Here is a 138,893-nt window from a genome sequence, read left to right on the forward strand (position 1 = left end):
GCTTCATTTTCATACCTTTTCTTCCCCAATCTCCCTTTCTCTCACGCCCTGGTAAGGCTGAGATGTAGAAGCCCAAGGATTGTTCGTCTCACAGCCTTTATGTTATGAAAACCTACTGCGTATCACATGATGCAAAACGTCACGGCAAGAAGAGTCTTTTTATACTGGGGACACAAAAAAGCATAAAAATTCCACTTATATGGAAGGATATACAAACATCTACCTTCCAAAGATGCTGGTTAGCAAGAGAAGACTGTATAATGTAGCGACAGAAAATGAAACTTAATTTAGATAAAAATTCATAATTGCGCCCTTTTTGAAGGTTAGTGTATAGCTGTCGTAACCCTATCATGTCTCACTCAGGAAGAATTGCTTAAACACGAGGGATGAGAGAAGGTGACACCGAATGTACTGGCTCATCACGAACCCCCATACAGATCTGTGTAGAGAAATGCTCTCCTCATCTCCCTCTAGAATTATCTCTCCTCCTTCGACCTCTCCACAGTGGTGCCCCATGTTTAACCCCGGCGTCCTTTCGACCCCCCCACCCCCCACCCCCGCTGCCTCAGTCCGTCCGCCACCCCGGGTCCGTCCTGGCCAAATGCTCGTTAAGCTCACCCACGAGAATGTGGAACAGCTCCACTTCATGCAAGGAGAAACCGCAAGTGCTGCTCTCGCTGGAGGCAGCCCAGAAAACTGCCGCTGCTCAGAGTGTCTTTGGTTTGCACTCTGACAACAAAAGAAAGCAGGAAAGTTAGAAAAAAAACAGAACGACTGCTCTCTCTCTCTCTCTCTCTCTCTCTCTCTGTGGCGTGTCTGTTTCCCAGGCCACTGCTGTACGTTCGCCACATTCCCCAGCTCATGGGAAGTGCCGGCTGGCCAGGACTGGAGAGGACGAAGTAGCAGCAGTAACTTCAATAACACAGATGATTTTGCATTACTGTAGTGGTAATGTTTTTTTGCGCCTTACACGTCGTATGAAAAAAAGAAAACTTATATTCCCTTTCTCAACAATGAAGGTTCACAGAGGAGCGTGGTTTGGTTTAGATGGAACCAAAGCTACAGTCCCTCTGCTCGGTCACACGCCCACCTAAGCCTGAGGCCAGTGCCCGGGGCAGAGATGGCTGACTGCCACTACAAGGTGGGCCCTGTCAGGGTCACCCAGAGGTTCATTTTCACTCTTGGGCTGACCAGCAGCGGGCCACACTGACTGCAGACCATAAAAACTGGGTCCAGACGCCTCTTGGTATCAGGCAGGAGATGAAACGTGCAGGAGCAATGCACAGGCAGCCCCGTCCCCTGATCCCCGAGCGACTCACCATTTGCACGTCCGGATTGGCTAATGTGACGTGAGTGAATCTCATTATGCACAGACGCTCATTCCACATACTCATGGGTAAACGTCCTGTCCAATGGGCAGTCAGCGAGATGAGGATCACATGGCATCTTGGGTATGTTCATTTATGTATCGCATATAAATATGACCTATACAAACCTTCTTTAATACATGTGTATGTATATATGCAGGTTCTGCACCTTGTATCAGCTCCGTCTTTCCACATTTTTAAAATAACACAGCGGCAAAATGAAGGGAACTCAGCACCCTCGATATAACCTAATATTTCGTGACACTGCCTTGCTAAAAGCAGAAACGAATAATAAAAAAAAACAAGCGAGTACGCCAGCCTCACAGTCTATTATTATTATAAGAAATATTTGTGTTCATTTTCATCTGGTGTTTTTTGAACTCGTGTAGTGACTGCACCGTTAAAATATTCCCTTCTAGGTGCTTTCGTTGCCAAAAAACGCACAATAATAATGAGAGCTCAGAGGTTGAAAGTAGCAAGCTTTCATAAAATAAAAGTTGCTAATATTAACTTCACCTAAAATAACCAACTATAGTAAGAATATCGATGCTATACAGGGGTCAGTTTCCTGCGAGCTGTACTTACATATTTCTCATTTAAAGGTGTCACTTCCTATTTTGCGGCTTGAAAAGTGACACGTGAACTGATTGGCCAGTTTGGCTCCCTGCCCTGCAAGACAGACCCCAAATTTATTTTGTAGAATAAAACTGAGAATGAAACTTAATTACTGCAAGACCACTCTTCTGCCAAAACGGAAAGCAAGGAATCAATTACAGTGCCCCCCCCCCCCACCCCCCAAACACACCAAAGTTTTCTCCGGCCAAAATGATTGTCTGTAGCCTAACAAGTAAAACGACCAGACAAGCGTAGCCTAACGTGAGGATTAGTTTGCCTGACCTATGGTCTAGTGCCATTGCTGTGTGAGACTTACTGTCTAGCTAAGAGTTAAAAGTGCAGTGGTAAATTCTTCATTTACAAACAGGACCAGCAAACTGCAGTCTTATTACATGTGAAACTATTTTTTTTTACTGTCTGGGATTAATAAGACGGCCCTTGGATTTACCTCAATGACTCCTCACCTAGCTCAGTGTCTTGATCAAACAATAAACAGTTTCTGAAAAGGTAAGGTCCTCACGTCATCTTGGAGCTCAGGCTCTACCCCAAGTGTGGGCTATTTAGTGGCTAATGACTTTGCGGGAGGTTTGTGGTGGGGGCTGGAATGGAAATGAACTGTTGAGATCCCTCCTGGAAGCTTCCCTGCTCTGAGACACCCTGTGGTCCATGGCAACAAAATGATATCAAGGTTGTTATTAGATTCCAAATTGTTTACGGCAAATTCAACCTTTCTGTCGCCCACCTACATCCACATCAAAGGCAGCGATTGTGTCTCACAAACTGGCTCCAGACAAGCTTTTCACTGTCCCAGTTGCAGAAAGCTAAGTGTGATTTTGTTAATATGTGCCCTACCTCTTTCTGCAGCCAAGCTAAACGTAGCTAAGACACCATGAAGAGAGGACAGTAAGGGGAGAAATTAAGCTGGAAGTGGGGACGGTTGATGCGTACCTGATGGATGGGTCTATGTCCAGAACGACACAGAACACATAGGCAGTCTGAAACGAACCATCGTTTTGTCGTCTCAGTAACTTGCAGAAGAATCCTCCAGCCCCGTCAGTAACTGAGATTCACAACTGCTCAAAGCAGCTGCTGTTTCAGGCTGATTAGCAAGCATGACTGGTCTAAGGTCCCTCTGGCTCTAGAAAGCAGAAGAGACAGCAGGTCCACTGTGTGAACAGATTTCACATTGTGTGAAACATACTGTACAGGGTTTGTTGTGTTTTACCCTTGGGGAACCTTGCAAATAATGTCACATAGATATCATATGTACAGCTGGTCTCAGATGCTGGACCTGGACCCAATACTAAGTGCTGGTGAGATATCATTCTAGGGTCTTAGAACCTTCTGCAGAGCAGAGAGCAATGCGATGACACCGCACATGAGGAATGATGTCAACAATGTTTAAAAAAAGTAGTTCTCAGGCTGGCCAAGATGCCCCTCTAAGGGGGGGGGTGGAGGGATCAACAGGTTAGTTCAATTCCACAAACTTTATTGCTGTTCCATGCCGCCAAACAGTTCCATATGACATGAAACACATCTACGTATCACATTTCATTATAAATCATTTACCGCCACAGTATGAAGACAATGGATCATTACATCATACTTTTACGTGCTTTGAGTTTTATGATGATGTCATTATTACAGTGTTTGGAAGGTAAAATGGAATAAGTAGAAACATATTATGATGGATTTCTTCTAATTTGGTTTACTATTCTTATCCGTATAATTAATAATTCTCAAGAAAAACAAATTAAGCAATCTATGATAGAATTATGGTCAGACTTGGAAGAAACTGTTGTGTGAAAAAAGTCATGGAAAATATTAGCAAAATGGAAAATATTGCAGGTACTTGGAATCAGATAGATATTATACTGCTACCATATATTCTGCGAATGGACTTCTAGTGAAACACGCAATGTCTCACCCACGCATGGAACGGGAAATGTTTAGCTAATGAGCCAGTCTGGCATGAGCAAAGCCAAGGTGGCAGAGTGAAGGGGCAGCGCTTGCCCTGCCTTTGGAGGGACTCCTACAGGTATGTATTCTACTCGCAGACCAAGAAAACAGTGAGAGGTAGACTGACACATCTGCAGGGAGGTAGACTGACACATCTGCAGAGAGGTAGACTGACACATTTGCAGAGAGGTAGACTGACATATCTGCAGAGAGGTAGACTGACACATCTGCAGAGGTAGACTGACACATCTGCAGAGGTAGACTGACACATTTGCAGAGAGGTAGACTGACATCTGCAGAGGTAGACTGACATCTGCAGAGGTAGACTGACATATCTGCAGGGAGGTAGACTGACACATCTGCAGAGAGGTAGACTGACATATCTGCAGGGAGGTAGACTGACACATCTGCAGAGGTAGACTGACACATCTGAGAGGTAGACTGACACATCTGCAGGGAAGTAGACTGACATATCTACAGAGAGGTAGACTGACATATCTGCAGGGAAGTAGACTGACATATCTGCATTATAACCCCACACCTTCACCCTGCTCTTGTGGTCCACTTTGCCCAAACTGCTAGCACCTGAGATTTGAGCACCCAGGGGGACCAGTGTACAAAAACAGAAAGAGGGAGACAAGTGGGGGGGGGGGGGGTGGACGGTGAGGGCAGGCGGGCCGGTAATCACCTGCAGCTGCTGTGCTTAGTTGGGGGGCATAAATTTGTAACAACATCAGAAATTATCCATAAAATTTACAGCTTAGGAGAACTGTGTGTGTGGCTCCTTAATACTCCTGCATCTGTGAAACCTCCTATTACATTATCTTCAGTAAGTCCAGCTAATATACAGCCATTTTATTGTTTTTATCATTATTTTTGTTTCTTTGCAGTGAAGCAGTAGGAAGACAGGAATGCATAACCCAATCACCTACCTGTGCACAACAAATAATGTCTAATAAACATCTACATCTACAAATCTAAGCTTTCCAGTCTGCTTGCTCTGTGACTACACATATACACAATGCTGTGTTATATATATATATATATATATATATATATATATATATATGGGCCTTTAAAATTGAGTCCCACAGTTGCCTATCAATCAACATAATGAGCTAGAATGACTTCAAGGCAAAGTTATGAGGACCAGGCAAAATACAACTCCCAAAATATTTATGTTGAAACACTGGGTGGCTGTTAAAGACAGAGGCACTGCCAAGTCCTGGAACTGTCTGCACATCTGAGGTCAATAAATACATCTGTCCGCTTACCTGTCCATCAGCCTGAACAGACACATGGTTCTGAGCTACTGTACTTAAGGTACTAGCAGTCAGAAGGAAGGCTCTTTGTTCACTAATGAAAATGGGGTTTAAGACCTTTAGACAAGGAAAGCCTTGCAATTTTCACCTAATTTAAGCAGCTTTCTGTTGTTAAGGGAATGTTATGGTGCAGATGCAAAAAGTCACAGTTAGGTATGTTTTGGGTCCTAATTTCCATCCCAGAAAGGGAAGGAAATGGCTCAAACCTTGAGCTATAAGATCAGTGTTGATGATTCCAGACTTCCATGGTAGATATATGTCCACAGCATTGTCCCTGGGACAACTTCCAGTTAGAGCATGAAACGGCACCAGAGGAGAGGGCATGGCGATTGGGAGGCGGTGTGAGGCTCTGTTGTTATCACAGGTGGACCTGGGGATGGTCCTTCACACAGCTGCAGGGCCCGTCGCCTGCGTTTCGGGGGCCGGTTCATGTCCCACTCTGGGATTCCTTCTGTGATACTGCTGACAGAGTAGACAGCCTGATAGCACCAACATCAATCTCATTCCAAGCCCTTGTTAGGACTGCGGGGGTCACAGCAGGTATACTAAAGAGGGAGATTGCGACCATGCACTGGCATCTCTGCCCTCCTGAATTATCTGTTCAAGGTAGGGGGGGGATCTCATTGCTCTCTCTGAGGAATGTTCTAAATGACTGGGTGGAGCACCGCCTTACCTTACTAATGCTCTAAGTTATTACTTAGAGGAGGACATTAGATGCTTTCTGCAACAATGAGCCTTAGTACAGCGAGCATAAAAACCAGGTGTGGCTGCATTGTTAGGAAAACAATGAGAAGTTGGTGTTGACGGCAATGGGTTGGTGCCCCATCCTGTGATATTCCCTATCTCATGCCTGCAGCTCGCAGAATGGGCCCCAGGGCCCCGCAGCCATGCATAGGACAAGCAGGTGTGGAAAATGGATGGATGGATGAAGTTCGTATTGGTTAAACACATCTCCATCCTAAAAAACCGGCCAGAAGCTGTAAGCTGTATACCCAGCAGCCATGGAAAGACAGACAGCATTCTATCTTCTTTCTGTACCATTATCTATGCCACAATGTAAGCATCTTCTACATGTTGATGTATTTTGCATGATCAACTGGTGTTGTTAATCAGACTGGACTATTCAGACAAGTTATGTACAACACTGCTGCAGAATCCATGATGTCAGCCTCATCTAAAAAGAAACTGAGTCCAGCAGGAAGACACTTCCTTTCTTCCAAGTCATGTAGGTCGTATTTATAGACCGTCATCCATCTCTGTCTGCGGCTGCTTTGATGGGCAGCCCATCGATAGCTCTGCTGAAGGGCACAAGAACCTTTATGAGAAGCACATAAAATGAGCAGAAAGCGCAGTTGTGGCACCTAATCGGCTGCCACGCAGCCCTGTGTGGGGGGTGACCCTATGAGTGATGCTGGGAGGGGTGAATCCTTGGCAGGAGAGTATGAAGATGGAGAAAGAAACGCCGAGGTGCTCATCCAGGTATCTGAAGATTTACATGTTCTTCCACATCCCCAAAGGCATGTAGAAATACAATCACAACATGCTTGGGGAAACAGAAAGTTCCATTGTTATACAATTTGCAGTTCATATCATATATACATAATTTTTGAGCCCGATGCTGTTTTCATTGGTCTGGTGGGAAGTTTTGACAGTTTCTTCTCTAACAAGGTTGGCAGGAACTGACATTTATCACAATCGATCATTCAGCCGTCTCTGCCAAAGCACTTGGAGGGAGGCTGGAGTGGGGGGATCGGATGAACATTGTGACTGGTGTGAGTTTTCACAAGGTATCCGTCGGCATGCTCTTCCTCAGAAGCTGACCTCGCAACCCCCGTCTTCGTGCCTGTAGATGATTAGCTACTCAGAGGTCACGCCAGGACAGATGCTGCTCTCACATACTCCCCTCAACTCCCTTCACCCTCCCATTTGCACTTTTGAAATGGCTTTAATAATACAGTAATTACCACTGCTGGGACATCTACTGTACAGGCCTGTGTCTTCCTGTGTAGACCGTCCTTATATGGAGAGTAGGCCAGGGTATATAAATCTCTCTTTCAACAAAACCTTCATTACGTTTCCACCTTGTCGTGTGTGTGCGTGTGCGTGCACGTGTGTGAGTACATGCTGATGGGCAGGCACATGCTTAAGCATTTCCTATTATTCAGATTGACACAATGCTACCTTCAAAGGCATCTTGCATTACAGTGATCAAGGTTTTTTTGTAGGTTTTCTATGTACTTTCTAGGACTGTGAAAGCGTCACCTGATCAAACCAAGGAAGGTATTATTTGCATCAACAGAACGGCTGCATGAAACAGACATAAATCGGCACAATTAATACCAAGCTATGTAAGCGTCACATCTACATAATGTACAATACGAAACAGTGTATTAGAGGACTTATACAAGGATTCCTCACTACCATTTAATATATCTTTTTATTAATTCACCTGTCCTTCATGGCTGCTGGAGTCATCCTGGAGGGACCAAAGGGAATATGGGTTTAGCTAATAGAGCCAGTGGAGAATGCTCACCCCATAAACAAAGGTAAATACACTGCAAGTTATCGCAGCATTTCTGAAAAGTCACTGTCATTGTACTGCAGATCCCACCGCAAAAGAGAGGAAGGCATGGAAAATTTCAAAGGCTGGAAGCACTTACACGAGCCCATTCAAAAAAGCTCTTTCCTCCACTGGTTCGAACTACAAATAAACTCCAGCAAATTTTCCAAAGCTATGCTGAAGTAGAAATACGAGAGAGAGAGAGAGAGAGAGAGAGAGAGAGAGAAAATTGTCATTTGATTTCCCTTTTCTATGCCTGGTACATTTACTTTTTTCCTCTGAAAATGCCCTCCCTTTTTTGTAAGTACATTCTTATAAGAACTGTAATTCACCCAGAAAACGGCTTGCAGGGTCCCCTGATGTAGCGATATGTACATAAAGGACACGAAACAGCACATGAGGGCTACACACACTCTCCAGGTGATGGGCTAGTCAGTAGTACGCCTTTGGCTTATCAGTGCCGTATCCCACCCATCATTTGCGGATTGCTGAAACAGGTCGCGGTATGAAGCATTACTCCGTTTGGCAGGACAGAAGAGTGGATCACATTAGGCGTTTTGTGGTTTTGGTGGCTTTCAATGGACGTTTTCTTGACATGGTTAGACATGGTGCACCAGTACCAACAACGTATCCCAGAAAAACACACTCATATGAAATGATATGATGTTTATCTTGGATCTGTTTGGTCCTGAAGGTGAAATGACATGAAATAAAAGACAACACCAAAAAAATGAGATGTGGAACAGTTTTTGCCTCTGTCTGTAAAATTGGGCATATGCGTCAATGTGTGTATGGGTTCAGCCAAATTCACGCCTTCCTCCCCACTCCTGGTTGCTCACATGTACTGATTTAATAAGCCCTATATTCTATTTTCTAGTTACCAAGAAGCCCTCATGCTATACCCTCTGTAGCTCAACAATTAGAGCACTACGCTAACAACACAAAGGTTGTGGGCCCAAATCCCAGGAAGCACATATAAATTGCAAGCCTTTCCTCTACTGTAAGTCAGTTTGGATTAAAGGTGTTAGATGAATGTAAATGCTCCCTGCTAGACCCAATTAAGCCCATCGTCTAGAAGAATGAAAACCTGATTGGCTGGGATCGAGCCAGTCATGCAGAAACCAGGTTACATTAACGGTTCAGTGCCTTTTTTGGGACGACACAAAGGTAAACATCTTAGCACAGTGTATCTCCTGCCAGCCCAAATGGTTCGCTTCACTCAGCAATGTCTTGGAGAGTAAAGTCTTAAACACAGTGGGTCCATCAGAACTGACAACGGGAAGCCTGCAGCTGTGTCCAACAGAAACATCCTGACTGACTCAACAGCTTCCACAGAGGACGTCAGTTGTGGCCTGTCTGTGTGAATCTGGTGGAAGGTTGCCAAAGAATATAGCGTTTGGACCAGAGCTCAGGCTGTTACCCTAGGATGCATTTAGGAACAGCAATTTCTCTGGCTGAGCAACTTAGGAGCCTCTTCCTCTCAATTCCCTCCTAATAAGAATCCAGGGGTGCACATCAAAAGGATAAATCAAGTCTTCTTTGCCCAGTTCAGGACTATAATATGAATTCCATAAGCTGAGTCCTGCATAAACATTTAGGCCATTACGGGCCATGGGGAAATAACTGGTGACTACATGAGAAAAATTTCAAAATGCTTCTACGTACTCAGGTTCTGGTCAACAAAGTATTCTTTCTACAAAAACATTGTTCTTCATCAAAGTATTTGACCAAATTAACTCGGGGATTAAGACGGAAGATCCTACACCTGTTTAGATACTGACAAGCAAATGTTTACTTTGCTAACAATTTGTCTACACCAAAAACTGGAGAAAACGCTTTATCCAAGATAGCAGGCAGTATGGCAATAAGGGACATTCCTAACCTGATGTTTGCTGGTTTGAGTCACAGAAGATGCTCTATTACTGTACCCTTGAGCAAGGCAAATAATCTGAATTACTCCAGTGAAATAGTCCAGTACAGAGGAGACCGAAAGAGCCTGAGCTTGTCTGGAAGAAGAAGAAACTATTCTGGAAGACACACTTATCCTGGTTGACTTTAAAGATCAGCAAGGTGTACAGTATCTATGGCTGTTTATGGTAATTATTTGTAATCATTTGACTAGGCCGAGTAATTTGACCTAATGATTGCTTCCTTGCATGTCACTTATAATGTGCATCAGCTTTATAACACAGGTTTTCTGCTGGGCATCGTGTAAAGTTCGTAGATGACCACCAGCTTTACACCATACAGTGTTTAGGTTTTTTTTCCAGTTGTGAACCTGTTTGCTTTGAATTGTCACATTTTACACAATAAATCTAAAAAAAAAAAATAGATTTTATAATTCTGGAAGTTTACATTCAGCAATCGGTCATTTCCCTGAGAAACACAGCTGATATTGTGTACAAGAAGTAACAGTGACAATGACCTTTATGTATTGCTGCTCTTGGCAGTTTCATTATCCGAGTGTAATGTGATTCACAGCGAAAACTGAGACCTTCTTGCTTATATACGGTGGCCTGTAGTCTAAAGTCAGGGTGTTGATAATTCGCCCTTTTCTCCGTAAATTCAACTACTCGACAGAGCTTCTAAGTAATACTTCTCATTTTGATTACTTTTAGTGACAAGCCCAGCAGAAAATAGTTTATTTCCAAGTATTTTTAAGACTGATAATGTCTGTTGCCTGCTGTCTGTTGAACCAAAGATATGAACCGACTCAAAATTACATTCCTACCCACTATATAGTATTTACATTAAGTACTAAAAAATATTCAGTATATAAAATTTATTAGAAAATATTGTAGATTGTTTAATTCTAGCCTTCAATACTACACATTTAACATGTATATGATACCAGGATACCAGGATATTAACAGGCTTATTTAGGAAAAATCCAGAGAGTTCATCAAGTTTGGCATTATATTGCAAATTATCCTTCTGTTATCCTACGGAGTCTCTCAGCCTCAATATTACTCTCTCCATTGATTTGACAACAGTATTGAACAGGGAGATGCCTGACAGAAGCCCTGCAAAAATGTTCAATGCTGGGTCATAACTGGCTGAGAAACATGTGTAATGCTGGCCGGGGTGTGGATGCAGCAGCACTGTGGGTCTCTGTTAGGTGTTCAGGTGCAGAGGTTAATCTACTGAAAAATGAGTGACAAAGAAGAGCCCGGATCAGTCATTCCTACACAACACACTTCATACATCTTAGGCAGAGGACGGTGAACAACAGTGCGATCCGCATCAGAAAAGGAATCGCTTCGAGAAAGAGGTCATTGTTCCTGGTATCTCATTTTACAGATAATTCTGCTTTCTTTACTTAATACCTCTATATTATATGATCTGCAGTAATTTAGTTTTTATAGATACTGCTTGTATACTTTCATGGAAAGTACTTTTCTAGGCCCTTTGGTTTGTAGATTACTCTGTATTATTCTGTCTTAATGATGTTGTAATGTACCACGATACACCCATGTACAGCACCTTGGGGTGACTATGTTGTGAAATACACTATATAAAAATTAATTGAACTGAGGTTTGTAGATGAATAAATACGTAAAGTAATAATTCATTTTATCATGCACAATTTTGTGAAATGTTCCATTACTGTTGTAGGTTTCCTCCAACTCATTGAGCCTCTGCCACATATAATGAGCCTCCATTCATCTCCATCTCTGGCCCACCCAAACGCTGCACATGGAATTACAGTAAAGGAATAAGCTATGGAAGAAATTAGGTGTTGCCATCTTTTCCCGAGTGGGTGCAGGGGTTTTGTGTCAGACTTTGAGACAACCCCACTGGGCTCGAGCTTCACCTCCCCAGTCTGGACTGTCGCCAGGCTAGTTAAGGGTGAGGGCGCAGTGGATGCAGAATTAGCTCTGGATGCTTGGTACACGCCACTTGTTATGACTCTTCTCCCACACAGTTGGCTCCTTCTCCTGACCTCACTCTACACCTCATATCAAGGTAAGTGGTAAACCGGTAAAGTCAAAGGGTGCTAACATCTCGAACTGGGCTGGAGGTTAGTGTTCTCCTGTCTTCTAGCTGAATGACAGTTAGTTTAAACTCTACAGCGAGACAATCTTCTGTAAACAATCATCACCAAAACATAATTTCTGAAGAAGAATGCCAACAACTCGCAGAATAAAAATAGTTACGTGGGTGACTGATATGTAGCGACATGTTTAACACCAAACCTAAACTCCATGCATGCAAAAAACCAAACGCAGTTGGTACAGTGCTCACACTGTTGGTATGTTAATGATTGACGGGAGGAGTTGGGCCCGTTGACCGGAGGTCACAGTGAACACGGGTCAGTGATGCAGACTCAGAGGCATGCGCTAAGAAGCCAAAAGCCCAGACACACATCTCTGCCTCCACCTCAGGACCTCGTTTTTTTTGAAAAAAAGAAAAAAAAAGAACGAAAAGGAATGTTGTTTACAAAGAAGCATTCAAATCGAGCTTCACGCCTCTTCAGATGGTCTGGGCTGAACGGCAAGTCAATGCTAATGTCATTTCTTGAGTATATACAGAATATTTATCCTTTCCAGTGCAGATGAAAATAAATACTTCAGACATAAGTTTATGGCAATACTTCTCTACTTTTCCGATCGGGGTGGTTTCATTCAAAGTCTCATCGCTTTACGAATTCGCTCACGAATCTATAGCGTGCGTTCCCCAAGAAGTCTGTTGATCTTTGAGGACGCTTAAGGCCCATCAAACAACATCCAAACCAAGCAAGTAAACTCCAAACCACAGAGGCACAAAATGACCACATTATTTTTAGTTCTACTGGAGTCAGAGCGCTTAGATGATACAATTTCCAAATGGAGGGGAATATTGTTTTTGACCATGTTACTAAATAGTCTGGCGAAAGGGGGCTTTGTAAAAGGGACGAAAAACAGGAAAAGGACACTTTTTAAATGTTGACTAAATTTGTTTTTAATTTTCAGCCGTGCTGTAAACTAATAAAAAATAGGCAAATGCATTTTACACAATGTAATTCAGGACAAACAGTTTAACTGAACCTGGAGTTTTTTTTTACCTTTTAGTTAAAAAATAACCAGCTTTGGAAACTTTGATGAATCCAGGGCGATAATCAGTTAATTCTTTACTGATTATTGATATTGATTGATAAGAACTATACTAGTTCTATTCTGGAACTCTCGAGCCCTGACTGAGTCTGACCCTGACAGTGGGATTATGTGCCGGCAGCAGGAAATGGCCGTGGATATGCACTCTGGGGGGGGGGGGGCACATGGCGGGACAGTACTCAGAGGGCGTAGCGCAAACCAAGCTGGTGTCATTTCAGGATGGACAGACCATGGTGATATCCAGGCTCATAATTTCATAAAAAGAAACAATGACCCATAAGTCTGATGCTCTGCTAACAGCAATGTATTGCAGAGAGAACGTCACTTAATTGGCGGTGCTTAAATTTTATTGATTTAAATTCCTAAGAAGGGGATGGGGTGGGGGGGTTCTGCCACAAAAGAAAGTGTTTACAAACCTTTAAAAGTCCGGAACCTATGTTTAGCGCCCAATTACTTTATGAGTCAAATTAAATGTGTTTACTGTTTTAGCTTTGTGAAGGGAGAAGCTCTGCGAAAATGTAAAATCCCTGTCAAAACAGTAAGGAAAAGACGCATGATGACATTAGCAGAGACAAACAACAGGCTCTTTAATTCCTGGAGCTTGTTCTTTATAAAACCTTCTATTAAAATAGAAGATATGGACAAAACTTTTTTACTTAAGTTTTGTATTTCATATTTTTACTTGATGTTATATTTATCATAAACCTCCTTGGTATAAAAAAAAATCACTTATGATGAAATAATGGCAGTCACAGCCAACTACCTAACAGAGATACTGCTGGATATCTTATCTGATCAGTGTAGGGTGCCTCACGCAAAGGTTTGACAGCCCGACCTCCTAGGAAACTCTCTGGTAATTTTCACATACATTCATACTATGTTACATAACTGAAACAGTTTATAATGTTTAGTACACAAAATTCGGAGCAATGGAGGTTAAAACGCGGGTTAAAAACCCAAAGCAATATGCCTAGTATAGGAATATATACATCTGGTCACAAATTGCAGGCAATGCACCAATTTTATCGGTAAGTAGTGCTCAATGTGCTTACTTAAGCCCATGATATATGTGAATTTTCATATTGAATAAAATACATTTTAGTGTTTTTGTTAATACATGTTATCTAATGTTCTTAAGACAAATCATTTAGTCCTCTTTGAAACGGGGATTAATGAAGTGGGTCTCAGCCACAGGGCATTTCCCATCATGCAACACTTCCCCATTGTGTATGCGTGTGTGTGAAAAGGAAATGCGTGAGCCGAGGTGTAAGATATTTCACTGGCTGCGAACTGTAACAAACTCCAGGTTGCAGGATCCAGGCCTCTGTTATCAGGGCAAGAAGTACTCAGGGAACAGGAAGTTGGATTTGGGCAGGAGGAAGTCTTGAGCCTCAGTTTATAATATGTACTTTTTTTGTTATTTTAATATGGCCCCTGGTTGCCTCTCTCCACATTTTAATGCTTTAAAATAAGTATAATTTTATAACCCTACTTTTCTCTCTTCGTCCATATCAACAACATTGTGTCCAGACATTATATATTTGTCCAGATATCTTTATATTTGTTCGTCGCAATGAAGCGAAAGAAAGAGAACAAAGTTTAAGTTGCTTACTTAGACTGACCTTCATGGATTTAATAATTACAATTAATCAACGACATAATAAATTGAATATGATAAATAAACAGCCCAACTGTTTTAAGTAAAACGGGCCCCATAAATCAATAAAATTACATAATTATCGTACGGCATGATCCTAAATCAGAACTAAGCCTTTTGTTTACACAGTTGCAAGCTGACCAGAGAACTCAATGGGTTGTGGATGAGACAAAAGCAGTTTTCCTCTAAGGATTTAAAAAAGCATCTTTCTGGTAAAGTAATTAATTTCATATGAGCTAGTCAATGATTAACGAGTTTAAAAATAGACTTACGTTCAGCTAATGACCTGCAGCCCAGAATGTCAGCAAGGGCTGCTGTGAGTGAGAGATGCTGTTCTGCTCAGTGTTGTAGAAAACATCAAAGGTGGCCTATATGGTCTCTACTAGGTATTTCTAAGTCATTAGGCATTAAATGTCTTAAACACAAACACACTCTTCTTCTAGTCACATACAGACTGTGTCTCTCTATCTTTAGCCCTTTCACCCGTGCATGCGCTGTTCTTACACACACACGCTCTCAAATTATCTGTCATGCATACACAAACACAGTTATACACACCATTGCAACTTCCTCTCTCGGATGCTGTCAGAGACACACGCAGAGCTCTTTATCAGATTCGCATGGGTCACTTGTAATCAGAAGTGCAGGTCCTGTCTCGTGACAAACGCACGCACCCAAACGCACAGTGCTGCCTCCTCTGGACTAGAGCAACCGGCTTCACTGGCAGCTAATTGTGCGGGAAGGGGAACCCCCACAGCCCCCCTCCATTACGAAAAGGGGACAGGATGCAGGACACGGCGGCTTCCTGAGCAGCCTAAACACGACGGGAAACAAAGCAGGCAATGCGGAACCATCCAGACCCCAGAATATGTTCCAAAAGTTGCAGTGCAGGATCCAACAGTTTCATCTATTCTGCTTGCTTGATTTTAATTCGTCCCCTAACATATGGACTCAACAAACACGACAGAATTAATCATTTGATATAAAAAAAAAAGTCTAAACATATGTTACTGAGGAATAGTTAAACACTTAGTAATAGCTGGCCCAGCAGGACTGTTGAGTCAACCACTGCAAAAGCAGCAAAACCGTATGATCCTCCAAAGAAAATGACACATTCTGTAACTATGTAGTCAAATTATGGAATTTGATTTAATTACATCCTTAGAAAAAGAAATCATGCACAAAGCGGAGCTCACTGGAAAGCCAGAGTTTGCTTCCTCTAGTAGTTCAGAAGCATGTCTGAGGTCAGCTGAGGATCATTAGGCAGCAGAAAGGATTATGGGTTATGGGTCAGGGCTGCAGGTTCAAACCCCACACAGCTCACCTGAGGAGGGTCCTTTGATTATTTCCCCAGCTGTATGAATGGGAAATCAATAAAGCCTAGTTACTACCGAGGTATGAATTTCAATCTTTGACCGGATGTTTTATGCTCAAATGTATAACAGCATTAAATTTTAACAAGTTAAGCAACTCACTACAGCTCTTCCCCGCATGAAGTGGAAAACTGAGGCAAAGCAAAAAGGACACTGGAAAATCAAAAATGATGAAGTAAAGTGATAAGTAACACAGATAGAATACAGACCGTCTGAAATTCCTGTAATGTACAATGGAATAAAATCTTTAACAGATTCTTTCAGCAGTGCAAATGTGGAAAAATTGTAAGCTAAGTTGCTTTTGACAAAAGCATTCACATGTAAAAAAATATGTAAAAACTTGGTAAAAAGGAATAAGCCTCATTAGAGCTGGCGAGGGTAAAACCATTAGAAAACAGGAAATTATGAGAGTCAACATTAAATCTAACCATTGGCAAAAATGCATCATAATCTTGTTATCATGAAAACCTTGTAAAACATTTTCCTTGCTACCCCTTTTTTACAAACTCCTTTTCCAAACCAACTTCCACACAGCAGGCTTTGGCAAGATGCGGGCAGAGTTTGCAAAACTCAGCATCTGGCCTTGCGCAGGGACCGAAGCCTTTAGGCTGCAGTGCTGGGCTAAAAGGTAGCCGTGGAAACGCTGGATTGGACCGCGGACTTGTGGCAATGCCTCACAGGAATGAGCATCTATCAGGAAGCAGTGGGTTCACAGTTGTCCGTGGCTGGTATTACGTCACTTATTGAGTCACGTGAGCTACAGGGAGAAACAGAAAGTGGACTGGCAATGCGTCTGCTGCCCCATGTTTCCTGGCAGGCGGGGAGCAGACAGCTGAGGCTGATAGTGGATTGGAAACCTAGATAGCAGAGCTTCACGCTGTGATATACAGCCTTCGGGCCTGGTGGATACAAACAGACTGACCGTCTGGACCTTGGCTCATTATTTATTATTGTTATTACATTATTTATTTTCCCAGCAGACGTCTTTTTCCAAAGCGACTTGCATTGCTTACAGTTTCACACTTTTTTCCCATTTGTACAGCTGGGTATTTACCAGTTCAGACTTGTGTGCTCGGGGATACTAACAGCAGGTTCCCTCCTGGGACGCGACAAATGTACAAAAAGCAGTTTCCCATCCTCAGTCGCTTCAGGTTCCCTTTTAGCAGACTTCAGGTGGGGTGCGTTCAGTGACCTTCTCTTTTTATATGGAACATGGCCTCCCAGAACTACCTGGACAAGGTGCTTGAGTGTCATCCCACTGTGAAAACCTCCCCCCGCATACACCCCCTGTAATACAAAATGCATGGATGCCCAGAGACCTCCTCTCTGAAGGCATCCCGGCAGGAAGCCTGCAGTGAAACTTGATCCACGTGACTTTTTAGTTCATGAAATCCTCAGGTGTCAAACAGCATGCATCAATGTTTTCCATCACCACCACTCCCAAAACACACATCAGTCACGTTCTCATTTTGGGTGTTAACATGACTCCCCTTTAGCTCTTTTACTGTGATTATTTAATTATATCTGACAGAACAGAAAAAATAATATGAATTTATAATAAGCAAAAATGTATAAACGGTGTAAAAACAAAGAGCAATAAAAAAAAATGTGAGAACTGTCCTAACACTGTGTATGAAGAGTAACTGAGATTTATCCCAAGAAAAATATGAAATCCTGTGTATACACACTTGGAGGGAACTGTTAGCCAGCAGTGATACAGACCTCGGGTCCTGCTTAGACACTACATCTACGTGTGGTTTTGATATTCTCAGTTCCAGGTTGGGCTGTGCACCGTACATGGTGATTATCCATTAGAGTTTTTAAAGCAAACCATAGACCTGAAATGAATCCTGAGTCTCCTTCTGTAGCAGTATGTCAGTGAGACCTAACAAAGTCTTTGAATGTAGAGCAGTTTATGGGCCGCTTCTGATTTATTATCTGCTCTTTCCATTTGGACCAGTTTTTGACTGTGAACATTAGAAATGTTCAGATTTCATGAGATTCTGTCCATGATGCCTGGACCTGGGAGAGATTTATGCAAGTCAGGCCTGGGGATTGGGTCAGAAAACCCCTAAAGTTTGTAACTTTGAACAAAAGTAGCTAAATTTAACATTACAGCATTATGACTCGAGTGTCCCAGTTAGGGCATGATAGAGAATGGTAGTGTTATGATTTCAATACCACTGGCAATACATTAAGCAAAAAGACTAATCTGGATGAAACCCTAATAATAGATTTGCAACAACATTTGGGTGACTGGACACAAGGAGGCCAGAACGCAAACCAGGCAACAGCACCGCTGGTGGAGGGATGCAAAAAGGGCTGCATGATCCAAGATCAAAACTGCATGGGCTATTAAGGGATCTATCTCCATCATCCCAAGGAGGCGTCTCTCTGCCAAAATCCCTTTTGTATTGTATTGTTTTTTTTTTCAATTTCCCTCTGTGCTTTGCTTTATTTTTCGGCCTTTTCAGAAATTTGAACAAAGGACATCTGAGGTGGGAAAGAGTATGTCCCTTGCAACTAGACACAGAGAATGCCGTGCGGTCAATAGCAATCGGAAATTGTATCTCTGCTCCAAGGCATCCGCAGACATTTACTACAACCGGACCAGGAAAGCATCAAATACGGCGTACTGAAGGTCCGGAAATGATGTGGAAGCTGGAGAATCAAACAGTGGCCACTATGATATTGGCCAAAAGCCTTGCTTATACACAGAGCTGGCCTCCGTGTCATGCAGCCTTTATGAGTTAAAAAGTTCAAAGATATTCCCCTCACAAAGTTGCGCAGAACACAACAAACGCAGGCCGACGATTGCGGCTTTTAACCAGAGCAAATTCAATTTCTCCTTTGCTGTAGGAATCCTCGGGACCTCAGTTTTGTTGTTTTGTCTTGGGGAGTTATGACACTTGGCAGATGGAAAACATTGCTGAAATAACCCAAGCATTGTGGTTTGAAGGGGGGCAGCAACACGGCGGGATAAGCGAAGAATATCAGCTGTATAATTTTACACGGAAGCTTCTTGGTTGGCTACCACAGCAGGTCAAGCCCTCTGGGTAGTTCGTGAATGCAACGGGGCACTGGATTGAAACCTCAAATAACCTTATGCTCAGTCAGACATAGAGTGGACTAACCTGATTAGCACTGTAATTAATGGCCTGGCCACTACTGTACTTCACTCCGGCTTGCAGCTCAAGCCAGACAGCACACTTTGGCGAGAAGAGCCACTATGAGAACAGAACAATGTGACCAAGGCAAGGTTTTACATGGCCTCTGGTTGTACAGTTATGCCAGCCAAGTAAACAGGTTTCAGAAGATTGTGGTGGTGTAGTAGCAAGGTCAGACAAGTGCTCACGTTTCTTCTCCAATCTGCTGCTTCATTCAGAGATGGATTAACTTATCTGGGGGCCCTAGGCTGTTAACAGCTTAGACATTCATATGTCGCCAATTTAACTGTTTCATTGTTTCTGAGGTGGGGCAGAGCCCAGGTGATTGTCAGGTCCCTAGGCTGTAGCCTAGGATAGCCTATGCAACCCTGGCTTCTTTGGTATGACTGTGACAGAAGTCAGAAGGGTCTGTTCTGTTTCCCAGTGCCTTTTTTCCAAGTTGACAGCATCAATATGCAGGGAGGAAATGGCACAGTGGTCTATGACCACTTCTTTTGGCCTGATGCTGGAGCCGATCAAATTTAAAAAACAGTATAAACTCCTGTGGGAAACCAATTTTCTTTTCACATATGAAACCCAACTTCATCTTGTTACAAAGCGTACAGATTAAACTGAGACAAATCCATGATGGAACAAGGTGAGATGCATATCATGTGTCAGCTTGTCTGAACAATTTAAAGACAAGGACAGGCTGTATAATAGCCCTTCAAACTCTCCTCTTCCCTTACTAATGGTGCCTCAATGTTCAAAACATAAAACAGGTTCTGCGGTTTATTGTTTTCTGTTCTGAAATGGGTGAACAAAGATGCTTTCTTACTCAAAGTCCTGGGTGCTACAAGGGGTTTTAGTTTTCCTGGAAATAGGTCATACCCACTCAATAAAACAAAGAGGCTGGATATGTCAAAGAAAACTGAGAAAATAATGATTGTTCACGGAAATCTGACTTCACTGCTGTGTGGACAAAGATTTCTTGTGAAATGGTGGGGGGCGGGGTGGGCATTGGTGCTTTAACCGCAACACTTTAGCCTTGATGACACCATGCCCCCAGAATTCACATAATGGGCTCCTTTTTACTTATCTTTCTGTATTCGAGATTGTGTTGTGGAAAGGCCTGAAGTCCAATGTTTTTTATTTTTAAGTAGACTTTATATTGCAGCTAAAAGGAAAAATATTTGCAGGGAAACACATAACTGGTATGCAAATTTGAAATAATCTTTAAAAGCGATACATGCCTCAATCGATTGTCATAACAGCGCAAATGCACACTTAATTAATGTGCATTTGCGTTGCTATGACAAGAAATTATTACTGTGTATCTTAACCTTTACATGCTAAATCGTACTTCATAATTTCACATAAAGTATGAATGCACATGTACAGTTACAGCCACCGATTGCCACACATATCACTGTTAAGGATGCATGTGTACTTGCAAACTAGTTACGTACATCGTTGAATATTGGTCAATACCAGATTTTCATGCCCTTAGAGGAGACGCAGCTGTCAGTTTTAAGTTCAAATTGCTGTACACCTGACTATGTGAGTTCTGACAGAAGCCAGCTTTGTTGCTTGTTTGATCGGGTACAGAATACATGTTTCCAAAGCCATGAACCTCAAATAATCAAAACCACTCTGGCTACACAAACAAAAAGAAAGAAAGAAACCCTCAATACATAATGCTCTCTTGCATTTACACTGGAGGGAAAAAAACTGTTTTTGCATTACATTACAATTCCAACCTGCTTTCTCTATCAAACTCCCAAAGCCACAATTACCCTTCATTCATATGACAATGCTCCCAGGATATATGCAATAAAGTTGATGTACTCAAGAATTATCAGGCCCTAGTGATTGATGGAGAGGGTTGGGGTGACTCGTTGTGACAACCTTGCAGGTGCGTAGTGACAGCAAAAACACCTTGAGTTGTAAAGACAGCACTTATCTACCAAGAACAGTGATTAATTCTAACTGTTTTCAAGTTAGGTCCGCCTCTGCATTACTGACACAATAAGATACGCAGGCAAGGACACACTTACCCACACAAACAATGCACAAACCATTCTGTTCCTACAACCTTACAACCAAGAAGTGTGTGTGTGTGTGTGTGTGTGTGGGGGGGGTGTTAATATTTACCTTCTGCAACAACTAAATGCCAGATTCATTCTGACACTTTCCTTCCGCTGCAGCTCTTGACGCTCCAGACAAACGGAGAGAAAAACCAGCATAACCTTGTCACTTAAACAGTTAAACGAGTACAGTCAAAGTAGAGGTAAGAATTGTTGGTTACTGTTTCTTTTTACGGTATGTCCTGTACATACTTACTCTTTCTCCCTTTTGTGTAGCCATTTACTCTTTTAATCTGCACACAAAAAGAAGGATATTAAGTTATATAATGTGAGAAGTTTGCGGATTTTACTGGACAGTAGCAATTTACTAAGAGTGATGCAACTAGCTGAAGAAGTCCAAACTAACGGGACTTTCACTTGCCTTGTACATTCACTTGTCAATTATAATCAGCTATGAATCTGTTATATCATTTACTTAAGCATGAATGTGAGGCTTAAAATTATATCTGCCCAACAAATTCAATCATCTGCTGTTGGAAAATTTGACATGTATGTGTGGTTGTCTGTACGTCTGTAAAATGTACATAAACAAATGCATGTTTTACGCTACTGCTGTATGCTTAAACATACACATTAAATTAACCAGGTCTACAACATTACAGGATGATTGTGGGTGAGGGGGCAGAGGAAGCCTTTATACCAGAGGGGTAGCAGTAGAACAACTAGTTTGTAGTTTTTAAAGTAAAAAGAGCAAAGGGCCCTGAGGATCCATTAATGGTTCTGAACGCTGCCTGGGGGCAGGATTCCAAAAAGCACTACAACAGCATTAACAGGGAATATGATCTATGAGCAATCGATGCTGTGTTTGTTGAAACAGCACCGTAAATAGAGATGAAATTAGCCTATTTATGTTATTTATATATTTAAACAGGGACAGTGCACAATAAAACCTCATGTAGAACAAGGAAAGATGCACTGTACCAGGTTTTACCAAGTACTGCTATTTTCCACCCATATTCTCTGAGCAGGTAGATGGAACATTGAATTAAAGGCAGAATAATATGTAAATGGTGTGTATAATACAGGTTATAAAATCTTACTAAATTTCAGGTTGCAATGCAGTTGCAGCAACAAAAATTTTAAAGGCACAATCATTCCTATATTGCAAAACTAGCTTGCTCACCCTAACTCTAACAAATATCTGCAAACACTGCAATGCCCAAATCCGGAACCTGCCACCACACACTCACACATACACACACACTTAATTCATAAATTTGTGCAAGTTTGCTTTAAAAACTATTTGCTGAGCAGGAAAAGGACAGAAAGCTTATACTGAAAGCAGCTCTGTTGGATGTATCGCACTGGTTTATGGTTCATGCTTTAAGCTTCAAACATTAATGCGTCCTTAGGTTCCCTACAGTGATGTGCAGCCTTTTTACTAGTGACAGCTACTTTTATAAAGAAAATAATCTAGGCAACTTCTAAGTTGCAACAGTATATTTTGCACATCGAGGGGGTCCCCCTCCCCCTCGGTAGATTTGGCAGTCGGGCGGGAGGAATGGGGGCTGGGGGTGTGGCGATCAACAGTGAATATCTTGAAAATCGACCTGTCGATTGCAATTCACCAGCTGGCAACCACTAATCTACAGCAATGAGCAGGGAAGAAAAATGTGCTACACATATGAGCCTATATGCAAACTAACACGAGGGAAGCACTCAGAATGTTCGGTGGTATTTGTGTTTATGGCAAAGCTGAGTTCCTATCAGATCAGAAGAGTCACTGTTTTATAAATACCTGCCTATTGAGCTTACAAACACCAAAATAGTGAGGAATGGGGGCTTCCAAGTAGCGGCTGTTGAAGGGCATCAAGATTTTTCAATAGCATTATCAATAATGCACTTTGCACACGCAGAGAATGGGAAATATTTGGAAAATGTATGAATAGCATCTTGGTTGGAGTCAAGAAGTACTTATAAACAAGCCCAAAACAAACCAACGCTTGTTAGATCAACGGTTGCAAATCATAATTGCAAAATGTAAGTTTCAAATAATGCACATGTTGATCTTTCTTCCAAAAACTGTGAACAAAAATTTGTGACAATTATATTAAACATATAACAGTAGCTGAAGGGCAAAGCACTAAACTGAAAATGTCCATCCCTGGTGGATTTATTTCAAAATGCCGAGTATGAGATGAAGTCCTTTTGTAGATGCTTTATAAGGTTACGTTTTTCATTTTACTTTTGCTGTGTATTAATGCTTTCTAGGAACTTCCTGCATAGGCGTTTGTAAGTTTTCTTTCACACTGCGGTAGTCATGTGAAGTACCTGTCAGGTCTTGGTGATATCACTGTAAAACAATATCTCAATATTTTACACCACTGTAGCGATATTCTGTATATATCATAATTATTGCATTTTTTCAGGACAGAAAGTCAGAATGAATTACAGTTTTATTTATTCACATCAATGACTCCCAACTGGAAAATGCATCTCTGCTGAACATAACAATAAGATGTCACAAAAATTAAAAATTTTTTGAAAAAAATGCAAATTGACTAAATATCCAAGTGCTTGAAATGTAAACAAATATTAAGTATTCAATAATTAGATTGTTCAGTTAAATGCTTATATTCAAAATAAGACACCAGAAAACATTTTTAGCGCTTTGGAATACTTCTTTCTCTTTGAACTGTATTTTTCTTTGCATTTCGCTATCTAGCCTCTTTTTGACACTGTGTTGGTGGGTGCAGCTTTGCGGAGGTGTCCGTCACTACCTGATCTGTACCACCTGCCTGATCTGTACCACCTGCCTGATCTGTACCTCACATGTCTGATCATGCACAGCATTTTCAAGCATAAATACACCGAGTTACAATTCCTGGCACTGCCCGATCGATTCATTCTATCATTTTACAGCTATCCATATAGTCTACATTTACAATAAATAAATACAATCGCTTTAACAATACATTACCAAGCTATTTCATGTGTAAAAATGTATCAAAGATAAGATATAAATTCGATACATCGTCCACCCCTAGCAGCTGCCATGTGTAGTAATGGTTATCTTACATTGCAGTTGAAAATAGCATGTTCAGATGCCAAAGGAAGAGCTGCTGCTTTGCAGTAGGCAGATAATTTGCTTTACAAAACCTTATATGCGTGTTCCATCTTCCAAATGCTTATCCCGGACAGGTCAGCAGGAAGGCCTGGGCAACGCAGGACATAAGACTGGGCTACATTTTAAATGCGATGCTTTTCAATCAGGGGCAGACACACACAGACCCACAATTTAAAGGGAAATTTAAAGACACAGGTCAGCCCGACTGCAGGTCTTATGCTTGTAGGAAGGAATTCCTGCATCAAGTGCAGTGAAATTGGGGAATATGCAAACTGCTCCATTCACCCAGGGGGAGGGGGAATCAAACCTCCAACCCTAAAATTGTGCTGGGCACACTGTAAATGCTATTATATGTAAGTTTAATGAATGTGCTCCGAATAACAGTAACAACAATTACCCAGAAATACACCACTGGTCAGACTACCAGTCAGTCATGTTCACCCACCCATGGTGATATGAACTACAGCTTGGACATTACATAAGAGCTGTCACATGGAACGACGGCAGGCAGTGTTCCGCATCATTTGGGTGATCGTGGCTTTTGCTCAAACATTTTCCCCGAATGCAACGTAATGTGCCCTTGGAGGCCAGGCGTGTAGACATGGAAAGCGGATCATGGCAAGGGTAACTGGGCGACATGTGACGCAGGTAGCTGAACTGGGGCGGCTTCACTTCGCTGGGCATGGAATGGCTGGCCGGGTGCCACCTGCATCCAAAGAGCGTGTAATGGACTTGTCGGAACTCCTTGCAAGTACAAGAAAAGAGTCTGTAAAAATGCACCTCTTGCACCCCCCCCCCCCCCCCCCCCCAATCCGCCCCATCTTCCCTCCTATCCCAAGGAAGGGGATGCCTTTTCAGACTTCCCTACCGCAGCCAGGAAGAGGGACCGTGTCGATTCACTCCACTTCTTTTCAGTTTGGAACTACTGGATTCGTCAACAGGAAGAAACAGATGTAGAACAGAGTATACCTACTATGTTACAGCCATGCAAGGACTGTGAAAAAACACTCAGATTATTCATAATTCATCAATGCAAACATCTACAGAACACTTCCCAAGTTCATTCACACCTGCCGATAATATTATCAGGAGACCAAAAAAACCCAAGTTGAATGAAAACTAGCTAAGTATGGCAACCGATAAGAAGGCATTTTCAGTTTGCTTATACAAATTAAAACATAAACGTCCCTAAAGAATCTGACCTGAGCTCCTGCGTGCTTTTGAGAAAGTCATAACCTGGAGATGCCAACCTTCTGGGGTGTGTGTGCTGGTGGGCAGGTGGGAGCCCAGCACAACTGCGTACTGCCACCTGTGTGACCTTAAATGAGCCCTATTTTATAGCCCAGAGCTTCCAGTGGAAAAATGAAGGCATCAATGTCCAGCACATGACAGACCCTGTTTCTGCAGCTTCCTTCTCCTGTGTCCTTCATTCTTTCCTCTTCATCTAATAACCGTTTAAAAATCGAAGCCAGATCCAAGAACGTACCCTTTGGCAAAAGGCAGAGTCCGGCCTGCCTGATCATTGCACACGCAAACCCACTGATTCACACTGCAAAGAGAAGTTACAGTCACTGATTCACCTGAACAGCATGTCCCGAGAATGTAAGAGGAAATTTAGATTGCCCAGAGAAGAACATGCCGTCCCTCATTTACACTTTTACCAACACCAAGCAATGGGCCTCAATCAGGCATGGAAATTAGGAGCAGGATCCACAAAGGGACCATATGTCCTCTGTGTTATAGGTGAACATCCAAGAAAGGCAGACAAGCAAGGACAAGACCCATCTGATGCTGGGGTGCATTGAACTCATGAACAGGTTTGCAGCAAGGAAGCTGCACAAAAAATAGTCATCATAATGTAGAAATTCCACTGAAGTAATCATCCCATGATCCATCCATCCAATTTCAAAACATTATTTTATTAGAATAATGTTTTTTTAATCCATTTGTATATAACATCGTGAATTGGGAAATTATTCCCTGACATCATACAGGGAATGTTACAATAAAATGTAAAATTAAATTATACCACAAAGCTAAATTGTGTACCTCTCTTCAGATATGTCTATCATTTTTAAAGATATGACTCAGTGATACCTTTATACCCCATTCAGAGTGCAAATCTGATTGGAAGACCAAGGGATGACAAGTCAGTTCCCCAAGTGACTCACGATATTACCCTGACGTCTAACATCATTGCATCATCATGACCATTTTCCAGACCGGAACTTTTAAAGAAACTGCCCCGACATTGGCCCTTTTCAGGATCAATCGACAGAGGGCACGTCGCCCACCATTCCACAGATGGCATATCTGAGACTCGCCCCCTTTCGAGAGACATGTACATTGTTGTAAGATACTACTCTCCCCGTTCCCTGAAGAAGGGACTTGACAGGTTCGCGATCTGGCGCCTCTTACCATATCGTATCTGTAAGAGGGTACACAGCTGTGCACCTGCAACTGAAAGCTGCCACTATGGAGTTTCGCTGCTTTAACCAACTAAAGTGCAAACAACAACAAGAATTTGGTTTTGTTTTATTTTCTGCTGAATGCGCCCACTGGCGATAGCTCCCATGTCTACTCATTTACTGATCAAACAAATAAGTTATACTAAGCATTATAAAACAACTTATGAACTATTTCAGAGGATAAGTAATCTTAGTGTTTATTAGACCCAACTGTACCTTAAAACAATATTTCTGACATTTATAACCACACTGCATTCTCCGCGGGCGGCTCATTCTATTTATAATGACAAAGGCAACCAAACAGGGATTAGAGACACTAAACAGACAACAGAAAATAAGACAATTACTTCTGTTGCTTCTCATGTGCAATACGTATGAATTGAGTGTAGCTATTCCTTGGCCAATAATTATAAATTATTAGGTGACAAACTACTAACATTAATACAAGATGCATACAAATTATATATACAGATAAAGTTATTGACTGTCTTCATTTTACAGTAAGTTGTTTTTCCTTTTCTGGGTATGGGAGCTGACACCATTCTTCATATTTTCTATGGTCTATTAATCTTGATCACTCTCTTTTGGTCACTGTGAACTTCATTCAAGCAGATAGCGGTGATTCAAACCAATTTATTTTGGGCAGGCCTGTTCTTAGACCATTTTCTCTGTGGTTTGGCTCTCAGTGACCTCAGGATGTCCATTTTGGACTAACCCAAACGTTGGAGAGCCAATAAGCTCTTACAGTCATGTCAATTCAGGAGAGCCATGAATCACAGTCCTTACAAAACATGTGGAATTACACCACATTTTGAGGAAATGTGCATTTTTGCCATTTTTAAATGTGATTTTCTGTTTACAAGCGGCTTGGTGGGTAGTGCTGTTGCTTCTCCCAAGACTGTGACCCCAGCTCCATCGATGTAGAATCTGCATGCTCTCCCCATGCAAGCACGGATTTCTGACCTCAAATTCCGACAAAGCCCAAGCTCCACAGATACATAAATGTCAGATACACTATATAGTATAGGTAAAAGTTACATTCTGCATTTTATATTTCATCGATGCTTTACTTGCAGAATCAGATGGAGGACTTCCATTTCCAAACGTAGATAAATTGTACGTTGGCAGATATAAGTCTTTACACTTAGCTGTTTTTCACCATCTTCTGCACCACTGTTCCCGCCTGCCATTTCCCCTCAAGTCAGAACATAGCAAAGCTCCTTCTAAGCTGAGAATGGGCCAAAAGTGCTATGATAAAATGAAGACATCGCACAATGAATAAGAACACAAAACATCAAGAGCGTGCTCCCAGTCATGTGAGAGCATCTGTGAGGTCCTCACTGGGTTCGTTCTAACAGCTGCTTCAGCAGTGCTATTCTGGGCCGGCAGCCCTAACAAGCTTGACCGCTGTTTGGCACCGTTACTGCATATAAGTTTGGGTTTCTGACCGCTTCTTGATGGACCTGATGATTAATTAATTGCGCATTTGCATGTGACACTACCTCACTAGCTGAAGTAGCGTATTTGTTGATCCCGATCGGGTCACAACCCGCACCTCTTATATGTCACTACTTGTGTGTTCCCTTGCGAAAAAAATTACATTCTGGAGAGTTTGTCTGGCTGGAAAAGTCAACTCACACAACACGTTTAAAAGGATGGCTTTGCCATTGAACTGGAACCGTGAAACAAAGGCGAAAGGAGCCAGGACTCGTTGTTCGGTGATGTGATCATCGCTGTTTACAAGATATAAAAATTATAATGAATAGATGACGATGAAAGGTATTAATAATAAACAGAAAACCTTTTGAATAAAGTCTGAGCGGAGGTTCGATGATGTAACTGTCTTTGAATTTTGTTCGGTTTGGAAAGACTTAATCATGGACAAAATTACAAACAACTTGTGATGGGAATGTGTTCAGAAAAATAGAGAAACAAATGAACTTTTCTCTTCCCCCTTAATTATTCTAGTCACTTCTAGCCATAGTCAAGGCCTATTAAGTGCCTTGCAGTGTAGTTAATGTAATACATAATGTCTGCCTTTGCTCTGCATAAGCATTAGCTCATGACCCACCTAGCCAATATCCAGTCATTTTCAGCTTGAATTTGTGCATTATAACAAAGGATTTTAACAGATCATTACTTCTCCATTGTGTGAGGAAGAGCTGATCCGTAGGCTAATATCTGAGCGAGCGCTGTAGTGTCTTATCACCTTGTCTGGTCTGGTATGGTTCTTGATGGCTTTATTACAGGTGGCAGCAAAAAGTTGTGAGACACTAATTTAATTTCCTTTGGCTGCAGCATGATCATGGAGTAAAGTAAAATGCAAAAAAGGCAGGAATGAACCTTCGATTGCCAGGAGTAGCGCATTGGTTCTCAGCCCTGTGTTGGTATGACATACCCTCACTGGTTACTCAGGACTTTTGTTGGGTTACAGACAGTGACAACATCGTCCGTTTTCGATTTTGAATCCTTCGTTTATCTTGATGCTAGATGAAATTCCCATTTAACATGCAATTTAACATAACAGAAAAGCTATTTGTTTAGAAGGCATCCCTTCCTCTACAGCAATACAGAGAAGGACATAAGTGCAGTGCAATAAAAAAATTATGGAAGGTTGCCTTTCAGCTTTGCCACACAGTACCCTTAACATGCTATAAAAGCTGCAAAAAACTCCATAATCATCGCAATTTATTCTTATAAGTTCCAACATGTCCAGGCAACGCCATATTATGATGAACTATACTGAGAAACCTCATGGTGGGAAATGAGGTAACAGGGATGGAGGATGGAAGGCTAGATAGCAATCATCCCCAGACTGACTATTTAAAACAGGCCAAGGGAGCAGGCAAAAGAGATGAACATACACAGCACATAAATAACATTTGAAGTGAGAAAGAAACACTATGGGACGGTGTAAAAAATAGCGGAAAAATAAAGAGGACAAACTCAAGCAATGGCCTAATTTATTTTGAGATGTGGCAGACATTTGGCTTTATTGCTTCCTCCAACAGTAACTGCGGAAGGGCGAGCGAGAAGGAAGCAGGCGAGCGAGAAGGAAGCAGGCGAGCTGTAGGTGAACAAGCAGAGTGCAGCTTCACAAACAGTAAGTTTGTGAGAGCCGACGGCTTAGAGACATGAAGAAGTAGAAGGGTAGGGTGCGGGAAGCACGTGCAACCAGTAAATAGCTACAAATACCTGAATGCCTTCAGTAGTCCACAGGCTTAACATGTTAATTTTTTGAGTGCGGGTCTTCATGCACGTATGAGTTTGTGCTTAGTACTTATGAAGACTCTCTTAGAAATGAGGGAGAAGAAAAATATCCATGCCAGAAATAGACTGAAATACTTTCCTCCCTGGGTTGGATTTCCCACTTTCGATTCTTCCACCCTGCCTGGAAAGTTCCCCCCATCCAGGCAGGCGACACATGCAAGGAGAGGTCAGAGGTTACCGTGGAGCAGAATAAAAACATGAAACAGAAGTAGTACGTAAAGTGCAATTATAGGCATCCATTCTTGACCCTGCTATGTTAAACCAGACATTCCTTATCATTAGGAGTGTGTGGAAAATTTGGTGGAATGTACCAAGAGAAGCGAACCCCATGGGGGGAGCTCAGATGAATACAGGCCCCTTCCCCAGCCACAGCTTGTGAGTTCCTCCTCGTTAGGGAGAGATGGGAGGTGGGTGGTGGGGGCTGCAAGAGTTTTTGCAAACAACAAGCTTGTCGTCCAAGCCTCAGAATCAGTCAGCACAAAGACTCGTGGCATGGCAAGTTGTAATGCGTTAGTTTCTTTACAGCCATGTGTGACAATGCATGTTTGTATATGAGTGTGTCTGAGAAAGAGCGAGAGAGTGACAAAAAATGAAGAGGACAGACTTTCGATATTTAGCAGTAGGAATTGTTACTTTCACTAGAATGAAATTGACATCGGTTGCCAGATGCAACCCAATCATCATCTCCCTGACTCACCACATAATCATAATTCAGTTATAGAGTCTGTATTAAAATGAGCATCCCAGAACACTAGGGCTTCTTTAGTGTGTGCCTTTACACCGTCAAACTTCACTTAGACCTCGAAAGATGTGAACCTGTCTGGTATGTGAAGCTCAGGCGCACACACACGCAAGCACACACGCACGCACAAACACACACACACATACACACATTAAAAACACAATGCCTTGACCTTTCTGTATTGCCCAGGGCTATAAAATAAATAGCCAGGTTTTTGGACAGCCTACTTTCCTCTCAGATTAAGTATATCAATTTTCCAATGGCTTACCTTAAGGCACAAGCACGCCTCAATGTATGAAACACATTTCCAACAATGTGGTTAGCTCACTTATGGAGTTTGTTAACACTGGGCTGCAGCAGGGTCAAAATTAACAAAACGTACAAAAATCACAAACGTTACACTCTCTGCATCTGCTTGTAGTCAGTTAGCATGGTAAAATAACTCCAGTAATTGAAAACAAACAAGCAAAGAAAACAGACTCCACCTTAAACAACTGTACCTTGTTACATAAGGGCATACAGCTTCCCTTTGGGACTTAGTGCAGTTTCGACAGCCAAAATGTTTCCAAGTCAACCGCCAGTGCACCAGTTCCTGACATCAGTGCCCCAGTGTCACCTGCGGCTGACAACAGCTCAGAGCAGCCGACAAACACAACCTGCGGTCGACATTCTTGCGCCCCCCCATATGCCCCCCCGTCACACAGTGGCCCCTAGAAATTTTCCTTTGGTGCTTGTAGGTGTTTCATTTAGCTTATACAGCCAGTTCTTTGTTGTCTGCAAGGAGCCCACACCATCACAGTTAATATATGTAACATACAGCATGCCGACTAAAGATAAACCTTTTGACTGTAAGTGCTGTTAAACCTGAGGGAAATAACACCCAGGTGGGGCAGCGTGCGGCTCAGTGGGCTAAGCCTGTGTGCCTCTAATCAGAAGGTCGTAGATTCAAACCCAGCCTCAGCCTGTGGGTCCTTGAGCAAGGCCCTTAACCCCCAGCTCCCTGGGCGCCGCTACGGGTGGCAGTCCTTCGCAGACAACTTACTCTATGAAAAAAGAGCAAGTTGTGGGAGGCGTAAAGACAATTTCCCTATGAGGATCAATAAAAAAGTGTCAATTATTATTAGGTATGAGAAGAAAAGCACTAAATCTTAATTTTTAGAGAGACGTGCAGTTCAAATGGGTAATTATTTTGTTTGAGGTTGATAAGGGGAAGAGTAACTCATATAGCACTGGGCCAAACTATGAAAACTAGTCAAGAAATTAGAGAAAACTTTAAATTTTGTGAATGGCATTGGAGAAAAAATTTGTTAAGACAAAACAAAAGGTGGAGGAACCTACATCACCAGAGGAAGGAGGAGGGGGCCGATTACTGTGTAACTGTAATTCCCCTGAAACACCTCATCACTGGGTGGGGACTGATAAAACCTTACCCAGTGACCTATTACCCACCTAACACACACCTGACCATGAACACCCAGACAATAACAAGCACTCTGGATGTTTCTGAATGCAGGGTTGCAAAGCTGTAGGTTCAGATATAAAACGCCTCTGTTTTCCCCATCCTACAACTACAGTAACGGTGCCTATACCTCCTCCATTTTTAGTTGACCGTCTGTCTGTCGTTGCCTCACTTTCCATTGCACATTTTTCACTGACAGGTCTACGTTCTTCCAGGGCCACTTGAATATCTAGTGAACTTCATAACACTACAGAATAGGCCTTGCTGCCCTAAAGCCTAAAGCAGTCTCCAAAAATTCAATAAAATGAAATAATGACACCAGTCTTGGGAAGGCTGCATGAGAATGTCCAGATAAAGACGTAAAATCTTCACAAGTTAGATTATGCTTTGGAGAACCTTTCCCTTTGCCTGTTCATGCTCCCTGGGATACTTCATTAAAGTGCATAAAAAGGACTTCTCCCTTTTTCTTGGGTTTCTCCTTATAGGGACAACTGAACGGGCAGTCCTGGACAGAATGAGCTTCCAGAAATCCGAATATACGTCTGTCCTTCAATCTGACAAACATACAGGAAAAAGACAGCGATATATGCAGAGGGATGGCAGCTGCGACCTGAGGTTCAGCCATGTGCCGGGAGAGTGGAGTCTATACATTACGGACATCTTCACCACTCTGGTGGAGATCCGGTGGCGGGTCATGCTCCTGACTTTCACCCTCTCGTACATCCTATCCTGGCTCTTTTTCGGGCTGTTATACTGGGTAATTGCGCTGATCCATGGCGATGTAAAGGACCCATCTCAGGAACCTTGCATGTACAATGTGCACAGCTTCACGGCGGCCTTCCTCTTCTCCCTGGAGACCCAGACCACCATTGGCTACGGTTTCCGTGGTATGGCTGAGAACTGCATGGTGGCTATTGTGGTGGTGACTGTGCATGACGTCCTCAGCTGCTTCATTGACACATTCATCATCGGCATCGCCGTGGCTAAGATGGCGTCAGCACGTAAACGGGCACAGACGGTGGGCTTCAGTAGCTGCGCCATAGTTAACCTACGCGATAACATGATGTGCCTGTCCTGGCGTGTGGGCGATTTCCGGCCAAACCACATGGTGGAGGGCACGGCCCGGGCCCAGATCGTCCAACACGCAAAACACCAAACGGGCAGAGTCACAGTATCCTACCAAGACCTGGACATACAATACAGTGACATCATCCTGGCCACACCAGTCACAATTATCCACCAAATCAAACCTGGCAGCCCCCTGTACAGCCTGAGTCCGCAAGACCTGCAGAAGATGAACTTTGAGCTAGTTGTGTCCTTCACCTACACCAGTGACTCTACAGGGATACTGCACCAGACACGCACTTCCTACACCCCTGCGGAAATCCGATGGGGCCACAGGTTCCAGGACATGCTGAGGGTAAAGAGAAAATTCTACAAGGTTGACTACTCACTCTTCCACCAGATCACCAGAACACTGGTGCCGGAGATCAGTGCTGAGGAGTATGACAGGAAGGTAGAGAAGCTGTCTGACAGTTCAAATCATGAGCTGCAGAACAATGAAACTCAAAGCGTAGGAGCCGCTGTCCTCAACAACCAGACTACGGAGGCTGCTGGGGTCACTGCCACCAGTGAATCCACTGCTAATGCAGGCATGGATGATCAGCCTTAGTGCCTGTGCATCAAAATCACACACAAACGCGAAACGGCCAGCAAAGAACAGCAGCATCTGTGAAGCTTTTAGGAAGCCACATGGCAACATAGCTCCGTGGAAAAATATAAAATCACCAAATATTCATTTTCTAGAGGCAGTGCGAACATTGGCATCATCTTAATTCTAAGTACTGGATAGCAGAACCTACATAATAGCCCTTAGAACTATTTTAAAGGTGAAAAGTGATGTAATATTTGGAGGAGCATACTGTTCAGTGATTTCACTAACAGGAGTAAAAGCAGATGAGTGTCAGCTGTAGGTTGGGTTTTCCCATTCTGCACAAGTGTATTAAAAAAGGATTTTCCCCCAGTACGTAGAAGTCGACACATTAGTTTATTACACAGTGCCCTGGCATCATTATCTTGCTTTGTCTGTATAAATTATTTTTATTCGATCCACTGTGAATGCATTCAACTGGTGATGCTTCAATACGACAAGTAATTCTTCCTGCAGATCTTAATACATTCTTCAAACCTTATTTTATGCTTCCTGTTATTATGACTAAATATATTCCAGAGCTTCTGCAACATATAATGGGATATTGGCAAGGCCGAGTATAAACTCTGAGCATTCAATACATAATTTATGGCTAATATTAAGAATGAAAACGTGCCAGGTGGCCCCACAATACCAGAATGACCCAGAAAGTAATTTCATATTCATACAGAAAGGTACCTTATCCCAAGGGTCACGGGATTTTAACTTGCAGTCATTTATATTGTCAAACTTTAGTAAGACACAATAAACAATACTGCTATTATTAAATTTAAAACCTCACTAATGTTTTTTTTTTCCTCCAACAAATGCTGGCTTACCCATACTAAAAATACAAACCAGTTCAACAAACCAGTCAGATAAAAAATATGTGGGGAAGTCACTGTCATTCAGCTACACGTTCATATCCTCAGAGTTCGTAGACCAGGTCCTTTCAATATATGTATAATGAATGAAAATGCATTTTCTCCAAACGACTCGTTAAATAGATAAGCTTGAGCCACACACATACCTACAAAACAAGGCACGTGACATAACTCAGTTCCCTATCCAGAGGGTGCCCCTACCTTGATCCACGCCACCGCACGACCCTGCTCAGGTTGGAAGCTAGGTATATGGATATCTTTTTGTAAATCTTTTTTTCTTTTTAGCAATTGCCATTCTTTTGCTTCCCTCAGACTTTACAGAATAATCATTAATTATATGAAAGTGCAGCAACATGTCCTGGAGTAACCACTTAGTTCTGCAGTCTGTGATATAATCCATAATGGCCAGACTACACACTATAGTTGAGTGTGCTGTATAGTACCATCTAAGGTGGTAGGACAGCATTAAGGCAGAGCATTAGGAAGTTTTCTCCCAGGCGTTTATCACCTTACCTTTCACAAGTAAACAAAATGGAGCTTATGTGACTGATTTTCTTTATCGGCATTTTCATAAGCTCGGTCCAGCACGACACGTTTTGTGTATGCCCCTACTACACCGACAGATGCTCCGTGCATCATATAATAAGATCAGTATTATTCTCATACATGCGAACCCTCTTTGCAGCTATAAAGTTTCTAGCTCGCCATCTTGTGGCCCGTAACCAGCATGATCTGCACATACTACGGCTTTTTCCAAAGGCAAGGAAAATCTAATTTCAGGAACTTCGAGACGGCCAATTCACACAGCTTGTCCGGACTAAAAATAATCTCTTTTATTTATAGTAGGGGCTAAACGGTAACAAAAGGGAAAAAAAACCCACCCAGAATAAGTGCAGCGAAAGGGGGCCGCCATGGCCACTGACATTCCCAGCTACGGCTAGTTGGACGGGACCTGCTACTGCTACGCGTGACAGATAATAAACTTTCTTTCTAATGGGTACCCGATTGCGAAAGGAATTAGAAATATGGACGTGTAGTTCAAGTCCGGAAACAGTTTCAAAGTGTGGTGGAAACCTATGAAAATCCGTCGGTTAAATAGGTTCATCGGGTAAATTACTACTACAAAATACATGGATGGACGTATCAAATTATGAAATTCTCGAAATCTCTCTATATGTACTAATGATACTGTTTCTATTTCTCACACTCGCATTATGTGTCAATTCATAACCTACGACTACTTTCGGACCTCCAAGCGTACCCCAGGATATTCCACTTTGTTCAATAAATACGATTTAATCCGGAAAACGCTCGAAAATTTCCATAGGATATTTCACGTCATCATTACTAAAAACCTCTACTACGTCCTGTACTGGATGAATGTAAGTTCGGGAAAGTTGTCGTGTGAGTTTTGAACGCAGGTATCCTGTAAATGCCAGCAAACATAGCGACGCTGTACATTGATCACAATGCGCAGTCCATTCGGCACCAGACTAATTAGCCCCCGTTTGCTTATCCAGATGCAAAAGATCTCAACTGGTGTTCACTTTATTAATTACGTGCTAAATTTAGTACAGACAAGAGAAATGGCATGAAAAATCTACTTTCAGATTAACTATATCGTGTCGGAAAATTGTGGTACTTTGCAACTTATTTTAAGGGTACAATAAGTACATTTTCCATGAGTTTCGGCGAGTTCCATGAGTTTATTCGGTTTCGCTATAACTGCATTTTGCGGGGTATTCATACATTTTCATACATTTGTTTGGAGGTGCCGCCTCTTTGCAGATGGGAGTAAAAGTTACGCACAAAACTATATCTGTGCAGATGTCACACGAGGAAATGTATGTGAACGAGTGAATCAAAATGTTAGCCAAATCGGAATTAATTTATGTCTAGAGATTGATTTATTCTTTTGCTTAAAAAGCATTAGAAAGTTCGTTAAAATGAAAATGTACACCTGTCTGATAACCTGCTTTGGACAGCCCAGAGCTACCTTAATATAAACCAATCAACGACATATCGCCATGTAATCGGTCAATGAGATTCTCGTAGATGTAATTAATTAAAATTTCATGGTGGAGTGGGGCGCGTGCCGGGGCACGTCTCCTCGTGACACATTCAATGCGATGGAAATCAGGAAAAGCGAATCAATCAGTGTAATGTGATCATTCTTGGTGTCAAACAATCTTCCTCAATAAACTCTTGGGGTTTGTTAACGGTAGTGAGACGGGCATTTTCCGTCTCGACTTACTGCTGTAAAAAAAGAAGCTAGGAGTTGTGTTTATTTGTCTTGGATTCGCGCTTGAGGCATCTGTTCGTTTCCCCTTGTGCCACACGCTTCAGCTGAGTTCACCACCCGTCTGCGCGCAGCTTCACCCTTCGGCGATTTGTTCGGGCCGTTGACGACATGGGGGCGGAGAGCGCCGGTACCAGCTATTTAAAATGCTTTGGCGAAACTGCAAGCTTAACCATACTCAGTCATCGGCCCGGCGTTTGCGGGTTTCTGTGTGCGAAGTCATAACAGGAGCATTTACGTAGAGAAGAACCGAACTCTGAGCCCAGAAAGACACTTGGATATTCAAGACATTTAACGCCCGGGGATATATTGCAACAAACCGGTACATATTTTGCATCCCGATGAGCAACAGGTAAGGACTACTCAACAACTTTATGTGAAGTTATTGAAATTAACCGCCATGAAATATTATGCTAAGGTACAAAGCGGGGTACTTTACACTATCTACGGACGTGCATCTGCATTACTGTGGCTTTTGCCAACGATCCGATACGTTACAGACACATGTGGGGCGACTACAAACGCGGTATATGATTCACCCATATTGCGACGCAGTGCGATTCCACACGATTTGATTCAACGTGATACGATGCGATGCAAAAGTATATGATTCTAAGAAAATCAACCTGGTACAGACACAGAAAGTTTTGATACCGGGAATCAATTTAAGTATAAAAATATTAGTTAAAATACATTGGTCACATTTCTAAATAAAGGCACGGGACCTTTACTAATAATCACATATTAATATTTTACATAATACCACTTTTTTAATTGGGTAGGTTAATCATATGGTGAACTTTTACGCCGGTGCACCAATGCGATTCAGTGAATGCTACCATCCCTACTATCATCTTAGTGTAAACTAGGACCTACATAACAAATACATCTTCATACAAATCAGTCTTGAAATTTCAGAAAATTTAATTAGATTGTACCTTGCAAGATAACATACTAAAACACGATTTATGTTAATGCTTTATGAAGTAAGGTTGAACTCGCAAAGCGGTATAACATAAACTACAGTTATGGCGGAACTGCTTCTGTAGCCAGAAACAGCGTTATCCTGAATTTAGGGACTTATAACTGAGTCTGGCTTGAAACTTTACCTAGAGAACTGGAACACTGAAATTTTACTACAAACACTTCGTTCAATTTCTATTTCAGATCTCAACTATAGTTAAAATTATTTGTAAATATTGGCTTAGCAATCAATTAAAGACTCGATAATGCTGACAGCAGATTTAACTGCTTGCTGTAGATTTCCATTCATGCTTCCTTAAAGGTCAATGGGAAATATTTATTTCGTCTCGTTTTGCACCTGTTCCCCAGCTCCGTGCGCAATGAATGGTGCTTCTGGTGCAGATCAAACTAACGTAACCGGTAACTTACTGCTGCTTTACTGAGAAAACAATTTGACACAAACATGGTCAGAATAAGGGAGCCCAGTATATGTTTATGTAATGTGTACCTCGCTTAATTAAACAATAACAGCGTTCTTAGATTATATTGGGCGAACTGTCAGCGGTGAGTTTTCCTTAGAGGTCCGCGTGTGTTTTTCTCCCAGTAATATAATTCCCCGAGACCCACAGGCATCCGACAGTTACATTCATACGACATCCAAGATCTAGTTTTGTATAGTATATAGGGCATGCCAGGTTTACTGTCTGGATAGCCTCTCAGGCTGACGTCTTGATGACTGTTTTATACACATCTGATAAACCCTTACGAACTGAGCCCTCAAACAAAACAAAAAAACATTATGAAAGTTGTTCATTAAATAAATACAAATACAAAACTTATTTTTAAGAAAGCGAGCTTCATTCCAGCGCATTTCGTCAGTATCGATAATGAAACCGCAACACTTCCGCTTGATACAGGGAAGTGTCATATCTACACTTAACTTTCCATTCCTTAAAAACTGCCCGCATTAACTGCGGAGTCCATTTCGGCTCAAATTGGTACAGGTTGATTTCGGGGACTGTAAAAATGAGCCTAATTTGTCGTGCATATCGGGGAGGTTGTATGGAGACAGTCAAACTCTTGACTTAGCAAAGCACTACTCGGCCAAACCGGAGCGAGTTACAGTGAAGTGATCCGTTTTGACACATCAGCTAACGGGTCTGGCCGGTCAGAAACGTTGTACTGACATGTTTACCACAGTTCTCCAGTTTAAATATTAGACAATTACACTGGTCAGCTAAGATGTGATTAGAAAAGATCTCTAACACTTTCTTCACCTGTGCTGATTTCCGTAGAATTAAAAGGCATTTCACAAGATCCTAAAAACTGCTGCCTGGATGGAAGCTGGTAGCTGGTAGGGTGTTCAGCACCAGGGCTGTGTCTGGTGCCTCCCAAGGCGGATCGACAGGGCCGGTGTGGCAGCATGGCAGAACCACACATTAGTGGAAGCAATGGCATCTTTGGATAATAGTGCAGAAAAGCACAGAAGCATCACAGCAGAACTAAAAGCTACAAACAACATATTGAGAGTGACTCATGGCTCATTTTAGTGCTGAAAGACCGTACAATGGAATGTCTTTTCACAACTGTTGTCGAAGGGTTCACTACCAAGTGTAATTTTTTTTTTCTTCAAACACATACATTCGTTGCTAGGACAGTAGGAGACGTGCAGTGTAAGAGGTGACTGAACTTTAATGAGTTCTGTTGCGATTTTAGCACCAGAGATAATTCTCACTGGGACCACCATTCTGCTGCCATGATGATTGGAGGTCCCAGCAGACTCACCCTTAGTCAACAAGGTCTGCACTCAAGCACAAACTAAGGAGAAAGACTACTATCATTAAAAAAAAAACAAGACATTTAAAGTGTTCACTGGATTTGTTCTTTTTAGGAATCCAAGAAGCTATTTTTGTCACATAGGGTCTATACTTAAACAATGGAGTAATTCATTGAAAAAAAAAATTGTTTTTTCATAATTTGTTGATCACACTTAGTCACTTTATATTATAAGCAAAGTGACATTTAATCACTGGGGATCAAAAATCGCAAACTACTGGACTTAGCAGACTGGCCTAATTATTGTGGGTTGTTAGAAAGTGCTGGTGGGGGGGGGGGGAGAACGTAAGTCACACTGCATTTATCCTAGGTCCAGAATAAGCGTCTTCTATGAGAGCTGGCTATAGTGGCTTAGACATCACCAACCTGTCATATTTACACTCAAAATCTTCCCAGTGAGCCTCATCTTAAAGTAAAAAGTAACATGCTAAATTGCTACATTGTTGCCCACCAAGTTCCGAATGTTTTATGGTATATGCTTAGAAAGACGAATACTTGGTGTGGATAGGGAAGATCCCCTCTCCTACATAGAAGAAATTACCTTAAATAATTGGTGCCTAAATAGGTCTTCTTTGTGAATTACCAAAATGTTCACCAAGAATTGTCATAATTATCTGATGAACCTTTCTACGAGCAATGGCATCTATGACAACGTAAATGATCAGTGAGAATACAAATGTCTGTATGGCTGTGCTCTTGGTCAGACAGAGAAAAATTCAATATAATACACAAAACCTCTCTCATAAAGAGTTGGTGAAATTTGTGCCTTTGCTGAGAGTCAACTATTTAAACAATGGACACTTCTCCATATTTTTTTTTAACATCGTTACATTCCTGCTGAAGTATTCTGCAATTCAAGCCAGCCATCATTAGTCACAGAAAACCTGTATTAATTATGCAAAAAGCACAAAGCTTTTCCACTGACTGACATGCACCTATGTTAAAAACTCTTTACAGTTTAAAAAAAACATTGGCAGTTATATTGCGACAGAATAATAGTAATAATTATTAAAAAAAAACCTGTGTTGAAGTAGTACCACAGGAATTGAAAGGATTACTGTAAAACAGTTAATATGTTTGGTGTTCTTGTATTTTTTGGTGTAATGCTGACGCTACCTTTCTTTGTGTCTCAATCCCCCAGCACAGTTCATTGATGACATCTGAAAACCTGACAAGAGCGGACTGACCACCTCTTCTCTACCGAACAGCCAAGGGTCCGCTGAGAGTTGAGGGGCACGTCCTCTACCTGGTCCCTCCCATTTCCTGCCTGAGTTGGTCCCTGTGAACGTTCAAAACTGTTTCTCCAACGGTTTTTTCAAAAACTCAGACTGTTTTCCAAGGCAGACACAGTTGCACGCCCCTCGCGGGCAGAAGCGATGGGGAGTGTGCGAGCCAGCCGCTACAGCATAGTGTCGTCAGAGGAGGACGGAATGAAGCTAGCCACCGTGGCCGTACCCAATGGCCATGGGAACGGCAAGACGGGGGTGCATACTCAACAACAGGCAAAGAGCCGCCTTGTCAGGAAGGACGGACACTGCAATGTGCAGTTTGTCAACGTCAGTGAAAAGGGCCAGCGCTTCCTGGCCGATATTTTCACCACCTGTGTGGACATCCGTTGGCGGTGGATGCTCGTCATCTTCTGCCTGACCTTCTTGATGTCATGGCTGTTCTTTGGCTGTATCTTCTGGTTAGTGGCCTTCCTTTACGGGGATATTGGAAACACCAAGGCAAAATGCATCACAAATGTCAATAACTTCCTAGGAGCTTTTCTGTTTTCTGTTGAAACACAGACCACTATCGGCTATGGGTACCGTGTCGTGACAGATGAATGTCCAGTTGGTGTCTTCATGGTGGTGTTACAGAGCATTGTGGCCTGCATCCTCGAAGCCTTCATCATTGGGGCAGTCATGGCTAAAATGGCCAAGCCCAAAAAACGGAATGAGACGCTGGTGTTTAGCCACAATGCCACTGTGGCCATGCGGGACAACAAGCTGTGCTTAATGTGGAGGGTTGGCAACCTCCGTAGGAGTCACCTGGTGGAGTCCCATGTAAGAGCCCAGCTCCTCAAGTCCCGTGTCACACCAGAGGGGGAATTCATCCCCCTGGACAAAAAGGACATTGACGTAGGCTATGACACTGGAATTGACCGCATATTCATGGTTTCCCCCGTCACCATCATTCACGAGATCGATGAGGAAAGCCCCTTCTATGACATGAGCAAACAGGAGTTTGAGAACTCACACTTTGAGATCGTGGTCATCCTGGAGGGCATGGTAGAGGCCACGGCCATGACGACCCAGTGTCGTAGCTCCTATCTGTCAGGAGAGATCCTCTGGGGTCACCGCTTTGAGCCAGTCCTGTTTGAGGAGAAGAACTACTATAAAGTGGACTATTCGCGTTTCCACAAAACCTATGAAGTTCCCAGCACCCCTCTGTGCAGTGCTAGAGAGTTGGACGAGAAGAAATCTATCATGTCTGGCTCCAACTCCTTCTGCTATGAGAACGAGGTAGTGCTTGGGAACAAAGACAATTCCGAGCAGGCAAGTGAGAGCAATGTGGGCCCTGAGGGCACAAACATGGGCACAGTCTCAGACTCGGACTCTGAACACAACCAAGCCACAGTGCCCCTAGAACCACGGCCGCTGAGGCGGGAGTCAGAGATATGATTCTTCAACCAAGTCGGCTGGGAGGAGCACTGCAGAAACCTGTTGTTTGAAAAGGCACGTTGAGCTGGATGCAGTTTGGCCCAGAGATGGTGACTGTTTTCACACTGATGGTACTGCTGTGAGAGGTGTTCAGCAAGGACCGAAACATGAGTGTTAAAAAATGAGATGAAAGCAACCAAAACAAAACTGCTTACTGGCACAAAACTCTGACATTTGTGCATAGACACAAGTTTGCCTGTGAGGGGTGTTAAAAAAAACAAGATGCAATACAGTTCTATTTATTATTACAACAGTTTATAGATCTGTGTGACAAAGGGGGAAGGTATAGGGAAATGTTGGTATGGTTTTCAAAACTTGAAATACCAGGCATGTCTCTGTGTTCAACTTTCCAACTAGAAAAATTAGATTAGGTTGGTTAGTGAGATTTTCGTTCCACTTATCTGCCTTTATGGTCTTTATTTGCTGCTATAGAAATTACGGTATTTTTCTGGGGGGACAGAATTCAGTTTGGATAATAGAGCATTTTTTAGGTCAATGCACTTAAATGGTCAATTATATATAAATATAATTGCATCACTTCAATTTCTCAACAAATGAACTATTTTTTTTTTGCAGTTTTACACATAAAATTGGTCTTGAACGATGGCCCTGAAGTTGGTTGAGTGTCTCCCTGGGCCATGTGGGAGAATCCTAACAAACAAGACATAAACATTAAGTTGGACATGCCGTGCCATGCCACATCAGATTATCAAGATCCCCTGAGTGACATGCATAATGATTGAACCTGTAAACTTCTGCTGCTGGAGCTAAAACCTTAGCGTCTCCATTTCTCTTTTTGCCCTTGCTGAATGGACACAGTCAGATCACTTTTAATAAGCCGTGCAATACAGTGGTTTGCTATCAGACACTTGCAAGACGACCACAAAAGATGCAACATGTTTGCCGGCTAAGCTGCTGCACTTTCATTCCCAGCTGAGACGCACCAAAAGTGCCCTGTCAGCGAGCTGGTCTCGCGACAGTGCAGTGAATATGCCTCATGCAGCATGTTGTGTGTTGCTTTGAGCCCGTGAATTTTTTTTCCCAACAAGCCGCTTTTAAAATACTCATTAGACAACAGCTGGCAGCACTGGAAACTGAGGGGGAGAGTACACAAGTGTGCGTACTGAACACGCCGGCCAATCTTCTGCTGTGTCAGGGCCTGCAACTTGCATGGGCAATCTAAAACCAAACTAGGAAAAACTCCCAGAGGAATATCTTGTACAATTTGGAAGGATTAAGACAATATATGAATAACGTATGTGATATTAGCATGAAGGCGGAAGTTAGCCCTTCAGACCTCGATGTAACCCTTAAGCAAACAGCAATACAACAGAAAAAATGCCTGTTTTCTTAGAAGGGTCAGAGGTCATTAGTGTCAGAATGAACCACACTTTTTCTGCAGACTTCCTGGGTTGTAAACAAATGAGTAAACGAATGTTTAACAAAGTGCTGCTATGTTGCATATTAAGTGTTTTTTATTATTATTATTATTTTTGGGGGATGTTGAAACCGAAGAGTATTACTGTTAAAAAAAAAAAACAATTCTAAATAAATAAAGGTTAAGGCAGTTAGAAATTAACAGAAATAAAGCACAATGTTTGTGAGTTTAGCAAACCAAACTGGCTCAGCTATTTTACAAGTAAATTATCCACCCTTGTATCTGTTTGTCCTATTTGGGGTCATGGGGGTTTGGAGCCCATCCCAGAAGTTAGAGGCATGAGGCAGAGAATAACCCAGGAAGGGATACCAATGCACATATACATTCACACCCACAAGACAGTTTGGCAACTCCAGTTCACCTTAGTATGTTGTTGGATTTGGATTATGGGTGGGGGGGAAAACCAGAATACCCAGAGGAAGTACCATGACAAAGAGAGAACATGCAAACTCCACACACAGAGCCAGGGTAGAGACTTGAACCCTAGCCCTTAGATATGTGAGGTAACACTGCTAACCACTGAGCCACCACACTGCCCCAGGTAAATTGTTCATTTTTCAAATATTTTCATAACTGAAGCAGAAGACAACTTGCAGGTAATACATATTCAGACCCGTACTTTTTTGTAAAGCCTTAATCTTCATTTATATGAACTGTTACCCACCAAATGATTTTGCTTTCAGCATTAAGGGCATCTTGGGTGATATTCCGGAGAAAAGCCTGGAAATTGCTACTTTACGCAATGCATCCTCATAGATTAAAAGTCCCAGGTCTCACTTGTCAAGGTGGAAATTGCAGTTTTACTAATCATACCCCCAAGTTAAACACACAAACTCACACCTGAAGACATAATATGTCTTTTTTCTGCAGTTCCAGTCCATCGTTGTCGACACCCTGGCATCAGATGTTAGGATATGATTTTAAATATATTTAGGTGTTTTTTTTTCTTTCTCATTAGCAAAAACAAGAACCAAAAGTACTGTAACTGCTCCATTGTAAGGCTCTCTGTAATCTCTTTGGGTTTCGTGCTGCGACACAACGCAGTATTGGTCGCTGACACGATTCCCTGGTTTTGTATCAATGACTGAAAGCCTTTTGGCAGCACTTTTTGTAAATATCCCCCACCTGTCCCAGTGGCAGCCTTTTTGTATCACAGTCTTCCTATTGTACTGCAAAAACAACAGAATGTACAGATTTTTATATTATTAATATTGTTATTATTATTATTATTAATAATTATTATTATTGTATGGCCTATTTTATTTTTTTCAATAAAACAATAATTATTTTAAAAAATGGCATTTGTGTTCTTTGAGGACTATGCATGTGAACCCCAGACACATATACCAAGGCATCTGTGAGAAGCCGCTTTCTCCCTTGCCAGCGAATCGGGGATAATAAACTGGTTAAGAAAGTGTACAACAGGTGAACAACGGTGTTGCAGGTCAAGGTGCTAGATGGGGGCCATTTTCTGCAACAATCACTTTGGATGAAGGTGTTGTAGAAGCACCTTGTAAATATCTACAGTGACGTGCACACAGGTGTGCGTCAAGCTCTGCCAGCAGTATCTCTCCATTTCTGTTAGTCGCAGGTCCTTCTTTTTCTGTTTTGCACCCTATTTCTCAATCTCTGCTCATGCAACCAACACCCAGAGACACAATGACTAAACATATGTTTAATGTTTGCGTTTATAGCATTTGAAACATTAAACTTGAATTTACAAAGAAATATGCTGCAGCACTGTTCATTTAGAGACAAGAGTCCAGAAATAATAAGATTGCCTTTAAATGTCGCTGCAAAAATAATTAGTATTTCTTACAAAATCAGTGGCACTGGGTCTTATTAAAATTAAGCCCAGAACAATTATATAAATTCCTGTGGAATCGCAGCCTCCAGTTAGTGAGTGTGATTATATGCTGAATATTTCTGACAGCTAACTGCCATGTTTATTTAAATACATTACAATGACCACAATGTAAGAAAACATGCACATAACTCAACCCCCACTGAGTACTCATGAACACCATGAGAAGGTTTTACAGAGGGACGAGTGGCCCAGGGCTTCAAAAAGGATCCTTCCAGAAAGAGCCACAAATCATCAGCAAATTAGCTGTAAGCACCCATTACATGAGCCCATAGATGCCCCCAGAAAACCATTACAAAGATCCTACGCAGAATTTATTTTTTTAATTCTTCCAATCAAATCAAACAACACAAGGGCACTCACTTTGACCGTGTGGTAGAGGGGGTATGTTGTTCACTTTATTATATTTAAAATCGACATGAACGCCATCTGTTAGGAACAAAACATACATACAGATTGTCATCTGAAATTTCACAAATTGCTCTGAAAACACAACAATGCATCGCCAGCATGTGGCTAAATGTGAGAGCAGGAAGACCCAGCCTGAGCCATTGCTGAGCTGTTTCACTGTTCTTTTTAGAATAGGCTCCTCCGGCAGATACAGCAGCAAGCAGCCCTCCCATGAGGGTAAGTCATGGAACACAGATGTTGTGCACACCCTACCCAGGGATCCAATAGGCCTAGAAGAACATACTCGAGGGTAACCCAAGGGGACTATTTGGCCATAGGCTTCAAGAACCATGAACCATAGAGTCTGTAATGACTGCTCACATTACCTGAAGTTTATTGGCAAAAAATGAAATATTACTTATATTTCAGGCCTGACAGGCTGAGTTTACATACAGTTGAGTGCCAGGCCTGACAAAAAACAATCCAGCCACCCTTAAAATCTAGCAAGGTAAAATCTGGGCTTTAGAAAAATAGCTTTTTCTCTGGCTTAATCAAATACTGAGTAGTAGGTTACAGATCCTTCAATAAAGAGCAATGACGCACTATTATTAACCATTATTCATTACTATTACTACTTTCTTTTTTTGCAACATGGCTTCCATCAAGGGCTGTGGTTTGCCCATTTGGCTCAGTTTCTAAAGAGAGAGCCCCATTACTACACCTTTAAATGGATTAAACTGTTGAGCAGTAAGCTAAAGGGGTGGGTGGCGGGGGTCTGGAGTTGTGGTAAACAATGCCACACCTCTCCCCCCTCAAACACTATCACAGGAACAACGTTTTGACTCCCGCTGTCTGGGAACTTCACTTTCAGAGGCGTTCGGCCTGTGATCCCCTCTGTTGTGTCTGCAGACAGAAGGAGGCCTTCCTGCTTCACAGAGAATCCCAGCATCAGGCTGAAGAGAAAGCAGCCCAAAGCTGGTCTCACGTGAGAAGCTTCCCTGTTTGACGAGGAAATCTGAATCAAACCAGAACTATTTATTTAAATATGAAGATTTTAATATAATTAAAGGCTCCTATATGAGGAGGTGTCACATCATTGCATTTGGTCCTTTAACTACAGTAAACAAGGCTGAAATCAGGGAAGGGATGAAAATGGCTGTCACTGACTGCTACAATTACATAGACATCCAATGCACTTGCTTGACACGCTCCCCCCATTATACAAATGCTTCCCAGCAGTCTAATCTACTGTCTGATTAACTTTGCTTGACATTTCCTATAAGTACCACTCGCCCTCCATTTTGGTTTCGTGTATTAATAGCATAATTTGGCAACGCACATCCTGGCACAACATGGGAGAGGTTAAGCTTATCTGCCTTGTATGGATATTGAGAGCAACCTACACCCCCTGCACCCACCAATGAGCAATGCTTGGCTGAGGGTGGATCCTGGATGTCTGCAGCACCAGTCTTACGAGCCTTCATCCTTCTGTCAGTGAGAAATTCAGCACAGTTCCCATGGACCCTTAGGAGTCTGTGCTATGTTTTAACCCACCACCACCCTTGAGTAATGCCTCACTTACAGCAATGCCTCAATGCCACACATCCTTTTTATGGGAAGCTGATGCTTTGTCTTTTCATACTTAATAAGATTCAATGTGAGAAGCACTCAATCAGGGGTGGAGGCCCAGTGGCAGAACACATACTTGTGTTTACTTTTTACAATGCTAAAAGTAAGTAGACAAGTAAGTAGAAATGGGAGAAAAGGAAAACCAAAGACCACCACCCCGAATGGATTAGCTTTGTACAAGTCAGAAGACAGGAATGCAAGTAGTAACACCGCTGAAGATTGAAACAGTGCACTCCCATCTAGCCCCCCCCCCCCCAAGCTTTGTGGGGCTGAGGTGGCACCTGCTACAAAAACCTGAATGGAAACAGCACCGAAGACATCAGTTACACATATCTGGATAATTGCAATGTCCTCCTTATCAAACTGGAGGATCATGAGGCTGAGAAACAATGCCTATGTTCATCAAGTAAGGGTGAGGATCTTACCTTAATAATAATTTGGAGTACATAGTTTACGTGTCCCTGTGCATATATATTTTAAAAAATCAGATGAAATGAAACCCAGAATTCCAAATTTAATATTAACAAACTGTGCAAGAACAAAAGTTCCTTGTCCATTTCCTGCAGTTTTTAATGGCAATAAAAATGTGATATTTACAAGATATTCACTTTGAGAATAACCAAATGCTGTCCTTGCAAATGAGTACTTAATACACAACGTCTGTTAAAATGGCAACCTGTATGTCTTCTTTTTTGTGAACAAAACGCTTCCCTAACAGACTGGAGGGGCAAACATATACGACCGTTATGAAAAAAATCCAAAACTAGAGTGACCACAAAAGCACGAATGTTCTGGGTACTGGTTATAGCATTGGCTTAAAGGCTTTCAAACAATTCCATTAGATGACATGAGCCTAAATATTTTGCTCAGAAAAGCTGACATATTATTTATATAGGAAGTGAATAGACCCTGCACAATTTTTGTTCTTGACAAAGTTTGACATAACACATCATGAACCAAGAGGCCATGAGCCAAGACCTAGAGTTCTTCTGTGAATCTCACAATATGATGGGACTTTCTCATTTTTAATTCAGGTGGTCAAGGTGTCTGCTTTTTCAGCCAATAATAAAACAGTGGTTCTCAACTCCGGTTCTGGGAACCCACTGTTATTGGCTGATTGAGAGGTCATCTCAAAAACCTGCACCCACATCGGCCTTCCATGGAACAAGTTCCCCACCCCTGGTCTAAATGCTAGACAGTGACATTCAATCCATATAAATACAATGTTATTCAATAATTACAACCTTATCAGCAAATAACAGCACAAAGAAAAGTACGATTAAATGAGTTGCCTTTAATAATTTGTGCTTCTTTAGTGACTGATGGAACACCGAAAAGAAAGCATCATATTAAAGTCAAGTAAAGTGGGCTTTATTGTCATGCCAGCCATATACGTACATTAAGGGCAGGATTAATAAAAAGAGCAGGAGGAACCACACTGACTTCAGGTCCCACCTCGGCTGCGTGTGGGCTTTTCATGTTATCCCCATGCTGTGCAGATTTCCTCTCTCTGACATGCACTTAGGCTAATTGCTGTCCATAAACGTACAGGAGATCAGCGTCCCATCTTTGTGCCCTCTGCCATGTGGGATACCCCCCTCCCCCCAGTGACCCTGACCAGGATCTATGACTAAAACAGCTTTGCAATAACATGTTCTGCAATCTAAAACTAGACATGCAATTTTTTCCTTTTTGGACATATCGTAACACATTATGTAGCATTATTATGCATTATTTAGTGCATGATTTTGAAAAATGGAAAATATTGCAGATACAGCACCGGTATTTTAATACACTGCATGAATGACAGCTCAAACATTTGCAACAATTATATATATTAAAACAAAGCAATGCCACCGCACTACATTTCCCAGTGCCTGTCTTAATTAACATGGAATAACAGAGGTGGCCAGCCAGATGACAGAGAACAGGGCTGAAATTATTACGAGGAACCAGAGGATTGCCACGTTTGGTGGTCTGCTGGATCATTCAACCCGTCACAGCTGTCATTGACTCTGCCTCTATCATTTATAGACTTGGATGTGGAGGCTTAGTCGCCAATTAGGGTGAGAAAAGGGGGCGAGCGAGAGCAGTTGCTGGGGGTGTCTGACCAAAAACAACTAATCTCTTCTGCCTCCTTACCCCAGCAACATGGTATCACCCAATAACATTTATAGACTTGGATGTAAAAGCTTAGCCCCTAAGATCAAGGTGGGTGAGAGGCTGGGCTTTAAAGGGGGGGTGTGAGGTAAAAAAAAAAACACACGTGTTGTAAAGCCTCATCCTTTGTGTGACAATCTCCTAGTAATCATCAGCAGACGCAGGAAAGGGCAGCTGGGGGGAGGCTGCAGAATTTTCCACTGGAACCGGCTGGTCAGAAATAGCAGTCCCGTAAAAGAGGAAAAAAGGCATTTAAAAACAGAAGCTGACTGTAACTAGACCTCAGAGGTGTTAATACCCCCCAAGTCGGAAAGAGACGGGAAAGGTGACTGATTTTCCGCTCCTTGCAGATGGAGGGAAACTCATTGTGAATCTTCTGTCACTATTTGTTTTCGTGACAGCTAGCTAAAGACAGCTCTGCCTCATCCGCAGTTAAAGCCACACATTATTGCTCTGCAGGTGAACAGGCACACTGCACTTTCTGCATCGTAATAATGTATTTGTTTATACATACAGTACTGTGCAGAAGTCTTAGGCAACCAAAGATAATTATGTTTAAATGATCTTCATATTGGTGTAAACCAGTGATAGCATGCCTGTCATAGTGTATTAGCTTAGCCATTTCAAAACTTCTGCTAAAATCACCCCAGAATTTGCAGCAACCCTCCAATAACACCCATGTATTTTTTTCACTCGACCACTAGCACACCCTGAATAGTTAATCAATAAAAGAACGTCATTTTTTAACTAATTAACTTAATTAAGGGAGCTAGTGGTGAAACTGGGAACTGAAGTGCTGTTCATCTGTCTATTCAACTAGATATCAGTAACTTTTTGGAGAACTGAAGAAATTTATACTTGTTATTATTGTCCGATTTTATTGTCTGATGCTAAATTGTGTTTTTTGTTCTGAGCAGAATGCACTTTCTGCCCAGACAAATAGCATAACATTTCTTCTAACTGCTTAGGACCTTTGTACAGTACTGTATATTGTGTTTTATTTTGTTTTGGGGAACCAAACCAGAATTCTCTCTTGTTCTTCAGTGAAATTCCTGTGACATGTATACAGTCAGGTCCATAAATATTGGGACATCGACACAATTCTAATCTTTTTGGCTCTATACACCACCACAATGGATTTGAAGTGAAACGAACAAGATGTGCTTTAACTGCAGACTTTCAGCTTTAATTTGAGGGTACTTACATACAAATCAGGTGAACGGTGTAGGAATTACAGCAGTTTGTATATCTGCCACCCACTTTTTAAGGGACCAAAAGTAATGGGACAATTGGCTGCTCAGCTGTTCCATGGCCAAGTGTGTGTCATTCCTTCATTATCTAATTTACAAGGAGCAGATAAAAGGTCTAGAGTTCATTTCAAGTGTGCTATTTGCATTTGGAATCCGTTGCTGTCAACTCTCAATATGAGATGCAAAGACCTATCACTATGCCGTCATTAGGCTGAAAAATAAAAACAAACCCATCAGAGAGATAGGAAATACATTAGGTGTAGCCAAATCAACTGTTTGGAACATTCTTAAAAAGAAAAATCGCACCGGTGAGCTCAGCAACACCAAAAGAGTTGCAAGACCACGGAAAACAACTGTGGTGTATGACCGAAGAAATCTTTCCCTGGTGAAGAAAAACCCCTTCAGAACAGTTGGCCAGATCAAGAACACTCTCCCGGAAGTAGGTGTTTGTGTGTCAAGGTCAACAATCAAGAGATGACTTCACCAGAGTGAATACAGAGGGTTCAACTAAAGATGTAAACCATTGGTGAGCCTCAAAAACAGGAAGGCCAGATTAGAGTTTGCCAAACAACATCTAAAAAAGCCTTTACAGTTCTGGAACAACATCCTATGGACAGATGAGACAAAGATCAACTTGTACCAGAGTGATGGGAAGAGAAGAGTATGGAGAAGGAAAGGAACTGCTCAAGATCCAAAACATACCACATCATCAGTGAAGTATGGTGGTGGTAGTGTCATGGCTGGGCATGTATGGCTGCCACTGGAACTGGTTCCCTTGTATTTATTGATGATGTGCCTGCTGACAAAAGCAGCAGGATGAATTCTGAAGTGTTTCGGGCAATATTATCTGCTCATATTCAGCCAAATGCTTCAGAACTCATTGGACGGTGCTTCATAGTGCAGATGGACAATGACCTGAAGCATACTGCGAAAGCAACCAAAGAGTTTTTTAAGGCAAAGAAGTGGAATATTATGCAATGGCCAAGTCAATCACCTGACCTGAATCCGATTGAGTGTGTATTTCACTTGCTAAAGACAAAACTGAAGGGGAAATGCCCCAAGAACAAGCAGGAACAGAAGACAGTTGCAGTAGAGGCCTGGCAGAGCATCACTAGGGATGTAACCCAGCGTTTGATGATGCCTGTGCATTCCGGACTTCAGGCTGTAATTGACTGCAAAGGATTTGCAACCAAGTATTAAAAAGTGAAAGTTTGATTTATGATTGTTAATTTGTCCCATTACTTTTGGTCCCTTAAAAAGTGGGTGGCAGATATACAAACTGCTGTAATTCCTACACCGTTCAGCTGATTTGTATGTAAATACCCTCAAATTAAAGCTGAAAGTCTGCAGTTAAAGCACATCTTGTTCATTCCATTTCAAATCCATTGAGGTGGTGTATAGAGCCAAAAAGATGAGAATTGTGTCGATGTCCCAATATTTATGGACCTGACTGTAAACTAATTTTCCCCCACAAATTACACGTACAATTAACCTGGATCCATGCTACAAAATCAGAGCTTCTACCAAGGCTGTAACACAAACAGCTTAGACTGTGGAAGTGGAAAATGCCATCCTTAAATCAAAATATTAACATAAGAGCTTTAACAGAGGAGAAGGTGGGTGGTTTTTTCTTTTTTATAACAGAGGGTACCGTCAACTGCTAGAACATCAAAAGCCAAAAAGCAGAAGTTCCCAGATGTTTTGTTTTTAGAGAACCATATTTCTATTTAACTTAACAACAGTCTAGACTACTATAGACTAACAGTATTTATATTGGGTAGAGTTCTTACACATAAAATTATACACCACAGGTGTACTTCAACTAAGACTATTGGGGTGACCAATACAGTCAAAACAAAGATATATCTTGTTCATTTCAGAGGTTACACTGTCCTGGGAAAGAATTTAGATCACAGCAGTGCGTGGCAGAATTTTTTGCCCATCTGTGCCCTTCCATGAACTGCACGACATCTAGATGCAGCATCCAGAAAGGTAGGCTTTTAAACTGGACGTGTCCCAGTGGCCCTGGTTTCATAACAGGAACTCTTGCACAGAAAGGAATGTGACCGACGGTTGCTAAAGGAACATTAGGATCTTACATAAACCTGTGCCCTGAATCACCTACTTGAACCCGTGGCCGTCATGACACAACTCCCTGTGGAATGCACGTAAAACTGTTTGTGCATGTCACGGAATTATCTCTATAATGTACACTCCATTCCCAAGCAGTGGTATGAAGGGGATAATTCTTAAGGAAGAAGTGCTGGCACATGACACTGCATGGCCACTTGTAGTGAGAACACATACCTACCAAAGCCCGCAGCAAAAGGCCACCTAAAAGGCACAACACCTTGCCATATACATCGGCAAACAGCCTTAGATAATTACCACTGTGGAGGATGGAAGTTCACAAAATGTGCACACACATGCGCATACACGTTGGTCTTCCTATCTAAATGGGGACCGTCCATTCATTTCCATGGGAAAAACCCTAATCCCAATCACGACACCCTTAACCCCTACTCAGCCCTAACCTTAACCATAAGTAACTAACCAAAATACAAGACTTTTGGCACTTTTTGATCGCATTCACAGATTTTCATGAAATTGAGGTTATCCAAATGGGGACCTGAAGAAGTGTCCTCAAAAGTAAGAAGGTTTCAGGTTTTACCGCACTTTGGGGACGTTTCGGTCCCCAAATGTGATCTATGCAACCCCCCCCCACACACACACACACACGCACACACAGTATAAGGGCTGTAACCTGATTTTGCAGCTTTGTTTCTCAAGGTCTACAGATTCTTCTGCTCACCCCCAGTTATTAATCCTTGGTGCTGTCATTATTTGGATAGGTATTTATTTCACTTGGCCTAGCAGGTGTGAACCAGTGAATTAAAGCATTTTCTAAAACATACAGGATTGCATCCCTGCATAGCTGCAGTCATCCATTTACATTTCATTTATTTAGCAGACAGTTTTTCCAAAGCAGTGCATAATTGAGACGGCAGGGTCAGACAGCTCCATCCCAACCCACTGACAAAGAGATCCCCAACACATTACACGCCACTTCCATCATCACATCATTCTTAAAAACTCAGAGCAGTCAATGGAACTTAATACACGATTCTACTTGTAAAGTTTATCTGATGGCAACAGCTTTTGAAAAAAGAATCATAATAGTCATTTTACCTGAATTTTTGAAAGCGGATGGACACTCTGTGCAGGATTCCAGCCCATTACAGGAAACATAAGCAAAATATGAGCAACTAGAGACACCAATTCACTTAACTGTATATCCTTGTACTGCAAGTGGAAGCTGGAGAAACCACACAAAACAGGGAGGACTTGAGTCCACACAAGCGGGACAACCCTCAGCCCCAACCCTACAGGTGTAAAGTAATAGTGCTGAACACTGCACCACCACAACCTTACATCTTGTCAGCAATTGCTAAATTGTCAAATTAAATCCTACTTTTCTGTGTTTCACCTCTTCATCAAAACAATATAGCATCACACTGTATCCGCGAGGGCTCATCCTGAATTAACCCTGACACTGGAGTGTAAAGTATTCCACAGCTTTACTTTAAAACAGGGCCTCCATGTCTGGCTGTGTGTACTCTGTCGGTAATGAATAAGTTTTGCTCTCAGGGAATTCTCACCCTCTTTGTACTGCAAGTGGTCACTACTTTTTATGCATTCGAAAGACTCCCATTTTACTTTTGAATGTAGCTTTCTCACTTCCCTTATCATAAAGCAGAATTAGTATAGCACAATTTCAACATGATTTCCACACAACACACTTCCTATATAAGCACAGATTATTACAGCATTTATAGTGAATTCAAAGTACAGCAGATTGAATTATTACTAGGAGCAGAAAGTATGTGCATTAACCCTATTCTGGCTTCCTGGAAAGTATAGGACCAACCTCCGTTTACTTACGTATGAAAATGTCAGTACATTGCAAGACAGACGCACACACAAACACACAGGGAATTTTAGAGACCAACTCACTAATTACTGTAAACTTTTAAGAAAAGTAGCAAAACATGACAGAATAGCAAAGTTTGAAGCACCATAAAATTGTACCAGTGACTTGTATGTGTATGTACTTTGTTTGCAAAGTCATTCCTAAAATTTAGGATTTCAAGAACTAGAAAAAAAAATGAAGTTCAAACTTCCGGGGTGTGGGGCAGTGGGGGAAGCAATAAATCACAAGGCATGTGCTCAGAACTGAAAGAGATATGGTATAATACTTGCTCATGACAGTGGGGACTAAGGGCTCTGGAAGAGAAGGCTTGATCCACATCACACCACCATTGCCGCTCCTGCTGCTGGAGTGATCAAAATTCCTGTTGCTTTTAGTAGCAATGGCATGTTTCCCGGACAAGGGGCAGCACTATGCTGTCATGATTCGATTTGTACAGAAAGGCCCAATTCTGCCGCCCCGCTGCATACCCCAGCCACCTCCGGCCCTCCTGGACAGTAAAAAGCAATTCCCACAAGCCAAGAGTGGAGGCTTTTATGAGCTCACCAGATCCCACCAAAAAGGAACAGAGGAGACACGTTGAGAGACACCCCTGGGGCCAGTTTCTGTCTGCACTCACACTGACTACTGCTTCCTGCAGCCAAGTTCCTACTGTACTGAGTTGGAATATAAACATTTTAAAAGTGACAAGCTTCAGTGGCTAAGCTGCTAGCTGGTTGTTGCCGATTATGAATACACTGAATGCACAGAACCCACAGTCACAAACAATAAAAGAAAAAAACTTGACACCACTTTTGGCACAACTTGCTTATTCGCGAAAAGCTCTGACTCGCTCCACCTCTAAAACTTGACCACAAGCACTGGTAAAGTCACTGTGCTATAGCTTTGCCATTCAGATTAATTTGTTGCCAGACTGAGCTTTCATGAGAAACTGATTGATTTTTAGTTTAGGTTTAAATGCTAAACTGAGGAAAGTTCATCTTTCTTAGTCAATAAACTTGCCTGATAGCTGAAAGGAAGTGGCTTGGTTAACAAAAAAGTCTCCAGATCACGCAGAGAGGCTGACCTATTTAGAAAAGCAGGAAATAAAGCCAGTGTTATCTTTCACAGGGTGCAAGCTTCTCATCTTACACTCATTCTATATCTACCTGCTAACAGACAGTGGGTTTTCTCTGTGCTCTCCACTCTATGTTAACGTGAACTCATTAACTGACATTACTGTAGCCTGAAGTAAAAATAAGCACATAATAGCTGCAAGAGAAGAGACAGTAACTTCAGTGACAGACGCGGGACTCCAGGGCAGAATGGCTGTGAAGTAAGGAAGCTTGCGGTTAGGCTCCTTGTCTGGCAGTCTGGAGCACTGCTGATTCATCATTCCCAACTACAGGACACGCCACCACGATAGCCTCTTCACAATGGTTATCGCCAGGCTAACGACATTACCCTCTCAGTTCATATAATTAGTGTCTGCAACCTCATTATGCTTCTTTTCTTAATATTTCATACTATTTGCCCATAGAAACTGTTGAATCATGATGCCCAACCCCATCTTTCACTCCTATCTTGTCATGTACAGCAACAAAACTGCAATAAAATTAGGGTTATAATTAGCACATTCCGGTCCAGTGACAGCTTCAAAGTTGAGGGAGTGGTCAGTGCCACCATCTGGTCTGGGATCACAAGGGATCACATTCCTTAGGTATATGTCCTCCATTCATATAACATGTATGCCAAGCGCTCATAAAATGTGTACCTCATTTTAGACTTGTAAAATTAGTAAGATGTATTGAAAATAAACATGGCCATTGGTGATTTCTGATGGCTGACCATACGTAACTCGGCTTTGTTGGGAGAGCATCAGCCACTTGACACCTAACCCCACTCACACTTGCACTATTTTACTTTAAAATTAAATTTGATTTGACAGCCTCAATAAAAGCATTTGAAATTCCAAGCATTTTAATACAGGAACCTCATTTACTCCCACCCCAGTAGACAGTTTAGCGAAAAAGACTCACCACAAGACTTTGCAAAGCTTTCGTATGCCAATATCCCAAGTACGTTTAGAACTGGATCGGTGGGCATACCATTTTGACTGCATATATAACACATGATTAATTACTAGATAACTTCAGTCAGATATTTCAGCTCTTTGTAAAAAGAATTAAAGGAACGAAACCAAAGAAAACTGCATAAACAATGATGACACACTTTCATAGATTCCTAAAAAAAGTTTTTTACAATGTGGTTAAACAGGTCCAGTTGAGCACACAAATTTCTGTGTTTAGAACAATGTCATCAAGGTCTGAAATCTAAGAACAGTAAATATGAAACGAGACTACATATAAATGGTGGGGAGTGGCTGGGCCCATATGTGTGCGTCAGTGAGTGTGATAAGTGACCATGTCTGCTTTGCAGCATGCTCAGAAACAAACAACTGTTGTGCTGGCAATATGGAATCCTAGTTAGAAAGGTCACGGGGACTTGCAAAAAAGTAACCAGTTGTGGCTATTGAGTTACAAATACCAGGCCACAAATGTGATGACTACAAGTTGCAAAGCAACAAGTCACCTAATGTGAAGCCCTCAAATTACTTCTTTAACTAGAAAGAAATACTCAGGATAACACGCCACATTTCTCGACATAATCCCAGACGTAACATAAAACTCTGTGTACAATATCAATATGAATATGCATGTCTTTGGAAACCCAAGTCAAAGTTACAGCATGAGACGGTAACTGCCAGGCCTTGTCCCACTGCCAGGGAACTGTGTGACCTTAGGCAGGGAAGCAGAGTCCCTAGACATTTGGAACACTGGTCAGCACAGTTGCCCGTCAGTTGCTCCATTATACCAGTGCTGCTCTCACTGTACCAGTTCATCCAATGCCAGCCCCCTTCAGACCTGACAGCTGAGAGTTTTCACAGCCCTTAAGGTATGGCAACCAGAGAGGGAATAAGAAGAGCGAGATGGATAGGTAGGGGAGAATATGTTGTGGGCTGATTTTTTTTTTTAATCAGTAAAGGCTTTTAGGGCTGGTGATTGGTTTATAACATGCATGACTGTTAAGAGATGCCATGCAGGAAGCTGAACAGAAACACATCTAATGGAAAATAGCCAAACGCCTGTTCGATCCCACCTCTATTTTGAAATTTACATTATCTGTGACTAAAATCACACAAAATGGTCACATGGTCTAAAACTTGTGTGTGCATGAAAGGTCAGGAATATTATGTAGCTAAGCAGCGGTAATAAATAAAATACATTCATATACCAGCAATCTCTACATATAGACAAACAGGGAGAAAGATGTCGACTCTAAGCGTGTCAAAAGGTATCTTGTTACCCCAGAGAAGTGCGGCTTGCAGCTCTCAGGCAAGGCCAGCTTAGCTCTGTCAGGAAATGACAGGTCATATTTCTCTTCTCTTCACATGCACAACTGGCAGCACACTAAGTGTCTGGGGAAGCTCTTGACTATTTCAGACAAATCCTGCCCTGCATGGCACAGTAGCAATGTTGAGGGTTATATGCAGGTGTCCAGGGGAGAAGCTGTCTTCTGAAGAACTAAATGGGATGTCAGCAATGCCTGGTCCACCACGGGAAACTACCCTTATTATCAAACAAGTTACAGGAAGTTTGACAAACAGGCGGGAATGAGCATGTAGACAAACTGGCAGCTTGGGCCGATTGTACATGCACACATGAATATATGTCTTCGTTTACAGACGAGTCGCACAGCGAGAGGTGACAGTGCAGTATGGTCCTTTCAGTATAAAACAGGATTAAACTTCGCAGTTCTGATGGCATTTCTTGTCCAATCATACATTGAAAGCCCCGACAGGTTCATGGCAGCAAGGCATCCCCGACAACTACCAAATATCACACACTTTCCTTCTCACTGTACAGGTCATCATAAGGTCAGGAATGGTGGGGGGGGGGGGCTTCTATAGTTAATGGGCCCCCAGATGTCTACGTACTCTGCCAAACCACCCCAGGGGTAACTGACCAAAGGCTACAACTGACAATCAAGAGAGAACATGGCCCCCGTCTTATTTTTATGGTGGTGGTGGGGGGGTTTGATGGGGGGAGGGCAGGAGACAATTAATCTGCTGTCAACTTCTGAACTTTCGATGAATCTTTGTCAAGAAAACATGAACACAAAAATCCCGAAGGACTGAGTTTGTGAATGAACAGCTGGCAGTAAAGGATTGAGTACTGGGAAATGACCCACTGGATGAATGAGTACGTAAATGGTATTTAACCTTGAAATGTAACTCACTGCTGATTCACAGCAGAGCATCTGAGCTTGGTGGTTTACACTGCCATCAAGGAGCATGTGGAATGACCAAGTGTATTCCGAATTCATTAGAAGGGTTTATTTTCCATCTATGAGGTTTCCAGACACGCAAAATGAACGACATCCAACTGCCAGACAGCCATTGCCTACTGGGTCTGATGGCCTACCACGGTCATTGTAAATGACATGAAAAATGATGGTCTTTAATTCTGTTAACCGCAAGCAGAAGCCGATGGTCACATCATGGGACAAAAACGTTTACTCTTATGGCATGTTGGGCAAGAGGAGAAAAACATCTTATGTCATTCTTCTTAGGTTGTTTTATTTTTCATTTTGCTCCACAAACCCATATAAACATTGCGCCATTGTAATTAATGCTCAGTCAGAGCAGTGGAACAAAAAGAGATCATGAAAATTCCACAAAAGGCCACTGGGAGAAAATGCCATCTGTGAGCTATAAACAAACAAACAGATGAGGCATTAGCTTTTCCAGGGCTAGTAGAGGGTATAGAACATTCGACAAGCTGGGGAAATGGGCCAGGGAGGTCAGAATGGTGCGTGTTGCATGTTAGGAGTCTGGGGGAAGCAGTAGTGACAATTTGGGGTCTGTTCTAGCACTGGAGACGTATGGAACTACTAGAGCTGCATATTTTCAATATTGGAAAATTTTCAAATATCAAAATGTGAATTTTCTGTGATAAATACTGCCATATTTATAAAGCAAAAAAGATAATAATTCATAAAAAATTTACCTAAAATAAAACTATAACCAAAATGGGACTGTGATTGGTCATTATCTACCAACAGAGTCTGTAAAATAAGTTGATGGTGTTGCCACAAGTTGTGCCAACAAAGCATTGCAGCTGGGTGTATGACAGTATTATCAATAATTGACAATATCAGATAAGTAACCTGGTATCAGTATCTGACAGTGGCTAACCAGCGATTATCGCCTTTGCCGCGGAAGTAGGCTTAGGTTATACACAAAGCAAAATAAAGATCCACAGAGAAAAATGTTGATCAGCACACGCGTTGGCCTGTGGAGAGGCTTATAAGAGAATTTAGGAGGCATGCTTCAGGTAACTACTACCATGTAAACATCTCACTGATGTCCCCATAAGATGGTTCCATTCTGCTCAATCAATAATTTTTTTCATTGTCAGCTACAGGACTGGTAATGTTTACAGGTGGAATTATGGAACTGAAGACCTGACAATGTGTTGTCAGCAAAGAAGCAAGGCGAGCTTGATGCTGATAGCAATGGAGAAGGTCACAGGGGTGAGGAAAAAGGTTGCTTTTGGTTGTTTAACAGCGAGTTTCCTCGGCCAGGCCCATACTGCCAGAGCCGATTGTGTCATCATAATTAACTCGACCCAGCAAACAGAGCTGAGGTCAGCCCAGACTAACAGATCAAAGGCAATCCAGAGGTATGGGGGGAGCAAAGAAAAAAATGAAATAAAATAGTTTATTGTTTTTTTTTTTATTACTATTGCCTCTGTCAGATATTAATTCTCACATAAAAAAAGAATAACGAGGATGATAATGGCTGAGTTCACCTGTTACCATGCCACCAATGAGCTGTGCCCATGCTCGAGCTAATGAGTCAGACTCCTGGAGGAAAATGAAACCTGCTTTCCAGGCCTTCGCTGTTCCCTCCATATGGATTAACCTGTCCCACCTTTTTAACCTCTCCTTAAAGGCAACAGGAGGTGCGTCAATTAAGGGCCGCTGGACTATGGACTGAAAGCCTCACAGTTTCATCCAGGAAAAGAAAGTACCCTTTAACTTAACCTGAATTAAAAATATATCTTTAAAAAAAAAAAAACATATTCTTTGTTCCAGTGTACTTTAAAAATATTGATTTCAATGGAGACACAAAGTCCAGTCCCTACTGGTGAGGATTCGTCTACATGACATACATGGTAGGAAAGTTTTGCCTTTCCAAAAACCCCCAGTCTAAACTCAGCAGATGTTATATTACTTACTCACCAGTGGGAACCCAGAAATTTAATATTTCGTAATTTGTGTAGGTTCACCATTGCTGTCACAGTAGAAATAAAATAATCTTCCCATTGCCCCTTGGAGATCAGCCAGCACCAGGTTTGGTTACTGGCTTGTGTTAGGTCACTGCTGTTAAATGCTGCTGCTGACTGTGTGCCATGTCTCGATGGGTCAGGTGACCAATTCCCTTGCTAAATGTTTGGTTACCAGTTGCCTGGGATGGAACTGATATAGGATGGAGGTTTGGGGGGGGCATGATCACATGATGTTCACAACACAAGTTGCTGGATGTAGGAGAGCAAAAAGAGTAAGAAGGAAAGATTGATACTGACAAGTCTTCTTACTGCTAGCTCTAATTGCCTAAATTTGTCTTTGTTTGCCCATTATCACCTGACATGCCAGCCCATGCTCCTGGATACAAGCTGTACTCTGCACTTGGTGGTCTCCATGGTAACAGAGGGCAGGGACTGTGTGGTAAACAGCATTCCCGTAACACAGCTCTCCTGCATCCTGCGCTGAAAAGCAGTGCAAGCATTCTGTGCATCTGGAAAGCTGAAGTCCTATTGCAGCCTTAATCACGACAGCGCATAAAAAACATCATTTCATGCAAAAAAGCTACTAAATTAGTACCTGGGAATTTCTTTTCCATGTGTGCACTGCACAGTTTTTATTTTTCCTCATTTATATTTGTTAACAATTTATTCCAGAAAATAATTTTTACCCAAGCACAAGCCAGTAAAAACAATCCAGCCTTTACTACAGTGATAGGACCCTTCCAATAACAACAGCAGATGATTAAAGCAATACTTTAACGTAAAAACATGCTCACACACACACACACACACACACACACACACACACACAAGCACACAGAGCATGTGCATCTCCCCAAGTGTGATACCATTATTCAAGGCTCTCTACATGGGCCTGGTGATCTTAATCCCAAGGAGGGATGATATCAGTAGCAGTAGCAGTGGCCTGAAGTGTGCTAATATGACATTATAGCAACCGTGGGTTCAACAGGACACATACACATAAAGAATGGCATGCTTGTTGGCAATGCTTAGTGTTAACCTATATAGCCATCCAAACGAGCACATGAATAAACAGGCCACCGCGGAAAATAGTTCCTCTTTGTATCAGTGTGTGTTGTGTGTGAAGTGCGTCAGACTGCCTTTAATGTTTTCAGTCTCTTTGTGTTTTATTGTGTGTGTATGTGTTCATCAGCCTTTCTACATTTTCTAGGTTCTGTTGTGGATGCATATGCTAAATGAACAGTATATACACATGTATTTGTATGTATATTGTTTAAAGCATGCAGCACTTAGATGAATACTGAATGGCAGGGGAGAATTGCGGAAAGAGCGGGAGGGCCTCTCTTCCCATGGGATTTCCACACTTCTGTCCCAAGCTCACACGCCTAGGCTGGGCCTCACATTGGATAGAACACTCAGGGCATTTCTCCAAAATAGCAAGTATAAAAACTCAACTTACACATTTGATCACCCCCCCCCCAAAAAAAAAACAGCAATCCTGTATCACAACTGCAAATAAACCATTAACATAAAGCATTTCCACTGTGGTACTTGTAGACGTCACTGCCATGCAGATTTCCATTCAAGTCAATCTCGTTTGATGCACTATTGCAAACGTATATACAAGGTTGTAAAAGAAATTTTAAAACCCAAAAACATTCAATTTTTAATTATGCTGATTTTTAAAACTTTTACTGGGTTCCAGGCACTACTTAGGTGGACTGCCAAACTCATAGCAACATAAGCAGTTCCATTCCCTGGGTTTTACTGTATGCTTTACCGGTTTTCTACCTGTTTCCTTACTCGTATACTGATGAATTGGCCACTGATACACATTCACATTCAATTTTTATAGACAATCATATCCTCAGTCTGTACTCAAAGTTACATTTAATAATACATTTGTAAGTGTGACCAGGAGAATTTTTCTGTATGTGTGCGAGACATGTACACATAAGGTCTGGAATAGCATGTGAGGTGCTGGTGAGGTAGTGAACTGGGGGCAATGTAAGCACTCGGCTCTTATGAAATGATGTAGTACGCCAGCCTTACCCATTGTCTCACTTTTCCACAAGAGAATGGAAAAAAGATTTAAATCCTAAAATATTACCCCTAGTTCCATCTGAGTTTATGTTTGGTTGGCTTATGTCTGGCTCGAAATTAAAATGGCAAGAGAATCAAAACCGTTCACATGCTACACTGCTACCCTTAACAACCAACAAAAGAGACTGAAAAACAAAGTCTGAAAAGAGATGCACACTATTTATATATTAATGTTGTGAATAGAATTAAAGAGACGTCTTTAGCTCTCTAGGACACTAACCAGGAGTTTTGTAACACGCAGACTGTCTGCCATAACCTCATAATACAATTCGATACCCAGTGCAGCTTACCTAATGTCAGTTCATTATTTTTTGATTACCAAGATTATAAATGAGATTTTGGCTAGACCACATAACAGTGTTTGTGATGCTTAATACCATTCCAGCTTTACTCCTAGTCAATAATGAGGATTGTCTTATGGTGTGTCGCTACAATTGATCAAGGTTTTTTTTTTTTAATTAAGGTAAGTTTTAGTTCCCAGGAAGTAACAATACGGTCAGTTAATCTGTTAGTTAATCCAATGAGACGGGTAGCCTAAACTACAGCTACACAGACTGCAAGGTGACCGAATTGAGACAAACCACGGTGCCATGGTGGCACAGTCACCAATAAAGAATGATAAAGCCAGACTGAACAAATGAAATAAAAATGGGGTTGCTTATTCTGCACCTGGTCTCAACATCAGGTAATAGGAGATTATTGAAAGGAGCTAATAGAAGAAGTCTGAGGTAAGTGTCTGTAAAAGGGGGTATAGCTTCTTACAAAAGGTCCTGTAAAGTTAATGCCTTCATTTTTTCCATCCCATGAGGCCTCACGTGGTCAGTCACAATCCCTCATTAGATTCACTAACTCCAATGTAAAGAATGCAAGGTGGATGCCTTGAAACCCCTAAAACTGTTTCGTGGATTAATGCCTCACCCCACCCAATTCAAAGCTCCTGATAGAAACATAAACTCTATGTAAGGGGACTATTTACCTTGATCAGCGTAGCTCTGAAAATGGCTCTTTCTACATCAAGTCTGTCACAGCCAATTTCTCCATTTTCTGGAGTCATGCCAAACTGTGGCTGTCACTCCAGCCTGATTATTTAATTCTTCGTAGAAGCTGTCGAGACAACTAACCCCCGTCCCCACTTTCAAAAACAAGCATTCTGACACACCTCCATGCAACTTTAATTTAACCCCTGAAATCACAAAGTTGAGTCAACATCCCTCCTCATCTAAGCCCCTAGTAGAAGGGAGCCACAACAAAGAGACTGGTGTACAGGCCTCAAGTCAACAGATGCCACTGAAAAAAAGGATGAGGCCCAAAAAGGCAAAGAGCACAGTAGGCTAAGCTCAAATATATATATATATATATGCCGTGAAGTTGTGCCCTGTAATAGGCTGGCCCCCCGTCCTGGGTTGTTCCCTGCCTCGTGCCCATTGATTCCGGGATGGGCTCCGGACCCCCCGTGACCCAGCAGGATAAACGGGTTACAAAATGGATGGATATGCCGTGAACTTTGAGTGTATGTGAAAATAGGGACAGAGATATCTTTCCTAGAGCAGTTACTACTACTTTCTGCTCAATTATCGTTAAAAAACAACACAGAACTATAATCAGTGCCTGAGAAAAATTAAAATCTGGCAAAACCAGCAGTCGCAAATGCTCCTGATAAATGCTTAAGTCTTAGACCTACTGAAACACCAGACTTGACATTCACACAATGAAGAGTGGTAATCTTGCTCTAAGAACAGCCTTGTGTAAATAGTTAATCTCAGTTGGAATGATTTTGCGGACTGTTAATCATTTTTAAGGTTGATATCCTGGTACAAAACTGGAAATGGTGGAGTCATTGAGACAACATAGAGAGGAAAATAGGAATGGGCAACATAGCCAAAATGTTATATCACAATATTTTGTTATAATCATGATTTGTGATATAGATCACAATTTTTTGGAATTTATGTACTAATGTCAATTAACCGTTTAACCACTAAACCAACAAGTCTATCCTTACAAAAAACACTGCTTTATAGCATCATAGTAATAAACTTAATTATGGCATGCAACATAATGTACATATGAAACTGTCTCGTTATGGCAAAATGGTTATTTATTTAAGTTTCAAGTACAAATGAGCACTTACCACTTTAATGAATAACCACGAACTTCTGAGTTTACAATAAATGTAAGCAAATTATTGTCAGGGTCAACTAGTGTTCCACTCTGTGTCCCTTTCCCGTTTGGCCAGCAGGCGTTGCTGGTCATCCCGTCCCTTGTGTTGTCAGTCTTTGTGTTTTCTCCTGTTCACTGTGGGTCGTGTGGCTCAACTCATTAAGCATGTGGTTGTCTGTGAACCCTACTGTCTTGTGTTTGAATCCCACTTCCTCTGTTTTTGTATTTTGTTCCTAAGGTTTCTTCTGTATCAGTTTAGTCTTAGCCTTAGTTGTGTTTTATCAGTTTTTGTTATTCCCAGTGTTATATTCAGTTTTTCCTATTTCATGGTTAGTTCTTAGTTTTCCTGTTTAGTTCCCTGAAGTTAATTAGTTTCACCTGTGACTCGTTTTCCGAACCCTTGTTGGTTGATCTCACCTGCCCTTTGTTAGTATTGTTACCCCTCTGTATTTAAGTGCCTGTCTGGTCAGTTCTCTAGTGGTTTGTTGAGTTTTGTTGGATGTCAGTGAAATAATGTTGGTTGTAGTTTTGCCATTTCATCCTTATATGTCCTACCTACCCCATTTGTAATTAATTTTTGTTTATCACCTTTTGCTTTTGACCCCTTGTGGTCTGTTTTTGGTTTATAAGTATTTCTAGTGTTTTGTTTCTGTTTGTTTATAAATCCCCGTTGGTTTGCTAGTGAGCCGCAAGTGGGTCGTCCACATTTGTTCCTGCCTGCACCATGCCTCGCCATCGCACCAAGTCCGCCCTGGTCCATAACAATTATGGATGATTAAAAATTGAAAAAATGTAAGATTTCAAATATTTTGATATCAGTAAGAAGTATTTACTTCTGTTTGGCTACTTCAGAATGTGTGGGCGTCTGAGGACGATGTGGTCATACATATAATGCCAGACATTCTAGATGTAATTTACTGTGAATGTATATTTAAAAAAATAATTCAATTGAAAATATCTATCAATTTCACTGGTAAAATAATCAATACAAAAGTTTTTAGCTTCTGCAATTCAGTTCCAAAATATAGTTTATAAAGTTAATTTTTATAATTCAGTAACCTGAATTCAGTTCATTTGCTTTTGCCTCAAAATAAATTTCAAGACAACAAATTCAGTATCAGTGAGCACAGACATGGACTACAAGAGTGCCTTTCCCTCCCATATCCTCACCCCAACCGTCCATCCACCGTCCATCAGGGGGCCTTGAATGTTTCCATCGAGGACAGCTGTGTGCTAAAAATACCGGCCACTTCCTTTACCTTTCAGGAAATGATAGAGAGAAGGCCAGTGATTTCAAAGCCTCACCCCAGTTTCCTGACTTCGATCTTCCCATAATACTGCTTATGGGAAAAAAACCTACATACACAGCAGCAACCTCAAGGGGTCCAAGGACCAGCACAAAAGGCTGTGAAATGGAGAGCAGATATGCCATTTATTCATACTACTCCTTTATTTGGTACATAGACTACCTGCAACTCAATTATATTCCCACCACAGATATAAAAGCTATTTATTCAGGTAGCATTTAAAGTGGAACAAATGTCAAAAATCGAAACTAAGAGGAACAGAACCAAGTGAAACCTTAGGACTTATGCCCAGCAAGTACCTTCTGCATAATTTATAATTTGTGAAAATGTCATGTCATCTGTGAGAGTTAACAAAGATGGTGGCACCCCTTACTATCAGCAATGTCATGGACTAACGCCGACCACCTCTTACAAGTAAAAAAAAAAAGGGGTTTGAACCCGTCAGGTCCTAATGACCTAATTTTTTAATGGGAAGCTTAAAAAAGTACCCATAAAGCAGCAATAATTAAGGTATATGTGAAAGTTACAAATTCAGATACAATGCAATGATTTAACATGAAAGCTATTATAGAGGTTTCTTGGACAGGATTTGGTGCGCAGGTGTTGGACCTTTACTTGCAGAGTGTGACAAACAAAACAGCAGGGACACAGTAGGGGTTGTCTGAGGTGTGGGGCGTGCACAATCGCACATCTTGATTCAAAAAAAAATCTCGCATGCCTTTTGATCGCCAGTGTTTGTTATTGTGTTCTTGTATGTTAAAAACAAAGAGGTTAAAAAAGGGCACCTGTTTTAGCTATATCTACTGGGCCAGAGCTCAGACCTTTGCCTTACACATAGCCCCAAACAGTGACCATGATAACCTGAAGGGGGCATGACGTAGGGAAGCATCCGGGGGTTGAGAGCCCAAAGTTCACCTGGCATAAAGCAGGCCATTTTACCATCCAGTCCCCCTTAGGACTGTCTGTTTGTAAAGCAGGCTCCTTCACTCTACATCCCAACTGGTTCCGTCAATTGTTATCTGCATGCTGCAGGCTGACATCTGGGATGACACGAGGGTCGGGGGCGAATGTGCCCACACCATGTGATATCACTCTCACACATTCAGATAAAAACAGAGCACAAACCCATACTAATACGCATACCTTCTTCTTTAACATAGACACCACACAAGTCCACATATACCCTAAACATGATTATGCAGCACCAAACACAAGCATGAAGAAAAGTACAAATTCAAACCAAACATCTCCTTCCCATTAAATATGTTTTATATAAAATCAGTAAATGACCTGTTCGGATTGAGACAAAAATCAGTTTTCCATTGTTTTAAAAAATATGTATTTAAACAACATTTTATGATGCAACAAGGTGTAACTGTGGGACAAAGCTGTGCAGGAGGGTTGATTAAGCTTCTGTAGGCTCATGCTGCGATCTTTGCAGCTGTTTTCCATCATGACAGAGTAGTGAGAAATAGTGAGTGAGCCACGTGCACCACAGACACTAGTGTGGCATCAGCTCAAACTCTAACAGTGCCCTTCATTTAAATTATTCATAACTATTGTGTACTTGTAATGTGTACAATTAATTACTCCTGGATTTAATGCAATGACAGCGTGACTGCGGACACCGGCTCCGCCCCCAAACATAGAGCTGTAAAATATTTAGTGTCGCTACCAGTTAATGCTGTTCTAATTTTTAAAGTGTGTAATTTATCTCATCTTGAGGACTCTGTCAGAGTGTTTGAAATGTGTTTGTTGGGATAGTAACATCACATCCCTTTTGCCAATGAGCTGAACAGTAGGCTACTAAACTTGGACCTCACTCAGAATAGTCGCCAACCATCCATCTGAGGTTTATTTTAAGATGGGGAATGTATTGGCTATTGTGTGACTTGGCAGACACTTTACTCGGTGATTTTTGTATCGTAAGATAACTTCTACTTACCAGAAGCTGACAACGGGCAGAAATTGCACGGTTTTCAGACATCGCCCCGTGTGTAAGTTCATATCTAATGGCGCCGCCAGAGAGTCCGACCGTTAGAATATTGAATGAGATCGCCGCGCGCCTCGCACGCAAGCGGGTCTGATTACACGGATTCATTTATAGGCTGGTTCACACTCACGTGCCGCGTTATAATAACGCGCCGTTTTCGACGAAAGGGGCGTGAAAATCCGAACTGCTGTTTTATCAATACATACCGAAATCTGAATTCCAGGATCACAGACTTACCCAGCTCTCTCCAATTATATCGTGTATGGTATAGTATGAACCTTACCGTACTTCTTTATTTGGTCCCAAGGTATTAGAAACATACTGGAGCTTGTTCATCCTGATTCGTGAACAGGGCTGGTCACTTCGGTCTGATTATACAGCACTTTGAAACTTCGGTGCAAGGTTGATATATTTATGACAGCTAATATCTTACTGGAGAAATTCAGGTTAAGCACAAGGTTCAAGGCAGGGCTAGCCTGACATTCTCAATTCAAGACAGGTCTGCACACACAAACATACATATTTGTATTTATAACAGTTTTATTACCTTCGAAATAGTTTGTAAACTGCCCCAAAGCTTTTGATGTAGCTTATTTTAGGTTTATAATGGAATAATATAGATTCGCTGTAAGATTTCTTGCATGAACATGAGAGTCTGAATGTGTGAGTGTCACACCAGATGCGTGAGATTCGGCAGCCTTATCAGAGGTCTGCAGCAAAGCTGTTCCTGGGACTTGAACTGGTTATGAAATAGCTGTTGCACGCTGCATTTTTAGATAGTAGGACGCAGGTTACAGTCACGAGAGAGACTTGTTTTTGTGCAGGTCTTTTCAGATGAGTCCAATGGCCTTTTCTCCTCGTCCGTCACATGCCGTGTACACTTGCAAGTGTCTGGTGTCTTTTCTGCAGTCCAATCAGTGCACCAAGACAAAGCTAAACAAAATATGCTCCAGGAAATAAACCAAACACATGACACGTGGACTTCTGGGAGTCATTCACTGCAGCAGCTTTCAGAGTGCAATCTCCAAAGCTGCTTATATATACCTACACACATATTCACAAAAATGTCACTGTCTTTCATGTAGCAAAACCACAATGAGGTCCGTCAGAAGCAACATCAGTGAGCTTTGTTGTTTTTCGTATTACCTGATGGTTCACATTATTCACAGCATACTTGTACTAGCAATGACATAACCTTTCAGTAGGAAGAGGCAAGTGTAAACAAAACTCAAACATAGGATGATGTCAGCATAAACAACCCAAGGGGTATGCTGAAAATTCTGTCGCGGCATTTTGCTTGTTTTTGCGTTGTAAATGTTTAGCTTCTCAGCCCAGCCTCAACCAGGGTGCATAATGCCACCTAAAATTACATGGTGGGCACACAAAACATTTGATCCAAAGGGCTCATGAGTTGAGACTCTGAAACGATGCCAAAGGCCCATTTTTCCATCCTCTCTTGTCCTTTATCCATACATAATGATACCATAACCACGCCCACCTTTGGCCTGTTTGGAAGCAACAGGGAATGGATAGGACCTAAGTGCTTCAGACCTTTTTTGAGGAGAACTCTTCTTGCGTAAGATACAGAGTAGCTTCATTAAACAGCCAGCTGTATAAATAGCAAAATATTGTAGAATTACAAGCCAGATAAGATTAATGTAAATATGGGTGAAAAGTGGACATTGAATAATTGAGTGTATCCTAAGAACACAAGAATATTTAGAGCCAGAACATTTTCTTTGATCCCAAAGCTTTCTTTCATGTTCTTTTTGTCTATAAACATACTCCAAGTTGCTAATGAAGACAAACATTTAAATCTGATTTGACTTTTTGTGAGATTCTGCAAAAAGAGTCCGTATCTAGTACATCCTTACCCACATCAGAGCCATCATTAATTACGCACGTTGGACATTTCAATGTCAATGTTTGGGAAGTGAAACAAAGGGATTCCAGGGGAGAGAATCATGAAAGTTCTAATTGCCTCCTCTTCCTCATGAGTACCACATGAGTGTTACACCACACACCCTGCCTACCTAGCCCTCACTCAATAGGAGTGTCATGACTTCATGCCACAAAACAATAGAAAAAAATATATATTATTCCTCCCAGTGGTGATATCCTTCTGTCTCCGCCTCTCTATACAAGTATCTTGTTAAATGTTGCCTCTCCTTAATCATTTGTTTATCGGATGGCCCTGCACGCTACCAGCTGATATTCCCCTCCAGTCTTTAAAGCACTTGACCCAGTTCAAGAATCACATCAACTGCTTCCTCGAGTAGTCTGACTGTCATCAGATCTGGGGCTGTTGTGATTGGCAGAGCTTCAGTTTGTCGTTGTGAGGGCTGCGAGGCACATTGGACACATCAAAATGCAATCACGGTGCTTCTGCAGCTTTGAGAGCCACAGTCAATTAATTCTCCTTAGTCTGAGCCAGAACGCATGATGAGTTTTCCAAATGCAATCTGCAGATCGTCAAGAGACAGATAAAAGTAGATGCCTGGGCTACGCCCTGGAAGGCACACCAGTCCATCGCAGGGCACATAAAAACATACACATTCACACAGCATGGGAAATTTAGGGATGCGTATTTAGATATTACCCATTTTTTCTGGCACCTGATACATGTCTCTGAAGACGACTGTAACTTCAAACCTACAGAGGGGTATGACTGCAAAGTGAGCCACATGGGATGAAAGGGGAAGGGCGGGTATCTGTCAAGCGCAGCAAATGCACCCACAACATTGAGGAGAACCCCTTCTGCCTATCCCATAGACTCTTTGGCACAAGGAACAGGGGTATCCGCGCCAGTTCAGTCAGGTTCTTCCCCGAGTCTATAACGACATCCAGCTCCGAGAAACTCCTGTCACCAGCTACCCATCCCTAAAAATATCCCCACCCCGCCCCCCACTCGACACTGGTCACTTTACCTCATTATTATTTTTTTATATATATATATCGTCAGTCTATTGACACTATTAATTCCACAGTTTATTCTGCTGCATTATCCACGGTTGTTTACATACAACTTTCAGAGTACTATGCACAGCATATAGACCCCTGTATCCAGCCCCCTTGTTTTAAACTGTCCTGTGAAAGCCCTCCCCTCTCACTGCTGTTGTGTGTTGCGTCCTGATCGTGGGCTGGGGGGAACGCTATTTCAGGCCGCCATATACCTGTGTAAGAATGGTATGACAATAAGCCACACTAGACTAGACTTGAAAACTAGAACCTTTTTCAGTTTTTATTAAGTACAAAACCCACAAGTATAATCACACCCAGTGATGTCATAAAGCACCCTATTTTATTCAAGAATTATGTACCTATAAAAACGCATAAACGTGAACAGTATGTTCGCGATCAGGTGATGTTTGCCAACACCGGGCAACAGATGGCAATGGGATTTAAGCCATTCGTGGGAGTGAAATATCTAGCTGGTCTGAATAGCAGGATTTCACTGATTTCATGAGCATTTCGCTTTTTTTTCTTTCAAGAAACATAGCAACTAACGAAATATGTTTTGAATCTCAGTCACCTGATTTGGTCGCTTTGTGATTTTTCTCCTTGCTGTAGAATGTTAAAGGTAGATTTGCCCCTAACCCCACTAAACCCAAACTGCCACACAACGGCAAGTCAGCTCTCTTGGCCGCAAATAACCTTGCATGGATATTCCGGTTTTGTTTCCAGGTGTAGTGGATTGATTGAAAGGGACTTATTTCCCAGCGCTTGACTCTTATCGATTATCTTTGACTTAGTTTATTATGACTTATCAGAGCAGCACTGACCAATGGAAAGAGGGCTAGGCTCAAACCTTGACGTGACATTGAGCTTAGCAGAGCATCCTGGCTGTTTAAATCAATCACACTAGAAGGATTTCAGGCTTTAACCGAAAAAGACGTCTGACTGGTGGAAGGAGAAGTAACAACACCCAGATGCCTTATATCTCTTATAGTGAATATGGTGCTACACCTTGACATTGAGTTACCTGTTTAATGTGACCATTGTTTTGTAAAATTCTGAAGAATTAAAATATTGAGAAGGCAATACAATCATATAACAAAGCTGTTATGATACAAGTTGCTCATATTCCAAAATAACCTAAACAATTTGGGTGACGTGACACCCATCAACACATAATCCAGGCACCTTGGTAGAAAACACCCAGCTTGGTACGTACATGCACATTATGAGCTGCACTTAGGAGCAGCGGCCAGGAACCGCTGTAGTCTTTCATGGTGAGCGGCGTGCCAGTAACACCGGGTGACCAATCATCCACTTCCACTGATAAATCGCTTTATTAAAGTGGTTCACATCCAGGCCACTGCAAAGAAAGAGCCGAAGGGGAGGGAGTTATGCAGCTCCTGGGAAATGGTACGAAAGACCAAAGTTAAGACATTTAGGGACCCAGAAAAAAGAAACAGGCTGTTCGCTGTGACAGCACAGGCCAAAGACCTTGGAAGTGCTCCGACTGACCTAAGCTACAGCTAACAACTTGCAGTTGCTGCTCCTCCCCCACCCGTTCCTCTTGTTTTGTGATGCAGAGGCAGGAAGTGTTTGCAGTACACAAGATACCCTCCCTGCAACATTCTGATCCCTCTTGGCTAATAACTTTAATACTTAGCTTCCCTAACCCCCCGCCCACCAGAACTAACAGGTTGCAAACAAACGGGACAAGCTTATTTCCCGTACTCCATGGCCGCCCGCTTCCTGTGTTACGATAGTTACCATCCACATTTACTTCAGGGGCATGTAGTGTGCCAGAACTTGCCTGCACACCTTCAGAGAAAGCCACTTTAGAAACAGTTGGGATTAAATTTGGGGGAGGGGGTTGGGGGGAATATAATTATTCCAGGAAATTCCCCTGGCACAGGTATGCAAGGCAGAGAGACGTGCATCATAGATCAACACCTCATCATAGGAATTAACGGGAGCGAAAGCTTTGGGAAGATTACATCATCACCACAAACCGTGATGCTGAATCACCCGGTCAGGTAGCACGTAGTCGTTATAGTTATTGCTGATGTCAGGTCGGGGAAAAGAGCGGAATTTCCAAGAGGCAAAAAAACCAAAAAGATCTCTTCAAATTCAGTACCATCACTCAGCTCAGCTTTTGGCTAAGAGCAGGGGAATTACTTCAAGGGTGTCTACAGCAGCAAGATTGGGGTGGCGTCAAATGACTCTGTAATTACAGATGGCTATCATCATACTCAGAAAGTTCCGAAAATCAGTTCAGAAATACCAGCGTTCCACATCCCAGCTGCTGGGCTCGGAGCACTGATTTCCCATTCGCGATAAAGACGTTTTCCAGAATTCAGGAAAGGTCTGGTCTATTTAGAAGCCAGTAAGTCTTCTGCAGGCGGTCTGGCCATCTTTTTAGTCTGTGCACAGCAAGGTTTATTCAATGACAAAAAAAAAACAAAAAAAAGAATCTGATTATTAGCGAAAGTCTCTCTGGTGCAGTCACCGTCCCCTTTGCACATATAAGCAAATGACATGCAGGAGACAATTTTTCCTCTCAGGAAAGATGCACACAATGCATGGCTATACTTTATACTTTTATAGCAGAGACAGACGTAATGAATACCGTGCAGATTTGCGGGGCGGGCAGGGGTGGGTAACGCTGAAACGGTAACGTTGTATTTTCAGACTACTGAGGGAAATCGCATGCCCTTTGACTGATCTATTTATAGATAAATGCTTTCACATTCAAACGCACAATGTAAACAGGATCTCGCAGTTCCTCTTGCCCGCCTGGCATCCGGTAACCCCCCTTGCCAATTTAAATAAAAAAGATGAATGGAGGAATGGACGTCAGCCTGGCCAACGGGGCGATGAGAAAGCGTCAGACCCCCCCATCTGCGGACGCTGAGCCAGCCTTGATTCATTCCCTTCCCACTTTCGACACCAGGGGCAGGAACCGCCATACAAACAGCCGTGGAGGCGGGGGCCGCCGAAGGGAAAAGGAAGGGGAAACACCAAGATGTTGTTCGCAATTCAGATCCTGTTTTCCTTCCTTCACCCGCCCTCCCAAAGAGCGACCCTAGTGCAGGTGCACTCATCCCCCGCCCACCTTGAAACCCCCACCCGTGTGAAGGTACTGCCACTGGCCTGTACTACAAAGCGGGGTTACTGGCTTATCGGGGTAACTTGTCAGATTTAAATGGACTTCATATTCGTTCACCTACATTTTGCCCAGACTACCGTAAATCCGACAAGTTACCCCGATAAGCCAGTAACCCCGCTTCGTGGTACAGGCCACAGGATTCTCACACTGACAAACAGACCCAGACACGCACACACACGCACGCACCATGCAGTCTCTGCCCCTGCGACAGCTACTCCCAGCCCAGCTGAACCTAAAGAGGCACGACTGCAAAAGTTCAGCCCAGGACGGATGGACCCGTTTGCTAACGAACAGGACCTGGGCCCGATAGAGCGGGCGGTCCCTCATTTACACTTCGTTCTCCAATTTAAGGGCGCTCATAACTATTTCCATGATGTCATAGGCTGTCAGTGTGGGAAGTCAAGTCGCTTGCACAGTGAAACCTAAGCCAGATACCTAGAAGAAACGTTCAGCAAATGTGGTTCCGATGTGAGGAACGTCGCCTTAAGAGAAAAATGAAGAAGCGTGCACATTCACACACCGAGACACAGGGATCGAAAAAGGGAGCGTCTGCCAAACCAACACAGAATGACCACAATTACAGGAAAGAAAACTACTAATAATAAAAGACCGCTTAGATCCTTAGCACTTGGCTAACCTCTTCCGTGTATTTATAATCCAAAAGATGAAAATGGATTCAAAACCGATGGTTCAGTGAGGCCGACTGCGCACATGCGTATGGCTTTCAGATGCATGACAGCACAGAACATCCCAGCAGACGTACAGAGATAAGGCACGAACACGCTCTGACCTTAAGCGTTTAGAGACATTTTCCCCAAAGTCCTAACTTGGCTGCTCTCTCAAGGCATTGAGATTTCATTGTCCTTTGTTGTCCTCACACTGATAAGTAGATTCCTTTACATGCGACTTTTGATTCCTTTCACTGAAAAGCATTTTGCGATCTCTCTTATAAAAGTGAACTCCTCTTCATTTATTTATATGTCCAATCGATCTCCTGTGGGTCATTTGCTCATGTGCGCAAAAGGAGACGGCGTGTGTGACGCTTATGCTCGTCGGGGGGGGTACGGGGGGGGTTTCCCTTTGACGGACCGTCAGCCCATTGTAGGACACACACCCACTAAGAGTCGCACACTTTAGAAAACTCAGGGATACCAACAAGCCCTGGCATTTGCCTTTGGATTGCGGAAGGAGAGGAGGAGGGAAACACGCTTCAGGAAAAGCCCCCAGCACCCATGTCCCCCCCCCCCACATTATGAGTGTGAAAGTATCAAGGCTCAGCCTTGGGGCAGCCTTCACACAGCCTAAGGACACACAAAGGTCATGTAGAGGGCATGCTTCGCTGCAATCCCATAGTGCCCCTGTCTCAACTGGGAAGAAAATTTCAAGAGGCAAGGAGACACTATTTATTGTGTAAAAATACCTCTTTTATTCGAGTCTCCTTTATTACAATTGCACACCAACAATTCTTGGGCACACTAAAATATTCATAGAAATGTATCGCCCGCTAAAACAGTCATTAGTCTTTAAATGCCTTGTAGGGAGGTGCAGATATGCTGAGAACTTCTCTCCTGGGAAGGCACAAGCTATTCACTCCCCCCCCCCCATTTATGCCTACAGTAGCAGATGCAATTGTACATTTTGATACCATTCAGCAAATTAAGAATAAGAGCAGGGGAGGGGCAGAGGGGGGTGGATGGCGAACACGTCAGCTAGCATAGCTACAAGGAGCTGCTAACCACTTGCCGAATCTCTCACAGTGCGAGAATGTCTTACTATTTACTTTCAGAGCCTGCATTTCTAAGCATCTCGATAATAGTCGTTGCAGGAAACTGGGCCGAGCCACGAGCAGGCATGAGCAGCAACGGCAACACCACCAAACAAGGGTAAACGGCACAAAACACACAAAAGCATCACAAGGCCTTCATTAAGGTCTTCCTTAAGCTAGCGGACGCAGGCGTCACAGAATCGGGCTTTTGGGGGGGGGAAGTTTTCGGGATTCAGCGGTTAAAAGCATTTTCGAGGTCGGTGGTGTGTGTACGCAGAAAGGACAGGTGGGGCCCTTAGACCCATGGGGGGGGGGTGGTGGAACAGCAGTGCAGACGGCAGAGTGTACTGTACTGTGCTTGGGGGAGTGGCTGGACAGGAAGGCTCACTGTGGGGGTGCAGGTGTATTTTACGTGGACCCAAAGCAACGCCCTTGCCTTTTATACCCAAGCAGACAAAGTAGGGGTGTGGAAAAGGCCGGTTCATTCCTGGTGCCCAGTGCATAGCATACGACTGAGTCGTTTACCCTCTGATTGGGGTCATGAAGATTGGTTATCGATGCACAATTGGATTCTTGAAGAAGGTCTGCGCCTTAGTACAGCAAAGGTGCTACAGTAGTCATACCTGCACTCTATCCGTATACCTCCTCCAAACCATGCCCAATTCACCAGACTTCCACATAGCGTGGGGCCCCCCCGATTCCATGGGGGGGATTAGGAGGGCGACGCTCCACTAAATTCCCTGATTCTCATTTCACTATTAAAAACCCAGAATAAAAGTCAAGCCCCAGGTGAGAATGAATTCTAACACTTCAAGTGGTCTGGCACTCAGCCGGCGGTCCTTGGGGGGGGGGGGGGGGGGGGGGGACATCGCTGACCTGTTAGTGTCGCTTCGATGTCATGACCGTGCCAGTACCAGACAACCAACAGGCCTGTTTATGATCGTGTGAGATCGATTCCCTTAGTAAGTCCTGTGAAGTACAACACAAAGGCAGCAGCACAGATACTAAGAGTCCCAAGTACTGGCTTTAAAGGGGTAGTACAAAATAAGGGCACTTATTCTGATATAATGTAGAATTAAGACGTATTATACAGTGTATGTTTATATTGTATATACACGCACACTCACAAAGGAACGTCCTACAGCAAGTATGAAGGTCAAAGCAGGCCTTTCTGCTGAAGCACTACCGGCACAGTCCTCTCACCCGAATCCACGCCAGTTTGCTAAACTATCCCAAAACAACGCTCCAACATGCGGAGACACGAGTACCGACAGGTGCTACCCTGACCTTCCCACGCCTCACCCAGGGAACGTGCGTCCGCCAGGAGCTCCACGACACACAGGTGATGGCCACACACACGGCCAAGGGGAACACCCCCAGGGACCTGTGTGAGGCCTTAGGTGGCGGCTCCTAGTGGTGGTACAGGATTTTTCTTTTTCAATGAATGGGAGATGGAGAGGGTGTTAAGGAGTCACTAGCAGGAGGCGGGGAATCAAAGCAGAGCGCTAGAATGGGCCCGAGGAGCGATCTCGTGAGCTGGCCCATCATAAGCGGAGGTCTTCAGTGTAATACGGGCAGAGAGAGATGAGAACGACGTGGAGAACATCGCGGCATTGCATAGAGAGCCGGAAACGCAGCAAAAACAACCGATCCACCTAAAACACACCAGTTCAAGGTAGTGTATCAGAATTAGCAGCCGGGGCATGAGGTGATAAGAGTGGAATGACACACAGGAAGTCCTGCTACCCTGGGGAGGGGCTCATTCAGCCACTGCCAGATGCCACCGGACCCGAGAACCAGGGTCACCAGAATCTCTGACATGCAGGCTTTGGGTCTGCCTCTAATTTCAATTACAGTTAACTGACTGCTTCCCGAACTCTGCATGGGAAGACTAACTGCCAAAGAGAGGCATTGTGAAGGCCAGTGTACAGTACAGACACCCACAGCTGAAAAGCCCCTGCACCCCCCATCCCAACCAGTTATGCTGGCCCATCTTGAAGTTCCACATGTCCAGTAAACATGTTGTGAGAGTGGAACGTGTGATGCGCGTAAGAAACTCAGTTACAACTCCACAACTGAGGCGGCAGCTGGCTAAGAAACGGCAGGGGGCATCTCAAGATTATGGTGGGGGGGGGGGGGGGGGGGCACTGCAGCTGCCAGCCATATCTGCACTACGACGTGTACAGTGGTCATTTTATAATGAGGATGACAACCTGGACCACAATCACTATATACCGCACGACCTGGGCACTCTTGACGTGTACTGGGGAAAGGAGATTCTGCAGGTCGCTAGCAAGGACAGCGACATCAGGCACCCCACCACCACAAACACACACACATAAAAATCAAGAAAATGTCAAGTTCTCAAGGGGGGGAAGGAGGGAACAGCAGTTAGAATAAATACAGGAACTGCATAACCACCACTTAATTCAAGGAGGAAAAAAAATTATATATAAAGCAACTGATACTGGATGATGATCATTAAAAATAATAATATATTCTGCTTTCCAGTTCCTTGCAACAAGATCACACAGAGGCGAGTCTACAGAATGGCTCAGAAATGATGAAGACTGGTCACTCCATAAACCAATCACAGCACAGATGTGCAACAGGTAGGAGGAGCATGCAGACACAAAAAAAATAAATCACATCAGTGGCGTGTGGACCTCAGATGTATGGACGACCCCCCCCCGAGTCCTGTGCTCGCCCCTCTGCTGTTCAATGGCAGAATTCATAAATCGGATATGAACAACTTTGCCTTTTCTCTCTGCATGCGCTCGGTTACTCAAACACCTCACTGTGTAGGCATGCGTAAACAGATATAGCAGATAAATATCTTTATTTTCCCTGTGCTTGGCCACCTGCCCATTAAATGGAACATTCCAGAAAATATAACCAGGCAGACAGACAGGTCAAAATTTGATGCGTAGAAGAATAGATTTTGGGGTTAGGTGTAAGGAGCTAAATATCTCTTTGAACTTGAGGGATGGGATGGAAATATAAAATTTAGAATTTTAAAGCATATTCAAAGTGGAAGAGCACCCCCTAGTGGGTTAACCCCCTTGCTGCGGTGGACAACACCTCCCTAGGGGCAGACAGGAGAGGATGTGAAGGTTTCCCACGGGGGAGCTGGATTGCGATTTTTTGGAGTAGTCCTGCCTCCCCAGAGCATGTGGGCAGAGTCATGGGGAGAGGCCCCGCCCTCAGGCCCCCAGGATGATCTTAACAAAGCCGGCCACGTCAGTGTCTTTGGAGTCATGGAGCAGGAAGAATGGATGTTGCTGCAGAATATCAGACATTAATAAACCATTAACAGAAAAAGGACAGTCGCCGACATGCTTAAGACATTTCTATAAACTGCACTTTCTGATAAGTGACATTTCTGAAGCACAGAACCAAATGTGAGGTAAAAAACAAAATAACAATAATAACAATAATAATAATAAATAAAATACAAATCACTGGGTTTAGTTCGCCCCCTTGTGGCTATTTAAGAGGAACAAGAGACAAACATGAATTCCCATTAGCCTCCATAGTAATGGGTTTCCTTCCATAAAGAGGTACTTTCAGTCTTGGTACATTAGCATCATGTTCTGAATCTCAGAAAGCTGACACTGAGAAATGGTTCAACTCTTACCATGAGTTCTGTGTAAGTAGGACGTTCTCCGGCATTCTTCTTCAAACTGTGGGCAAAAAAAAATAATTGCAAAAAAAAAGAATGAACTAGACAAAATTGTACAGCACGGGGTGGAGGAGATGGTTTCTGGTGCAAAAGGACGCAGCAAAACTGGATGTGTAGATTTCGCAAATTAAAAGTGGCAGAAAAGGAGGATGGGTTTGTGCAAGAACCTGCCCATAGGTGAGCCATCAAATCACTGCCATCAAATGCACCTGCCCTTTCTGCCCAGCAGGTGGAGCAAGGGTGGAACGATTGGAGAGGGGGCGGGGGGTTGTCCCAGTGCTTCCAGAACAGGGAGACAGTGGGGAGGGAGAGCAGCATTAACAGGAAGTGGGACAGGAAGAGGCTGTGGTCAGAGGGCACAGCATTACTGGGACACCTGCCCAAAACAGACTGCGGCGCATTCAGCCAAGCCGACGGCTTCCTCCTCCTAAAGCAAAGCCCCGCCCCCACCCCCCGCATTCCACATTCTGTAGCTGGAGATACAAGCTACACCTCAACCACCAAGGGAGAAACCATGAGACAGGTCACCAGCCGCATCTCACTCCAAATAAAAGACATGCAGGTGACTAAACCGCTGCACGACACAACAGAACTTCCTCCGCGTGAAGAACACCAAGATGACAAGTGACAGACAGGCCGTCTAAACACGTTTGCGTCTGCAGTCGCTTTTGCTGGGGTACAGATACACAGGCAGATGTGCAGCATCTTCCCAGAACTAATGTCGCAACTGACGCGTAGCAGGGCCTTCATGCATCAAGGTTGGGTGTCGCAGAAAGGAGACGGAGTGACTGCTGTCAAACGCCGAACCTAAAGCGGCCCCAGAGGGGAACATACCACTGGGAGGTGAAGGCTACGAACTCCGGCGAGAACCGGTCGGCTGGAAGCTGCGGCGACGGTTCCTCCACCACCTGCTTGAGCTGCTGGAATGGCGTTCCCCACGAGTCGTACGGGAATCGCAGGATGGCGAGCTCGATCTGAGGAGGAAGGCCGCGGGACCGCGTTTGCATTTCACAAGCACTCTCAGAGAAAGGTCGTTCCTTGTTCAGACATAAACACAAGCAGAGGATAAGCATTCCAGCGTTGGCGGGATTTCAGGCAACAAGCGGTACCGCTTCTCAAAGGGTGACTGGCGAGTGCTTGGTGCAACCTCACTCTGCTGGAGCGTGAAGGAGCAGCAAGAATGGAGGAAGGAGAAAGGAAGGAGCACAGGAATGTACCCACCATGGTAATCCCTAAACTCCAGATGTCGGACTTGACGTTATAACCCTTCTGGTTCGTCTCCGGGTTGATCCTCTCAGGCTGAAACGCACAAACACAGAATTCCATCATGGCCTGGCATCCAAAGCCTTCCAATCCCCCCAGTACCCAACCTTTGGGACGCTTTATCCATGACCTTCTCCACCCGGTCCCCAGGGCCCCCAGACAGTCCACATTTTTGCTCCATCCCAGCACACCTGTACCAAACATTTAAGCAATCAAGGGCTCTACATACCTGGTACAGGCGTGCAGGAAGGTGGGAGGGAGCAAAAACACAGAAAGTCTGGGGGTCTCCGGGGACTGGGTTGAGCAACACTGCTCCAAACGATCATTTACCAAAGGCACACGGCTTCCACTCCTTCAATCTAACGGGAATCATTAAAACCTCACCACATGGCATAAAACAAGACTGACCGCAGAAGCCTGAGTGTCTCTGGCGTACCGCAGCAACGTTCTGCTGCCAAGCCGCCCTGATTTACTACTGATTCCCGCTCAGAATTATAATTTCTCTCCTGACGTTACTGAAACCCCAAGGCGCACAAACTTGCACAGCTGGCTGACAGGCACCCGGCTCGGCGCAAAGACTTTCATGGGGTTTAAACCCACAAATTGCTGTTAAGACTTCAGTCGAGTCTCCCCCTCCAGCAACAAAAGAGCATCCCGCCCCAAACACCTTCCCGTAAGGAGATTGCATGTGTGTGCATGAGTGAGCATGTGTGAATTACTTACACACACACACACACACACGTTGGTCCTCCTATCTAAATGGTGACCGTCCATTCATTTCCATGGGAAAAACCCTAATCCCAATCACAACGCCCTTAACTATAAGTAACCAACCAAAATACAAGACTTTTTGATCGCATTCACAGATTTTCGTGTAATTTAGGTTATCCAAATGGGGACCTGAAGAAGTGTCCTCAAAAGTAAGGAGGTTTCAGGTTACACCACACTTTGGGGACATTTCGGTCCCCAAATGTGATCTATGCAAACGCCCCCCCCCCCCTACACACACACACACACACACACGAATGCATTTTTTGAACAGATTTCAGGAAAACACAGGTGAATTATATTGAAGGAAGAAACCAAAACAGCAGCATTAGTAAATAGTCACTGCCTAAAAGCCATTGTCTAAAAGGGGAAATTCTCATAATGTAAATAGAAAGTAAGAAAAAAAAGCTCTTCAAAAGAAGCATTAAAACTATTAGTGCATTGTCAGTTTCCAAGCTAATCCGCATGCTGGCCGCCCATGTGCTATTCTGGCCCCCGTTTTTGCCCCGCCCCCTTACCGCCATGTAAGGCTTGCAACCGGCATCCATGGTCTTGGCCACGGAATCCACAAGGTAGCCGCTGATCCCGAAGTCGCACATCTTGACCTGGCCCTGCGCGTTGATGAGCACGTTGGACGGCTTCACGTCTGCAGGCGGGAGGCACAGAGAGAGGGGGCACAAGACGGAGGGTGACCTTCATTTAAAGCGTAGGGATGGGCCACATAAGATCAAAGGAAAGGGCTACCTTGGGCAACCAGCCTTGGGCAACCAGCAGCGACTCACCTCGATGTATCACTGAGAGGTTGCTATGCAGGTGCTCCAGGGCCTTCACAATCTGCCAGAGGGCAGGAGAGCAGGTCAGGCAGCTGCTCAGCATCCCTGAACTTCACCTTAAGTCATCCTACACGCCAGACTTCCAGGTTATCTACACTCTCTGCCAACGTGCCCCCCCCTCTGACAAACATACTACCCATTACACAAAAACTTTCTTCCAGTGCAGGTATAACACTTATTCTGCTCCGGGAGTTACGTTAATGGCTTACTGAGACGGACCATTGTGATCAGAGGCAGAGGTCTGTGTGTGTGTGTGTGTGTGTGTGTGTGTGTGTGTGTGTGCAAGGATGACCAGCCAGTGCTGAATTAAATGTGCAAACCACTGTGAACTGTGTGTGTGGGGGGGGAGGGTGGACGGAATTACATCGTGCCCTGATGTGTTTAGGTCAACGACAAAAACACCTGATAATTTCCCCGCTACACACAGGAAGGCCCCTTCAGGAAATAATCAGTCTTGAGAGGAGAAGCACACCAGCAAGTATTTTAACAGGATTTCACACCTTTTTCCGCTCCCTCCCCCCCACTCCCATCTTTCTTTGGATATAATATAACGGCCGATAAATGCCGCCAGGACCTGAGCTTTGACAGAGGACATCAGACCATAATGTGACTCCAAGCCCATAAAATCACCTATCAGCATGAACACTGATAGGGCACTGCAGGTCGTATCTGTAACAGGACCAAAGAGCGATCCATTTCACAGCAGTGATGCCACTACTGCCAGCAGAGGACCATTTCATTCTATACCATCACCCCACAATCGAGGGGGGGCGGGTGTTCAACATCTGTCTGAATCACTAAATCACTCCCCTAAATCACAATTATACTCTGTACACTTGGGTTCAGTGGATGATACTGATGCATTCATGGACCATCAGGCACTAAAAGGGTGATGTGTGTGGGTTAGGGACCTGTATTCATGTCCGGAAGGTCATGGGTTTGAATCACATAGCTCACAGCATAATAATACCACTATAGGACTCTTGAGCAAGATTAGGTAGTAAAAACTGCCCCAATTTCCCCACAGGGACGAATAAAGTACCACTATTCCATTCTAACTAGTTTGTATTCATTGGCACAGATAAGAATTATCTGTTGTTGACACCCTGGACGTCGAACGGTATCTATAACGACAAGAGGCTCCGCCCACTCACAGACACCGCCATCTTTCCCAGGATGTCTTCTGGGATGGTCATCCCCTTCTCAATAACCTGCTTGTAGAATTTGTCCAACGAGGTGTCCAACAGCTCCATGCAGATCCACACGTCACCCTAGAAACACCAAAGCAACCAGGTTAGACATTCCTGGACGCCATGGCCACATTCCTGAGATGCTAATCAACCAACAGGGCCATGGTGCCCAGTGTGGAACATCCTGTGCAACGCTCACTCCTGGAGGAAGGTATCCACATGAGGAAATCTTCCACCCCCCCTACTCCCCCACCCCCCGCGCACCAACAACAAGCTACATCCGTAGCTACATGATTTGTCCAAAAAGGCTCATTTTCATAAAAGCAAGTCTTTAGCCGGAACAAACAAAATAACGGCAGTAACACATAATGAGCTGCCATACTGTGCAGATCCACATACACAATCAGAGAGTGGGGCGTCTATTCTGTAATTGCCAGGATTTGCTCGACCACAGACTTCAAACCACTGAACTGTGTATTGAGCAGATGGCCAGGTATTTCAATGCAAAAAATGACTTGAAGAGAAGTAGCTTATACATACACAGCAGCTATGGAGGTGAGAGATTTTTCCAGAAACCTACCACCAGAGAGGGGTGGAAAGGGGAACCAGAGCATCTGCAGAGATGCTGTCAATTAGCCAGGACAGCCTGCTGCTGAATGGACTACAGTTACCCCTCTGGGGTCGAGTGCATCGTCAACGATGTAGCGCATTTTTCCCGTCTATTTCAGTTCATAACTCGCTTAAATCTTTATGTAGAAACATGAAAAAAAAAACAGAATAAATCCGTAATCTGTCTTTTCAAAACGTCCATTGTCGGAAGTATTAAAGTTTTTAAAATCAGGTTAAAATCGGCAAAAAAGTAAATCATGTCACCTTACTTTGTTTTACCTGCATCGGGGCGTGTAGCGCCGCCCTCACCTGAAGATCGATATTCGCATTATAAATAGCCGCATTTCCTCGTGTTCAAATCACATTCGCATGGTAATTTGATGAACAACGCAGCGGTGAAACGCGATTCAGATACATCCCCATCATCGCCATAAAGAGGGGGGGGGATGTGGCCAGGTGTGAATGGCTCATTCATACACATGACAGCCCCTACATATTTAATGAAAGGAGCCCAGAAATAGTGACATGAGTTAGCTTTTTCTTATTTATTTATCCAACTGAATGTTGCAACTACATCATTTAGTCATCTTCATGTAGCCAAGACTATGGTGATCAGATATCTGGGATCAAAAACTGCCACCATTGCTTACTATGTACTTTTATAATATTTCTGCAAGTGTTCCAAACTGCATTTTGCAATGTCTATACTTTGATGTCAACTTTCAAAACTTCACATAAATCTGACATATTTACAAAGTACATTAAAATTAAGATGAGTTTAATGCCAAAACAAATACATAAGAAATGAACAGAAGTCATGGCAAATACATTATGATATTGAATGAAATGTGTGACCATGCCCCAGTCAGTGACTGTGTTCCCTACCCCTAGACCCCAGAGGATTAATGATGCTATGGCCATGCTGAGGGGACCGAAGGCGAGAGACAGCACCTCTCTGAAGAGAGCCCCGTAGAAGGTGACCGTGTAGAAACAGTCTACAGTCCTCATGGAGATGTCCAGGTCCATCAGCAGCCTCTTCTGCTCCTGCGTGTTCACTGTGGCTCTGATCCGCTGATGGACGTTCAGGGAAAAAAAAAGCAGTGAGTTTTGGCCGGGGAGGGCGTTCCTCGCTGCAGTCCGCCGGACCAGTCCCAGCACGCCTCCCTGCTCACCTTCACTGCCATGATCTGGCCACTGGGCACATGCCGCATCTTGTCCACCACCCCATAAGCCCCACGGCCCAGCTCGCTGATCTGCTCCAAGTCGTCCGCCTTCACCTCGAAGTTCTGGGGGGGGGCAGAGAGACCAGCAGAGGTTGGGGGGCAGTGCATAGATCAGTGGGCTAAGCCTCCGCGCCTGTGACCACAAGGTCACCGGTTTGAGCCTGGCCTCAGCAAAATAGTCACGTCTGTGGGTCCTTCAGCAAGGCACTTAACTCCCAGTTCCACTGCCAGTGGCTGCCCTTCACTGCCAAGCTCACTGTCACCCACATGCGTATCTGCCTGTCTTGGAGGGATGGCGTAGGCAAAAAGAATTTCCTCACAGGGATCAATAAAGTGTCATTATTATTATTATTATTATTATTAACTGGTCAAACGGGGACTGACAACATGAATAAATACAAGAAGAAGAAGCAGAGCTTCAGAACGACAGCGGCAGACGAGTCAATTAAGGCGGCGCCCGGCAAATACCTCACTGACAGGGACAAAGAGTAAGCAAAATGCCACGAGAACAACAGACACTTGTGGAATGAAGACTCCGGGTCAGTAAAATGCCTTAGAATGAAATCACTGACAGACAGACTTTCAATCAGACGAGTTTAGTCCTCATCCTCCACTGACATCACTCTATTTAAGGAAACTAAACGTGATCAGGAAAAGGAAAGACATCATCCATCACCGTGAGCGTTAATCTCAGTTAATCTCAGGCACTCCGTTCCTGTTACGGAGAAGCTCGGCAAACACCTGCGTCAACAACTGGGAGAGGCCAAACAGCAATTAATTACACACATAAGTCAATTAATTACACACAACTGCTAATTGAATTACATTTTTGGTAATTGAGTGCTGCATATTACAGTATTTGATTCTTTTTCGGTACCGCTTGTGACAAATTAACCCCAAAACTGGTGATTTTAAGCTTCTCGAAGTTATTTTTTTTTTAAAAAGCAACGCAATTAATAAGAAAAGGGAATTGAAACGCTTCTGATCTTACGTTTACAAAACAGTGGTCACTCTTACTTAGAAGAGAAGAAAATTGTCACCACTGCCAATGGAAAATTCCACTAATTTTAGAAGTTTAAAATAAATATTTTCTCTGCTGCTCAGAAGGCTACGAAGAGCATTCCCAAGAGCCTTCAGCTGGTATGCTTCAGCGATTCACTTGTAATGTGCAGTGGGTGTCGCTTTGAGCTGATGCATGACTGACTGCCTCAAGTCAATCTAACAGCTTCACATGTAGAGATGCTAGCACAGCAAGACCGCAGCAAAACCGCCCAGCAATGACTCTCCGAGTTACGCAAAGTCTTTACAGCAGATGCTGACTGCACATCTCAAAGGCGCCGGAGGAAATGCAGAATGGCCGGTGCTTGCAAACGGACAACAGTCATGGCACACTCTCATTGGCAGAGGGGGAAATAGCTGCTGGTCGGATTAACCAATAAAAACGAAGAGGAGACACGTAAGATTGGACTGTACCTTCCCTCCAATGGTCACGCAGGCTTTCGAATCCAAATCTCTCGGGGGTCTGTTGGTATAAGGAAAAATATAAAATTATGTTGGTTTGATTACGATTTAAAGAATGGAGATTTTTGACCGAATAGCTGTGGTAAGTGTCCTAGGGGGTTCCATCTGTGAGCCCACGGGGTACAGGAGTGAAAACTCACAGCTGCATAAACTGGTGGGAAAGGAAGTCATGGGCTATCTGCTGAGCTGCAATACACCACCAATATCGCCTTTTCATAAAGTAAAAAACACTTTAATTTGCCCCCATATTACCCCAATCCCACCTCTCTGACATATACTGCCTATCCTTCTGTCTGTCCAACGGAGGCTGGGAAAATCGCTTACGTTGCTGTTGCAGGTGGCTGCTCGAAAACTTCCTTCGACAGCTTGAGTTTGGCTCTGCCTCTTGCTTTTCCTGCTGGAGAACACCGAGGAGGAGGTGAGGGTCATAAAGCAGAAGAGGCTCATGGACCGACCAGTTCCACATATGAGAATTTCAAGAGTGACATTTCAGACATAAACCTGCCCATCCATCAAAATGCTCACGCGTTACTCTGCTTTGCTTCCCGATCCAATCCAAGTGAGCCCTGCCGTCCAAAGTGCGTTCATGTTTCACCGACGACGCCAAAAAAAATCAAGACATCTTTGTCCAAACATACAAGCACAATGACCAAATACCTTTCACAAGGTGACTAACACCAGAAGCACCAATTTGACAAACCACAACCCAAAAACCAGGAACTGTGTGGCACAGCAGGTTAGGGATCTGGACCCATGCCCATCAGGTTGTGGGTTTGAATCCCATGGCCGGTACTCTTGGGCCCTGAACCCTTAACCTTCTCTAAGATCTTGGGTGCTGCCTAACCCTACCTCACTTCTATGTTGCTTTAGACAAACGTGCCTGCAAAATGAGTACAATTCCATTTTGTATCTTGCTCACCCACAGGCACAGAACATACGGAAATATTCATGAAAACGCGACCGTTCATCAAACTGGTGTCTCTAAGGAGTGGGAAGCTACTCTTGAATTATTCGACTTTACCTCCCAAAAGATGCAACAGCCACTTAGTCTGAACTAGCAGCCCTGACAGCCTCAGCAGACAGCAGGTTTCAGCCACTCGCACCCACAGCCCACTGCACGTTTGGCACTGGTACCTATGGAACACTTAAGTGGAACAAGGAACTTCGAATGGGGGGAATACTTAGATAATTAATTAAATATCACTTAGCGCTCCTTTGCACATTTGATCTTTAAGTCAAAGCAAATTCCTTTACGGTTTCCATTCCTGGGACTGAACAACTCTAGAAGCACAGAAGGGCATGAGACCACTCCCCCTTTCCCGCCACACACGAATGGAATTCCGGCGAGCCGCTGGCCTCAAGGGCAGCAGCTCATTGGACAAGACCAGGCACGCTCCGCATGAGCACGAAGGCCGCCGCGGTCTCGATGGCGGCGGCGCGGGCCTGGGAGCACGCAAGGCCGAACACGCATGCCGGGAGACAGACACGGGAGCATGCATGCATACTTCCCCATTCCGCTGGAAAGAAAACCCCTCGAAACCAAAGCGATCAACAGTGAAAAGAATGACTCGGTGCAAGCAGTCCGCTCTTAGTAAGATCCAGGCATCAGAAAAAGAAATCTTAAAAAAACAAAACACTGCAAGAAAAAAGTAATGCAAAAAACAGAAAAAAAGGAGATTTACCTCGTCTACCTACATCTATGTAGGTTTTTCTAACCTGTGCCAGAATTATTGGGAAGTAAAACCTGGAATTGCTATTCTTGTGTAAACAGAAGGACAAAAGGCTAAGAGGAAGCAAAGTGGGCATCGCGGCGGCAAGGACATTCTGCCGCGTGTATTTTACCAAGTAGGAAGAAACATGGTGAGACGCAGTTTCACCCATAAACGCCCCGACCAAACTTTCTACAGACGCCACCACTGCGATGACCCTGAGTCTTGTGCAGACAGCGACAGACATCCCCAGAAACGCCGCTGCGCTTATCTGTATCGGTGATGGAGGACGCCCTGTTTTGGTCCAACCTCATTCACATGCTCGAAGCATTTCAGACAGGGGCCGCCAATCTTATCCAGAAAGGGCTGCTGTGTGAGCGGGTTTTCGCTGCAACTCCCTAATTAGATTGTTAGTTAAAGGACTGATTGCCTGAAAAGTCAATTGAACAGCTGACCTAAAGGTTACCCAAAAAAACCAGCACACACACCGGCCCTTTGCGGATAAGACTGGGCACCCCCGGTTTAAGACGCGCGACTCGCTAGACTCCAGAACGAAAGGCTTTTGAATATCAGCATCCAGGTCAGGGGTTGGGACTGTGATCCTGCCCCAGGAGCTGCGTGATTTGGTTCTTTCGACGCTATTAAAGTGATGGAAAGCATCAACGAGAAAGAACTGATTGCACACAAGCTCACCAATAAAAGACGGCTAAGGCAAATTTAGAAACAACTCAATTCAGGGAAAGGACAGTTCACTGGAAGCGGGGGAATCAGATACTCATCAACTGCCTTTTGGCAGCAAGCCCGGCATCGCTAAGATTCCTAACCCCCCCTCCCCCATTCCTTAGTCCATCTCTATTTTGCCCAATTCCTGCCTGGACTCCGCCCAGAATCTCAAGCGGTCTTCAATGGAATTCCGGAACCAGTAGGAGAAGGGAACGGGGGCGGGTTCGGCACAGAATATCCGCTTCAAACTGCCTCCCACCCACAAACTCGCTGCCTCGCAGTTCACTCCCAGTGGCTCGATTTCCATAAGAGTTCATTCAGTTCCTTTTGCATTTATAAACCCCTCCAGCATGAGACAGCAGGCAGCAGACAATCCCTCCTTGTGCACCATCAGTGACCAGGCAGCCTGTCTGACGGCCGGCTAGTACATAACGGTGACCGTGCGAGGGGTGAGCTTCCATGCTGCCGGCATGCTGGCACAGGTGCTGCGTGCAGCTTATAATGACAGACCTGGACCTTGTGCCCCATCGCTGGCACGGGCCTTAATTCCGAAGCCCCCGATCACTATGACTACCCAAGCCTCACAGCTGTCGTGCCTTAGCCAGGTCAAAAAATGGCTGCATGAACAGTGCGGACATGTCTCTGAGCGATGTTAGTATGCAAGCCGCATTCGTAAATGATCGCTGCTTCCACGATCGTGTCGTGCTGCACGTTTTCAATCCTAGATCAAAGAAATGGGTGACAAGGACGTATATAGTCTACGGTACATGTGATGATGGAGGTAATAGGAGGAACGTACGGATTACCAAGTCTCCGGTTTCGACACGCGTCGGGGTTTTACACGACAGCAAATCAGAATCGGCTGGAGCCGCTGCCCAAACTGCGGCACGTCTGAGCCGACCTGCAGGCCGCAGCAGGCTATTCACTGCCTCCTGCGAAGCAACAAAGTTCATCAGCCTCTTGGGCAGAGGGCAGAAGTGCTTCAGGCGGCGCGACAGTAGCCAGATAGCCACACTGGGCCTTTCCCCAGCGCCGACTCAAGACGTCGCGAGGAAGCGTCACGTGAGGCTGACTTCTGTGCTTCCGAGTCACATTGAAAATGACACAAAACATGCGCACCGACCGAAGCATGCATGCATTTCTTATACTATTTGGCAGCTGTCCAGATTTCATTTGCACAAAATCTGTTCACCAACAGCGACTCAACGTAAAGCTGGTTTCCGCACCAAACACTTAACGTTAACTTGATCTCTCATTAAAGTCGCCTTGAGCATATGCTGCCATACACTCTAGCAGAACTGTGGGCCCAAGGTGCAGGATGAAAAACAAGGTAAATAAACAAACACAGTGGGCAAGCAGCACGCTGTGCAGATGCAGGCTCGGCGCGAATCGGCCAGCATTACAGCAGGAGCGCTAAACACACATTTCTTGTTAAAAGGACTAAATGCATATCTTGTACCAGTTTAGTGCATTTCAGAGCTTAATAAAGGCCAGGGGAGGGGGACCAACCACATAAAACCAAAAAAAGAGAGAGAAAATCACAGAAAGCTTTTACTGTGTGAGCTGCAGAATTCCTCTACAGGTCTGGACCAAGGCCAGTGAAAGGATTGGAGACTGCAAGCTGAGGCAGAACTGATTTGCATGGACGTTAACGCCACATCCTTCGTACACAAATGAAGGGACGGCATAAAGTCGGCACGTTTGTAAAGACAAGGGCCACGTTACCTGCAGCCCTCGGGGTCCCCCTCCCCCTCCCTCGACTTCCCAAGAGTCAACGTGGCAAACAATCTGGACGACGACAAGTCAAATAATGGGCCCGGAGTTACGAGACGGCCTGACGGGGTACGGATTCCCGGGAGATTCACCAGCAAGATCACAAGAGGAAGTAGACAGACACACTGTTTGCAGTGACTTCGGAGTTTATTAGTTTACTTTCTCAAGTATTAGAATACCAAGTTCCCACTTTAATCAACTTTAAATACAGTTAAATATAGTATCATCAGCAGGTTAGTCAAGGCAAGCAAAACTATTTTAACAATTGAGTCCAGTCTCATCTTATTTCACGGGGTACACAGGCCTATAAATCTACATGAGCAGTTCAAAAGAGACGGATTCCTAATCATGCAACGTTCCCCTGTGATGTAAACCACAGCGGACAAGCACTAAGTGCTTTCAAAATAACCAACAAAACGTACAAACGTGCGTGACTCCTATAAACCCCACACTTGCTTGCTAGTTTTGAAATGACGTCACGGAGGAGCAAGACTGAGGTGGAATTTGGGATCCTCCGTAGTTCAGGTACACGATGCCCTCCATGCAGACATCTCTTACAGGTAAGATCACGCCTCAAGCCCACAGCCAAAGAGAAAATAAAAACGAAACATCGCCTGCGTTCAACTAAAGCATGCACTATTCCAGAGCAGCGATTATAAAAATCAGTTTTATTCACTGCAGACAGTTTCACCACTTCCTGAACACGAACATGAAAAGGGTCTCGAATTCAGAGAATAACTCTGTTTGGTCGTAGGGCGTTGCTCGATGTTCGGATCCATGAAAGCTACAATTAGGCCCAGTGTGTGAGAAGTCATGCACCCTCACGGGGCTTAAAAGGATCGGGGCACCGAAACCCCCTCTGACATCTGAAATGTGCGAAGTTATTCCAGGAATGCGTTGCACTCCTATTTTATTTATTTGCTTTCTGGACGCCACACGCAATATTCATCGTGCAGTCATGCTTTTGATAAAGGCGGCATTTTCCTCCTAATTCAATACAGCTCGGATCATTTGCCCATCCATTTTTGCATTTAAGTACTCCGTAGCCCCGTCCCTTGAACTGTTTTGTGGCAGCTACGTGTGTGCAACACAACTATTTTTAGCGTGTTATTTTTGCAATGTCTACCTATTTGTTACTGGGTGCAGAAACAAAACTTCGCCCCCCAAGACGAGCCGACTGAGCTCAAATTAATGTCTGTTTTCCATTACGTTACATCGAGGGCGAAAACAAAATTGCAAGCAGCAGACTTGGCCTTAAACTCGTGCCTTATATCCTGGTCGCTCGTACCTGCAACAGCAAGGAGGTCAAACCGTCCACAAGAACGCTCGAGCTGCGCGATTTAGCAAATAATAGACGCGCAGCGAAAAACGCGCATTAGCAAATGTGCAACGATTATCGTCTTTAATAAGCAAAAAGTCTCACTTTAACTTATGCATTTGAAAGACGGGCCGTTGGCATTGCGTACAGTTCAATCTTCACACTTTTCATGGTGCTGCCAATAAATTACAAACACAGATTCCTGGTATCGAAGTGAAAGGTAAGCGAATAATACAGTTATTACAGTAACCAGTGCTGGGATCGTCTTACCAGGAACTCTGCAAAGTACTGATCCTAAACAGGAAATGCAACTGACCATTTAAACGCATTAAAATTAAATGCATTGGCTATGTTCGACTTGCTGCACTGCTCTTTGCAAAGACTGGAGCCCTGAATGCAATGCTATAGTTTTGCACGGATCGTTTAAATATTCTTACCTCCCTTGGTTGGAGACATTTCTCCTTTGGGGGGAGGGGAAGCACAAAAGACTTTGCCTTCTCTATCGCTCCCTCCCTCCATCTCTCGTTCTGGCTGTAGCTTCAGCGGCTCGATTTGCAACAATGATGCAAAATCCTAGCCGGGATCTTCATGCAACTAGAGCCGTTTGGCCTCTAAACTCCAGGTTTCCTTGCTTGGAGCAAATGTAGAATTGCACGCCTTGCAAAACAGGCTGAAACGAGAAATTTTGCAATTCAACTGCAGGGAATGTTCCGCAGCACTTACATGATGGGCCAAGGCCGGCAGCTGAACTCCAGCAGGCGCTCCGTCTTCTTCTTGTGGGGAGCGATGGCAGATTTCACGCTCGTCTCTCTTGTTGCTGCCACCTACTGTGGCGGAGATGAAAGTCTCTTTCTCGATTGTGGTCAGCGGTCTCCACAAATAAAATGTTCACTCACATCAGATAGTAAGAACCTAGAAAAGTTCAAATACGTCGTGGGTCCGGCCACCTTCAGCATATTATATGACAGAAACTAATTCTGTCGTAAATGGCATATGTCAAAATGCCTGTGAAATCCAAATGATGTTTTATTGTATTTTTTTTTCTATCACACATCCTCTGGACCAGAAAGTGATTGTTTTGGCGTTTCCACTTCCAAAATTACTGCTCCACAGTCAGATTCTTTTAAAAAACGAACAAAAGAGAAATATTAAATGCCAAATCAACTTCACATTCGCTTTCCGACGGATAATGTTATTTGTTATTTTTAAAGTGTTTGTAACAATCAGCCTGCACTGACGTACAGACAGCCAGAGACTAGCTGTGTTCCCTTTAGAAGACGGACGGTAGCATATCGCCACTAATCACTGCAAAGGATTAACATCACCTACAGGTCTAGACAGTCGGGCTTTCGGCAGCCAGTCTGTTTATAGTTGGTGCCTGTGTGTCTGTATGTGTGTGTGTGTGTGTATGTGCATGTGGATATATGTGTATGTGTGTGTGTGTGCATGTGGATATATGTGTATGTGTGTGTGTGTGCATGTGGATATATGTGTATGTATAGATATGTGTTTGTGTGTGTGTATATGTGTGTGTGTGTGTGTGTGCATGTGGATATATGTGTATGTATAGATATGTGTGTGTATGTGTGTCTGTGTGTGTGCATGTGGATATATGTGTATGTATAGATATGTGTGTGTGTGTGTGTGTGTGTGTGCAGGTGGATATATGTGTATGTATATATATATGTGTGTGTGTGTGTGTGTGCATGTGGATATATGTGTATGTATATATATGTGTGTGTATGTGTGTGTGTGTGTGTGTGCATGTGGATATATGTGTATGTATAGATATGTGTGTGTGTGTGCATGTGGATATATGTGTATGTATAGATATGTGTGTGTGTATGTGTGTGCATGTGGATATATGTGTATGTATATATATGTGTGTGTATGTGTGTGTATGTGTTACTGCCACCTTCTGAAGTATTTTTACTCTGTGGTCTTACTGCAGTAATAAATCACCACCAGCCTAAAGTGTTACGTGGAGCAGTCATAGAAATGTCCTGCACAGTGTTTTGTTTAAATATAAAATTATTATTTAGCATCCCCCCCCCCCCCCTTTGCCCGTAGGTCATAAACACCTCCCTGAGCTTAGCTCACCAACGGTTAGAGTCACTATTCATGCAAAGTTAGAAGAAAGAAAGAAAGATTGCAGCATAAGGTTTGTCTGTCACGGACGGGATACATAACAAATGACAAATTAGTGACCTTTTCCGTGCAGCAGATGCTGTCAGAGCGCAGAAGGGCTTCCTTGGAGGGCAGAGCCTTTGATGCTAAAGGAGCGTAAATGAGGCCCAAAGAAAAATGTGTCACGGAGGGGAGGAGGGAGGGGAGGGGAGGGGAGGGTGTCATAGGTGGGCAGAGCAGAACTAAAAGCCCTCAGTCACCAAAAACACACGACACAAGCAGGATCTGTGTACCTGCTACACAGCATGTGCAAAACGGCAGACAAACTGGCAGAATTGTATGATAGAGAATAACGTCGGTGTGTGTTTTTCTTCTTCAGCGTCATATTATCTATTATTAATTATGCAGCCGTATGGGCTGCTATCCCATTTCCCACACTGGTTAGTCAGACTTTCAAATCAGAGTTTGCAGCTTTGTCCTTACAAAGTATTTTGAAACACATTTTGAATCAGCCTCAAACTAAACATTAAAACGGCATAAATAAATTGCTTGGTTGCTATGGTACAGTAATAAACATGTTTTTCCAATAGTGAGCATAACAGAAAAGCAGAATATGTAATGTGACAGATGTGCCTACATGTACAGCCTCCTGCCAGCAGGTGGAGCCACTGGACAGGAACAGCGGCGACATACGGAATACAAACTTGACACAATTAACCATGGTTAAATTGGTTTTTCAAACACAAAATCTTGGCCTTAAATGTTCCTTACACATGACTCAGGTTACATCGCCAAGAGCACAACGGACAACAGCCTTGAATATAGTGGTGCTGCTCTCCAAATATATGTGCCCCCCCCCCCAATCAACATGGAGTTTCACCTCCCCCCCCTTTGCAGCTATAACAGAATAGAGATTGTGAACCAGGCCTCCACATCCGACATCAGTGCCTGACCTCACAAATGCTCTCTGGATGGATGAACAAAAATCCCACAGTCACACTTTAAAAGCCTCCTCAAGAGAGCAGCAGCTGTTACAGCTGCAAAGGGGGGGGCGACTCCATATTGATGCCTGTGGATTTAGAATGGGATGTCAAAAAAGTTCCTGTGGGTGTAATGGCCAGGTGTCCCAGTACTTTTGTCCATATAGCGCATCTTCAGATGAAATGAATCCAAGAACGTTCTTGATGAGCAGATCCGTCTGTGGCCACGAGTTTCCTCCTTCATTCACTTCCGTGACCTAATGGGACGTTCAGCACGTCTCGTTCTACGTGGCACCACCACGTCCTGATGTCATCAACATGATGTCTTGCCTGTGACTCGGACGGGGGACCGAGCCGCCCACAAGGGTGGCATTCGTCAGCTGTCCACCTGCAGAATTCCCACGCCAGATCAAGAAAAATGGAACAAGGATGCAAGAACAGGGTTATACACTTGGCTTGTGAAGCGCACTCTGCCGTTACTGGTGAGTGACAGATTCCAGCGTCGTTCTTGATCGAGGCAGGAACACGGGAGATGCATCCAGAAAACCTGGGGCTGTCATATCACCTCCATAATGTCCAGGCTCATCTGCTACAAGCCTCTGACGTTCCTGCCGCCGTCTCCGTCTGTGATGAGGCTGACGGCAGCATGCGGGGATCCCTGGATTTGCGCAACGGTAGGTTTGTTGATTCTGTGGCCTATAAAGTTCTGTAAGGTGCTCTGGGTGTCTTGAAAAGTGCTGTATAAATGTAACATTCATTCATTCAGATGTATAGCCCATGGAGACAAAATAAAGTACCAGTACACTGTTAATTACCCACAGTCAATCCCTGCTAAAAGATAATAGCATATCACTTCTGGCCTGGTTGCAGAATTATTCCAGATTCCCATAAACCTTGGGTTTGGTGAGCTTGTTTGGCTCTAAGTTCAGGTCGGCCTGATGGTGTCTGACCCTCAGTGTCCTCATTAGCACCCGTCTGCCCCGCCCGCCTGTTCTGCGATGCCCAAAGCCTGCTGGGGGCCGACGGCCACCCCTGCAGGGGCTAACTGTGTTACATCTGGGGGTCCGTCTGTCAACGATCCATCCAACGTTCACCAGAGTAGTTTGTCATTTTCCTTCTTTTTTCATACCTATTTCCAGTTCTTGTCCTTCTGAGCTCAGCTGTCCACGTCACAGCAGTGTTTGTATCAGCCAGTAGTCTGAGAGCAGCTGAAGCATCCTTCTGCCATTAATACTGCTGTGATCACAGCCTTTCCCTGAGCACCAATAAGCTGACACCATGTGATGGGGCCAAGTGCTGATTGGACAAGCTGCACGACACCTACCCCTGGCAACCAGTAGGTCACATCTGGATCAACAGCTGTTTAAGCCACTTGCTGGGCAGATCCGGAGCCCTGCTGATTATCCTCTCGCCGTGGAGGAACGAACCCAATTAATTCCACCGGTAGGAGATCTAGGTCACAATCAAGAAATGGCAGTACAGTTGCAAACCACAATTCGCACCAAAGGAAGGTGATTGGGCCACTGGGAAGTGCACAGAATGACCGATGCTCAGGCAGCGTATGAGACAACCTATCATCTCCCATGTTGGTCATTTTTACTGCACGCACAGAAACATACTCAGCAACAAACTAAATCAGTGTTTCCCAACTCGGTCCTGGGGGATGCACAGACTGTCCGCGTTTTTGCTTCCTGCCAGACAGTCCACATTTTTGCACTGTCTGTGGGCCCCTAAGGACCAAATTGTGCGCTAAACGGATTCAGCTGATATCCAAGTAAATGAAAAGCCTCACAGTGAAGCAATACACTCTTAAATCATTCCCTGCGAAGTCAGGGCAGTCCGGATTATAGTGGGTGAGGCTGTGGGCCGCGTTTCCGGGGGCAAGATATCCTTGGGCAAGATATTTACATCAGAAAGGGGGTAAAAATAGTGTTCACCTCCCACAGTCGAATCGAGTGAATGTGCATCTGACTGTGGCCTTCAAAAGTGAGATTTCCTTTTTCTGTTGTGAAAAGACCCCATTTAAATATCTTCACAGGGTACGTTTCAATTAGGCTGGAAAAAGGGAGAGAGGAATAATAGGTCTGTCATCTTCCTGTAGCTGCCTGACGCCTTCGATCGCCGGCAGAGTCGTTCTGCTGGTAAATGAACGACCTTTACAGCACAGACAGGTGACCTTTTAAAAATAACAGCTCCATGGCAGGGGTCAAACAGCGACTGGGGCACCCAGCAAGGCATAGAGCAAAGGCTGCCCCCCCCCCCCGGCGTCACTGTGCAGGGGGTCTCCAGCCTCTCCTTTTGCATGCTTAACTGCAGCTCACTGGCACGATTTCTACGGTTACCCCCCACAGGTCGGGGGGCCAGGGAGGGGGGGTAATCACGGCCGTGTGCTGGGCGATGCTGCTTCCCTGGGGTGTTTCAGGAAATTCTCAGTGAAAGAAAAAACAAGTAAAGGAAGACTGTAAGATGTCCAGTGAAATCGTAGACACCCCAGTGCCGATTATGGATTGAGAATCCAAACGAGGGCCAGCCCTCCCAGCCACAGAGGCCGCTGCCCCATTTGATCATGCGGCAAATGAAAACTTTATTTGCCGTTTGCACAAGAGCAGGTATCTTAGAATGTGTGTTTTTCCCATCTTTCTCTCCCTCTTTTTTCTAAGACGTCCTCACATCTCACATATGGAGGTGAGAGCAAAGCTTCCCTCCAGCACCCCCCAGGAGCACTTTTTGGGAGGTTAAAGGCCTCGCTTAGGGGCCTAACAGGTATGTGACTGCTCTGCCAAGAATGGGATTAGAGCCAGCGCCCTTCTGATCACCGACAGTTCGGTGTAAATCGCCGAGCTACTAGTCGCCCCCCTAGGATGAGTACGAGTATGTGCTCCTCAGGGTCTTACATCAACCCCCTCCCCCCAAGCCCTAAGTCAGCTTCGTACCCCTTAGACAGGCCTTTGTCATTTCAGCAAAAGCACGCAGCGCGCCTCTCAGATCTCCCCTCTAGGTGTTAGTCTGTCGTCTCTTTGTTGAGTTGCTTCCTGCGTTGTCCCAGGCTGCTCCTCCTGTGACTTTGGGAATTTGGCTGGTAGGTATGCAGCGTGTCCCCTGCAGACCACCTCCTCAGCATTGCCAGAACCCCAAAATTTGATCAGAGCCGGGCTGCTTTCCTTTCGTAGGCCCTGCGGGACCCCGCGTGAGCGTCAACCCAGGAGCGATACAATCCCTTCACCGCGCCGACGCCACAGCCCGACGTTACATCAGGGAGTTTAGCCGACCATGTGACTCCGCCGCCGGGAACTGAGCTACAGGTCCGGAGAAGATAAAACTCGCGGAAAAAAGGGGGACAGAGTGTCTTTGGAGACAAATACGAGTCAGAAGGGCTGAGTGACCTTGCAGAATGTGTGTCACCCGCTGCCAGCACTGTGTCCCCTGCCGGGACTCGCACAGCTACTACGGCCGCACAGGAAGCACCACCAGGAAGTTCTGTCCCAAGCGTCCTGCCTGCCCTTCCTCTTCCTCACCCTGTTTTATTATTTGAAGGGCCTCCGTATGAAATAGAGAGACAGAAAGAAATCCCCAGACACTGAAATTCCGGGCTGCCTCGTGTTCTCTGAAGGCACGACTTTTACCTCGACGATCAGCGCCGGGCCAGCAAGATGGCAGCGCTCCCGGTTAACGCTGAGAGAGATTTGATACGAGACGTTCAGACACGGGCAGGTTTGTGCTCCGCACCCCCTCCTGCAGAAACAGGGGCAGGTATTTTGGGCCACGCTGCCGCTCAGTGCCTTCGTTCTGCTGTGAACTTCATCAGTGCCGTCTACCTTTGTGGCTCTTTGCACATCCTTCCCCGCTGCACCGCCTGCTTCTTGTATATTCCCCTCTTTCGTCTTGCACTGTCTTGTCCCTCATCACACTGCGGCCCCCCCCATAAGCATTTCACTGCGTTCGTCTCAACACGCGTGACAATAAAAACTTGAAAATATGCTGCCCTTTGAAAATCAAAACTGCCTCCCTTCCCCTGAACTGGGGATGTGAATTCTGCTCCCACTGTGTGTGTGTGTGTGTGTATGTGTATGTGTGTGTGTGTGTGTGTGTGTGTGTGTGTGTGTGTGTGTATGTGTGTGTGTGTGTGTGTGTGTGTGTGTATGGGTCAGATATACATTACATTGTGGGGATCAAATGTCCCCACAATGTCATAAAAACCTGTTTTTCGGTCCTCACAAGGGGAAATTCATTTTTTATAAGAATCTGTGACTGCAATCAAAAAATGAAACATGACAATAGTCTTGTAATCTGTCTGGTTACTTATGGTTAAGGTCAGGGCTGGGTGGGGGTTAAGGTCAGGGCTGGGTGGGGGTTAAGCGCGTCATTGCTGGGATTAGGTTTATGCCCATAGAAATGAATGGACAGTCCCCACAAAGGTATAAGCCCAGGTGGGTGTATGTATGCATATGCAGTCTGCATGCTCTCTGTGTTCTGTGGGTTTCCTCTGGCTTTCTCCCGCAGTCCAAACTCATGCTGTTAGGCTGATTGGTGCCATTAACGGCCCAAAGTGTGTGAGCTCCTGCACCCTAGCAGTGGTTGCCATTCCAGGGAGTCCCCAAAGCCCAGGCACCAGGCGCTGCCATCCTGTAATGGGTAAGCATTTGGATGGATGGATGGATGGATGGAGACCAAATCATACATGGCACCAGGTCATTATTCAGCGCTGTCTGCATTAATGTTACTCTTCCCACTCTGACTGCGCTTTTTGCTGAATCGGTATTTTACGATCATCTTTCTCCGCTGTGAATAACGTCTCCCCGAATACAACACAGCACATCATTAACAGCAGCGGTGGATTTTTGTTCTCCTTGCTGCAGACCTTCTGCGTATCTGACGCTCTGGAAAGCGGTGAATGCGGGCAGCCTTTTCATCCTTCTCTCCTCTTTTTTTTTACCTTTCAGGAAAAGAGGGGTGTGGCTGAAACCAGGAGGGCTGGGCAGCGGCGGCGAGCGCTGGCGCTGCTGGGGGAGGTCCGGCGGGACGGGCACATGCGTGGCAGGTATTACAGCAGGTCCTCCATGGCACGGTAACACAATCTGACATCAATAATGCAGCTCGTTTGTGTGTGTGGGAGGGGGGGTTGCATAGCACAGATTTCCTCGTTACGTAACGTCACTTAACTGCAAGGCGTGAGACACATGCAGCGCTGCTCCATGTAAGCAGCATGCCATGGTGGCGTCGTGGCTGAACTGAACATACTGCCAGCCTAGCAAACAGTAGATTCTGGGTTCGAATACCACCTATGGTGTGCAGCTCACTGAAACGGCATGCTGTGGGCCTGAACCCCGGGTGGATGGATTGAGTTCTTAGCCTGGCCATTGACCCCCATTGCTGCAGGGATTTTTCTTAATCAGCAGACATCTTTTTCAATAAAAGCACCTGCTAAAAAAATACAATTTAAGCCAACATTCAAAAGGAGCTAAAGTTAGACTTCAAAAATGTGAAATGATCGCACAGATATTCGTAGAAATGTGGGTGGACCACTTTGGGGGTCCCTACCCCCACCCAGCCACCCAGATAACTAGATAGCCAATAGATGCAGAAGATCGTAGCTAGCTAGCTGGTTAGCAGAACACGCTGCTTCAGCATCTCCTAAACAAGTGTTTATTTCCTTTTTGGTGTAGTGACAGCTCACAGCCAACAGGGGGCCACGAAACCCTGGGGTCCCATGTAAATGCGTGCTTCTAGCACTTGGTCCTGTTTCATCCAAGCCGGGCCGCACGGGGAGCCAGCAGGCCTCCTCCCACCCTCACAGGGGCCCCCGCGGGCGAGCAGACCTCCACCGCTCCAGGAGACGTGGAGTTAATGGGATGGCTGGCGCCCGCCGGCCTTCTCGGCTGGCTGCTCCCGGCCGCCGCTTTCCAGCGAGCTCGGGCGGAATAATGCGGCGCGCTCACGCTCACACACTCCAGCCTCGCGCGGCTGGTTCTCGTCGCTGCTCTGCCGTTGCCATGGCGACAGTGTCCTCTCCGGGTATGTCGGCTGCAGGAGTTTCTCAGACTCGCCGCTGTCGTTAGTGCGCGCGGATCCTCCGTTTCCCGCCTCCTCCTGTTATCCTCCCCCCCACCCCACTTTCATCCTTTCCTCTACCATTTCTTTTGCAGGGCGTACGTCAAAATACAGTGTCGCAAAGAAGGATTTGCCCCCAGGGGACAATATAGCACAATGCTGGAATTCAGGCGGATATAAAGAAAGATAAATAAAAACAACGGTAGCTGATGAGAGGGCGCCGTCTCTGACATGACGCTACATCCTCATAGCTGTGCGCCGTTCCGTGACAGCGAGTTCCTCACAGGGAAATGCTGGCAGCTGTAACCACGTCTTATCGCCGCCCGTGACACAAAATGCCTCACGCCGGGTGTACGTATGTTCGCTACCCCCCACGACTCTGACTCGGCCCGGCCGCCTCGGCTGTTTGCTTGACCCGCCGTCCTTCGTCGGGGCCAAGGGACAGGAGATCGGGACGGGGGAGCGGGAATCGTGGAGGGAGGCGGAGACGGGCGGGTGCGAGCGGGGAGACGGACGTGCGGCAGAATGCAGCGCCCGCTATCCCGCGGACGTGTGACGCGTGACCCTGGGGTGAACCCTGGCAGCAAAAGCAAGGCGCGGAGATGTTTCTGAAGGAGGACACCATCAGAATCTTAAAAGCATGTCAAGACGAGGAGAAGACGGATCCGACGGGAAGCAGGAAAGAAGGATTCCGGAGAGGTGGCGTAACGAGAGAGAGAGGGAGAGAGACGGCTAATCGTCTGTTTAAGCTGGCGGGAGTCGCTCGCAGGGTTATAAGAGTTAAAATTATTAACGCTTAGTACGTGTGGGCCTCTAGCAGATATCCCTCAAACGAAATAGCGGGCAAAGGGAGACTGACAGCTGTTTGGTAAATACATGTATGAAAAGCAGCACATTTTCCATGCTAGGGGGCAAAGACTGTATGGACACAATACAGGGCGTGACTTCCCATAAGCCCCTGCTTCCAGCCCAACAACCAAGGTTCTCTAAAAGCACAAGGTATAGGAGGGCCGGTGTCTTGAATACATTCACTGCGCATGCTCAGGTGCAGCTGAAACAGCAGCATCTCGGTTAGCGAGAATGCCAGCAGGCATTAAGCCTTAATGAGCCTTTCGCTTATAAAATTGGTAAACAGGATTGCAGCTAAATCCAGTATGAAAAACCTGCGATTGTTTTTTTTCCCATTGTCAAGTTCATCTTCAGATATTATAAGCAGTGCACAGGATTGAAGTTAAAGTGCCAAGATTTTTACTGTGAAGGCATTTTAGGCACAGAAAACACCCCAGTACATGCAGCAGCGAATGAGACCTTCATTTTAATCAGCAGAACAACTGCTTTCACTCCCCGGTTTGTGACACCAAACAAAAGTGGACAAAGTAAAACAAAGGATGCCATTTGGAGTTCAGTGTGGATTTGAATGGGAAATTTTCTGCAACATCCCTGAGATCACGGAGCGCACTCACTGAAGGTAAGTGGCCTGAGCAGCTGGAAGTCCGGAGCCGATGCCCCCACTTTCCGGTAAATTCTGATGGCGGGGAAACCCTGTTTTTCCGGCTGTCTGAGCTGCAGTTCGTCCTGCTAGACGAGCAGCTCCACTTGAGGCTGAGGAGACGCACACAAGCCTCTGGCAGGTTCAGTGGGACGTCACCGTGTGTTTGTTCGATCACAGCGAGAGTCTGACTTCCAACGCTGCCTGCCGACTTCTCTCTTCTCGGTATTACGGAGCCGCCCTCGACATCCTCAGGCAGTCACGGAGAAGCTGGCGCCGGAACAGAGCCGAGGGGGAACGAATGTGGCGGGGAGACGGATACTGTAGCTGTTTCCTGCCATTTCTTTTGTCCGGCACACGGCGGCGACAGGAGGTTCGATCACGGAGTCGCCGGATCTGCACGTTTCCCGGCGACTGCCAGCGTATTACAGGGGCGGCTTGTGGCTCACTGGGTTTAAAACAGTGCCCCGGTGTCTCTGTTTATTCACCACTCTCTTCTGGCCTTCCTTTAGTTTCACTAAACGCTCCGAAGTTCACAGGAAATGCCCAGCGAATGCTTTTAAGCCCTAAAGGCTGGACGGTGGATGGTCCGTTGGCTTGCATTTGTTAAGGCTGACAGTCAGATGACCTGCGAACGGCTCTAATGAAATAGTACTGTACAACACATCGATATTGGGGTGTTTCTTTCAGGTCGTTTCGGCCAAAGTGTGCCAGGCCGTTAGCCCCCGCTGCTCCCCTCCCCCCCCCCCAGCTGCTTCGACAAAGATTCTCGCCTTGACTCAGACCCTGAAGCAATAGACGCGTGTACATTTATGGTGGATGAGCCATCCCAGAGGACCGCTGAGTGAGGGACTTTCAGTGGTGGGGGGGGGGGGGGGGTGGGCAAGGGCAGCGCTGCGGCCAATCAGGAATCAATCAGGTTGGAGATAAGAGTGACCAGCAGGGTCAGCTGGCCAGTACACAGGGGTGAAGGGGGGGGGGGGCGCTCACATGACCTGGGGATGTTTTAGGGTTAAAACGCCAGTGGCGGGGGGGACTAAGAAGGTGGTGAAATCCTCCCCTTCTCTCCTTCTGTCTGTCCAGCTTGCTTGGTGAATTTCCTTTCTCCTGCATGCGGGAGTTTCCCCCGTACCCTTCAAATCCCATCCGCACGCCATCGTTAACAAGGCTGCTCGCTCCGCCGTGCGACAGAACTGCAGAAAATACCAGAGGGTAAGTGAGAGAGAGAGACGGGGGGGTGGGGGGGGGAGTGCCTGAAATGGGAGAGTCGGGGAGGGGGGGGAGTGTGTGTGTCGGAGCGGGGGGGGCAGGGTGCAGCCATGCAGGAGGCGACGTAGCAGCTCACTCCCGAAAGGGTGAGCTGCGCGACAGGCTCCAGGAACAACAATAACGTCACAGTGCCCCCTCACCAAAGACAGCAGCCCACGGGCTCCAAAAAATAGCCAGTACATCTTTAAAAAAGAGAAGGTTCATTACATGGCTGTTATTCTCTGAAATCTGTCTCACGGGTCACTTTGACAAGCCTCTCTCTCTCTCCCTCTCTCCCTCTCCTCGCTCACTCGCTCTCGGTCACTCTCTCCCGCACGCGCTCACTCTGCCTCTCTGTCACTCTCGGATTACTCTCCTCCCACCCGTGTGGCAATTTGCATGCTAATGAGCCGAAGGCACAGCTAGCCGTACAGGAATATAATTCCCCTCTTCCTGCCTCTCCAAGCTCTCCTTTCTTTGTTTTCTTCTTTTTTTTTCTCCCCCCCCCTTCACTCCCATCCCCCCCCCCTCCTCCTGCCCCACACAGCCCACCTTCCTCTCCTCTCCCCGCCGTTCGCTGGTGCTCCGGAGAAGCCCATGTGAGCGGCGAGCGGACAGACCGCAGTCTTTCCTTTCAGAGTGGAGACAAACATGTGAGAAGATGTCGGTGGGAGGCTGTGCGTGTCCCGGTAAGTGCTGCTGTCTCGCCGCTCTGCCTCGGGCTCCGCTGGCATCACCGCCAACGCTCTGGAGGTTTTTCTGACTGCCTTTTTTCGTGGCAGTGGGGGGGGGGGGGGTGTTGTGTGTGTAATAAATGTAACTGTTTTGGTCTGCATGCAGATTCTCGCTCTCCGCCGGCTTGTTCTTTGTGTGTGACAATCTCCTCCTGCTCGTTTTTCGGGGGGCACGGGAAAGCGGTCAGGAAAATGGACAAAGGGATGAGAGCGGAGCGCAGAAGGGGTCGCGGACAGCTACGACGGTGGCACGGGGTGGTGAAAGTTATCCTAGCGTGGCTGTTACTGTCAGCGTAGGCAGGAGTTTGCGGTGCGGATGGCGAGCGGGCATGTTCAGAGAGGACCCCTAATGGCATGAGGGATTTTCACAGTGGGGGGCCCGAAAACAGATGTGCTACCCTTTACTAAGGTTGGAGAAGTTTTGGGAGTATGGGGTTGGTGGGGGGGGGGGGGGGGGGGGGTGGTTTGGAGGTTGGTTCCCTCCAGCTGGTAAGGGAGTAATTCTGAGGTTGAGGTTGACCAGAGTTGTGGCTTGCAGTCGATTGGTGGGGTTACAAGGCGGCAGGTGGGAATGGTAAAGAAAGTCACAGCACACCTCGAGAGACAACAGCGCCTCCAACAGGCCGGAGCCGTTCATTGCAAGCGTGCACATTCTCAGGGCTGTTATGATCTGTCGGTTATCATCGCCACTTCAACTGCATTAATAGGGTATTAAAAGGGCCCCAGAGGAAAATGGATCATCATTGGTTGGCAAATGATTTATTTTTTGGTTTGATTCGCTCAGGCAATGTGTTGTTTGTGTGCTACTGCTGGCTGTCTGAACGCAGCCCAGGGGACACAAGGGGGGAGAGCTTATGAGCAACATGTGGCTGGCAGATCTACTGCTCCTCCAGGACAGGAAGTGGCAAGGTGACAGAGAAGCAAGGTCATTTTTTCGATCTTGGGATCTGCAACAAAATGCAAACTGATCACATGGCCTTTGGCAGCCTCAAGTTACTCTCCTCATCTTCTGAAATACGTTAAAAGCAATTGACAGGTGTCAGGAAACATTTTTTGCAGACAGAGACAAACCTTTCTATTCCATTTCTGTCTTGCTGCCAAATCTGACAGTGGCATCCAAAGGGAAAATCTCAGCCTGGTCCTGAAAACCTCCTTCATCGTCTAGATCGACTAGACAAGCTGCCATCTTCTTCTTTTGCTCCTGATCTCTCATCATCTCCGCATGGATAGTTTTCATCTCCTCTCCACCCCCAGTCTTTTGTTTTGCCAAAAATAATTTTGCCCAGGATTCTATAGGTGACCCCTCACCGACTTCTTAAGCTGCTGCTAAAACTTCTGGGCAGTGACTGAAGTAGGAATTATGGGATGGACGTCCTGCACATGGGTTGAGATCTGTGCTTGACTGCAGTTGCCAATGTTGTACCATAATAGCCTGTGTCCACATTCTCCACCCGTTTGGCTCGATGAGGCGGGACTTGTCACAGGGTCCCAATCATCGATGGAGGTTCCTGATGACAGCAGTGACGTGTGAGGGCCAATCTTGGCATTGTCGGGCAGAAATGTTGCCAGGCACTGGGCACTCTCAGCGCAGTGTCTCCATGCACGAGGCCGGCGCACCCACTGGCGGCATCCCACGCGTGGAATTGTGGGCTGGCAACGCAACTATTGCGATGGGCCATAATGCGCTGGCATTAGATGCGGCTGAAGAGGCGTGTGAGACGGGGACATTTTTACCACCGCTCTCGGCTGTGGTGGCATGCGCCCGCCCCCGCCTGCCCCCCCCCCCCGACCGCTGGCGCTCGTTTCATGTCTTTGGAGTGCGGGAAAGGGACATGTCGAGCGAGAGGAGCGTGTTTAGCGTCGTGTCTGGCGACTAAATGCGTCTTGCGCGTCGATTAGGTGACTGAGTGCAAGGGGCCCAATCGCACGGCCAGTCACACGTTTGGTGTCGTGGGACGGCGGCCCTGAGCCCCCAGACCCCTGAGAGCAGACGCAGGCTGGCAGGGAGCTTCAGACGCTCGGCAGCCCGATCCTTATCACGGCCCGAGTTCCTGCTTTGAAGCCGATAAACAGGCCAGCATTTTGCGTGTGTGTATGTGGTAGTGGGGGGGGGGGGGCAGTGGTGGGGGGGGGGAGTAGCTTGTGTTTAAAATCAAGGCGAATACGTGCACAAGGGTGCATATTTCAAGAACGCAGTCATGGAAATTTCCACGGACATGTGTGATCCTCGATTTGTTTTTTCTTGCCTCGTCTCTCTCTCTCTCTCTTTCTCTCTCTCTGTTTCTGAGAGCAGCACATAAGGAGGGCGAAGCAGGGAGCGAGAGAGCGTGAAAGGAAAAGAGAGGGAAAGACAGAGGGAAGGCAGAGAGAGACGTTTCTTCTTCTAGCCTGCTGTTTTTCACATTCCCTCGTTCCACTTTGCATGTGGACTACACTCTTATCCCCTGATCTTGTTTTTGCGAAGCGCAGCGCTCGTCCAGCCCCCCCCAAGGGGCGGCCTTTGCTCCTGCAGCCGAGATGAGTCTGTTTTTCCGTGTCCCTGTCCAATTCACCATGGAGCTCGAGCTGTTGTTTGTGGAGCGCCTACCCCTGCATGCTGCCTCGTAGCATGAGCCCCGACGTAACTCACAGCGCAGGCCCCCGTTTGAAGTCTGGTTTGTTTACATTCCCGTGCTCAGATGGAGGGAGGGAGAGAGGGAGGGGCCCCGCCCCCTTTCCCATGTGGGTTGTGCATGGACAGAGCACTGTGTGTGTGTGTATGTTTGGGGGGCTTGCTTCAGACATGCGACGCTCAAATGACATCATACAGGACAGGAGGGCAGCACTGTGCTCTCAGTGTGCTGCGCAGGGGCGGGATGTGTGTGAGCGGGTGTCAGTGTGAACATGTGCGTGAGCTTGTAGGTGAGCATGTGTGAGCACATGTGGGTGCTTGTGCCACATTTCTCAGTCAGAGGATGTACGCCGATGTTGAGGAAAATCTGTAAAAATACAAAGCTCCGGAGCCCCCCCCAAGCCACAGTGCAATCTCTGTCCTTCTCTCTGCCCCTCGTGCGCACACGCCCGCAAACACACACACTCACACGCCCGCAAACACACACACTCACACGCCCGCAAACACACACACTCACACGCGCGCTCGATATCAGTCAGAGCCCTGCCACCTCATGCAGAAAGTCACATGATCCCCTTGATTAGAGGGAAAATTGCTTAAAGCGGCGGCACTAAAATGGCAACCAAACAAAGGCAGGCTGTTAGGCGTTTTACGCCAGCCAGCGCCGAGCGGCCCGGTGGAGCACGTCTGCTGGGGGGGGGGGGGGGGGGGGGCACCGAGCAGCCCGGTGGGGCACGTCTGCTGGGGGGGAGGCGCCAAGCTGACCCAAAGCCACCCTCCCACAGCCCTGCTGCCACTGGATGCTCTGAAATCCTGACGCAGACCCCATCTCGTCAGCGACAGCAAGTAGAAAGAAAATGGCTCCCTCCCCCCCCCCCAAGGGGGACACACCGATGCTCCTCATTTGATTCATTCCGCCCAGCGCAAATGGTGCAAACGCCGAGCTCGTTCCGGCCTCCCACACCCAGGTTTCAGGAACATTCTCTGAAGCTCTGCTTCACTATGGCAGAAGCCCTGGGACGAGTTGCTGAGTGGCGCACAAAGGAAGGGTTGTGGGTTCAACTCCCAGGAGAGGGTTTGCTATTGTGCTGCTCAGAAAGGTCACATTAACCTGTTCATCTTAAAATAATATGTCCAGCTTTAAGGTGTTTACTGTATATTACTATCAATTAACCATGAAATTAGGAGGAGAGGGAGGAGACACCAGCAGCGATGTGATTGGCTCCACGTGCCAGGCTCTCCTCATGAACAGGAGCTGTGCCAACAAGCTCGCAGTCGAACTGGAAGTGCACGCTTAGTGTGACATACCTCAGTGCGTGAAGGGACACGATCCTGGGTGCCAGTTAGCTGCCCATTAGTGAGACTGTAAGCCCCTCTCTGTACAATACAGCCCAGTGCCTGTGATAGAAATATATGTTGTTAGCTGACACCAGTATTTCCGTAACGTGATTGGAAAGAATGATAAAATTGCTGAATCTTAATGCAGTGTTAAGTTTTAGAGTAGCACTGGCAGAACACTGGATTCAGGGCCCTTCGGGTGCTGTGGTGTAAATAAGCGTTACGAGCCGAGCCAACGCGTCCCGGCCCGTGTAGGATGGACGGCTGGATTATCCGGGTCCGATAAAGAAGCTTCTGTACCACAGAGAGAGGTCCTTAGGCTGAGCGTCCTGTATGATGTCTGGGATGTAAGTTCCCAGGAGAGGTGTGCAGAGCCACGGTATGTGTGGGGGGGGCCGGGATTTGCCGAGCCGCTGTCTGGCAGCTTCCCGGCACGGTCTGGCATTGACGCACACCTGTGACGCCAGTGGGGCCCGGTACGCGCAGGGTGCACTGCGTTTTCCCGCCACTGCCAAACGCTGTGGAAGTGCAGGCCTCTGCCTTTACACGCCTGCTGAGCAGCCGGCAGACGTACCCAGAGCGCCGTACAAAGCTCTATTTTTATACCGCTGCATGTCCGCCGCTCGGCTCGGCTCCCCTCTGAGAAGCATTGCAGCAGAGCCTCAGTGCTGTTGTATCTTTCAAAGCGGCCGCAACACCGCCCTGCTCCCCCCGGCAGGTAGCTGGAGTGCGGCACAGTCCGCCGATCCCTCCGAGGTTTGTTCCCTCCGCCGAAACCACGGAGATCTCAGGCGCCGAACGCGCTGTAAGGGACGCGTGCCATTTCACCTGCCCTGACAGCCCATGGCATGCAGTCCCAGTCGCCATCTACCTGGCACCATCAGCGAGATTCACCACCGGCGCCCCCTGCCTGAGACAAAGGGAAATTGACTTGTTAAGTCGGGGCAGCTGCCTATGTACCCTAATGGGTTGACTGGAACTGATGGCATGAGTGGGAACATGTCAGCCCTCCCACCTCTCCCAGAAGCCTCCTCCAAATTGTCAGCAGATCCCAGACACGCGCCAGTGATGCACAGTGCCCCGGAAATCTGTCGTTCTGCTACTCAGCAGCTGCATGCAATCCAACCCCCAATCAGTCAGCAAATCTTACCACCACCAGAACCCCCTCTAACTCTGGGTTGGTAAATTTTACTGCCAGCAGTATTTCTGATATATGTAATTAAAATACGTATTTTAAATACAAAATTGTATTTAGTAATTTGCATTTGACCTGCTTCATATAGATAATTGCGTAATTTGGCCTATTTCTGTCTGCTTTCAGTTTTTCACAGACTGTCCAACCATCTAGACAATACCATGACATATGGTATTTTAATATTTCCCCATAAAGTTTGCCGGGGGGGGATAATACCTTCATCTGCCCCCCTGAAATCAATATGTCTAAAGTGGCTTTCTGATATGTTACCCCCTTAAGACGTACACCTTTTTCGCTGAGCCTGAGTCAGACTGCCATGGTTTCGATTGCTGTGCAGTTTTGTTACTTTGACTGCCTGTCCTACACTGGACCATGTGACCGTTTTAAGTAGCCTGATTGCAACATCACCTTATTTCCAAATGAATGGACCATACACCACACTACATGCAATTTATGTAAACGTGCATAAATGCACCGTAATTACTGTTTCTTTACCCGTCTGAATAACAAATGGTATCTTTCACAAAAGATTCCTTTGTTTTGATTAACGTGACTGACGCAGATTTTTTTAAAGGACTTGCGTTCATTGAGTCGGCCACAAGGTGGCGCCAAGAGTCCCGCAGCCCAACGTTTGATTACAAACACAGGCCTTTGATTATTCACAAGATGTCTTTTGATGTAGATTCTAGTCTGAGTGTATAATGGAGCTTCATCAGAGGGGTGTAGAGCAGAGTCGGTCATTATCAAGGATACGGGAGGTAGCTTTGAAAATGATCACAGCTCCCTTACCAAGATTTTTTTTTATTTTGTAGTTCCACGAAATCATCACACGGCTTTCAAGAATCTGTACTGCTATGCAAATAATGTGAAAGGAAAGCAAAGTCGGCTGCAGGGTCTATGCATTTGCAAAGAAAAAATAACAGAGTTTTAGTTCACTGCCTTTCTCATTTACCCAGCAACAAAAATCACCCTTAGCCCCTGCACCCCATTGAGTTTCTTGCCAATGTTTCAGAGCAGGGAGGAACACTGGAGGCCACCAGGCAGGAGACACCCAGACTGCCCTTAGGGGGCGTTAGTGAGCTCTCATGTTTGTAGAGAGGAGGATGAGGGTCTACTGACTTGCAATTGGGTTGAATGGTTGATTCCTCTCCCACTCGTCCCACGGAAGAGACATCGACTTCAGCCGTAGAGTATTTATGGCTGATGGGGCACAAAAGCTTAATAATAACTCAGGTGCTACTGAAGTAAAAATCATAAACAATTTGTGAACGAACATAGTTGCAGCTTGAGATAAAAGAAACATCACGATTCATTAATGATGAACAAACATGAGACCAGTATTTCACTTATGTTATTCATCACTTGTTTCTCCAGTAGTTCCTTTGTTCCTTTATAGTTCACAGAATTAACAGATATAGTAACAAATATAGTAACTTCCTAGGATAAAAGTTGTGTCATGGTTCGTTAATGATGAACAAACATGAGATCAGTATTTAACTTTGTTATTCATTACTTGTTCCTTCAGTTGCTCACAAAACCTTACTGAATTTGAGTTAACAAACACAGTAATTGCTTGAGATAAAACATGCATCATGATTGATTAATGATGTATTAACATGAGATCAGTATGTAACTCAGTTACTAATTAATACATTAGTAATAGCATAATACTATATTATTTGTGCCCCCTCAACTAAAGTGTTACTGGTGTGGAGCAGGTGGCTGTCTGCTCACAGGCTGGTACCCAGGCAGCCTGACCCGCCATTAGCACTGTGGGTCAGGTAGGAGACCAATGCTGACACAACTCACCACTCCAAGGAACAAAACAAATGGCTTGGCAGAAACAGCAGGACAGCCAGTCAGCCTCAGAGTCTCCGGCAGAGGAGTGACATGCAAAGAAGAAAGATAGTGGCCCCCCCTCCCACCCTCAACCCATCATTCCCTTACACCTCTCTTGTTTCCATGCCAACAGCAAACCGGCCATGAGTGTGCTGGGATCATGGTTTTACCTCACTGGGTCTCGCCGACTGAGGAAAAAATAAACAAAAAAAGCCTCACAGTGTAAATGGGTCACGGGATGAGACACGAGATCATAAGCTGTCCTAGATATGGGTCTGCAGGAATGTGAATGGAGAACCGAGCCTGGGGTGCAGGTTGCTGGGGTGATGCCATGATGCTCTCCGCCTCAGACCGCGGACAGCGGCGCCACACCGATGACGAGCTGCCAGTCGGGCGGGTCGTCTAGGAGAGTCATGTGACACTAACGGGGCATGCACACATGCGACGCGAACGCGCCACTCGAGACTGTGAGATGCACACATGCGATCATCCACGCCGATTCTTCATTGCCACATCTGCCAGATAAAAGCACATCAAGACTACAGAGTCATAACCCCTGGACGTCTCTCTACACTCTCGCCCCTGGGGTGGGGATGTCATGTGTCATGTTTTTCTATATTTTAAGGGGGGGGGGGGTCAGTTGGGTGTGGTGGTGTCCTTATCAGGCCCCTGACAGATCGCCTTGTGGTTTCCTGTTGCGGTTGCGAGAATGACAGGGGGGCGGAGCCCCCTGCACTCACCATAAGCACCTGACTGAGCTAGAGTGAGTGCAGAACCAGTGTCCCAGTGAGTCGTGATCAGGGGTACAAGGCCGCAGCTTCTCCAGGTCACGTTACCATGACCGACCAGTTTCTCACTACAGGTAGGGAACCTTCTCTCTCTTTCCGTCTCTCCGGTGTGGCTGAAGTCGCTGTTCCCGCTCCAGTGAAGCCCCGATATTACTGAGGGGCCTCAGCAGATGGGCGTCGCAGCGAGGTGGCGAAGTCTCTAAAAACCTCCGGCCCAAAATGCAGAATGATCCAGCTGTGCATGACCCATCTGTCCCGGCAGGGCAGAGAACGCAGAGGGCCACCCACCGCCATGTCAGCCGGCGTGTTACACGCCAACGGCAACAGAAATGCGACCGAAAGATGTTTGTTTGTTTACTGGTGAGGTCGTTGATTGGCTGGTTGTGTGGTGGCCCCCGATACACAGCTGACGCGCGCCTTGTTAAGACCGAGATAAGGCGGGATGCGTAACGGCAACTGTCTGCGCATATTTCACAAAATTTTTGTGCCTGTTAGCGTGGCATGTGCTACATTTCTGCCAGCCTGCTTTTCGTCGCAGGAACCTTTGAAGCATGCTCTGAAAGGTCACCAGCACTGCCCTGCAGCGGGCGGGACATCAGGCAGGATGTGAGCATCAAGCTGCAGGGATGATGAAACATCCAAGCCAGAATGACCTGCTTTAAAAAGTGATAGTTTGTCGCCAATTCCAGAGTTAGGTGTAAACTCAGTTTATTTTGGTTTCTCTGGATATATGTTGCTGTTGTCTGGTTTATAAAGTGCAGATATATATTTTGGCCTTTGTTGCTAGGTGGTGGGTCATGTGTGATCATTTTATACAAGTATCACTGTACAACAGGAATTTTCCAAATCCCATAAAAAACAAAACAGGCTTCGCAAACACATTATATTCATGTGTTTGAGGTTGTATAAAGTCTATAATCATACTAAGTTTTACAGGGTCATACAGGTGTGTATTTTTATGTTGAGTTTCCTGCACAGATAATTCACCCTTAATACCACGTTCTGTGGCGCTGGGGTTGTGTGTTTGGCTACCCTTCAACATTCAGTACTATTGTGTTGAGGTGGGGTTTCTACCCAACATTCTGTGTTGTGCACAGTTGTGTCGAGGTTGGTTATATAACTAACACTTGGTGTTGTGTGCTGATGGTGTTCAGACTGCATATGTAGTTTATCATCACTGCTGTGTACTGTTGTGTTGAGGTTATATAGCTTGACCACCCTTAATGTTGCGCTCAGGGGCTACTTCTGTGGAAACAATCACACACCCATCCCCCCATCCCCCATCCTGTTCTCCAGTGTTTCATAATCCTGACATTTAACTGTAAGCAAAGAGGTTCACTTCTTACAGTGTGAAGGAAAGCCGGATGGTGAAAGCTAATTAGCAGCAAAATAGCAGTAGAGTTTTTTTTTTTTTTTTTTAAATAGTGTTACCACGTGGGAACCATTTTCCCTGTTGTGACGACGTGGAGGCGTACGTGACATCTGAAAATGTAAGTGAGCGCGGGTGGGCGACACGATCGGCTCTGACATCTCGCCCTCCGAGCGAAATCCATCCCGATGTCTCCCTAATGAGCCACGCAATTAGTCTTTTGTGTCTCCTGAGGCTCCTTGAAAGCGACGGATCTTCAAAGTGAGCTGGGATGTGAAGCGACCAGGCAGCCTGGGTGTTCCCCAGGCGCAGGAGGGTTTTGCCAGTGGCGCACGGACGCAGCTCGACCGATGGGTCGCTGCCGGTTTCGGCATCAGAGGTTATGCCACACGTTGTGCACCCACGTGACAGACTGCGCCTACGGCTTCAAAGGGGAGTGACGCCATCACTCCCGACGTGAGAGAAGTGATAAACTTTCCACTTTTCACTTTCCACATACGAAGCGCCCGCGCCGCATGCAAAGGGTCGGGGACCCGCTTCCTCTAGCCGCCTTTTTGTCGTCGCCGTTGGCAGAGCTTCCCGCTGCCAGCCGGACGAACATCTGGTACGTCGGCACCATGTGTGAAAATGCCTTTGGAACAAATACTGCAAGGAGGCCGTTAATCTGATGAGGATGTAAGGGCGATGAGGGCTCGCCCTTTACAGGTGGAGAACTCTTCCAGCGCAGCTGTTGTTGGCGGAAGCAAGAAAGCGAGGCAGCCAAGCCCCGTGCCCTGGGGGGGCGGGGGGGGGGACTTTCGTCCTCTATGTCCCTTCATCTGCAAAACAAAAACTTTCATCGCTGCATGCGCCACCCCCACACTTTTGATTTTTTTAAATAGAACAGACGGACCAAACAAAGGAGAAAAAAGCATGCAAGAGGTCAAACAGGGATAGCATGAGCAGCAAGCAGCATGATTGTTAAGAGGATAGACATCTAACCTAAAAGTCATGGGTTCGAGTCCTAAGTGAGGAGAACCCTGCTGTTGGACCCACAAGAGTATTTCGCGCCTAGATTACTTCAGTGATCCTTATCTTTATAAAAATTTGTCAAAAACACAAACATTTACACATGAGAAGTTTTCATACTTAATTTGGGTGCTTACTGTTGCGTTATGAGCTCTCCAGGCGTTTCCTGTTTGTGGCCGGTGCAAAGATAACATGAGGACGACCACAGAACACCTGCAGGTGCTGATGAGAGAGCTAGATCCTCAAGTACCACGCTGAGTGGGATTATCACCAGGCATCGGTCACTGACGAGCTCAGTCCTCTCCTCATTGGTTACTTCATTGGCTCCCTTATGCTTAACCCAGACTGCAATCGGCAGCACATGACAAATTCCACCCGCAGTGGGTTGTGAAGCTTCATTTCTCTCATCAGATCATCCCACCAGCTTCTTTCTGTTACCACTGCTGTGACATGGCAGCGACTCACGTAGTTGTGATTAAAGAGCCGTCCGCCTGCCAAAAAGCAGGAATAAAGGCAGGGCGCTACCACGCGCATTTTATGGAAAGCTTCCTCAGCTGAAGGTAGGCAGATCTAAAACTTCAGGAATAGTCTTTTCGGCTGTGGTTCTGACACTTCTGATGGCAAATGGCTGTGAGTTTGACTTCTGCTGTCTGTCATCTCAGGCTTTTGTTCTTCATCCAAAGCCATTCATTTAATATAACAAAAAAGCAGACAAAAAGAGCAGCACAGGACAGCTTCGCGCTCAAGGTATTTCTGCAGAATATTTTTTATAGCGGTACAACCTTCTTATAGGTCTTGGAGCTCTTCAAGGCATCAAATAGTCACATTATTTAGCATTGTGTTTTTAACGCCAGTCTGAGGGGCCCCAAGTCATTTGCTCAACCAACCAATCAGAAGGGCTCTCACTAACGATCCTCCAATTACAAAGCACGGACTTCAAAATGAGACTTAAAGGCACATTAGTCAAAATATTTTAGTTCTCAACTAGTCCCGAACCTCTTAGACTGAATTATAAGTAGACTTTCCAGTTGTTTGATCCCATAAAAATGGTACTGAGAGTTAAACTGGCTGAATTAGTGCAGTAACTTGTTCACCCAAAAGCTTTACTGCTGGTGTAGATTGGAAACCTTCAAAGACTGTGGTCTACCAGCACCGACACCATCCGAACTTCATTTGTGAACCGCAAAGAACTTTACTAATTAGTATTCGACTTACTACTACCATTACTCACAATAATAATCATCATCATAACTGTTATTATTATTATTCTGACAGGTTATAATAAATCACCATAAGCCACATACCTATTCAAAGGCTATAAAATATTAAGCTAGTGCTTAAGCAATGCTTCTTGTTTAAATACAGGAATTTACTATTTTGGTTTTAGAAATGTTCTTCTCTTGACAGTTCTTGTCATGACAATCACACCGCCGAACATATAAAGAGTTTAATGTCGAGAGGTTTAATTAAGGTGAGGATTACACTGGTACTCAGAATATATTGAACATGCTCGCCCACTATTTCCATTGTTAAACCAATTTTTAAATATTTATCATGGCTCAATAAGGGTAAAAATCCAAGGCAGTAAATTCAATGTGGCGTTATTCAATACTGATAGTATCCTATATTGGCAAACTGGTATGGCTGATTTCTGTTCCAGTTGATTCAGCTGAGTGATTGTGATTAACATGGCTGAATGTGAGCGCTTGTGAACGCTGAATGCCTATAAGAATTTGAAACCTGTTTGACAGATATCATTTGGACAGCTCAAGCCCTTGACTTCCGTTGTTGTGGACACAGGCATTCAGGGGATTATCCGTCATGCACAGTTAAATGGGTGACATTAATCACTGCTCAGGTTGCACTATTGACTGTTGCCATGGACACATGGGACAGTGGACGCAGGATACAGCTAATCTTTTGTACAGTATTTTTCTGCAACAATTGCTTACCTACGTCTCGAAATTAAGTTGTTATTCCCAAAAGACTAACAGACATCACATTTTTATTTTACCACTGGTCTTTTGAAATTACAGGTTTTTTTTTACAGCTGTGTACTTTTGGCCACGCAATATCCACAAACCGATTAAAACCGTCCGAATTCAGATATTGCGCCATCCACATTTACTGCACAAGTTCAGCGGCTGGCAGCTGAAAGATAGCAGTGAGCTTTAACTGCGCCCGCAGCGAAGGGGTTCGCCCGTTTGAAGGAACAGCGGCACTCCTCTGGGAAACGGGCGTGGGACCCGGGGGAGGAGACAGACTGCCACTCTTACCGTAATACTTGTTGTAGACCACACCAAGATTTTTTATGAGTATTTTGAAATGAGGGGACGTTTTTAAAACGTTACATAATTCATTGTCGAGTTGAATGTACATATTTGGGCCGCTTAGTCATTCATAATAAACAATTTACAAATTAGTTAGCTAAATTGTAGGCAAAACTAATGTGTGTGATTGGTATAGTAATGGAACATTTCGACAAACAGCGGGGCCGTTTGTTGACATCTTGAGAACTCATGAGCTGTAGATTCGCCGTTAACAGCTCGTCCCGAATTATTAACTGGACATATTCGACATATCTTATCTAAAACCAACTTTTTAATAATCCCGTGAAGAATGTATAATTGAAACAGCGGGTAAAATCTCGCCATTATTTTTTTTATCCGTGGGAAAGTTGGTTTGATGCTGTGACTACAAGGGCCATGCTGAAAGTCCATTTGGTTTGTTTTGATTTCATGTGCAATAAATCTGGTATGGCACCGTATTTATTAAATCTCGCAGCTTTAATGTCACCGGTCGGTCTAAACGCATGGTGGACATACCTTGTGGAGCGGCTACTCTGGCTCGTGCGGCGCGAGGCAGCGTGAGCACACCGCCGATGGGGGGGCCACGGGGGGGTTCGCGACGCCGCGCCGCAGTCGCTCGCGTTAGGAAGCGGCCGCTGCAGCGGGGGGAGGGTGAGAGAAGGGCGGCTGGCGGCGCTGCCGGGCTCCCGGGCCTCACTCTCTGAGAGGAGTCCGAGAGGCTTAGCGCCGTTTTCCAGAGCGGAGGGGGACCGGTGGGGGGGACGCATCGACGGAGAAAGAGGAGGGCCCACAGCTATTGTTCATGTCTGTCCACGAACAAAGGGCTCTTCGGGGAGCGTACCCTCGTCTACTATAGGCTTTCGGCACCCGACAAGGCCGCGTATGAAAGAAAAATATTACGGAGCGCTAAACGCCCGCTTTATTTTTAAGCGCCAATGCTACTTGAATCTTTTAAAATCCTTATTTTTTAATTTAAAGAAGGGGATTTAAGGCACTCCAGACGCCGCACTGAGCGCACACGCCGGGCAGCAGCGATTTGCGGGATCCGTAAGCGCCGGTTCTGTCAGCACTTCTTCCCCAGGTACAGTTACGCCTGCAGGGCCGAATCCGCCGCCGCCGGTTCGGGTTGTGCTTGCCGCCCGCGCTTATCTTCTGGCCGTAAGCCGAGCGGTCCTAGCCGTCTGGCCGAACCGCTATTGGGGTCTGTGCTGGGGCCTGGTCAGCCAGCCGGCCGACCGGTGGCGGCTGGCTCCCGGAGCGGAGGTCTGTCAGCCGGGGATGGCGGTGATTATCATGTGGGTGACGGAGCCTGGTCGCTGAACGCTGCGGTGTTTAAAGTCAGGAGCGCCGCATAGCTACTAATGCCGTCCCGCATGTGGCTCTTTTATTAAGTAGAATCACAAATTACATTCCTCTTTGCTAATATGTACGCAGTTCTTACTTATAAATGTGTGCAGAGATATGTGGAGATAAACGCTGAGGTCTCTCCTTCGGACCTGGGGCTAGGCTGCTGGATTTAACTTCATCCTGATTATCTCCGGGGCTGTAGTGAGGAAGCGCCGGGGACACCCCCGCAGAGCTCGGCTGGTAGGGTCACCCCCGCGCTGCCAGTAAGTTGGGCTATTAACAAGTTAGTGTCTAGTTTATGTTCCGCGGCCGCGTCGTGCGTAAGAGGATATAGTCTTGGTAAGAAGATGTTTAAAAATGGAATTAGTATGAGAGTAAAATCAGTTTGTTTATATACACACACACTCGCACAGATGTATATGTATATAGTAAATGTATGCATTCAGATACACGTCGCCTCAAACAATAGTGTCTTCGTTTCTTTCACAGATAGCTGCGTATATTTTTCCATATTCATTAAATGTCAAATATTACTGACGTTTTGTAAATGGCATCTTGGGTCATCAATGTGGGTCGGTGATTTCTGCATTAGTTTCTGTTGTCCTTAATAATGACGAACCCCTTCGTTGCTTTCGCGTTGGTTAATTAAAAATGCAATGGTTAATTGAACGAACAACTGAAATGTAAAGTAAATGTGCTGTGGAAGGAAGTGCCCAGTCAGTGTTTGAGTGTGCGCGCGTTGCCCTGCTTGTTACAGACTAAAGTGCATTAATGAACACCCCCCCCCCCCCCAAAAAAAGCAATAATAATAATTTGGACACAACAGGTTACCGACTGTTTGCCCTGTATTTTTAAAATGCCACTTAAAGTGATGTGTTGGAGGCAGCTGTAAAAGCATTTTGAAATACCAGAGATTTAGTAGAGTAGATTGGTGTGTTTATTTTCTTTAAACTGTAGCCAGTAATTTAGTAGCTGTAAGGGTACGTTTGTTAGGTGGGGGGCAGCTGGGTGCTTTAAGGGGAGTGTGTTCCTCACCCATCTGATCATGTCCTCTGAGTGATGTTACAATCTTGCATTTTGATGAGTTGTGTGCAGGTTTTTGGCTGTGTATGAGATGTCCACACCCTGTGCACAGTATAGCTGTGATTCCACTGATGATGTCAGTGTGTCACGTATCTGTGAATCGGTTGACTTAAAAAGACACAAACTGTCTACAGTGCTCCCTCTGAGAATGACTGATCCCCCCCCCCCCCCCCCCCCCCCAGGTGACTCCCTCGAATAATTCTTGCACACTCATAAATGTGGCAGGCTTATGCTGTTTGCCACACGATATGAGCAGTGGAGCAAGCAGCCTGACAAATGCTGAACCCCGAGAAACAGGAAACTGCCCCATCAGTGCAGTCAGTGAACTAGCGAGCCAGAAATTACAGCAGGAAGCGGAGGTTGTCGCCTGATTAAATTTAATCTTGGCAGTGGTTGGTACTGTTGTTAACAGAATATATGCTTAATGCTCAGGACAGAAATGCTCCGGACAGTAAAATCTCCGTTTGTTTGGAGAGCCATACGGACTGCTGCCGATGAGGCTGTATTTAGCTACAGACCAAATTTCTTGCATCAGCCTTTTCTGAACAGTGAATTTTTAATGGCAGAAGTCTTCACCATGAATGTTTAATGAGCTCCGTCTCCCAATGGGCAAACCTCATTTCCTGTGTGTCTGTTTGTAAACTCCACTCTTTGTTAATGAGCCAACAGGTGCTCCCGGATTCATCCGGTACAACATTTACCTACTCAGCAGACCTGTTCCAGGCGACCATTTTGCCATTGTGCAGGTGGATGTTTTAATGAAAATATGCAAGGAACACGTTCAGGGGTACATCGGTGCGTCTCATTGGACTTAAATCTGTTGATGTATTCGCTATGTGCTGCCCTAAATGGGTGATTTCTGGGGGAAATATCAGATGATCTGCTTTCCAGCTAAGGATGCTGAAACTGCTGAAGTGACAGCTCATCACAGAGTTGTTTCTCAAACAGTTGGAGCTCAGTGTTTACCTCTCCTGAGTGAACTAATGGTCTGTGTCTACCTCACGTTGGGAGGCTGTTCCTGTTTAGTGTATTCAGAGCTAGAGACACCAGCTCCTTTATTAATGCATTTGACTCAGGAAGCTCCTGTCAGTGTGCGAATGGATGTTTTAGCTCTCGTGAAAATGGAGAAGGGTTGTAATGAACCCTTTGGTAAGTCCCGCAGATAAACCCGCCAGAACCACACTTGTCAGCAACGGCCCATATAGCCATGTTGCAGGATTGTGGCACACCATTGTAGGATCAAGATGAATGTGCAGCTTTCATTTTGCATGAGCAGCTGAGGGGCTGAAGATCGTTATGCTCAATACACTGAAGGTGATCATACAACCAGCACCCGAACTTCTAACAATATCACGTGTAGAGCAGAGAAAAACAAACCCAATTGACGTTTTCCAAGAAGCACTACTTGATAAGTCTGTAATGTTTTGATGCTTCCCCCCATCTTAAATCATAAAGACACTTTAGCATTTCTGTGCCATAGTCGCAGAAACTTGAAGTCTTTGTTTTGCAGAAATCTAAATTCTTTAGTGTTTGTGACACCATTGTGGACTTTAAGTTCATAGCCTTGAGTCTTGTGCTGGGTTTGGTTCTCTCACTCATAATTCCCGTTGTTTGATTTAATCATGTACTTGACCAGCTGAACTGGTGACTGAGTTACCAAGTTCTGGTTAAGCCGCATTCCATGTCTGTGTCATTCACATGTAGCTGGGAGGCTACAGGTCCGCGTTTGTGGCCAAGCCCCAGGTCATGCCTTAGCTGAAATTCTGTTGTAAAAAAAGCATATCGGGCATTTGAAAGGTGCATATGCATCGCAAAACTGAGCTGTGAAAGTTGCTTTGGGTACCAGCAGCTCCAGTCCGGCGAGATATTCCTGCTGCGTTCACTCCCCTCCTTTTTTTTCCCCTGACAAACTAACGACGATGTTGTGAGGATCGTTCCGAGTTGCGGCGGTTGCAGACTCGCGATCGATCGGCAGTTAGTGGGCAGTTTGAAATGGGCGATCGATTCCGTATGCAGTGATGTTCGCATGTACGCTGGCGGCCCGGTTTGAAAACCTCTCGTGTGTTGATGTTTTGCAGTTCGTTGTCTTTGCAGCGGTGATATTGTGAGTCGTCGTGGATGAGTGTCTGGTAAGGGGATCGTATGCATGCATAAAGTGGTTAGTATAATTGTAGCTCTTCCATCTGACACAGGCTAATGTCCAGCATCAAACCCCAAGCCATTAGATGTGCTCTTGTGGGCAGCTCACATTCTCTCTCTGGTTTTCGCTGAAGATGACTGTTGGTTTTCTGTCTTTGTTGTGACAGCTTCTGCTTGGTGTTTTTCCTCGAGGCCTCCAGCTAAAGGGAAAACAAATACATAATGAGTTGGGTGGGGTGGGGAGGGGGGGGGGGCACGGCTGTGTTGCCGTGGAGATGGGGCTGGCTGTCTTATTTTTCCCATGTGGGAGCTTCACCAAAGCACTGTCCAGGTTTCCTGCATCCTGATCTGCTACTCGGCACAGCAGGGTTTCACTGTAGGTGGGGCTGTGTCTGCAGTGCCCAAACTCTACGCTACTTTTAATAGGACTAGATTTGGAGAGTAGATAAAGTGTAATGTATTATAAGATATTGCAATTATTACAATTATGTATTTAAGAAAATGTATTAGGAAGTTTTGAATTCTACTGATGATCCAGAATGATGATCCCTATCTAGAAACGTTACAGCTGCATGATTTTCCTGCGGGATAGAAAAAAGTATGGATTTAAGCTCCTCTGATGTGGTTTGGAGCTAAATGAGCAGGCAGGGTGCATAATTACTGATAGAAATGGCAATGCTGACATATCAGAGTAAATAGGTGGCGACGTTCTTGCTGGGATTTGTGATTAAACTGACAATTTGCAGCCCTGATTTGTACAGTCGGAGATGAGACGCGGAAATCTTCGCTTCATATTACGCCTGGAAATGGTGTAAATATTAGTTTAGATTCAGTCTAGGTACAAGGAATAACGGATGTTTTTTGTTTTTTTTTGTCATCGGTACTTGCTCTCGCAGGTAACTGTAATGCAGCAGTAGAAATTCACTGTACACTGGCTAGCTGCTAGCTGAATTGTGTCACACATAGTCTTGGACGTGGGGAACCGCTGACATCCGGCTTATTAATGTCATTCACTGAATTGCGGATAATCTTTGATACTCTGAATGCCGTATGTTTTCTCATAAAGCAGGTTGATGTTTTTCTTTGTAATATGAAATATCTGACTGTAATCTGTTCCCACTTGGAAAATTTGTCAATGGAGAATGAAACGTATCCTTCAGGATTAAGAATTATCATCTGCTGTAAACGTGGAGGTTGAGTATAGGCAGAGCATCAGTCCAAAGTCAGGTCAGAGAAATTTCTCTTGCCTCTGGGCCATTATTATTGCAAATGGCTGTATTGATTGTGCCGTTGGACCAAATTGTTTTGGGCTTCACTGACACAGTCAGCATTGTTCTGTAACCGGGCCTGGAGTGCTTGGCCATCTAGAGAGATGTTCATAAGTGAACTAACTTGTAACATGTGTTGTGCCCTTAATGGGCCAGCCTGCAATACAGATGTCACCCATTTCATAATAATAGTCACGCTTATTATGTCAGTCTGGCATCGTTAATCTAAGTAATGTTATTGAGTTAAACCTTGAGTGTTAGGAAAGGTCCATAATGACTTCGGCTTGCATGACCCAGTTTGCTTAATTGGTATAACGGTCCGTACCGTCCGCAATCGAGTAGCTAATTTATCTGTGTTTGTCATGCTACTTGTGGCAGTCACCTTATGAATCACACGGCACAGAGCCTGTTTGCTCCTGTGTCGACATCAATCAATCGCGCTCTTTGAAATGCGCTGATCGTCGTAATTAGATGGAGCCATTCACGCTGTCGGGGGTTCGCGACCCTGGCTTGACTTGATGCCTTTTCATGAGCGATCTGCTTAATTGGGTGCCGGGTGCCGCCTTCACCCGCAAATTCCCAGTGGCGGCCTCACCAGTCATATGGAAGGGAAGCCACCGGGTCATTAAATTGGCTCGGACCCCTGTGAGGAGCGGTGGGCCGGAATAAGACTGGGGGAGGCCTCTGCCCCCTTGTGCTAGGTGCTGATGACCCCCACCCCCAGCCAGCCGAAATGGTTGACAGCTAAATGCGACACGCGCTGTCTGGTGATGCGGTGGGGGTTGGGCCCATGTTTGTGTGTCTGAGAGACGAGCGAATCGCTGGCTTGTTTTTATGGCCGCCTCCATGCTTATGATCTGGGGGGGGGGGGGAGCGTTAGACATAACGAAGACACAGAATGTCCTGTGGGCCCGAAACGGCTGCAGGCACAAGGAATACCCTTCGTTTTGTCTGCCTTTTGAATGCCTGCCTGGCTTTGCCTTGAATAGCGGCTATAAAATGCTTTTAAATAGATATAGCTGCATTTTATATAGCTACCAAATGATTTTTTTGCTGAGCGATGTAAATGAAGGCTGCATATGCTGCTGCCCTCGTATGCTGTCTGTAACATCCACCTTTTATATACACAGCCTTGGGCCGTTGCTTACATTGGGCACTGGTTAATGGTTGTAGTCAGTAACGCACTGCTTAAAGCAGAAGTGTACACTCGGATTTGCTCTGGCAGTGACGCGGCCCTGGGTGGGTCCGACTAGCAGGCTCGTTCCGGTTTGCTCTCTGAATGAACGTCACTGTTAAAGGCCGGTGTCTGCGTGCTCCTGCCTGACCTCACTTCCCCCCCCCTCCTCTGTCCCTGCAGGCTGTTCCTCTAAGTCTTTCAAGCTGTACTCCCCAAAGGAGCCCCCCAACGGTAGCACCTTCCCCCCCTTCCACCAGGCACCATGCTGGACAGAGACGTGGGGTAAGTGGCTGTCTGCTAACTGCTGGCACGGGTGGGGGGGGCTGGGGGGTAGTTAACTGGCTTCACTGGGATGCTTCATGGAGATTTTAAACCTGAGCCATCGCTTTAGGGAGAGCAGGCACTGGGTGAGGCTCTGTCTACAGTGACGCATGGGAGGCGGAGTCCTTTATGTGGGCCTGTGTCTGCACTGCACATATTTGTCCCTTGTGTCTTTCACACTCAAACGGAGGTTGTGTTAAAGAGCTTGCATTATATTTCAATTTCAGTTGATTTGTATAGTGCATTTTCTTGACATTACATTGTCTCCAAGAGCCCGATGAGTTCCCTGCTCACTTGTCCCCAGAGAGCAAGCCAGAGGCGACAGTGGCAAGGAAAAACTCCCTAGTAGAAAGAAACCAAACCCAAAGGGGGAGCCCATCCTCCAGGGGCCGGTAGAGGAAGTCCAAAATAACAAAGTCCCGATTTATAAAGCCGAACAGAGAATAGTCCAGATATGAATGCAGAGGGACCTGCAGTGTTATATATACAGTATGTAAATGCTACTGCAAGGTTTTAACTGGCATTGTTAGGCATGTAGTTTCCCTCAGATTAAAATAACATGCAGACCATGACCTTCGGCGCTGAAAAAGGTGCTTTGACCCCCTCCCAGTGTCCATCCATTGTACTTTAGACATAAAGATTCTCTGTCTAGTTAAAAATTCATGTCCTGCCTCAGAAAGTTTGTGTGCCTGTGTAAGTGTGCAAATACCGGGATCTTGGCAAGTTGGCCCTCATACGAGATGTTTGTTCTGCAAGGAGATGGAGGATGGATCTTCTGTCACTATTGATTAATTTTTTTTCGTGGCATAAGCCACCAGTAGCAGGAAGTCCAGGAAGACGGAGTCGTATAGCAGTGGCAGGTATGAGCGGAGAAGTAGCCTCACCTGCAGATGGCGCGTATGAACATAGTGACCCACAGGATATAAATCCAGTGCGTGCCCCCCCCCCTGCATAATCACTACGCTCGATTCAGCTTGCACACAAGGAGAGAACCTGTGGGCTGGCCCCCACCCCATCCGCCATAATTCAGCGGGGGCCCAGCTGAGTCAGCACCATCGGTTAAGCCGTTGCTTTGCTGTCGAGATAAAACAGGAGGGGGGTGGTGTATCCTGGGCTCTTAAGGATGATTGATTGAGCCGTTGGCGGGACCTGGAAGTGCTGTGCAGTAGCCTTCCTCGCTGTACCCGAGCGATAAGGCACTGGGACGCTGGCCCGGGGACGCGCGAGATGGCAGAGCCCATTAGGACGTCGTAGGCGTGAACCGCGCTTGTAAGATTCTCCCAGGGGAGGCCCTAGCGCGTAGCCCCTCCAGTGGTGCTAACTCTCTGCTTTTCTTCTTGCAGTCCAACACCTATGTACCCTCCTACGTACCTGGAGCCTGGAATAGGGTAAGACCGTAGCCTCTGACTTTTTACAGTTTTTTTTTTTCCCCAATGTTGTTAGAATATTACTGTAAGGTGACATTATCAGTGCCACATAAAGTGTAAGACAGGGAAACTGCAAGACCAAATCCGCTTGCGCCGCCTGTCTCCCAGGGGCTGTGCCTGGTCTCTCTTAGAGCTGGTCTGTAAAGTTCTGTCCCTAAAACTGCCGGGATAATTTTATGGTGTGATAAGACTTTGAACCTGAAAATTGTTTCAGGTTAAGTTTTTATCTCATTCTGAAAGTCAGTAGCTATCATGAATCTCCCCAGACTCCTGTTTCATACCTGCTATTACCACCTCCTCCATCACTCACCTCAACTGACTGGTTGGCTTGCTTTTGGTAGTCAGTTGTTTATGCAGTGTTACCTGTTAGCCAGTCGGCCAGGCCGTGTCGCCCACCACCTGGTCGGCCGGGCCGTGTCGCCCGCTGAAGCTAACCTTGCTGGACTAAGACTCCTAAGCCCTCCCTCTGCTCTTGGCAGGAGACACACGCCGTACGGGAACCAAACCGACTACAGGATATTCGAGCTCAACAAACGGCTACAGAACTGGACAGAGGCGAGTGTCCCGCCCTCATGATCATTTATGCTTATGCTAATACTGACCGCAATTCTGAGAGTTTCTCAGTCGGAAACAGTTGACGGATCTTGTAATGAGAAACACAAATGGTATCTTGGTCATCCTGTCTTCTGGAGGCCCCCCCAGGAATTACCCGTAGGTTCACCTCTGCCCTTCTCCCCCTCCCAGGAGTGTGATAACCTATGGTGGGATGCCTTTACCACTGAATTCTTTGAGGATGACGCCATGCTGACCATCACCTTTTGTCTGGAGGATGGCCCCAAGAGATACAGTAAGTCGACACCGTATTTACTTTCAGCTCCTTTCCGTCAACTAGACGACTGTTTCGTTTAGTTTCGTTTGCATGACGTTGGCTACTCGTTTGTCCATTGCCCCCGCACAGCGATCGGCCGGACCCTGATTCCGCGGGTACTTCCGCAGCATCTTCGAGGGGGGTTGCCACCGAGCTCTATTACGTCCTGAAGCACCCCAAGAGTCCTTCCACAACAACTTCGTGTCCCTGGACTGTGACCAGTGCACCATGGTCACGCAGAATGGCAAACCCATGTTCACGCAGGTACCGTTGCCCCAATGCCAGCGTCAGGTTCTGCAGTGCTGGTGGTACAGATGGGCTGGATTGGACAAGGGGTGGGAGACTTGGCCGCAGTTTAGTCATTTAGGGTTTATTTTAAAACGGGTGCAGGCAGCGCTGATCCCGGAGTGCCGGTATCCAGCAGATTTTCTGTCCCTTCCGATGAGCTTCTATCTGCCTGAGATCAGTTGTGGTTCATCCGAGACCCAGTAAGATGGAAAACCCGCAGGATACCAGCACTCCAGTATCACGGCTGCCTGTCCCTGGTTTAAAATATTACATTTTATTTATCTAGCAGACACTGTTATGCAAGGTGACTTGCAATTGAGAAAGTAGGGTCAGACGGTCCTTGGGTCAATTGCGGGTTAAGGGTCAGGGAGCGGTGAAATCGCTGCACCGGCCACGGCATTTGAACTGGTGACCTTGCGATCACAGGCACAGCATGCTAACCCGCTGCGTCACACTTTGCCTCCAGAGAACAGATTTCTCCTTTTGAATTAAAATTTTTTCACAGTTTTTAAATAGTTTGTTTAGTTACGATCTGGTTACCGTTCCTGCAGCAGGAGTTCGCTATATGCCCTGCAGCGAATTCATGCGATTCCCACTCCCTGAAAGAACATCCTTCTGAACAACACATTGTGTCATCTATTGTTCAAGTACCGTCATGCAGCGAGCATCGCGTGAATTCTGGCACGCCCTGTGTTCCCAAGCACCTGGAGCCGATCGGCCCTGGGCCTCCGTCACCAAAGAATTCGGGCCCGTTTTGTGACAAAGCGGCGTCGGAGGCTGTAGTGTCGCTGAGTGCGTCTAAGCCGGCGGGTCTTATCTGTCATGCCGTCATGTGACTCGGCGGTGTTCGCTCAGGTGTGCGTGGAGGGGCCGCCTGTATCTGGAGTTCATGTTCGACGACATGATGAGGATCAAGACGTGGCATTTCAGCATCCGCCAGCACCGCGAGCTCATCCCGCGCAGCATTCTGGCCATGCACGTGAGTGGGACTCTCCACCCTTCAACTGCAGGAGTATGTGCAAGTCAGGTTTCCCTGTCTTGGGAGTGATGTTCTTGTTCACCCACACGCCTCACCATGCGAATGAAGTTGCTGCTTTGTTTTCGCTGCCCCATCGACAGGCCCAAGATCCACAGATGCTGGACCAGCTGTCAAAGAACATGACGAGGTGTGGCCTCTCCAACTCCACACTGAACTACCTCCGAGTGAGCCTTCCTCGCTGGCCCTCTTCCTGCGCCGCAGGCTTCAGAGCGGACTGCTCCTCTACAAATGACTTGAATGACCAGTATTGCAGGCAGATTCGGTGTTTAATGACACATTTGTAGAGTTCTGTCAGTCATCCTGATTAATTTAAAAGCAGGTCAACTGAGACAGATTTTTTACACACTTACACAACTTTAGTCTTCTTGTACTGCTTGAAATGTCTGGTTATGCGGGAAAATTATGGGTTGAGGATTAACCGAGTTGTAACCCTGGCCCCTAGCTGTGTGTGATCCTGGAGCCCATGCAGGAGCTCATGTCCAGGCACAAGACTTACAGCCTCAGCCCCCGGGACTGCCTGAAGACCTGCCTCTTCCAGAAGTGGCAGCGGATGGTGGCCCCCCCAGGTGAGCGCCAGTATCAAACCCACTTACCCAAAACCAGAAGAACAACCTAGAAAAGTAGCCCAAGGAACCATGGCCTGTTTAGTTGGTAATCCATAACACAACATGGACACTGGCTTGCTCGTCCCTCACCAACCCCCCTCCCGCCCCCCCATAGCGGAGCCAGCAAGGCAGCCGCCTAATAAGCGGCGGAAAAGGAAGATGTCCGGCGGAAGCACCATGAGCACGGGGGGCGGCAGCAACAGCAACAGCAACACCAAGAAGAAGAACCCAGCTGGCAGCTTTGCGCTCTCCAGCCAGGTACCTGTAAGCATCTGGTCTCCTGTTCCTATTGGGGGCGGGGCTTGTGTGGGAGAGGGGCGGGGCTTGTGTGGGTGAGGGGCGGGACGAATTGAAACCATATACGTTGTTTTAAATATGTGATGTTACATGGGCTTTATTCTTTATCCAGAATGAGCATTTTGCGACATTTCTCAGCAGAAAGCACTTCTGTGTTCGAGAGAGAGTGGGCTATATCTGTTTCCTCGTGGATTTTAATAAAGTAGAAAAACAATACGTCTCCCCCCCACCTAGAAAACACAAGCCAGCGGCTCCCCTGATGCACTGTCCTCCATCTTCGGGGCCTTTTTAGGATTAACTGTCCGTCGATTTGTGTCACGCGCCAGGTGTGCGCCGGCTCTGTTGGGCCGACCTACATCCCGAGCCCAGAGAAGTGCAGTCTGATGAGAACTGCAGGCTCCGTCTGGGGAGCGTTCAGCAGCCGGGCTGCTGTGTACCTGTGTTTACTGAACACCGCGTAACTCTGTGAAGATAGATAAAGGTGCTTGTGTTTTAAGTGGAGGGCAAGAAATAATAATTCAAAGAGAGGCTGTTTGAAAAAGGCATTAATAATGGATGTGTTGGAACAGTCAGGGTGTAGCAAATGGCGTTTCCCAGATTTACAAGTGTTCTCTTTGACACACTGACACATCCATTGGCCCGTAAGGTTTCACCTCCCTTTCCCCTTCATTTCGGGGATAATGTTTGCTCCTCTTGGGCCCCACCCAGGACGTGATGGTGGTGGGAGAGCCCACCTTGATGGGGGGGGAGTTCGGTGACGAGGACGAGCGGCTGATCACCCGGCTGGAGAACACGCAGTTCGACGCAGCCAACGGCATCGACGACGAGGACAGTTTCAACAACTCCCCAGCGCTGGGCTCCAACAGCCCCTGGAACAACAAGGCACCCTCTAGCCAGGAGAGCAAGAACGACAACCCCACGTCTCAGGCTTCCCAGTGAGCTGGGGCGGGGGGGGGGGGTGGGGAGGTGGAGGGTGGGGGTCGGAGGTGGAGGGTGGGGGTGGTGAAGGGAGGGTGGGATCACTGGTCTACCTGCAGATCAGCGCTCATGAAATGGGGCTTGGCCACAGCCTTTATGAGGGTCGGGGGGGGGGGGGGTACACGAGGACTGAAGGATCAAGCCTGGTTCATTTTTAGTTTACTTATGTCCCACCCCTTAAAAACAATCTAAAGAAATTGCCATTAATTCTTTGGAACGCCGCGCTTTTAAAACGATAGGATGGTTTTTCTATGACATTGGTCTGTGCCCCGAGCTTTTAAACGCCAGTGGGCGCCCCCATCAGGCCGACGATTGCACCCTCCTCGCTTCCTCCTTAACACGTGCCCTGCGGCGTTTATCTGGACCCAACTGAGCAGGAAGAAAGATGGGGAGGGTCCTCATTACCTGTTTTGTGTGACCTGGACCGATCATAAATGTGCCCCTTTGTCAGAGCTGTAGGGACACGGTTGGAGTTTTGTTCCTAGGGATGCTCCGGAGCCGGGGGAGTGTAGAGCATGCTGGGTAGGAGGTCACCATGGCAACGCTGCCTCCTCGAAGTCACCGTAATTTCTCTTAGAGATGGAAACCTCGACGTGCACCCTACGAAGCGTCCTATCACCATTTGCTTTCTCCTCAAAACATTATCATCGTTTTTGTATTTCGCAAACTGTTCATTATCCAGAAAGGCCTAAATCCTAAGAGTAGAGACGGTAACGCTGCGTGTAGATTCGTATCTCCTGAGCCTAGACGGGGCCTGTGCTTGACCTCTATCACTGCGCACTGCGTTTAGACGTCTCATGACTTGTGGTGGTGCCTTGACTTTCCGGCACCGAGTGCAGTGCAGCCTGCAGTGCTGCTCCGATGTTATAGGAATGTAGGTGAGTTTTCGTTTGAGCTCATTTAATAAGAGTGAAAGGCGCTGCTGTTGACGGCGGTAAAGAGGTGAAACGATCCGGCAGCAGGAGTCGAAGGTCCAGTAGCGGTGAGCGTCGGGTCATTCCACCGGAGGCTGTGGCGTGGGGGTGTTGAGACTTGATCAGAACTGGCTGTCAGAATCTCTTGGGTAAACCACCTCCCACCCCAACCTCGTTGAGTCCAATTGCAGGGAGGTGTGGCCTCTGTGGCTTTCTTTGTCTGATCCATTTAAAAAAAAATACAACAAAAAAAGACTTTGACCACCATCTTAAAATGAAGCGTCCCCCGCCCCATATATTTGCATGGTTCCAGAAGTCCAGTACCTCAGCTTGTATTTGTAATAGTTAAAAAAAAAAAGTTAGTTCCTCCCATTTAAAGCATTTAACACAGAATTTTTAAGGATGTAATCAAGTTTTATACTCTTATCTTTCCCAAGAACTTTTCTTTTTTGGATCACCCCCCCCCCCCCCCACCCCCCCGACGTTAAAAGCTACAGACCAAGGAGCTACAGGACTTGCAGGATAACTTTTAATTCTCACCCTGAAATGTATTGATTTGTATTTTTTTTTTTTAAGGAAAGTAATTATGTGTGGGCTTTTTCTTTTTACAAATTTTTATGATTTCTGTGTATTTGTGCTTGTATATTTAAGGTAGTAGCGAAGTTCTGTATAACTGTAATTAAATGTATTCTTCTCTAGAGCTCTCCTGTAAGCCATCCTTATCTAATATTAAAAATGAAAAAAAAAATCCCCAACCAAATACTTCTTTTTGAACTTGTATTGAATTAAATTAGGGGTGCAATCACCATTCAAATGTAAGATTGTTCTTTGCCAGTCCAGGAACATTGTCATGTACGTTTTCCCCCAGCCCATTATCCTCCTTCACACACACTTGTCTCGCTGTAGAGTTAATACCATAACATGCCGAAATCCCCTTTTAGAACCTGGGATGTTAGAGATGCATCTTGACAAGCACACTAGTCAGCCTTTCGGTTAACGCGAGCTAAAACAAGATGGGATACAAAAGGTCTAAGATCTATTTTGTTTGAGAACTGATAAAAGCAAGCTTTTGAGTATTTTTGTATAAATCCTGAAATGCCAACACTGGAAGGTTTCGTGCTCCGTTTGTACAATTCTTACCTGTCCGCATCGCATTATGAATACCCAGGAGAGAAGCCCATTGGAAGCCCAGGTACGACTACTAGGTGTAGCATCTGCACCTGAGGAGGAAGCTGAATGGTGACGCGTACCCACACACTGCCCCCTAGAGCACCTCGTCTTTAGGGCAGTTTCATTATTTTTTTTTTTTTTTGTTTTTTTTTCCCTAGATTCTGCCATTGATAATTCATGTATGGTACCAATAAAGATGAATTTTCACTTTACAGTAATTGGTCTTCCATCTTCTGTCTTATTTTGGCTGTGGGTGGGTGGGTGTGTGGGTGGTGGGGGGGGGGGAGTTTCGGGGCCATATCTGCAGGGCTGGCTGCTGCCTAACTATTCTGCCACCTGCTGTACACTTGTGAACCTGCAGCCTTCCGGTACATTGCTACAGCATTTCCCAACCGGATCCGGTCCATGTTTTTGCTCCCTCCCAGCTCCCTGTCTTTGGATCTGCGAGGACCGGATTGGGAAACACTCCACCACTGAATTCCTTTGGTAAAGTGTTCAACTAATAAGGCATCATGTATTTTACAGTACATATCGGTGAATTTCAGACATGAACACCGATGATTTACAAGAACTCTCCAGCACAACAGCTCAGCGTCTGCTTTCACAATCATGCCTGTTGATGACAGTCTGTGTTCACCCAGCACTGTCACCATGGCAAACATCACAGTAGTAAACCTGGCTATAAATGAACGCATCTCCTGCAGTGCGCTTGGTTTTGGAGAAAACACAGTCTGGGGCCTACAGTGGCTTTGTTATACATCTGTTACATGTGTAATGCTTGGTAAGCACTTGAGATTGTCACATACTAACTTGCCCAACTTAAACACCTGGAAGGGAATTCAATGCACAGGAGATGGGGCCTTGAATTTGCAGACAGCCTTGTGTCACTGTTTTGAAGCTCTGGTTTTCCCAGATACGTCAAGCGAATCAGGCAATCTACTACCTGAGTAACAGAGACTCCCTTCTCTCGTCTTTACCTGTGATTGGCTGAAAAGGTACTACCCGATCAACCAATGACAGACGACCTGCACAATGATCTTCAGGGTTTGAACGCCAGTGAGAGAAGAATTGCTGTTCTGGGGCCAGCTGAGGTTATTAAAGGAAATAAAATGTGTGCAGAATTATGTTTTGCAGGGCAAAGAGCATTACTTATAAATTCTGAGCTGGTTATGTAAGCATTTGGGTCACATCCAGTGAATGTGCTTCCTGATCATGGAAGTGTCCCTTTCAGTGTCTCCGCCCCCATCCCCGCCTCTTGCACCTCATTCGCTGTCCCTGCTGAAAGAGGGGCGGTGCTGAACAGCAGCGTTTGCTTGATGTGCACATCTGTGTGCAGCGCTGTTATGTGGTAAACGGCACGATGTCATGCTGTACGACTGGAACGTGAGCCTGCGCCTTGGTGTGGCTGCGCCATCTCATGCTAGCGACATGCCTACAAATAAACAAGGTAGATTTGAGGCCTGCTGTGATTCTCTGGTGGTCTTGCTCTTATCCAGGGCCTCCTACAGAGACAGAATGAAAGAGGTGGTCATTCTCCCTGGGGGACAAGCTGACCGCAGTTAAAGGGGTCTCCCAAATGCTCCCTGCTCCTTTGAGGCATTGTGACCATCTGCAACCCCCCTGCCCAAGGCAGTTTGGAGGGGGGGGGGGGGGGGTGCAGGACCATCTGCCAAGGAGGGCCGCAAAAAAAAATACTGGCTGGGTGGGGGGTTTAAGGGCTGTCCTTAGATTGCGAGTATAAATGAATAAAATCCTCCATGTTGGAAATGTGTCTTGGGAAAACAATAAGGGGGGTGGGCTGTATAAAGGCCTCAAGCGGTCTTCCAACTCGCCTTTTGCTTTGTTCGGTTAATGCTCACCAGCGTCAGCGTTGTTGTTTTAACGGTCACTTCAGAGAAATAGTAAACGATTCAGTTTCCTCCATGCGCCTAGAGAAAGCCAATATCATCTATACGGATCATGTCCTACGTTACAATACACGTATATCCAAATAATGCATTTTGCTCAGTACAGCGTGATTTATTTAATCGATAGTTCCTTTCGCGTTGCTGTCGACTAAAGCTGCTTCAGAATCCTCATGGCCACGCTGTTGAAAGCAGTTTCTCTAATGCCGAAGGAAAAAAAACGTTGATGATACATTCCTGAACTTAAAAGACGAGCGCAAAATAATCCATCAAAACGCCACCTTTCCGGTTAAAAGGCAGCCCAGCGTCTTGCTACGAAGCAAAAACATGCAAATAGCTGAAAAGCCTTTACGCTCCCATTTTTGGTTATTGCTGCCACCTAGTGGTCAGCAAAGGTATGACCAAAAATCCAGAACCAAGCATTCACCGGTATATAGGATATGGAGCTAATTTTGCTGCGCTCCGATATTGCCATGGCTGCCAGTTTATGGTCGACACCCTTCAGAAAATGTCCCCCCTGACGATCATTATCACTTTATTTTGAACTTTCACGTAAGAGGTCCATTTCATTTCTGCGAGCTACCCAACAAACACTACGTTATATATTTTAATGTCACCCAGGGACGCAGATCTATGTGTTCTATCAAACCGATGCGTTAACAGGACGTTTGACAGACACCGGGGTCCTGAATATTATTGTATTTGCCGACCACAGCACCGAACTGGGTCCAGTTTAATAGTAAGACCTCCAAGTCCACACAGCGACTGACGAAGCCTAACCAAACAGCTGATTGAAAATACCTTCAAACTGGTATATATCTCTGATAAAGATAAAGGCGTCTACCGCTTCAATTTTGTTTTTAAGACAAAACTGGTATGAAGGATGGGAGTTTTTGGTTTAAAACTTTATATTTTTTAATCAAATTCCGATCGCTCCCCTCGAACATTGTAAGAAACTATTGAAATGAAATTTCATCGACTTTTGCCAACGATCATTCATGCACGTCATCTGCTGAGGGCTCGGCAAATGTCGCGACGGCCGCCAGCACAGTGCGACCATCTGAGTTTGTGCGATTCCCAGCTGAATGCCAAGGGGTCGCACCGTCAGCCGGCGGTACGCGAACGATCTCCGGCTCTTTCAGCAAAACAAGCTCCACAAAACGCTTATCTATTTCTTATGCACAGTTATTCGACCGTCTGCCTGCATGTCTGCCCCCGACCTTGCCTGGTGATTTGTTCTTTCTCCCAGAGATCACACTGAGCCACCCTGTCTGGGAGTATAGACAGATAATCTATGGCCAGGAGTTCTGCCCGTCATACACAATCTATTAACCAGAGGATGGTCCGATTCCTTTCCGCCTGAAATATTCATGCCAGTCTTTTGTTGTGGAATAACGGAAAAGATCTGACGCAAGCATCCAAATATCCTCCCGGTGTTGGAAAAACACTTATTTGGGATGAATCGCTCGAACTGTGTCTTCAGCCCCAGGCTTCTGCAGCTGTGCTTTAAGGGATGAGCTCAAGATTGCGAATATAAACAGCATCTGGGTATACTTTCGTGCACCACGCTGTTCAGTCCCCTGGCAACATGAGTCAGGTGCCAGAGGTAAGCCTCATTGGATGGGATTAACCTTTAAATGATACCAAAATATAATCTTTTTAATGTTGCTCAGTGAAAGTGGAATATTCCGGCACATGGACATCCTAGTCAGGTCATTGGTGTTTTACCTACTCTTAATGACCTTCCTGTGTGATATTTTTAATGAGTCGTAGATTTTCTCAACACCAGTTTAAAGCGAAACATAATATTATTTGACCTACCTTATGGACTCTTATAAAACGCACTGATTATGACTACATTTCCATAACACATATCCAGTGCAGTTTTGGTTAGCCTGGGGTCTATTCTAGGAAGCTACATGCACAAGGGAGGGTTCAGGCTGGCTGGGGGGGGGAGAGACATAGAAAGTGTCACACTCTCTAAGGGCTTTGTAGAAGCACCAACACACCTAATCCCATGTCTTTGGACTTAGGGAGAACCTGGAAGTGACCAGCACAGACACAGAGTGCAAATACGATTCCTCCTAAACACAATTCCAAAGGTGGGAATCGAACCCATAGTGCTAAAAGTTTGAGGTCACAGTGCACCAATATACAAGCAGTGGTGTGATAATACAGCGGCGGTTTACAGTGATTTTTTTTAATCGCATATCGTTTACCCTGACTGCTCATGTCCTGAAATAGCAGAAGGATCATCAGGTATCTGCTGCGCTTTCCTCTGAGATGTTCCTCTACAGCGATGTCTGTGGGCTCTGTGACACCTTAAATGTATCCACTTAGTTCTGCGTTATTATACCATTACAGAAATTATGTTTAGCAAACTTTAAAATTACACTGTTGCTGTTGAAACTGTACTAATGATGCTGTTATGGGTGTAACGGTGATGAGTAATGTAATGAGAGATTTAAAAGCGAAATGTCAGTAAGCTCAGGCAAATCAGAGCGTGAAAAAAAGCCGAATTCCCCAAAGCACCAACCACCTCCAGCATGCCGGCATAATGGTATTTTAGCTGACCCAGTTGCCTGTATGTTTTTAGGGCATATCTCAGCTCTTCTGGGAGCTGGTTCCAGCTGCAGTAGCATAATGGCCAAAAGCCATTTCACCATGTGAGCATGTTTTTTGGACTGAGGGGGGGAGGACCACTGCACCACCAAGTTTTGTTCCCCAAGGTACAAACAGCATTAATGTACCTCAGTGGTACAAAAAAATGTTCCTCGGAGTCCATTTCTGTACCTTAAAAGGTACATATACCTACAGCTAATAGTACAACTGGCAGACTCTTGAGGGTACAGCCCCAGTGACAAGCAATTGTACCCTTAAAGGTATAAATTCCTAACAGCGTATGCATGTGAACAGAGCCTGCTGCCCAGTGTCTGATTTGAAGGACAGTGAGCCTGTGACGATCAGCAATCCCAGCACAGAGTCCATGTGTCATCATCCAAAAATAGTATAACTTATCATTTTGTTTTTCTTAGTTATTGACCTTAAGTGTCTTGCTGGAGAGATATAAGCCAGGAACCGTTCTCAGGGGTATAAGAGCAGACGTGTTTCGGAGAGGAACCTCCTCTTCAGACTCCTCGCCCTCAAGTGCTGAGCTGAGCCCACGGACAGCGCTGTTTTACAGATGAAAGGAGATGCTGAGCCGAGGTATTCGGGGATCATTACAGCACGCGGACGTTACGGCAAACAGG

At 45.2% G+C, this 138,893-nt stretch overlaps 4 protein-coding genes and 2 long non-coding RNA genes across 14 annotated transcripts; 4 read left to right on the forward strand and 2 right to left on the reverse strand.

Moving 5' to 3' along the window:
- Positions 1–2,253: 2,253 nt before the first annotated feature.
- Positions 2,254–69,339, reverse strand: LOC125715525 (uncharacterized). The gene is made up of 5 exons (XR_007384090.1): positions 69,189–69,339; positions 21,436–21,472; positions 21,247–21,308; positions 2,931–3,120; positions 2,254–2,639 (listed from the first exon to the last, which is right to left on the reverse strand). It is a non-coding gene; the product is annotated as an uncharacterized LOC125715525 (long non-coding RNA).
- kcnj16 (potassium inwardly rectifying channel subfamily J member 16) lies at positions 11,004–34,731 on the forward strand. Of its 5 annotated transcripts, XM_048987178.1 has the most exons (5): positions 11,004–11,094; positions 11,439–11,789; positions 21,300–21,382; positions 29,786–29,877; positions 32,731–34,731. In XM_048987178.1, exon 5 carries the CDS (start codon positions 32,760–32,762, stop codon positions 33,915–33,917), a length of 1,158 nt encoding a protein of 385 aa, XP_048843135.1. In that variant the 5' UTR covers positions 11,004–11,094; positions 11,439–11,789; positions 21,300–21,382; positions 29,786–29,877; positions 32,731–32,759; the 3' UTR covers positions 33,918–34,731. The 5 variants fall into 5 exon arrangements, with proteins under 5 accessions (XP_048843135.1, XP_048843131.1, XP_048843130.1 ...); XM_048987174.1 differs by lacking the exon at positions 29,786–29,877; XM_048987173.1 differs by lacking the exons at positions 21,300–21,382; positions 29,786–29,877.
- Positions 36,457–44,084, forward strand: kcnj2a (potassium inwardly rectifying channel subfamily J member 2a). The gene is made up of 2 exons (XM_048987179.1): positions 36,457–37,470; positions 41,059–44,084. The coding sequence occupies exon 2, from the start codon at positions 41,294–41,296 to the stop codon at positions 42,581–42,583; it is 1,290 nt and encodes a 429-aa protein (XP_048843136.1). The 5' UTR covers positions 36,457–37,470; positions 41,059–41,293; the 3' UTR covers positions 42,584–44,084.
- A 7,072-nt stretch (positions 69,340–76,411) lies between the features above and the next one.
- map2k6 (mitogen-activated protein kinase kinase 6) lies at positions 76,412–94,527 on the reverse strand. 5 transcript variants are annotated; one of them, XM_048987183.1, is made up of 12 exons: positions 94,458–94,527; positions 88,536–88,608; positions 88,164–88,212; positions 86,640–86,753; positions 86,419–86,538; positions 84,823–84,939; positions 83,618–83,669; positions 83,354–83,481; positions 82,026–82,103; positions 81,639–81,778; positions 80,760–80,805; positions 76,412–80,403 (listed from the first exon to the last, which is right to left on the reverse strand). In XM_048987183.1, the coding sequence occupies exons 4-12, from the start codon at positions 86,676–86,678 to the stop codon at positions 80,326–80,328; spliced, it is 798 nt and encodes a 265-aa protein (XP_048843140.1). In that variant the 5' UTR covers positions 86,679–86,753; positions 88,164–88,212; positions 88,536–88,608; positions 94,458–94,527; the 3' UTR covers positions 76,412–80,325. The 5 variants fall into 5 exon arrangements, with proteins under 5 accessions (XP_048843140.1, XP_048843139.1, XP_048843137.1 ...); XM_048987182.1 differs by having other exon boundaries at positions 88,536–88,605; positions 94,172–94,517; XM_048987180.1 differs by having other exon boundaries at positions 94,172–94,517.
- Positions 94,528–114,309: 19,782 nt separating this feature from the next.
- On the forward strand, positions 114,310–117,063 carry LOC125715692 (uncharacterized). Its single transcript, XR_007384146.1, has 3 exons — positions 114,310–114,737; positions 115,557–115,621; positions 115,735–117,063. It is a non-coding gene; the product is annotated as an uncharacterized LOC125715692 (long non-coding RNA).
- A 2,408-nt stretch (positions 117,064–119,471) lies between these two features.
- LOC125715691 (LIM domain-binding protein 1-like) lies at positions 119,472–131,628 on the forward strand. The gene is given in 15 exon segments (XM_048987525.1): positions 119,472–119,898; positions 126,012–126,113; positions 127,496–127,540; positions 128,059–128,134; positions 128,324–128,426; positions 128,538–128,563; positions 128,565–128,591; positions 128,593–128,623; positions 128,626–128,711; positions 129,591–129,602; positions 129,604–129,714; positions 129,855–129,938; positions 130,217–130,340; positions 130,495–130,637; positions 131,385–131,628. Coding segments are annotated over 14 exon segments (1,119 nt in total). The 5' UTR covers positions 119,472–119,898; positions 126,012–126,093; the 3' UTR covers positions 131,616–131,628.
- Positions 131,629–138,893: the final 7,265 nt, after the last annotated feature.

This window comes from Brienomyrus brachyistius, chromosome 20, assembly GCF_023856365.1.
Source record: "Brienomyrus brachyistius isolate T26 chromosome 20, BBRACH_0.4, whole genome shotgun sequence".
Classification (NCBI taxonomy): Eukaryota; Metazoa; Chordata; class Actinopteri; order Osteoglossiformes; family Mormyridae; genus Brienomyrus; species Brienomyrus brachyistius.

Bases quoted from the DNA above. Each gene is read 5' to 3' on its own strand.
- kcnj2a (XM_048987179.1), top strand. From the start codon at position 41,294: ATGGGGAGTGTGCGAGCCAGCCGCTACAGCATAGTGTCGTCAGAGGAG.
- kcnj16 (XM_048987173.1), top strand. From the start codon at position 11,546: ATGGAAGAAATTAGGTGTTGCCATCTTTTCCCGAGTGGGTGCAGGGGT. The intron at 11,790-32,730 runs GTAAGTGGTAAA...TTCTCCTTATAG, and splicing joins ACTCTACACCTCATATCAAG to GGACAACTGAACGGGCAGTC.
- map2k6 (XM_048987180.1), bottom strand. From the start codon at position 94,253: ATGGAGGGAGGGAGCGATAGAGAAGGCAAAGTCTTTTGTGCTTCCCCT. The intron at 86,539-86,639 runs GTGAGCAGGGAG...AACGTCCATCAG, and splicing joins GCCAGATCATGGCAGTGAAG to CGGATCAGAGCCACAGTGAA. The intron at 83,670-84,822 runs GTGAGTGGGCGG...GCCCTCTGGCAG, and splicing joins TGGGAAAGATGGCGGTGTCT to ATTGTGAAGGCCCTGGAGCA.